The sequence below is a fragment of the Triturus cristatus genome, chromosome 6 (genome assembly GCF_964204655.1).
Source record: "Triturus cristatus chromosome 6, aTriCri1.1, whole genome shotgun sequence".
NCBI classification, from domain to species: Eukaryota; Metazoa; Chordata; class Amphibia; order Caudata; family Salamandridae; genus Triturus; species Triturus cristatus.
Window position 1 is genome coordinate 1454188123 of NC_140589.1, and position 144179 is coordinate 1454332301.

Sequence of the window (144179 nt, forward strand, 5' to 3'; positions counted from 1 at the left end):
TGATAAGGATTAGCATCTGCAACAATAACAATAGCAAAACTCTAAAAAATAGCACAAAATTCACCTCATTTTCAGAAAAGCATCTCCCAGGTAAAGTTTCTCTCCATTTAATATAGTAATCTGCTTTGAAAAGAAAATATTTCTCTTTCAATCCTTCTTAGAGTTTGCATGCTTTTGTAAATAGTTTAGTCATTTAGCACAAAATTCACCTCATTTTCAGAAAAGCATCTCCCAGGTAAAGTTTCTCTCCATTACATCATACAGCATGGGGGAATGGAACAGCCCACTTTAGCTAGTGGCTAACTTTACACAACACTCTTCTCTTGCACACGGAGCGCACACAAGCACACAAAGTAATTGCCTTCAGTGCAAGAAACTACTACAGCAATATATGCTTTTTGAGACCAAAAATAGTTTTGTTGTCAGCCATTATTATTTCTTATAGTGGTGGTTTCCAAGCATCGCCCACAACAATATTTGTTTATGAAAAAACAGTTCAAAACAATCATTGACAAAATCAAAATGTTAGCATTCAATCCTAGGTGTACTGGCTTGTTTTTAAGCTATGTTTGGTACATGGGTAATGAGGGGCATCAAAGGTGCTCTAGTGGGCATCAATTATATTTCTGTTTCTATTTTTCTTTGTTGTTTGTTGACAAAGGAGAGTTGGGTGTATTGTAGAAGAGAAAAGGGCCTGTCTAAAGATGAAAGGCAAATTTTTGTCCTGAATTTTACATTGTCTAGTGTACTTAACACTATTATTCTTTTTCTGTAAAATTGTCTGGACTGTACAAAAGGCAATCTCTGTTACTAATGATTTTTGGACAGAGACTTTTGGAAACAAGTTTTAGCCTAAGTAAGAAAACACACACAGAAGTGCTTTTTTGTCGAAGGCACTACTATTATCCTAAACATCTTTTCCAAGAACCTGTCCTGCTTTTTCTCTAAGTCCCCTATCAGATGATGGTGGCAGTGATCATGAATGTGCCACTGAGCACCAAATAAGATATGGGATAATGTTTTCTCCAAAAGGACAGTTTTTTCTGGTGAACATGCTCATTACTGCACCATATATATGTGATTCATAGGACTAAGTTTAACCCCTTCAGTGCCCGCCCCTTTCCCCGCCCAGTGCCGGCCGTTTCATTAGCGGGCGGGGTCTATGACGAGCTGGACTCGTCATGGGCACAGCGCCACCGCGGCCCATGACGAGTCCAGCTCGTCATGGGCACTGAAGGGGTTAAGACAAAAAAATGACCACAGGAAACCTAACATCTTAGTTTGCTTCAGTAAATAGGTCATAGGACTCAGGTTTAGAGGTTGACTGAATCTTGCAAAACCACTGTAAAGGGACCCAGTTCACTATTACTTTTAATAGCCACATTTCAATCTTCATTATCTGCCACAAGGAAGTGAACTGTGCTAAATAAGATACACATCATGATGCCATGGACCAACATAGTAACAGAGATCAGACTGCCACTTCTAGGGGAAGCACACATAAAGAAGACGAAAATCTGCAGATTAAACTTATCACGTCCAAACAATTACATTCATCATTTTGTGATCCATCACCTTTCTCTACTCTTATGTTACTTTTTTAAGTATAAATCACTTTGAGATTAATCACTGGTGATTGACTTGCAGTGATTAACCTTGGCGTACAATGTTTAACTGATGTTACATTAATCTCTGACTTTTATACTTGTTAATTGAAGAACCCTAAAATATCACTAAACCTTTCTTTTTCCCATACCTTTACACTCAATCATGCCACAACCCCTAATGGTAACCCTCATTTTTATACTTACTTGTTTTCTTCTCAAATTTTTTCCTCGTATGTTTTGCCCCCCTTATTTTTTTTTCAAGATTATATCCTGAGCTTTTCACTCACAGAAAATATGTGGCTCCTTATTTGAATACTCTGCAATATTGATGAATTAAATAGATTATCTAGAGGCTTTGCCGTTTGAGTATGCCACATTGGGATGTGGTAGCCATATTAATTCTCTGTTTCATGCACCCATAACCCAAATGTAGGAATGGAAAAGGATTTTAGAAATTACAATAGTCCTTCATGAGAGTTTCACTTGAGTCGGAAAACAGGGATAGCAGTAGAATTGAAGAGCAATCATGTCACTATGTTAATTTTTCAAACATAGAAATTTTGTGATTTGTTGATATGTGATATTTATGTTTATATAGCGCAACATATCCCCGAAGACATCTTGGGGTAGCGACTTTAACCAGGAAAGATCATATTCATTTAATGTATAGCATCTACATGGAGAGTGCAAAAGCCATGTTTTGAGCTGTGTCCGAAATATTATCAGGTTCAACTGGCTTCATAGGTACAGGAGAGTCGGTTCCAAAGTTTGTGAGTTGAATATATAAAACCTCTGACATCCCACGAGGCAGTGTAAATTCTTAGTATCCTGATATGTTTGGAGCTCTCTAAGTGTAGGCTTCTTCCTGAGACATACCATAAAAATCTGGTCTTGAGGTATTCTGGCCCGACACTGTGGAACGCATTGTGTGCTGTGCACAGTGCCTTAAAAACAACACTGTTTTTGTAGGGAGCCAGTGCAGCTCCTCCAGGGCCTTTGAGATTGGGTCAAATATTTTGATGTTTTGAGAAGTATATCAGCTGCATTCTTAACTCTCTGCAATTGCTTGAGAGATTCCTCCTGCATGCCCAATTACAGGGCATTGCAGTATTTTAGTCTTGAAAGGACCAGAGAAATAACCAAAGTCTTTTGTAAATACTTTTGGATAATGGGCAAAATGTTCCTGAGGATTTTGAACTTGTGAAAACAGTTGATGTACGTTTATTTGATTGTTCCATAAACGAGAGTTTGGAATAAAAAAAATTCAGAGATTTCTCACTTTATGAACTGGAATTGGGAGAGATCCCAACATCTGTGACCATCAAGTATCATTCTTAAAGGAGGAATCCCTCCCAAAGAGAAGTTATTTTTTATGAACTCAGCTTGAGACAGTGGTTGGTCATCCAGCTTGTACTTGCATACAATTGTGGAACCATTGTGCTACCTCCTCAATATTACTTGTGATGGACACCACAATTTGTGTGTCATCAACGTAGGCGATGCTTGAACTGAAAGATCAAATACGGTTGGCAAGTGGGGGCATATAGATAATAAATAAGGTGGGACTCAGTGACGACCCTTGTGGTCTGCGACACAGCAAGAAGAAGGGACTGGAGACAAAATCTCCAAGCATGACCATTTGCTCTCTATTTAAAAAGAAAGAGTGCCAGAGATCATGGGCTGACCCTGAAATTCCTATCTCCATTAGCCTTTGCATCAGGACGAAATGGATCACAGTGTCAAAGGCCACGGATCGGTCCAATAGGACCACTGCAGCTTTGCCTCCATTATCCATAATGTCCCTAATTTCTTCTGTGATCACTAGGAGCGCTGATTCAGTACTGTGCGCCTTTCTGAAGCCCAATTGAGCTCCATCCAAAATCTGTTTCGGTTGAGTTATTTGGATAAAGTGATGTTGATGTGTTTTTCCAAAATGTTTGCATAGAGCGCAAACGTCATATGGGGCAATAGTTCTTTTCCTCTTGAGGGTCCAATGTGGGTTTCTTAAGTAGAGCCAAGATTTGTCACACATCATTGAGTTTTCTGGCACATACATTTGAGGAAATTGTGTTTTAGCCATAGTTTGTGTGCAGGCTTCTGAGTAATAAAATGTGTTGGTATCTGTGAAAACATCAGTTCTCTGTATTTACATATATCTTTAGTTTTAAAACTGCCTTAGGCTAGTAGGATAAAATTGGTACCAGGAAATCACAAGTCCAAATACTATAATCATTCTCCATGGCAATTCGCTATGAATTTTTCTATCAAAAAGTCACTTGATATAGTAGAGGTTTTGAAACATTGCAGACTGAACAATATGCAGAAGCACACGTGTGGTATTGATTTGATCTTGAGAAGCATGGGAAAGCAAGAAAGGTGAACATTTGCCAATGACTACAGCATTTGTTTTTTTTCACCAGATATATATGAGGAAATGTTGATATTTAGCCACAGTTTAAAGTTAGCAGAGCATTGTGCATATGAATGCATGGTGGGATACATGTACCATGCACCTCTATGGAAAGCTTTCAATCTCTAGTTGAAAGATGAATGGGTTGGTACTGTACTCTGGGTGCTGGTGGACCCACTCAAGAAATATTACAGCCACCCCCATAGTAAATTGGCTAATACCTTTCACACTTAAGTCATTTGATATACCTTTAGTTCTGGCCTGCTGTCTACTGATGTATGTGTGCAAAGGCAAGAATAGCAGGACTGTACCCACGCCTCTGTTTTTTTCTAGCCATAGCTTTCTGTTTTAAACACATTCTGGGTAACAACAAGTAGTAAGGCACATGACAGTCCTATCTTCGTGGATTCTCCCAGATGCAAATCTTGTCACCAATGTTTGGTTTTCAAATTATCATTCAGTACTTTTTAATTAATCAACTGTTTTCTTTTCTAAATTACTGAATAGTTCTGCAATTTTAGAAAAATACATTGTATTCAGAGTTCTCAGGTGGCTCTGACATGACTTCTGAGTACTCCATGCAGAAATGCAGAAATGGCGAAAAGAATTCTGGGTTTCCTATGCTATTTCTAGAACCTAGAAACATTACCACAGCATGGCTTTTGTTCATGCTAATCTTCGGAAGTAGAACTACACGCTTTCTTGTGCAGCATTTCTAGCCCTATTTTTGGAAGAAAAGAAATGCTTGTGATATTATTGCTGTTGTCTCAGACTCACCAGGAGTAAATACTAAACTCCTTGTATCTTTACAATTTCCAGTATGTGGGAAAGGAATGATGCAATTTTGGCATGTGTTTCAGTTTTGCAAAAAATGTTATGAAGGCTTCAGCATCAACTGCCACAAATGTCAAAAGAGGGATTCAAACTTTATGAGGGAAAATGTTTAGCAAGTTTTTTAGTTGCGTAGTGGAAGGGACACCACCTGTGGCTGACGTCTAGGCAACAGAGAATCAAAATTGATAAAGAATGAAGGATCCATAAAGATCTGTTAAGCAGTCAATGAATCAATCAATCAGTGTTCTTATAGAGTGCAACTACTCACCCGTTAGGGTCTCAAGGCACTGGGAGAGGGGTTCTTCAGTTCAGTCGAAGAGCACTCCTGAATTGAGGCAATGATGGTGATTGACTGAGGTGCAGATGTAGAGAGCTCCAGGTCTTCGCAGTGTGGTAGGAGAAGGATCTTCCTCTAGCCGATGTCTTGTGGCTCCGTGGGATAATGGCCAGGGCCAGATGGGCGGAGCAGAGGAGTCTGGTAGGTGTGTAGAAGGAGAAGCGGTGGTTGAGGTATTCAGGTTATGCAGGGCTTTGTTTGTGTGCCCGAGGAGATGGAAGTTAATTCTTTTGTTGATCAGGAGCCAGTGGAGGTCACTCAGGTAAACGGAGATGGGGTTTCGGCAGGGGATGTCCAGGATAAGTCTGGTCAAGGCATTATTTGTGACAGTTCTCCTTGATTCAGTGGGGATCCATATGAAGGTCTTTCAGAGTAGGCAAATTGTGTGGAAGCCGGAGGATGAAACAGCGTTGATTTGGCAGTTGATAGAGGAGTCGAGGATAATGCTGAGGTTGTGTGCGTGATGAGTGGGTGTGGGGGTTCCGAGTGCTGCTGACCACCTGGAGTCGCCCGTAGAGGAAGGAGTGGAGCCCATGATGAGGACTTCGATTTTATAGGAGTTGACTTTTGGGCAGGTCTCCTACATCTCCTACATCCAGGCAGCTACTGCCTTCTTTCTGTTTTGGAAGAGGGGATGATTTACCCTCTTTCAATAAGGGGATGGTGAAAATATGATGCTGTTTATGCTTACTGATGCTTTGCTAGAGGGTCTGCATCAAGGATAGGAAAGGGGAGGTTTAAGTTCCTTAAAAGTGAAAATCTGACAAAGCCTTCCTAGTGAAAAGGGCCACTGAGCTGCATTTAAAAAGCAAGCAACTATAAAATCTGTGTGATCTGATGATTGTTAGAATAACCAGGCAGAAACAGCAAAACAGAGGGGAAGTGTCCGCACTATTGAGAATCATACTTCTTTTTTGTCTTGTAAGCCCAATTAGGCAGATATGGTAAAGCTGCTGGGATCAGGTGAGTATAACAGGGTGATTTGAAAAAGCTAAAATTTCATTGATTGTTATATTATTTGTACTTGCAAAGCACACTATCACTCTCGACGTTATACTCCAACTAAGCAGGTGTGTATCTATCCCTGTGTAGGTTAGGTTGGTTAATTGAAAAGCCAGATCTTGATTCAGATTCTTGTGGAATTCAAGAAGAGAGGAGGAGGCTCGGATGTGGAGTAGCAGATCATCCCACCATTTAGGAGTGATGTAAGAGAAATCCCATCCTCCTGATCTGATTCTGTGTATGCGTGATATATATGCCAGTAGGAGTCCTGATGACTGGAGGCGGCTGACTGGTTGGTGGAAGGAGGTGTGACTGTTCTGGTAGTTGGGGGCTAAGTTATATAGTGCCTTGAATGGGTGTGTGAGGAGCCCTTTTTGTATCCTGAGCCAGTGTAGATCCCTGAGGTATTGTGTGATGTGTGTTCTGTGTAAGAGGTTGAATATGAGTCTGGCTGCTTAATTCTGGATCATTTGTAGTCTTATGGTGAGTTGTTTGGTGATTCCGATGTAGAGGGCGCTCGAATAATCCAACTTGCCATGACAAGGGCGTGAGTGACATTTTTTCTGGTGTTGCTTGGGCCATTTGAAGACCTTCCTCAGCATTTTCAGAGAATGGAAACCTGATTCAGTGATGATGTTGTTTAAATAATCAATATTCTGTGCACTATCTTGAAGGCTAGATCATTTTATCATAAAACACTGCCTGAAGGTGCCATTGTAGGTCGGTAGACAGTTCCCTTAAAATCATTCCAGCAATTCCTATCCAAGTGAGACAGGCTCGTTGAGGCAATGCCTAATGAGAATAATTTGCCTACAAATGACCTGTCTGATAAATGTGGTTTTTATGTATGGTACTTGGAAGCTCTACAATAACAATATTAGATCTTTTGATAGCTGAACAAATAAAATTAGACTCTGTACTTGTCTTATAAGGGTGTGTGATTCCTATGTTCTAATGGAAATGTTGAAAAAATATGCGGAATATACTTTATATTCCCAATACTTTAAATAAATCAATTATGAGGTAATATAGAAAAACCTTGGTGCCAAATGGTAGCAGAATTCTATTTAGTCCTTTAAACAAACCATTCTCCGGCATCAATTTGTTTACAAGTGCCTTAGGACATGTGCAATGTCTCAAGCCATTGCAGCTATGGATAGTAGCATGGCACTTAGTTTATTTCTGTTCCAGATCTTATTATTAGATGTTGCCTAGGAGCCTTGCTAACTACAGCTGTTTTAAATAGATAAGTAAGAGAACAGCAATAATGAACCTTTAAAAAACGTACTCCTAACCCTAGAGTTGTAGAACATTGTACGGAATCCTCAGGGTGAGGTTCTGATTTCAGATTTTCCAAAGTTCCTCCTCTGCTTAGTTGTCTGTCCTCATGTATTAGGTAAAGTTCAGCTGAAAGAAAGTGCTTGTTCACTTGGAAATTAGACATCCCTGCAGGCCTAGCTGCCAAAATATCCAGTAAAGGCTGGAATAAGCATTTTTCAGTTTTGAAATATGCTGCTTTCTAGATGCCAGAGTCAAGGATACACACTATGACTTTCACTAAACCACAATCATCTTATGTCAGTGCATAATATCCAATATGTGGTATTGATAATGTATTGTTCTACCACATGCTTATTTAAGAGCATAAACATTTTGTTGTTCATAGTGTGACATTCACATTTTACGTACTACTACTACTAAACCACATCATGACCTTCCACCTGGGTGCAGGAAAGTCTCTTGTGCTTTCATCGGAGCCTTCTCCCTTATTGACACCACTGGGGGCTGACAAAGAAGCACTCCCACATCAGCCTTCAGACCCTCCTGTGGCTAATTGATTGCATCCTTGGACCCCCGCTTGCAGATGTCATCACACTGGAGGATGCTGCCACTAGAGACAAGTGAGTCTCGAAGCATGCATATGAGTGCAAATCCATCCCCTCCCTCAAGCAGCTCCTAGCAGGGGACAGGCACCATTGGAAAGTGAATAGTCTCCACTTTCTAATGGTGCCCGTTCCCAATAGATTCCTGCTTAGTGACTTAATCAGGTCAGTAATCACCAAGCAGGAATCCTCCTTTTGGCAACCAGATACGTTTGTAATAAGGGGCTGCTATTGTGTGCCCTGCCCTCATGCAATTTACTTCTGGATTTTCCTACTGTAAATCATGGATCGGAACTCCAGGTAACATCTGTGCCTGAGGACATAGGTAGAAAATGACTTTCACCCATCCAGTTTAAAAAACATTATCAGAAAATCCACTATACCACCTCGTTAATGTTAAGGGCGTGACGTCATTTCCTTGTATGGAGTACATGCAAAACTCATGTGTCTTCATAGTTCTCATAAGAAATGAATCCTTGCTGCCGAATTGCAGGAGGATGATTATCTTTGTGCAAGCATCCTTTTGGAAGGTCAATAGTGATCCTCTTGAAAAAGTATGTGCTTTGAAACCCATTCCTCTAAAATAAGTAATTTTTTGAGGAGTACAGATACTTTAACGTTAACTCTTCCATACTAAGGGGCATATCAACAACAACCGGCGATAATTATCTGTAAGCGCACTTAGCGCTAGGATAATTATCGCCGGCTAGCGTGAATTTTTATCGCTGAGATAGCGTGCTATTAGCAACGCTTATCTCAATAGCGATAAAAATCCTCACGCTAACAGGCTAACATGAGATTATCGCTGGAAACCCAGCGATAATCTCACGTTACCTTGTTGATAGGGACAGGCAAACTTAGCCATGATATCCTCCTTCCATAGGATATCATGGCTAAGTCAGAAAAATACCAGACGTAAAAAAGCAGCGTTAACCGCGGTTAGCGCTGCTTTTTTTGTCTCTAACAGGGTTAGCGACATTCTTGATAATAGGAGAAATGTTGCTTAGCGACATTTCTCCTATTATTTTACTCTGGAATGCCCCCTTTGCATCTCATTAGAGATGCAAGGGGAAGCGTAGAGTAAAAGGGTGCTAACATGCAAATTTGCATGTTAGCACCCTGTTGTTGATAGGGCACTAGTTTTATCTCTCCTTTTTTGGCTTTTAAAGCCAAAAAAGCAGAGATAAAGCCCTTGTTGATATGCCCCTTAGATTTGTCTGAGGTGATGCAAACTTCACCTCTTTCATTGACAACGAAGAGTGGCAGTAGGAAGTGCAGATAGCATTGTGAAGGAGAGTCCTACCTGTTTTCAGTAGTGTACCTCCAAAAGGATTTTCTGGTTTTTAGCTTGATGGCTAGACGCCAGTTACCATTGCCCTTAATTTTCCACAGCTGTGTAAGACTTTGCCTGCAAATAATCAGTTTTCTGTCATTTGAGGTTATGAAAAAAGGATGAAATTTCAAGAGAATTTCAGCGGAACATCTGCTAGACTGGGTAGGTGCTGCTTGCTCAGCACCTTGGCATTTCAAGCACACATCTTGATTTTTAACCGGACACACATGACCACACAGAATAACAACTTCAGATCCTGATTTTGTTTTTGTCTGTTCCTCTTTATTGTTGAGCGTTAGTGAAAGAAAAATAAATATACATATAATAATGACTGGGCAGAGTTCGAGGAGTATTGCATAACCAGAAAACTGCGCAAGTGGCGGAGTGCATTAGATCACACCGTTTGCACAGATTTTTAGCTCCAGGTGTTTGTCCCGTGCTGGAAAATCAGCGCGAACTGCACCATGAGCTGAGCAAAAGGGTGCTGCTACTTTCAGACAGTTGGGTAGATGTTCTTCTCAGGTAGCAGCTTCCTCAGCACGAATGGAAGGTTTCTCAACGAGAGCGGTAGCAGTCATTCGCGACCGCCTGTGTTGAGAAATCCTGCCGGGAGGTGGTAGGAGAGGAGCGTGGAATAGAGAAAACTCTGCAAACTCTGCACGCAAAGTGGAATTTCACGCCCAGACCTTATAATAATTAGTGCAAACCACTACTAGTGGAGCAAATGACAAGGGGTGCCATAAAAATCTTTCCAGATCAATCCGGTTTTGCTTAGTTGTTTCGTTTTTGATTTTTTTTGATGTAATTGCATTTCAGATTGCCCTTTTGATGTGTGTGTTTTCCTTTGTAGGTAGTTTCCAGATGGTATTTACTGTATTTCTTTCAGACAAGCTTTAGAAATATTGTCAAATTGCTTGGCTATTACCAGAGACTTTGTGTTTGCTTTGATTTTGGATTTTTCTCAGCACACACCTCTCACTCACGTCTTAACATTCACACTCCATGCACATTTCTACAGGGCCGCTGCACCCAATAGAGCACACAGTATTTGGTAACACTTATTTAAGGTACGATACAGTCATGGCTTTTTACAGGTTGACTGCTGCCTTTTCCTGATGTCGAATAATGGAGAAGGTTTCTGTTGCTGGATTAGATACTGAGACAGAGTTCAAAGAGTGGGGATCATGGATCCGATTTTGGCAGCCATTTTTCCATTGGTGGACATCTTTCAGATGATGACTCCTTCTCAAGTGAATAAGAAGAACATTGCAAAACATCACAAGGAAATTTGGACAGAAAATGCCCCAAAATCTCCATTGGAAAACGTTTTTCTCTTTGAATTAAATTATTATTTGGATGTGGTCAACTGCAGTATTTCGACCTGGTGTCAACAGTCAGCCAGAGAAACCGCCCATCCCCAGCTACTTCTGAAAACTAGGAACCTGGGAGATTCTCACAAATTTGTATTATCCTCAACACTCGCAAAACTCAACACTATTCCTAAATTCCATAATTTCCTCTCATTCCATAATTTCCTCTCATTACATTAGGATGGATGCATTATTTGAGTCCCAGGTGTGTCAGCAACCAGGGAAGCCTACCAACCATGAGTATTCCTGAAAACTAGGCTGAGGGAAATTTATCATGGCATGTCTTGTGTGGATTGCATTAAACTCTGTTCCCAGAATGTCTAGGAATTGTCAAACCTATGCTTAAAAACACATTTTTGATTTTAATGGAACATGGCTATTTGGGTGCAAGAACAACTGGTTCCCAGGGAAAACTACCAACTGAGGACATTTGTGAAAATAAGTGAGCAAGGAGAATAAAGGGTGGTGTGGCTTGCATGGATTTCAGAACATTTTCTTAATCTTATACCAATGCTCTGAAAATGTCAAGGTTACACATCTTTTTCCTACAAAAACTCGATAGAATTTGCAGGATACCATAGGAAATATTGACCACCATTTACAAATGTGCAAAAGCCACAGTGAAAAAAATATTTTTCAACTTCCTGTTTCTGAAATATGTGAAGAGGGATTTTCTTAGTACAGAAGACATTTTGTTGACACCATTTTATAAAAAATAACTCTCTTTCTTGGAAAGATTTAGAAACAATTTTTTTTAACACAAACACAATTTTGTAAAAGTGTTGCTATTCTCTCTGGCCTTTTTATGGGGAAAACTCAAACACTGTACACCTTTAGGATACCATATATGTGGGTAAAAAGAATGTAAGTCCAGTCTGTCTATCTTTTGGAGAAAAGAGGCAATGAATGCCTAAGCATAAACTATCCCAAATGTAACACAATTCCTGGAAAAGCCAATAGGTCTGGCCTTGGCAACCTGGTGTAATGGCTATTTATTCATTAATGCAAACATATGTCACACAAATAAAATAAAAAAGATACACAATGTGCTGTCATCCAAACACGGGCAACTTAAGCTTGCAATAAGAGAAAACATTTAACGAATATTCACTTTTTCTCTAGTGATCATTTTAAAACAAGAAGTGTATAGTATTATCATCATCATCATCATTATTATTATTATTATTATTATTATCATCAGCAATCATAATAATAATAATAAGATTAATAATAGTGATAATAATAATAATAATATTTTCATGATTGGAGACAAGAATAAATTAATCAAGCACTCAAATTGCAGTTGCATTGTTACTCACTTATAAAGGTTTTAAAAATAAGTGCAGACAAAATGAATAGCCAGAATAAAAGCTAATATAAAAGTAAATAAAATAAAAAATACAATGAACCAGATTTGCAGAGAAAAAAACTCATTTTAGGCAGATGTGCACGATATACAGAGGTTTTGTGCAGTCACTCAAAGTAAAGGGAGCCAATGGGTAAAGTGGGCTGCCCATTGCCCCATGCTGTATTAGGTGGGTGGTGGAAGTAACATGTGAATGACAATTTAAAAGACATGTGAAAGAAGCTTGCTACCGAAAGCTCCAGTGCAAATGTATAATATGTGTGATTGTTTTGAAAAACTATAGTCTTGTGATACAGCAAAAGCTTTTTCAAAGGCAAGATTTAAAACAACCATTGGCAAATCCAACAGGTCTCACCTATGAGAGCTATTAGCTTTGACAATGTTTTATAGCCATGCTGTACAGCTGTTTGGATGTTTTGAAGTGTGGCTAAAACTAATTTAAAAAATCTCTATGACACAGCCAGAGCCAATGATTTTTTTCTTTTAAAGTAAATTAGCGCTGGGTGCACTGTTATCCTTTTTTATCTTTATCCTTGTTAGCCATGCTACACAGCAGCCATGCTATTATACAGCATGGCTACAAATAATTGCCAAAGTCAGCACGCCCATGCAGTAAGAAGGAACAAAAGGCATGTCAGAGCCAACAGTCTCAAAGTCGAGACCATTTGGCTTTGCCAAAGCTTTTTAGGTCTTGGCCCAACACCCCTGTGATTCTCAGTAAATAAGTTACTCTTCTGATGCATGAGTAAGAAAAAAAGTATGTCATTTGGCAAAAAAATCTATCACATAAAGAAATCAATGGCATCCATGTCCATGTCTTCGTGAAAATACATTTGGAAGCAGTTAACATGTTGTCACAATAAAGCAAATTGCAACTGTTGTCCCAAAATATATCTGTTTCAAAGGAGAAAAGGGTTGCTTTGAAGTGTGTGTGGCATAGCGAAACATAGCTACAAATGACAAGAGGTTCAACAAGGATGATGGGGAAGAAGAAAAAGTAAAAGTAGGACTGCAATCACAGCACAATCAGGTAAAACAACCAATACTTGGTCCTTGCTCCTTCTGAAGCCAGCATGCGCTCGGCAATTAGAAAGCAGAAACTAAGAGTGACAATGAACCCAATGAACAGCAAGCAATGGGAGGGCTGCAAGCCCTTGTTGTAAACAAGTTCTCTAGCAATCAAGATCCCAAGCAACACATGTGCTCACACAGGCGAGACCTAAAAATGGCTTAGCACAGGAGAGGAAACACCTCAGCACTTATGGGTTTCATCTAAAACAAAAGAATTTGACCACAAAAACCAAGACTCTTTACAAAAGAGATACATGTTTGGATTAGATCAATTTGACAAAGACTTCCATTTGGCTGCAAAATAATAACTTGTGAGGTAACATATGGCAGCTTTGTTAAGACAAAGAAACACAGCTAAAGAGTTGGTTCTAACATGCTGGCAAATAATATATCTGTTTAGCCTTTTTAAGTCTCTGTAAAATTATTCCACCTTATAAAGTTACGTTTTTAGACGAAAAATGTTGTCTGCAAGTGAAAAAAATCAGGTACGCTACAGACAGAATGTTATTTCTTTTTTAGGTTGAAATTGTCCGGGATACATGTATATCCCAAGTTGGCTTGAAAACACCACTTAGCCATTGAGCCAAAATAGTTTTTGAGCTCCTCCATCTGCAATATACATGCATCACAATTGTCTTTTCCTCAACCTACCGGGCACACATATGTATGAATCTGAGAGCTTGTGAGTAAACAGGCCACCTTGTGAATTTGGTCCGTGTTAAATTTCACAGTTTTTTTCTCCATTTCTGTCAACACTATTGTTTGCCATATGCCACGCAATATTTCTTCAACGTCAAGCCCATCTGTATGTTTGAAATGCTCAAGCGTCATAGCAATGGAAGCAAATGTGTCACATAAAATTGCATTCCTCGAATAAAGAGAGTAACTGAAAAGTTCCACTTTGTTTCTCAGTATGAATCCTCCTCGTGATTTCATGCAACCATATAAATTCATGCCCACAATGGTAGGTCCATAGTTCCAAAGCATCCTAGTCGTAGGCTAAAACCAGGCCCTCACACTGTGGCTGAAAGTGCCACTTTGTAATCTGAAAGGGACATGTTCAAATCAGTTTCTAAATTCACAAACACAGGATGTCAAATCTATCACTTAGCTTCTTGAACTCACTCAGATTACAGATTTGCTAATTGTTATTAGCTATATTGAAGGCCTATGAGTAAATACAAAAATCCCATCGTCACAAAAACAGTAGTAGATACGTAGTTGGATCGTGAACATTATGGGTGAAGTTTGATTGATTTTCTGTAACGCCGTCCATCTTACTTCTACCGTTTTGAAAAATGATCCTGCGCGTGATTTTTCTGATGTCTTACTGGAGATGGTGGAAACTAATGAAATACCAGTTTAGACACGGTGTGCTAAGACTCGTAAAATGGAGGTTTACATTGCAAAATTGCTATGTTATGTGTAAAATACATATTATAGATGGGCAGGTGTTAATATCAGAGTTGTTTTCCACCAAGTGGTTCTAAATCAGATGCATGAAAGATGAAGCTCGATTTGTTTATGAAGTAAGTTGTATCCCATAGAGAAAACCACTCCATTATTGGCAGATACCCACATATAGTTGTATCTTACATATGGCCTCATCAAATCTTATTCCCTGGGTCAGCTGATCCCATGGATCACCTGTGTAGTGGAAGAGCATTATTGGCAAAGTCGTGTATAGTATGCTCTCAACTCTTTCAAACACCTTCACTGATCAGTACTCTAAAAAAATATATACCTGATATCCCGACACCCATCACCATCACTCCTACCAGTACCCTGCCCTCCTAGGGTACTGGCAAAATTATCCTTGTCCTGCCACCCGGGCTCACCTTTATTAATACCACTTTCCCCCATTCCATTAGTTCAAATACTGTGATTCTTCCACCATAGGAAACCCCTCCCCCATCTTTGGGGTCGATTACGATGCTTTTCGGAAAGGCTCTGAATGGTATTCGGGTCTGCCGAATCCAATTCAGAACCCGTCTTTCCAACTGAATCGGAAAGGTTTCCGAACGGCCGGGTCCGATGTTCGTAAAGCGTTCGGACTTTCTGAGTCACTTGTGAATCCGAACCGGACGGCATTCAGGAAGTGCGAGTTGCTCGGAGCTGAATCGTATGTGTCTATGGACCGCTTTTCCGACCGAGAGATTACGATGTCAGATTCAGACAGCCTTTCCGAATCGGTTGTTCTGACTCAAATTGCCTGTCGGAATCTGACTTTGGGGGCCCACAGCAGGCCCCCCCTTCACCCGGAGCCTTCTGAATGGGGCCCGTGGGAGTACCCAAGTGACCCCCTTTCAACCATGCAGAGTGTAGTAGGCACCATGGGGTGCCCGCCGCAGGGTGCACAATTTTCCCCAGCCACTCCTTTCTTCAATGGGAGCCTGTGTATTTGGTTAGAACACAGACTCCTATTGAAGTCAATGGGAGTACGACCTAATCGTATCCGGAAGCTTTGTGATTGGTCAGTCGGACACCCACAATCTGATTTGGTAGGAAACCATTCCGAGACCGATCCGGTCGGAATGATTTCAGGCTGGCATCGTAATCAACCCCTTTGTCTTAGCCTGAAAACATGAATATTAGATATTACAACACAGGGAACTACCCTACATGCTTTTACCCCTAGACATTACAGCACATTGACCTTTATATCATATTGTAATACCAAGGCACATTGGTTTGCTTATAACTTTGGCGCTGTATGACAAACCTTCATGAAACTTTCTGAAAAAAATGTTTTTACCTCAGTTTCTAACTGGAAAGTTTTGGGGGATCCATCAAGGCGGGCCGACAGAAAAGAGGAGAAATCCCAAAACACATTTCCCCTATAATTTGTTCCATAGGAATTTTATATACACAGCTACAGACCAAACTCCTGAACGGATTTTCACCAAATTTGACAGAAAGCTAACTCTTGGTCCAGAAAGAGTGCTTCTTGTGATTTGGTGACAATCCATTCAGATGTTTTTGAGCAATTATTGCTCATAAACTTTGCATATATGATGCCGCAGAGGATTTGAAGACCTGACAGATTTCTTGGAGAGATTTGATTTCCTGCCACCGTATCAACAATGTGGCAGTAGCCATCTTAGGAATTGGGACTCAGTACCAAGTCCTAAAAAAAGGTGAAAAAAGACATAGGGAGCAAGCTAGGGATACGCTGACCACTTGGGCCTGGGGTCAGGAGGACCACACCTGGGGCCAAAAATATTTCATTCTTTAAGTTGTTCAGTGAATTTACAGACAATCTGCAACACATTTTCTTTACAAAAAAGTGCAAGTTCCTGAACTTTTTCTGAAACCCCCCTTCACCTGGGGTAGGCCGGGACCCTGGGGGTGCATCGCAAAGTGGTTGTTTGAGGGAGTGGGGAAAGTGGCCCCACTACCTTAGCCTAGATGAGGCCCCAGGCACCCCATCCCATTGCCTGAGGGAGATAATAAAGGGATGGAGACACAGGGCCACCATTTCAGAGACTTTTTAGGGCCCTGGGTCCCCATCCTCTGAGGCTGAAATGCATAAAAAAGGTGAGGAGCACAAATGTCCCCCCAAATCCTTTAAGGGTCCCAGGGACCCCATTAGTGTAATTATAAGGGGAGGGGATGTTCTACACTCATCTCCGGCCCACTATAGTCCCCGTGGACCCCATCCACAGAGTCAAAAACAACAAAAGAGGGCCAATAAAAATGACACCCTCCCGGAGCCTTTAAAGGCCCAGGAAACCATATCCACGTAGCCAGCTCAAGTAGTTTGCTCTTGGGAGCCCACATCGGGGCAAAGTAATTTCCCTGCCTGCACTGATGTGGACAGGGAAATATATGTTTGCTCCCATCTGGTGGGAGCATTTTTCAATCTCCCACATGGCGGGAGAAAACATGCCAGCCCTCCCTGCAGGATTTTGCGCAGGGAAGGTATGTCTGCTCCCACCTGGTGCACTGATGCAGACAGCAAAATAGATATTACTCCTGCCTGGTGGGAGCAAGCATGGGGATTGCACAAGCAATGCTGGCTCCCGCAGTATGTGGGGAGCTGGCTGGGGCCACTGGGGCACAAGAGCTCCCACCACAGCTTCCAATGTGGTGCTTGGTAGGTGCCTCATGGGCAATAGGGGAACCAACCTACAATTTATATAGGGCCTGGGGATGGGGTCTCTGGGGCACCGATAGTCTTGGAGAGCGACAGTACAGCCCGTCCCCTATATAGCATGAGGCCATGGGGAATAGAGTCCCCAGGGGCTAATAAGGCTCGGGGAAGGGGAGCCATCCGGACCCACTCCCCTTATTATGGCAAGTGGCGGCAGAGGATGAATTCCATAAGTTCTAATAAGGCTCTGGGAGGAGGGCATGAGGCCCCCTCCCCTTTGTATTGGAAAACTGTAGGTCGCAGAGGCATGAGTTATAATTACCTTAGGGCACACGTTATGGTTACCAGAGCTAAATATAAGTGTTGAATTTCAGTGGTTTTGCACATATCAAGCACAACATTGTCACTGAATGTCTCACCTAAATATAATGTTACCCATACAATTTCCCAAAAAAAGGTTACAGGGACATTATTAGTTAGGTTCAGAATGTACACACACAAGCACAGTTTTCTCATCAATAATTTCACTGCATATATTGCAGTGATATCAATGATGTCATAGAAGATGTCATGAATGATTTAATATGTGGGGCACAAGTTATTGTTACTTTAGGGTACACGTTATAAGTACTTGAGATAACTATAACTGCTGACATTCTATGGTTTTGTGTATGCAATGTCCCTGTAACCTCAGTTTTTTCCCTTGAATTTCTATACTTTTAATGCCATTTCCTAAATATAATATCCCTGTCACCTTTGGTTTTGTTTTTTACATGTGTAAGTCAGCCCTGGGCGTAGTGGGCGTAGTGAGGCTACGTGAAGCAATACGGAGTGGGGGCAAATCTACACCCACCCGCACACTTCGCGTAGCCCCACTACGCACCGCCCGCCTCCCTCCCGCCCTCATTTTACAATTACTAGAAACATTAGATAAAGAAAAATTACTTACCTGAGCTGCCGTGTCTCGGGTAAGTAATATTTCTTTATCTAATGTCTCTAATAATTGTAAAATGAGGGCGGGAGGGAGGCGGGTGCCGGGCAACTCTGCTCCGCCGCGGGGTGTGCGTAGTCTGCCCCTGCTACGCCTACTTTGTGCAGCGCGAAGTGGGCAGTACTACGCACACTCCGTGGGCGGAGCGGAGCACTGCACCCACCCTTAGTGTAAGTAACTGTGTGGATGTGTGAGAGGCATAATCGGTGGGTGAGTGGGCATGTAGGTGTCTGTGTGGGTGTGGAACTGGGTGTGAGAGTGACTGTGTTGGTATATGAGTATTTGTCTAGAGCCTGTGTGGGTGAGTGGCTTTCTGGATCTGTGAGTGGATGTGAAAGTGGTTGTATGGGTGTGTGACAAGGTGTGTGAGTGGTTGTGTGGGTGTGTTTGTGGTTCTGTGAGTCTGTGAGTGGGTGTGTGACTGGCTGTGTGGGTCTGTAAGTGGCTGTATTAGTGGCTGTATGGAAGTGTGAGTGGATGTATATAGATGTGTGTTTATATATATTCAATGAAAAAAACAAAGGTTTCAGGGGTGTTATAGTTAGGAATTGGCATTTAGAAAACCTTAGAAATTCACTGAAAAAACCATAGGTTTCAGGGGTGTTGTAGTTAGCTGGACATTTCCCTCACAAGGATGATGTCATCAGTGATGTCATGAGTGATGCCACTAATCATGTCATGAGTGATGCAATATGTGACGTCATGAGCAGAGGATTGCGGGCGCGCGAGTTATAGTTATCTCAACTAACTATAACGGGGGAATTTCATTGGTTTTTTACGAGTGAAATGTCCACCTAACTATAACATGTGTGAAACCTATGGTTTTTTAAGTGAATATATATATATATGTATATATGTATATATATATATGTAGTTTTGACGCATGGCAGGTCGGTGAGCAAGAACTAGATAAGGGGGCGGAGCGGGTCTCCACCAATGGGGAAGCTGCGGGACGTTCATATTCAAGGTGTCTCAAAGCCTCCTGACATATAGGCATCTAAAGAAGGCTGGATTAAGCCGAAATGCATTATGCCGCATATTTCAAATAAAGGTGTTTCCGAACAGTCTCCCGTGAGGACTCGGCTCTTTCTTTGGAAGAGGTGTTTTGGGATAATTTTCACGTCAGCTGGCAACGTGATTCTGAGGCCCCCGCTTCACAAGTTGGCCACGGACATTGCTGGTGGCTGCGTCTGCAGATTTGTTTGGGATCCGAGGTATCGGAATGTCCGTGGCTCTCCTCTCTCTTCAGGACACCAGACGGCGGCGATACATAGGGTGGGTTGCATTTCACTCCTGCCTCCGTCGCATCTGTTGCCTGAAGTGTGGGGCTGAAGCGGTGTTTGGGGACCCGAAGAGACACCAGGAACATTACTTAAGCAGGAAATTGGCAAGTTTGTTTCACCATTGTTTGTCCTGCACCCCGCGACTCCAGTTGGACAGCATATTCCCCCAGCAGCACCATACCTCGATCACAGATGCATCTTGGGACCTGTAGTTTTCACGCATTGCAGGTCGGTGAGCAAGAACTAGATAAGGGGGCGGAGCGGGTCTCCACCAATGGGGAAGCTGTGGGACGTTCATATTCAAGGTGTCTCAAAGCCTTCTGACATATAGGCATCTGAAGAAGACTGGATTAAGCCGAAATGCATTATGCCGCATATTTCTATTAAAGGTGTTTCCGAACAGTCTCCCGTGAGGACTCGGCTCTTTCTTTGGAAGAGGTGTTTTGGGATAATTTTCACGTCAGCTGGCAACGTGATTCTGAGGCCCCCACTTCACAAGTTGGCCACGGACATTTCTGGTGGCTGTGTCTGCAGATTTGTTTGGGATCTGAGGTATCGGAATGTCTGTGGCTCGCCTCTCCCTTCAGGACACCAGACGGCGGCGATACGTAGGGCGGGTTGCATTTCACTCCTGCCTCCATCGCATCTGTTGCCTGAAGTGTGGGGCTGAAGCGGTGTTTGGGGACCCGAAGAGACACCAGGAACATTACTTAAGCAGGAAATTGGCAAGTTTGTTTCACCATTGTTTGTCCTGCACCCGCGACTCCAGTTGGACAGCATATTCCCCCAGCAGCACCATACCTCGATCACAGATGCATCTTGGGACCTGTAGTTTTCACGCATTGCAGGTCGGTGAGCAAGAACTAGATAAGGGGGCGGAGCGGGTCTCCACCAATGGGGAAGCTGTGGGACGTTCATATTCAAGGTGTCTCAAAGCCTTCTGACATATAGGCATCTGAAGAAGGCTGGATTAAGCCGAAATGCATTATGCCGCATATTTCTATTAAAGGTGTTTCCGAACAGTCTCCCGTGAGGACTCGGCTCTTTCTTTGGAAGAGGTGTTTTGGGATAATTTTCACGTCAGCTGGCAACGTGATTCTGAGGCCCCCGCTTCACAAGTTGGCCACGGATATTTCTGGTGGCTGTGTCTGCAGATTTGTTTGGGATCCGAGGTATCGGAATGTCCGTGGCTCGCCTCTCTCTTCAGGACACCAGACAGCGGCGATACGTAGGGCGGGTTGCATTTCATTCCTGCCTCCGTCGCATCTGTTGCCTGAAGTGTGGGGCGGAAGCGGTGTTTGGGGACACGAAGAGACACCAGGAACATTACTTAGGCAGGAAATTGGCAAGTTTGTTTCACCATTGTTTGTCCTGCACCCCGTGACTCCAGTTGGACAGCATATTCCCCTAGCAGCACCATACCTCGATCACAGATGCATCTTGGGACCTGTAGTTTTCACGCATTGCAGGTCGGTGAGCAAGAACTAGATAAGGGGGCGGAGCGGGTCTCCACCAATGGGGAAGCTGCAGGACGTTCATATTCAAGGTGTCTCAAAGCCTCCTGACATATAGGCATCTGAAGAAGGCTGGATTAAGCCGAAATGCATTATGCCACATATTTTTATTAAAGGTGTTTCCGAACAGTCTCCCGTGAGGACTCGGCTCTTTCTTTGGAAGAGGTGTTTTGGGATAATTTTCACGTCAGCTGGCAACGTGATTCTGAGGCCCCCGCTTCACAAGTTGGCCACGGACATTGCTGGTGGCTGCGTCTCCAGATGTGTTTGGGATCCGAGGTATCAGAATGTCCGTGGCTCGCCTCTCTATTCAGGACGCCAGACGGTGGTGATACGTAGGGCGGGTTGTATTTCACTCCTGCCTCCGTCGCATCTGTTGCCTGAAGTGTGGGGCTGAAGCGGTGTTTGGGGACCTAGAAAGACACCAGGAACATTACTTAAGCAGGAAATTGGCAAGTTTGTTTCACCATTGTTTGTCCTGCACCCCACGACTCCAGTTGGACAGCATATTCCCCCAGCAGCACCATACCTCGATCACAGATGCATCTTGGGACCTGTAGTTTTAAAGCATTGCAGGTCGGTGAGCAAGAACTAGATAAGTGGGCGGAGCGGGTCTCCACCAATGGGGAAGCTGCAGGACGTTCATAATCAAGGTGTCTCAAAGCCTCCTGACATATAGGCATCTGAAGAAGGCTGGATTAAGCCAAAATGCATTATGCCGCATATTTCTATTAAAGGTGTTTCCGAACAGTCTCCCGTGAGGACTCGGCTCTTTCTTTGGAAGAGGTGCTTTGGGATAATTTTCACGTCAGCTGGCAACGTGATTCTGAGGCCCCCGCTTCACAAGTTGGCCACGGACATTGCTGGTGGCTGCGTCTGCAGACTTGTTTGGGATCCGAGGTATCGGAAGGTCCGTGGCTCGCCTCTCTATTCAGGACACCAGACGGCGGCGATACGTAGGGCGGGTTGCATTTCACTCCTGCCTCCGTCGCATCTGTTGCCTGAAGTGTGGGGCTGAAGCGGTGTTTGGGGACCCGAAGAGACACCAGGAACATTACTTAAGCAGGAAATTGGCAAGTTTGTTTCACCATTGTTTGTCCTGCACCCCGCGACTCCAGTTGGACAGCATATTCCCCCAGAAGCACCATACCTGGATCATAGATGCATCTTGGGACCTGCAGTTTTCACGCATTGCAAGTCGGTGAGCAAGAACTAGATAAGGGGGCGGAGCGGGTCTCCACCAATGGGGAAGCTGCGGGACGTTCATATTCAAGGTGTCTCAAAGCCTCCTGACATATAGGCATTTGAAGAAGGCTGGATTAAGCCGAAATGCATTAGGCCACATATTTCTATTAAAGGTGTTTCCGAACAGTCTCCCGTGAGGACTCGGCTCTTTCTTTGGAAGAGGTGTTTTGGGATAATTTTCACGTCAGCTGGCAACGTGATTCTGAGGCCCCCGCCTCACAAGTTGGCCACGGACATTGCTGGTGGCTGTGTCTCCAGATTTGTTTGGGATCCGAGGTATCGGAATGTCCGTGGCTCGCCTCTCTATTCAGGACGCCAGACGGCGGTGATACGTAGGGCGGGTTGTATTTCACTCCTGCCTCCATCGCATCTGTTGCCTGAAGTGTGGGGCTGAAGTGGTGTTTGGGGACCCCGGAGAGACACCAGGAACATTACTTAAGCAGGAAATTGGCAAGTTTGTTTCACCATTGTTTGTCCTGCACCCCGCGACTCCAGTTGGACAGCATATTCCCCCAGCAGCACCATACCTCGATCACAGATGCATCTTGGGACCTGTAGTTTTAACGCATTGCAGGTCGGTGAGCAAGAACTAGATAAGGGGGCAGAGCGGGTCTCCACCAATGGGGAAGCTGCAGGACGTTCATATTCAAGGTGTCTCAAAGCCTCCTGACAAATAGGCATCTGAAGAAGGCTGGATTAAGCCGAAATGCATTATGCCGCATATTTCTATTAAAGGTGTTTCCGAACAGTCTCCCGTGAGGACTCAGCTCTTTCTTTGGAAGAGGTGCTTTGGGATAATTTTCACGTCAGCTGGCAACGTGATTCTGAGGCCCCGCTTCACAAGTTAGCCACGGACATTGCTGGTGGCTGCGTCTGCAGATTTGTTTGGGATCCGAGGTATCGGAAGGTCCGTGGCTCGCCTCTCTATTCAGGACACCAGATGGCGGCGATACGTAGGGCGGGTTGCATTTCACTCCTGCCTCCGTTGCATCTGTTTCCTGAAGTGTGGGGCTGAAGCGGTGTTTGGGGACCCGAAGAGACACCAGGAACATTACTTAAACAGGAAATTGGCAAGTTTGTTTCACCATTGTTTGTCCTGCACCCCGCGACTCCAGTTGGACAGCATATTCCCCCAGCAGCACCATACCTCGATCACAGATGCATCTTGGGACCTGTAGTTTTCACGCATTGCAAGTCGGTGAGCAAGAACTAGATAAGGGGGCGGAGCGGGTCTCCACCAATGGGGAAGCTGCGGGACGTTCATATTCAAGGTGTCTCAAAGCCTCCTGACATATAGGCATTTGAAGAAGGCTGGATTAAGCCGAAATGCATTAGGCCACATATTTCTATTAAAGGTGTTTCCGAACAGTCTCCCGTGAGGACTCGGCTCTTTCTTTGGAAGAGGTGTTTTGGGATATTTTTCACGTCAGCTGGCAACGTGATTCTGAGGCCCCCGCTTCACAAGTTGGCCATGGACATTGCTGGTGGCTGTGTCTCCAGATTTGTTTGGGATCCGAGGTATCGGAATGTCCGTGGCTCGCCTCTCTATTCAGGACGCCAGACGGCGGTGATACGTAGGGCGGGTTGTATTTCACTCCTGCCTCCATCGCATCTGTTGCCTGAAGTGTGGGGCTGAAGTGGTGTTTGGGGACCCCGGAGAGACACCAGGAACATTACTTAAGCAGGAAATTGGCAAGTTTGTTTCACCATTGTTTGTCCTGCACCCCGCGACTCCAGTTGGACAGCATATTCCCCCAGCAGCACCATACCTCGATCACAGATGCATCTTGGGACCTGTAGTTTTAACGCATTGCAGGTCGGTGAGCAAGAACTAGATAAGGGGGCAGAGCGGGTCTCCACCAATGGGGAAGCTGCAGGACGTTCATATTCAAGGTGTCTCAAAGCCTCCTGACAAATAGGCATCTGAAGAAGGCTGGATTAAGCCGAAATGCATTATGCCGCATATTTCTATTAAAGGTGTTTCCGAACAGTCTCCCGTGAGGACTCAGCTCTTTCTTTGGAAGAGGTGCTTTGGGATAATTTTCACGTCAGCTGGCAACGTGATTCTGAGGCCCCGCTTCACAAGTTAGCCACGGACATTGCTGGTGGCTGCGTCTGCAGACTTGTTTGGGATCCGAGGTATCGGAATGTCCGTGGCTCGCCTCTCTATTCAGGACGTCAGACGGCAGTGATACGTAGGGCGGGTTGTATTTCACTCCTGCCTCCATCGCATCTGTTGCCTGAAGTATGGGGCTGAAGAGGTGTTTGGGGACCCGGAGAGACACCAGGAACATTACTTAAGCAGGAAATTGGCAAGTTTGTTTCACCATTGTTTGTCCTGCACCCCGCGACTCCAGTTGGACAGCATATTCCCCCAGCAGCACCATACCTCGATCACAGATGCATCTTGGGACCTGTAGTTTTAACGCATTGCAGGTCGGTGAGCAAGAACTAGATAAGGGGGCAGAGCGGGTCTCCACCAATGGGGAAGCTGCAGGACGTTCATATTCAAGGTGTCTCAAAGCCTCCTGACAAATAGGCATCTGAAGAAGGCTGGATTAAGCCGAAATGCATTATGCCGCATATTTCTATTAAAGGTGTTTCCGAACAGTCTCCCGTGAGGACTCAGCTCTTTCTTTGGAAGAGGTGCTTTGGGATAATTTTCCCGTCAGCTGGCAACGTGATTCTGAGGCCCCCGCTTCACAAGTTAGCCACGGACATTGCTGGTGGCTGCGTCTGCAGACTTGTTTGGGATCCAAGGTATTGGAAGGTCCGTGGCTCGCCTCTCTATTCAGGACACCAGACGGCGGCGATACATAGGGCGGGTTGCATTTAACTCCTGCCTCTGTCGCATCTGTTGCCTGAAGTGTGGGGCTGAAGCGGTGTTTGGGGACCCGAAGAGACACCAGGAACATTACTTAAGCAGGAAATTGGCAAGTTTGTTTCACCATTGTTTGTCTTGCAACCCGCGACTCCAGTTGGACAGCATATTCCCCCAGCAGCACCATACCTCGATCACAGATGCATCTTGGGACCTGTAGTTTTCACGCATTGCAGGTCGGTGAGCAAGAACTAGATAAGGGTGCGGAGCGGGTCTCCACCGATGGGGAAGCTGCGGGACGTTCATATTCAAGTTGTCTCAAAGCCTCCTGACATATAGGCATCTGAAGAAGGCTGGATTAAGCCGAAATGCATTATGCCGCATATTTCTATTAAAGGTTTTTCCGAACAGTCTCCAGTGAGGACCCGGCTCTTTCTTTGGAAGAGGTGTTTTGGGATAATTTTCACGTCAGCTGGCAACGTGATTCTGAGGCCCCCGCTTCACAAGTTGGCCACGGACATTCCTGGCGGCTGCGTCTGCAGATTTGTTTGGGATCCGAGGTATCGGAAGGTCCGTGGCTCGCCTCTCTATTCAGGACACCAGACGGCGGCGATACGTAGGGCGGGTTGCATTTCACTCCTGCCTCCGTTGCATCTGTTTCCTGAAGTGTGGGGCTGAAGCGGTGTTTGGGGACCCGAAGAGACACCAGGAACATTACTTAAACAGGAAATTGGCAAGTTTGTTTCACCATTGTTTGTCCTGCACCCCGCGACTCCAGTTGGACAGCATATTCCCCCAGCAGCACCATACCTCGATCACAGATGCATCTTGGGACCTGTAGTTTTCACGCATTGCAAGTCGGTGAGCAAGAACTAGATAAGGGGGCGGAGCGGGTCTCCACCAATGGGGAAGCTGCGGGACGTTCATATTCAAGGTGTCTCAAAGCCTCCTGACATATAGGCATCTGAAGAAGGCTGGATTAAGTCGAAATCCATTATGCCGCATATTTCTATTAAAGGTGTTTCCGAACAGTCTCCCGTGAGGACTCGGCTCTTCCTTTGGAAGAGGTGTTTTGGTATATATATATATATATATATATATATATATATATATATATATATATATATATATATATATATATATTCACTGAAAAAACCATAGGTTTCACACATGTTATAGTTAGCGGAAATTTTACTGATAAAAAAAACAATGAAATTCCCCCGTTATAGTTAGTGCAGGCAACTATAACTCACGCGACCGCAATCCTCTGCTGATGCTAATACTGTATTTAGACACTTATTTGCCCATGTCTTCTTCCATAAATTTTTAGCTATACATATATTACAAATATTTTTTTTTCATAAAGACACATATGTCATCAGCAGAAGATTGCGGTCGCGTGAGTTATAGTTGCCTGCACTAACTATAACGGGGGAATTTCGTTGGTTTTATATCAGTAAAATTTCCGCTAACTATAACATGTGTGAAACCTATGGTTTTTTCAGTGAATTTGCAAGGTTTTTTAAATGCTAATTCCTAACTATAACGTGAGTGAAACCTATGGTTTTTTCAGTGAATTTGTACGTTTTTTTAAATGCTAAGTTACTTTACGCCATTCGTGGCGTGCGCGCCCACTTAACGCAGTTCGTTCCGTGCGCGCACCGCGCGCCCACTTTACGCAGTTAGTGCCGTGCACGCACGGTGGGCACGCGGTGCGCTACGCGCACCGCGTGCCCAAGTTACGCTAGATAGGCCATGTACGCACGATGCGCTTCGCGCACCGTGCGCACATGGAGGACATATGATGCGCTTCGTTGTGAAAGGTAATATTTTACATTTTCACAAATGTAATAAGCCATGCACAAATAGTGCCCATCGGGCACCATTTGCACATGGGGTGGGGAGAGTATGGATAATTTTTTGTTTAAAAAACTTATTAACGTACGCGTACGGTAGGCGTAATCGGCGAAATTATCGAAAAAATTAAAATTCCGTTTTTGGCCTTGGGGGATCTTTAGGGACTCCCCCAACATGGCTAGGTGCTTAGGAGCTGTCTAAACAGCCCCTTTACATGTTTATGTCATTTGTTTTTTAATCCCCACTAAGAGTGCGAGAGAGAAAATGGCGGCCGCAGCTTCCTGGTTTCGACCGATTCGAATGTTTACTAAGATCTATCAGCCAATCAGAATCGCGCTCGCGCACGTCACCGTACGCGTACGGTAAGCGCACCGTAAGCGCACCGTAAGCTGGCTCAGATATATATATTGATTTAAAGGCTATTTTCTCAGAATCTACTGAACAGATTTACACCAAACCTACAAAAGGCACTTCCTTGACCGGAGGACTACCTCTCTGCCAAATTTCAAGGAACTCTGTTCAGCCGCTCGGGCTGTAGCTGTGTCTAAAGGTCCTATGGAAAAATGCATGGGAAAAACGCGTTTTGGGACCCCCCTTTTATCTCAGCCCCCGCTTGACGAATCCCCCCGAGACTTTTAGGGTAGGAGCGGAGTGCAGCGCCCCACCTATTTTGAAAATTTGGCGAGGATTCGTCGACCGGCGCCAAAGTTATTCAAAATAGAATGTTGCGGATTTCCTATGGTAAGAGGGTCCTAACTATAACTACCTACTGGCGACCGCCAGTAGGTAATATATATATATATATATATATATATATATATATAGAAACAAAGTCCTGAACTCCCCAATGAAACAAAGGGAGTTGAAAGCAGGTATGGACCTCTTGACCATGCACAGCGCTGACGTCCAAAAGTAAAGAAAACAAAACGGTTCCAAGTTTTCAAATCCGACGTTTTAATTCATTTTGTCAGACAAGTGTCCGCCTCAGACGCGTTTCGATCGCCTCCGCGATCTTGATCACCTGACGCGCTGGTGCCGGACCTTCCAATTTAAAATCAAATTCATCCAATCATGATGCTTGATGGTCATAGACATAAATAAAATACAACAAACCAAAAGTGTGTTCTCTTGGAAAAGTACCGAGAATCAATCAGAAACATTTATGACCGGGTTAGTATAACGAATTAATACATAAAATGCAGCAAAGCAAATCATAGCAAATGAAATACACGGCAAGTGCCCCTAAATGCTGAAATGCTAATTTCCACATCATAACCACGGCTTCTATGTTTCTGAAAAAAACAACACTTCATTTCTGGAATCTAAACACAACACACTCTTGGTCATTAATTGTCAAAATAAGATCAACACAAGAGAAGAGCAGTGAAGAAAGATAAAAGAAAAATTCGAAAACACATATAGGGATGAAAAAAGATTTTTTTAAATACAAAAAGGGAAGTAAAAGAGAGGTAGAGCAAGAAGCATTGGAGTGAATACTCAAACTATACAAGGCTGCCAGTGGCAAGAAACCGCTAGTAGATGTTACAAATACTGTTAGGTCAACTACAATTAGGGAAAAGTATAAAGACCACAATGAAACAGATATTTACAGAAAGTTGTGCAAATCCTCACTCGTGTTCATCCCATTGGGCATCTTGGTATCGAGTAATAGGATGAAGGAGGATTCTAACTGGCGTAGTTGTTTTTCTCTGTTACCCCCCCGAATTGAAGGTGGTACCGCCCCAATCACAAAATATGTTAAGTCACTGATCTTATTAGCATGAATAGCTTTGAAGTGTCGGGCAACAGGATATGTGGGGTCCGAGTTAACAATCGCACGAAGGTGTTGCAAAATGCGGTTGAAAACCGGTAGTTTGGTGCTCCCCACATATCTCAAATGGCAGGTACACTCTAACACATAGACCGCAAAGTCAGTGCGGCACGTGAAATGTTGTTTGATTTGTACCGGAACATTGCTAAATGCAGTGCAGTATTCGGAAACATTAATTCCGAATTTACACGCACGGCATGAAGCACATTTGAAAAAACCAAAACGTGATAACCACGTAATCTTCTCCGTGACTTCAGGATTGGATTTGACCAACGCATCCCTCATTGAGGGTGCTCTCCTGAAAGTAATGTTAGGTAGATTGGGCAGCAAAAACTTGAGAGTCATATCAGTTAATACAATGGGCCAGTGTTTGTAAATAATCTGTCGCAAACTTCTGTGTTGTTTACAAAAGGTGGTAATGAGTCTGATGGGTTGAATGACCTCTGTGTCCACCTCCCAACTGAGATTTGTAGTTTGAGGTTGTCTGGTAATGAGGCAGATTTCCCGAGAACAAAGATTAGCTTTGTCAAGGGCTTTTTTCAGATTGTCAGGTTTATACCCACGGGCAAGGAACCGATTGGTAGCTTCCTGTTGGCACTGTTCTAAATCACATTGACGGCTGCATATACAACGTAGACGAAGATATTCCCCGTAGGGTATGCTACGTATAAGGTGTGGTGGGTGTGCACTACTGGCATGTAAGATAGAATTGCCAGCAGTGATTTTCCTATGTAGTTTAGTTTCTATGTGTTGGTCCATAATGAACACTTCCACATCAAGGAACTCCACCCTCTCAGTGCTGATAGTGGCCGTAAAATGTAAGTTCATCGTGTTGTTATTAATGGATGCTACAAATAAAGAGGCCTCCTCTATGGAACCTTCCCAGACGATAAAAATATCGTCTATGTATCTGCCATAGTACCGGATATGCGCATCCCATATATCTTTGTGGTTGGCTCTGAGGACATGTTCCTCCCACCAACCAACCAAAAGGCAGGCATAGGTTGGAGAAAAACATGCCCCCATGGCCACACCCCTCAACTGTTTGTATAGGACTTTATCAAACAAAAAAAGATTGTTATTGAGACAAAGATCAATCATTTGGAGGAGCATGGTGTTATGGTCCTTGAAATTAATGGAACGGGAATCTAAAAAATGTTTGACAGCGGTTAACCCTTGAGAATGTAAAATACTGGTGTAAAGGGAAGCTATGTCAAGTGTGATTAGAGCAAAGGTGGATTGCCAATCAATTGCCTTGATTTTATTTAAAAAATCACCAGTATCCTTAATAAAGGATGGCAAAGCGGTCATATGAGGTTGGAGAAAGTAATCCACATATTTCGACATAGCTTCCAAAAGGTTATTCCGAGCAGAGATGATGGGTCTGCCTGGTACCGGGTGAATACCCTTGTGAACCTTAGGGATGAAATACAGGGTGGCTGTCGTTGGAAAATCATTTTTGAGGAACAAATATTCATTCTTTGACAAGAGTCCCATTCTTTTCCATTGTGCCAATAGGGAGGATATAGATTTCTTAATTTCACCCAAATGGTCTCGGCCTACTCTGCTGTAACAATTAGTATCGGACAAGTGGCGTTGAGCCTCTTGCAGATAATCATTTTTGGGCCAAAGAACTATGTTACCGCCCTTATCAGCACCCATCACCACAATTTGACCATTCCCACGAATTTTCTTGAACAACGCCCAATAATTTCTCAATTTTGCACTTATTTGTCTACATTTGGAATAAGTGGACAAGTTGAGACTTTTGAGGTCATTAATTAGCATGTCACTGAACACATCAACAGAGTCCTTGGGCATGATCGGATAGAAACTCGAAGGAGGACGAAATGGACTGGCAGCCGCCAATCCTGTGTTGATTCCTTCCAGACGTTCAGGCACGGTACCAGATATAGTAAAGTCCGAACTTTCCTTGGCCAAGGATTGCATGATTTGAAGTGTATCAGAGTCCCGAACTTGTAGTGGATCCAACAACAAGTCGGAAGTGGTGGCCATACTCATAGATTTGTTCAATTGGAAGAATTTTTTGAGTTTAATTTTTCGAATGAACTTGTATATATCTATGCGAGACTGTTTGTATGAGAAGTTGGACTCGGGACAAAATGAAAGGCCCAATTTTAACAGTTGTTGCTCAGCTTTGGATAACACAGTATCCGTCAAATTGATGATTGTGTTATCCTGAGAGTCTAGCGTTTCCATCTCCGTCCTCCTCTGCCCCTGTTTGATGGCCTTGAGGCGATGCTGGCGCCTCTCTCTCCGCCGCTTGCTGCTGCATTTGCTTGGCTTTGAGGATTTCTGGGGCGGAGGGTTGCTCGCCTGTCCATAGTTAAAAAATTAAGCTCCTCTCCCAGAGTATGTTTGATGGCCACTGTACTAGATATAACCGATGTACTGGAACCTTCATCCGAGTCCCCACTGGTGAGAGAATTGACATCAGAGTCCACTTGAATGCTGGGGTTGTCAATGCTAGCATTATCACGATTCCCTTGGACTTGATCCGTAAGAGCTTTCCTTTTTACGTTGTCAAATTTGCGGGAAAACGTGAAAACCCTTCCCGCCAGATAATCATCACGATCCCTGGCAAACTTAAAGGCTTTGCGGGTTTTGATAGTCTCTTCGTATTGTTGTAATTTGTTAGCTATCGAAACTCTGCCTTTAGCAATGGTATCCTTCTGGTCATGAGCATCAAGAGTCTGATTCAATTCATTAATCTCTTTAAGAATCCTCTCTCTATCGATCACAGCATATCTGATCAGGATGTGAACCATGTTCATGGAGGCTTGGAGATTGTTGGTGGCCCATTCGGAAAGCATCTCAGGATGCGGATTTTCATACGAAGGTGCAATCATGACTCGCAACCCCCGTGGCACCCTGCCTACATCACGATACTTCTCAAGGGACTTGCTCTCCCACCATTTGGATAACTCGGTTTTTTGAAGTTTTTCCAATTTCCTCAGTAAACTTCTAACATCATTCGTATTCCCCTCATGGGTTAGCGATTCAATTGCGACACTGGCAGTCGGTAAATCAACAAATAACGCTTCTGCTGCAGCCTCCCGGTCACGCAGCGCGTCCTGGGCTGACATTGTAAGCTACCAAGCTTAATATACGTAAATAGGTGGAACCGTTTCTTTAAAGGTCGAGGACGAAGAATTTAAATTCTAAGCACCGGCAAGAATCTCCCAACCCGTTAGATAACCTCTTAGGAACAGTGTATAACTCCTTACCGGCGAATGAAGAAAGCCATCCGGGGTCCGCCGACTCCAGAGATTCAAACTTCCTCGTCTGGTATACGGAGAAATGTTGCAACACTGTTGTGAGGCACGGGGGCGTGACCAGATTACTCCTTCCGAGTCAAGTTGTATCACAAGCAGTGATATCCGGCCAAACACGAACACGCCACTAGACTGGGAGAGGGTCCAAAATTCCGGAGTTCAGCCGATTTCCGGAAGAAATTGTATAGAAACAAAGTCCTGAACTCCCCAATGAAACAAAGGGAGTTGAAAGCAGGTATGGACCTCTTGACCATGCAAAGCGCTGACGTCCAAAAGTAAAGACAACAAAACGGTTCCAAGTTTTCAAATCCGACGTTTTAATTCATTTTGTCAGACAAGTGTCCGCCTCAGACGCGTTTCGATCGCCTCCGCGATCTTGATCACCTGACGCGCTGGTGCCGGACCTTCCAATTTAAAATCAAATTCATCCAATCATGATGCTTGATGGTCATAGACATAAATAAAATACTACAAACCAAAAGTGTGTTCTCTTGGAAAAGTACCGAGAATCAATCAGAAACATTTATGACCGGGTTAGTATAACGAATTAATACATAAAATGCAGCAAAGCAAATCATAGCAAATGAAATACACGGCAAGTGCCCCTAAATGCTGAAATGCTAATTTCCACATCATAACCACGGCTTATATGTTTCTGAAAAAAACAACAATTCATTTCTGGAATCTAAACACAACACACTCTTGGTCATTAATTGTCAAAATAAGATCAACACAAGAGAAGAGCAGTGAAGAAAGATAAAAGAAAAATTCGAAAACACATATAGGGATGAAAAAAGATTTTTTTAAATACAAAAAGGGAAGTAAAAGAGAGGTAGAGCAAGAAGCATTGGAGTGAATACTCAAACTATACAAGGCTGCCAGTGGCAAGAAACCGCTAGTAGATGTTACAAATACTGTTAGGTCAACTACAATTAGGGAAAAGTATAAAGACCACAATGAAACAGATATTTACAGAAAGTTGTGCAAATCCTCACTCATGTTCATCCCATTGGGCATCTTGGTATCGAGTAATAGGATGAAGGAGGATTCTAACTGGCGTAGTATATATATATATATATTCACTTAAAAAACCATAGGTTTCACACATGTTATAGTTAGCTGTACATTTCACTCGTAAAAAACCAATGAAATTCCACGTTATAGTTAGATCAGGTAACTATAACTTGCGCGCCCACAATAAACTGCTGATGACGTCACATAGTACATCACTCATGACATGGTCAGTGACATCACTCATGACATCAATGATGACATCTGAAATTACACATTGTGGATTGCGGTCGCGCAAGTTATAGTTACCTGATCTAACCTTAACGTGGAATTTCATTGGTTTTTTACGAGTGAAATGTACAGCTAACTATAACATGTGTGAAACCTATGGTTTTTTAAGTGAATTTGCAAGGTTTTGTAAATGATAATTCCTAACTGTAACCTGTGTGAAACCTATGGTTTTTTCAGTGAATTTGTACGGTTTTTTAAATGCTAAGTTATGTATTTTTTTTTTTCTGGTTTTTCACTATGCGCACACCCTGCGCGCACGGTGCGCTTCGCGCACCGTGCGCGCGCTGTGGGCGCTCGGTGTGCTTCGCGCACCGAGCGCCCACGTTGCGCAGTCCATGCCGTGCGCGCCTCGCCTTTTTTTACGCAGTAACATTTGTTTTTTTCTCCCTTGTGGGTCCTTTAATTTATTTAATAAATGTGATTGTTACTTACGGTAAGTGCACGGAGCGCGCTTACAGATATATATATTGATTTAAATGCTATTTTCTCAGGACCTACTGAACAGATTTACACCAGACCTACAAAAGGCACATCCTTGACCTGAGGACTACCTCTCTGCCAAATTTCAAGTAACTCTGTTCAGCCGTTCGGGCTGTAGCTGTGTCTAAAGGTCCCATGGAAAAATGCATGGGGAAAACGCGTTTTGGGACCCCCCATTTTTCTCAGCCCCCGCTTGACGAATCCCCCCGAGACTTTCAGGGTAGGAGCGGAGCATAGCGCCCCATTAGTTTTGAAAATTTCGCGAGGATTCGTCGACCGGCGCCAAAGTTATTCCAAATAGAATGTTGCGGATTTCCTATGGAAACACGGTCCTAACTATAACTATCTACTGGCGACCGCCAGTAGATAATATATATATACATATATATATGTATGTGTATATATATATATATATATATACACACACACACACATATATATTATATATATATATGTGTGTGTTTAACTTGTTTTAATTGTCTATTTGTTAAAATGTATATTAAATCTATTTTGTTTTTTTAATTAATTTTATTATTTAATGTATTTAATATTTATTATTTTATAAACTATATATATATATCTCGGCAGATTTCAATCACTTCCAGACGCGTTTCGGCTAATTAGCCCTAATCATTGGGGGATGGGTTGTATTGCCAAGTGGTCAAGATTTAAAGGTGCATACCTCTGAGCATTATAGTCCAAAAGTCCTTCATTACCCATAATGCACCAAAAGGGAAAATTCACGTCAGTTCAGGGTGCAGTGCATTGCGATGTGAAATACTTTTTTGGCTTGGTGCCTGCGCTTTGCACACTGTTCCACATACGTACTCCCAAGGTGCTCCTGATTCTGCACTGCCCCAGATAGTAAAAGCCCACAAGAGCTCCGGCCTCCGATGTCATCAAGAAGTGGTGAAATACCCTTCTCAACTCCCTTACTCGCCTTTCATTATTTTTCAGGTAAATCCTTTGCTGCATCTTTGGATAAGGTGAGCGAGTCATGCCCCCGAATATAAATCACAGAAAGTTTCTCCATGCTGAGGGGCCACCGACCCTGACAAGGCAGTCTCGGCGATGCAGGAACGGAGCATCCTGCTTCTGACTCAACAGCACAATGAAATGCCAAGACTCGACATCGGAGATAACAAGGCTCTTTATTAGATATAGGGCGGCAGATTTCAATCACTTTCAGACGCGTTTCAGCTAATTAGCCTTAATCATTGGGGGATGGGCTGTATTGCCAAGTGGTCAAGATTTAAAGGTGCTCCGGCCTCCGATGTCATCAAGAAGTGGTGAAATACCCTTCTCAACTCCCTTACTCCCGATCCTGCATCGCCGAGACCACCCTGTCAGGGTCAGTGGCCCCTCAGCATGGAGAAACTTTGTGTGATTTATATTCGGGGGCATGACTCACTCGCCTTATCCGGAGATGGAACAAAGGATTTACCTGAAAAATAATGATAGGCGAGCAAGGGAGTATGTCTAATAAAGAGCCCTGTTATCTCCGATGTCGAGTCTTGGCATTTCATTGTGCTGTTGAGTCAGAAGCAGGATGCTCCGTTCCTGCATCGCCGAGACCGCCCTGTCAGCAGGGTCGGTGGCCCCTCAGCATGGAGAAACTTTGTGTGATACATATATATATATATTCACTGAAAAAACCATAGGTTTCACACACGTTATAGTTAGGATTTAGCATTTGAGATGTCATCAGTGATGTCATGAGTGATGTCACTGACCATGTCATGAGTGATGTAATATGTTACGTCATCAGCAGTGGATTGCGGGTGCGCGAGTTATAGTTAGCTTAACTAACTATAACGGGGGAAAATGTCCGCTAACTATAACGTGTGTGAAACCTATGGTTTTTTAACTGAATTTGCAAGGTTTTTAAAATGCTAAATCCTAACTATAACGTGTGTGAAACCTATGGTTTTTTCAGTGAATTTGCAAGGTTTTTTAAATGCTAATTCCTAACTATAACATGTGTGAAACCTATGGTTTTTTCAGTGAATTTGCAAGGTTTTTTAAATGCTAATTTCTAACTATAACGTGTGTGAAACCCATGGTTTTTTCAGTGAATTTGTATGGTTTTTTAAATGCTAATTCTTACCTATAACATATGTGATTCCCATGTTTTTTTTATTGATTTTGTATGAGTTTTTTTATTATAAATTCTTATATTAAATGTGTTATTTTTTTTAAAAAAGCACGTTTTTTTTTTTTTTTTTTAACTTTATATTCTCTTAAAACACTATGTTTTAATTAAAAAAAAAATCTGCAATATATAAATTTTTCTCTTTTTTTTTTTACCAAACAGGTAAGATATATTAGTATAACATAGAAAATCTTTTTTTCTCTTTTTTTTTTTTTTTTAAGTGCGCGTACGGTAAGCGTACGGTAAGCGTACGGTTAACGTAATGTTCGTAATTTATCTACTCTTTTTGCGTATAGTTACGCAATTTGCGTAGCCGCGCGTACTGCGTATGGGGCGCGTAAGCACGTTACGCGGAAGTGTTGGGGGGTGACTGTTATGCGCATGCGCGCGAGCGCGTGTCTTTTTTATGCGCATGCGTACTTTTACCGTAAGCGCTCCGTAAGCGCTCCGCAAGCGTAACGTAAGCGTAACGTACGCGCACGGTGGGTCATGTGATCATGAAACACAACTTTTGGTTGGTTGAAACTACTTTCAGTTCTAGAACTCTCCTACACCACACCCATTCCCCTCATTTCTGCTTGTGATCCCTTAGGAGAAGGAGCTGACTTGTCTTTGTGATACGATGGCAGACCAGCACTCTTCTACTGAGAGTGAGGCTAGCAGCACCACCATCAGGCAGAGAAGGAGGAAACAGAAGAGCTCTTTTATATGGGAGTATTTTACTTTTCCTGAGGGTGAGAAAAAAGTCAATGCTGCCTTGGTGACTTGCAAGCTGTGCCAGCGTGTACTTTCGCGAGGTAATCCCAACAAGAAGTATTCCTTCGGGAATCACACTATGTTGAGACACCTTCACGATGTACACCCTAGGACACATGCTCGACATACTGGAGGAAACCCTTCAGTAAGTCAACCAAGCACATCCACAGCAGCTCAGCCGAGTCCTTCTTCGGAAGCTCAGCAGAGCCCTTCATCTGTGGGGGCAGATTCACCTTTTTCTGATCCTGTGGAAACGAACCATCGGTTTGCGAGGGTTACTATGCGGTGTTCATTTTGCCATGGTCTAATTGTTCATAGGGAGACCAGTGTTCCCCTCATTAACAACAAAATAGACCAGCACATTTGTCCTACCAGCTAATGTTCCCATTCTTCCTTTCCTCTGTCCCTGCATGAACACAACGGCTCTTTTAAGAGCCAACCTTACCTCTCAACTTTTTTTTATTTTTTCTTTAAATTTTTTTTTTTTTTATAACGTACGCGTACGGTAAGCGTAATTTTTTTTTTTTTTTTTTTTTAAAACACTAAAAATCAATTACCACATCTCAAGATCCTTGAGGAATTAATAACTAAATACTAAAAATCTGTTTGAGAAAAAGTGGAAGAAAGGGACCATCTAATTTCTGACTTACCTGACCCACCCAACAATTTAATTTTTAATTAAAATGTAATTGAAATTACTTGAAAAAATGGTTGGGTTTTTTCGAAAATTTTCTTTCACAATCTGAAAAAAAAGAAAAAAGTATTAATATTTAATAAATCATTATATAACACAGTACACGTATTTACATATTTTCCCCAAAAAATGTTTTGCCTTTTTTTGCTGTTTTCAGAATATATTGCATTTCACTATAAATTGTGAAAGCAATTGCATTCATCACTTAACAGCGGGCAAAAAAAAAATAACAATCTCAAAGGTTGTTTTAAAAAAGCCCAGAATCTCTTTTTACTTAAACATAACATTATAGAAATGCATAATATTCTATAAAAATATCATCTAATAACAATAATTATTTCTTTAAAATACCGTCTGACAATTTTGTTTCAGAAGCATAATCACAAAAATATTATATCTCAAATAACTCCACAATACATCTGGTTCCATTTCCTTTAGGCCAAATAGTAATTTTAAAATTATTTTTTGATTAAATTTCCAATGGTAATCTAATAAAATTCCAAAATTTAAATTGTACAGATCTTACCGATTCTCTCTAACATTTTGGTTTCCGAAAGATTAATTAATAATTAAATAAGTCCACAATACAATTGGTTACCTTTATTTATGGCCAAATAGTAATTTTAAAAATCTTTTTGGAATAAATTTCCAATGGTAATCCAATAAAATTCCAAAATTTAAATTGTGCAGATGTTACCGATTTTCTCTAAATTTTTGGTTTCCAAAAGATTCATTAAAAATTAAAAAAGTCCACATTACAATTGGTTACCTTTCCATTAGGCCAAATGGTAATTTGAAAAATCTTTTTTTTTGAAAATTCCAAAGGTAATCCAATAAAATGGTAAAATTGTTTTATACAGATCTTGCCAAGTCTCTCTAAAATTTTGGTTTCAGGAAGATTAGATAGGAATTTGCTAAATCAAAAGGCAAACGTTGCTTTAAAATCAATTGGGAATCATTACACAGTGTCCAGCCTTTTTCACATTTAAGATAAACTGTGTAATGTCCAGAAGTAACAGTAGGTCCTTCATGGAAAATTATTGCAACTGTTACAAAAGTTTTTCCTGAAATTGATAATTGCTGTCCTATAAACTTCTTTATTAAAGTATCCAATTTTGAACCATCAGCTTTACATCGTTGCATCATTAAAATTACATACTGTCCGTATTCCTTTAAAATTAACGTTGAAAACATGTCAGATTTACACTCACCGCATTCCATGCTATGATTAGCATCTTTAATTAATTTAGCAAAAGTGACTGTTTTACTGTCTGGCAATGTTAAATAAATAAACCTTTCAGAATCAACATTAGAGCCACATGTATTGTAACAGTTTTCACAACTATGTTCCCATTTATAAGAGACACCAAACATATTTTCAATGGGAACCCCTTCTTCTTCCAGTACCTGAAGAAAATACATCAAGAATTCCTGTGCGTCTTGCTGTACATTTTGAGAAAACTGTGTTCGTCCTGAACATACATCTAAAAGTTTTCTAATTTCAGTAGCACTTTCTATTTGAGTTTTATCATTACTCAGCGTTTGAAAAAGGAGACTCAACTCAGAACAGAATCTTTTTCTCTGATTTACTATTATCTGCTCTTGCAAACTTTCCAGATAAAATGCAACATTCAGAACTACATTAGCGTAGCAGTTGACACCAGAGCTATTTTCAAAATGACATCCTACAACCTCTTCTTCATTTTCCTTTTTCTTTTTGCTTGCAATTACATCACTCCTCTTTTTTTTCCTCCTCTCTACATCCTCATTACAGATATTCTCAATTCTCCTTTTACGAGAAACTACACATTTCTCTAACACAGGATACTGACCTAAATGAGGAGCATAGGTTCGTCTTAATCTATTATACTCCTTTACACAATTTGCATCAGCACTAACTTTTGAATCATCAAAGTCTATCATGAATAAACCAGATAATGTTTTCACTCGTGACAAAGCTACATAAGCCATACCTTCTTTGAACACAGTTGAACCAATGTTTACAAATGCACAATCTACAGTCAATCCTTGAGACTTGTGAATAGTTACAGCATATGCTAGAGAAAACGGAAACTGTTTCCTTTGTACATATAAGTCTTTCACAAGCATGAAACGAACTGTACAACGACAAATGTCTATAACTTCTTCTATCTGATCAACTTTTATTTTTAAACATTCTATTCCATCTTTTTTCTGATAATTAATAAAACCCACAACTCTTCCCATAGCTCCATTAACTAAACCTTTTTCAACATCCAAATTTCTCCTTAAAAATACTCTACAGTTCATGCAAACATATAGATTTTTTTCTAATCCAGCAGTTTTGGAAATGTTCTTCTCTAGTGAATCCAATTTATTTTTCAGTTTGCCTGTTAATGTGATAGTAATTCTTCCATCCTGAATTTTGTCCACTGCTTCCAATATCCTGATATCTTCCTTTTCCAATTTCAAAAGCTCCTCATTGAATATTGAGAATTCACGTAGAGTTGGCATTAAGCAGATGACACTTTTCTTTTCTGCAATGTTCTTGTATATCTTCTCTGCAACTATTTCTTCCTTTGGAAATAAATTATGTAGCAACCTACTCTGTAATGCTTTTGTGCCAGCTTCAGTCAGTAGTCCAATCCTGATATCTTTCAGAATACTTCCATATTCTTCATCGTTTGCTTGCCTCATATTAGTAGTAAGTTCCTTGTACTCAAAGAAGGACCAAATATTTGCATTACCAATGCTTCCCAATGACTTCTTTGTGTCTTCATGTGTCACAGTATTAAACACTGGTTGTCCTTTAACTGGAGTAAGCTGTAGAAGATCCCCAAAAACTATGACATGTTTTCCACCAAATAACACGTCATAGTCTGTCCTTAGAATTTGCTGCATTCTTAAATGCACAAAGGCAAGCATTAAGTTTGATACAATGCTCACCTCATCAATAATGAGAACTCGCATCTTCTTCAATACTCTTGAAACTTCCAAGCATGCTTCTCCAGTTAGCTTGTGGTATTGTATTTTGTTCTCATGCTCCACTGGTAACATTAGCAAAGGATGTAAGGTGATTCCTTTTATGTTATATACTGCTAACCCAGTTGGAGCAGTAACCACACAAGACAAAGTAGAATCCGTTTTTTGCTGTAGGTAGCTTCTGATGACTTTTATTAAGAAACTTTTTCCAGTTCCAGCTTGTCCGCTTACATACATCCTGATTGGATGAAATGATGTGCATGAGCAGTCTTTTTTTTCATGTAGTAATCCGTGATCAATTTTGTTTCTAATCTCTTCATAAATTTGTTGCTGCTCTTCATTCAGTTGTCTTTCCAAATTTGGTAAGTCTATAAATTCTTCTTGAGCTTGATTCATAGCCGTTTCCACTTCATTCATGGCTATTGCAGCTTCATTTTCAACGATTGGTTGTCCTAGGGGATCTTGACTGAGTGTTCCTGAACTTTGGCTGTCTTGAGAACTGTCTCTAGCTACTTCAGCTCAGCTGCAATTGTAGTTTCCTGTTCAATTTCTTCATTTAACATTTGCACATAAGTTGTGAATGTACTGCATTGTATGCTGTCTTTGCAAGCATTAAATGAATCTTCATAGCTTTGAAATTCTCCCAGTAGTTCATCCTCTGTACGCCATGGTTTAAACAGCTGTAAAAGAGCCAAGTAGTAAAATTCCTTTTTGTCAGTAGTGTCGCAACTCAGCTTCCTGTGATTTATCAAACTTCCTTTTGTTTGCTTCACCAAACATCCTTCCTCACCAATGACTTAATATTTTCCATTGTTGATGTCTTCTGCGGCTTTCTGTGAATAAATGTAGTTCTGCAGCACTTCATAGAGACACATGTTCTCCAGATGATGACTTCTCTTGGGATAATATGTGTCCAACATGTTTGATTTCAAAATATCTGTACTTTCTGGGTCATTCTCGGCCAAATATTCAATTTCTCCAACAGATTTCAGTACCCGATTTCTCATTGCTGCAAGGCCTAAACTTGCCCAAATTATTCTTCTTGATTTCGAGTAGAGACTTGCAGAAGATAACCTATCTGAACATTCGTAGGATCCAATTTCTCGATGCGATAACATCTTTAAACTGAAACTGTACAGCTTCTTACTGACAGTCTTCTCATGAGAAATCTCTTCCCACATTTCTTTCAATTCAGTTTTTTCAGATTTAGTAATGTAAGACGTTACATATCGAGCAACAGCAATGGATTTGTCAGCTACATACTGTACATCCATGTTAGCATTCCACATGGATAAAATGACTGGGTTGTAGTCATTTATATTTTTTGATTCTTCTTTTCTTTTAAGGTTGTAGGTATTCTTAGGTGATTTTCTTGAAATAGTATGTCTCACAGATGACATAAAACTGTTTACTCTTCCATTTGAAAGAACAGGTCTAGGAAATCCAAATCGACATTTAGTGTAGTATTTATCTTTGCTCTTGTATTTCCGTCGACAGTATTTTCCACACCGATGACTTTGGAAACGTAAAACTTGCTCCTTTAACTTTTTCTCTTCTGTGCTTTTTGGTATAGCACATGTTGCATATTCTTCAATGAAAGATAACACTGCTTCATCAGTATCTGTTCCAAACTTTGGGGCATCCTTGATCCACAACAGCATATGAATATGAGGAGCACCTCTTGCCTGGTACTCTTTTCTCCAAAAGAAATCCTCTACTTCTCCAAGAGGTGGATTTTTTTTATTGCAGATGAAGGACATCATAGCCTCAAATCTATGATTGAAATATCTGCAAACATTAACCGGATCCAATGAGCACAGTTCTCCTGCTGTCTTGTATTCGATGTTTTTAATGTTTGAATTTGCCTCTCGTAGAAAATCCAGTAAATCATCCCAAGCGTACTCAGCACAGCTTAGAGTAAGGAACCATGTTGGTGTTCCTAAATTTCGTAACATACATTTTAATTCACCATGGCGTCGGTACCAATATTCATTTGTCCCACGCTGACAAGCCATCAGATTGATCAGTTGTGTTTCCAAATGATCATCTCGGTGCTGCACTTTCTCCATAAAATCCTTAGCAGACACATTTTGTAAATGTACTCCACTTTTTAAAATGTGATTTACTGCATATGATAATGCAGACAAGTCGCTTTCAAATAAAAGATGGAACAAATAAGGAATACTTTGTCGAAATCTGGGATCTTCTGCATATAGTCTTGTAGTTCGATACTCAGAAGCTGGAATCTGTTCTGGACGTTCATCGTATCGTCCTCCTTTTCCTTTAGGAAACAGCTGGGGAAAACACCGAGCTTTCAAGCTCTCCTCCCATACACTCACGGGAGTTCCTTTTGCTTTCTTCATCTGAAACAGATCAATATTGTCTCCCATAACTTCTTTTGAATGAAGAGGATGTATGCTAAAATGTTCATAATTTTCTTCTTCCTTTGACTTGTCCACTTTTTCAATTTGTCCAGTTGGTGTTTCTGTGTCTTCTTGTAAATCTTCTTCTTCTTCTTCTATATAAATTGATTCATACCATTTGTTATTCCTTTTCAAATACAAATTTGCTCTTTGTACTTTCTGTACATCTACCAGCTCCTGCCAAATCTTCTTATTCTTTGTAGGTACACCATTAACCAGAATAACTAATGGTTCAGTTTCCAAAGTATCTGCATCAATAGTTTCCATATTTTTTTTCAAATCCAAGGGCAAATACACCACTCTTCCTTTTAAACCTCTCAGTAAATCTGAAGGAGGTAATTTACCAGTTTTGGGCTCCATACGTACTATGGTCTGGAACGGATGAACACATTGAATAAGTATAGACTCATAAGTATTTAATTCAGAAAGTTCGGCAGGAATAACATCCAATTCTAAATTATTATGTACAGCTCTGGTCGGCATTCTATTTTCCTCTAACTTGTTGTAACAGTATTTACAAATACGCTGATCTTCACCCAATTCAAAACAATTTTCAAGAAATATATATGTGGCAAAATCCTTCCACTTATAATTATCTTCATTTTCACTTTTTCTGTAGAGATCAACATTCCTGGTTTGTTTTCTATAATGAGTTCTGCGGCAACAAATACAAGTAATATTTGGTCTTTCATTAGAGATTATTGCAAATTTTGTTATGTGATCATTAAATGTCTTACTTACAGAGGGTTCTACATTCTCTTCCACTTCTTCCTCATTTACTGTGTCCTTTTCTGCACTGTCTTGTTCAGGACCAAAGTAGCAAAACTGAATTTCATCAGTAACTTTCTCTACATCTGATACCGATCCACGGAACAGAGCCCTATTCAATTCATCTTTATTGCTGGACTTTTAGCAAAATACAACCGTCTCACAAACTTTCTCATTTCAGTATGATGAACAGCCAGCATCCTAAAATGATGAAAAACACTTTTACACACTTTTCTAGATAGACAAGCCAGAGAATGACCCTGCAAACCAGTATTCTCTCTCGCTCTGCATGGATCTAGACTTTGAAGCACCTTAATCTTCTGTTTTACACTTTTTTTTACTATATTCTCTTAGAAACTCACGAAATTTATCAATAGATTCCTGACGCACAGTGCAAATACTACTACAATTCCAAGTGTACACTGGGGCTTTAGGACGTCTCCCCATAGCCTCATCCGCCATCACTTGTACCTCATCTCTTGGAACCATTTTCTCCTTCTCCATTATACAACCATTTTTCACCTCATAAGCACGACCTCTGGTGTCAACTGCATGCAGCAAACTATTACTTTGAAAATAACTCTCTTCATTAAAAAAAGGTTCACTACTTGAACTATGCATCCATTCTCCTAAAAACACTTTACAAAAGTTTGTTCTTTTCACTACTCTTTTCCTTTTGCTTTGTGATATCAGTACATTATCCATTTTATCTAATGTACGCATCCTATTCAAAATTAAAATGAATAGTTTCCTTTTTAATTCTAATGCCTTAGCTGCAATGGCTTCAATTTCTTTTTTTCTCTTATAAAATTTAGCCTTTTGCTTATATTTCTTCACATCCTTTATCAAATTGGACATAACTCTTCTCTGAAACATTTTTCTACGTATCTCTTTAAACGCTGTTTTTCTGTTTAAGTTCATCTTTATTTTTTCTGAAGGTATATTTGCATTAACTGATTGCTCAATTTTTTCCTGTTCTTTTCTATTTAAAACATTCTTTCCAGTACAGACATTTTGTACATTTTTCCTTTTTTTGAAGATGTTCTTTGAAAAATCTTTTGTCTGCTTACCAGAAGACTTTCTCTTTTTCCCAACATGAGCATCTCCAACTAACTTAGGTCCACCAGTTGTCTTCAAATATAGTTTTTTTTGTGGTTTTTCCTAAGTCTGGATTTTGTAGGTATCTTAAATTTTGTTCACTGCTCTTCAGCAATACCTGAAAAAAACTAAAAAAAAATTCCTTTATTTTATTTAAATATTTTACTAAATTTTTTATGATCTTTTCAAATCTTAAAATACTAAGTACCCCTTTCCTACAAGTGAAAATCACAATAACACCTTCACAAATTAAATATCTAAAAACAATTCCTGTGTGCACACAGAGTCATGGTTTGAAATTAGGCAGAAAACGACATTTCTTTGCCAATTGGAAAGCAAACTTCCTACTGCTTTTTTTGCAAGTGATAAGTACTTTTACAGTCTGACACATTTTGAATCCACTTTTCAGATTCTGAAAAAAGCACATGTCCAAACTGCTTTTTGAGACCAGCAACATCTGTAACCTGGGTGACTGACTACACTCCAGCAAGGGCAACCAGCCTTAGTGATGCTGAATGTATTTGCATTACTGACTGCAACCTCAAACCCCACTCGGTTGTGAATACTGTGCATGATTCCACACGATAAGCAGCTGGCTGTGTGCTAAGAGTCTGCTTCTGCAGAAAAAAATAGCTCCCCCTTTCCATCTTATGCAAATGTAAAATTACCAGAGCAATACGCAATAAATCTCTGCCTGTAATTCCTCTTTGCACACAGTCATGTTTTCATATTAGTCAGAAAATGAAATTTCTTTGCCAATTTGAAAGCACACTTACTACTCTTTTTTTGGGCAAGTGATAAGTACTTTTACAGTCTGACACATTTTGAATCCACTTTTCAGATTCTTAAAAAAGCACATGTCCCAACATCTTTTTGAGACCAGCAACATGTGTAACCTGGGTGACTGACTACACTCCAGCAAGGGCAACCAGCCTTAGTGATGCTGAATGTATTTGCATTACTGACTGCAACCTCAAACCCCACTCGGTTGTGAATACTGTGCATGATTCCACAGGATAAGCAGCTGGCTGTGTGCTAAGAGTCTGCTTCTGCAGAAAAAAATAGCTCCCCCTTTCCATCTAATGCAAATGTAAAATTACCAGAGCAATACGCAATAAATCTCTGTCTGTAATTCCTCTTTGCACACAGAGTCATGTTTTCATATTAGTCAGAAAACGAAATTTCTTTGCCAATTTGAAAGCACACTTACTACTCTTTTTTTTTGCAAGTGATAAGTACTTTTACAGTCTGACACATTTTGAATCCACTTTTCAGAATCTTAAAAAAGCACATGTACAAACAGCTTTTTCAGACCAGAAACATGTGTAACCTGGGTGACTGACTACACTCCAGCAAGGGCAACCAGCCTTAGTGATGCTGAATGTATTTGCATTACTGACTGCAACCTCAAACCCCACTCGGTTGTGAATACTGTGCATGATTCCACAGGATAAGCAGCTGGGTGTGTGCTAAGAGTCTGCTTCTGCAGAAAAATAGCTCCCCCTTTCCTACTAATGCAACTGTAAAATTACCAGAGTAATACGCAATAAATCTCTGTCTATAATTCCTCTTTGCACACAGAGTCATGTTTTCATATTAGTCAGAAAACGAAATTTCTTTGCCAATTTGAAAGCACACTTACTACTCTTTTTTTTGGCAAGTGATAAGTACTTTTACAGTCTGACACATTTTGAATCCACTTTTCAGATTCTTAAAAAAGCACATCTCCAAACAGCTTTTTGAGACCAGCAACATGTGTAACCTGGGTGACTGACTACACTCCAGCAAGGGCAACCAGCCTTAGTGATGCTGAATGTATTTGCATTACTGACTGCAACCTCAAACCCCACTCGGTTGTGAATACTGTGCATGATTCCACAGGATAAGCAGCTGGCTGTGTGCTAAGAGTCTGCTTCTGCAGAAAAAAATAGCTCCCCCTTTCCATCTAATGCAAATGTAAAATCACCAGAGCAATACGCAATAAATCTCTGTCTGTAATTCCTCTTTGCACACAGAGTCATGGTTTCATATTAGTCAGAAAACGAAATTTCTTTGCCAATTTGAAAGCACACTTACTACTCTTTTTTTTTGCAAGTGATAAGTACTTTTACAGTCTGACACATTTTGAATCCACTTTTCAGATTCTTAAAAAAGCACATGTCCAAACAGCTTTTTCAGACCAGAAACATGTGCAACCTGGGTGACTGACTACACTCCAGCAAGGGCAACCAGCCTTAGTGATGCTGAATGTATTTGCATTACTGACTGCAACCTCAAACCCCACTCGGTTGTGAATACTGTGCATGATTCCACAGGATAAGCAGCTGGGTGTGTGCTAAGAGTCTGCTTCTGCAGAAAAAAATAGCTCCCCCTTTCCATCTAATGCAAATGTAAAATCACCAGAGCAATACGCAATAAATCTCTGTCTATAATTCCTCTTTGCACACAGAGTCATGGTTTCATATTAGTCAGAAAACGAAATTTCTTTGCCAATTTGAAAGCACACTTACTACTCTTTTTTTTGCAAGTGATAAGTACTTTTACAGTCTGACACATTTTGAATCCACTTTTCAGATTCTTAAAAAAGCACATGTCCAAACAGCTTTTTCAGACCAGAAACATGTGCAACCTGGGTGACTGACTACACTCCAGCAAGGGCAACCAGCCTTAGTGATGCTGAATGTATTTGCATTACTGACTGCAACCTCAAACCCCACTCGGTTGTGAATACTGTGCATGATTCCACAGGATAAGCAGCTGGGTGTGTGCTAAGAGTCTGCTTCTGCAGAAAAATAGCTCCCCCTTTCCTACTAATGCAACTGTAAAATTACCAGAGTAATACGCAATAAATCTCTGTCTATAATTCCTCTTTGCACACAGAGTCATGTTTTTATATTAGTCAGAAAACGAAATTTCTTTGCCAATTTGAAAGCACACTTACTACTCTTTTTTTTGCAAGTGATAAGTACTTTTACAGTCTGACACATTTTGAATCCACTTTTCAGATTCTTAAAAAAGCAAATCTCCAAACTGCTTTTTGAGACCAGCAACATGTGTAACCTGGGTGACTGACTACACTCCAGCAAGGGCAACCAGCCTTAGTGATGCTGAATGTATTTGCATTACTGAATGCAACCTCAAACCCCACTCGGTTGTGAATACTGTGCATGATTCCACAGGATAAGCAGCTGGGTGTGTGCTAAGAGTCTGCTTCTGCATAAAAAAATAGCTCCCCCTTTCCATCTAATGCAAATGTAAAATCACCAGAGCAATACGCAATAAATCTCTGTCCATAATTCCTCTTTGCACACAGAGTCATGGTTTCATATTAGTCAGAAAACGAAATTTCTTTGCCAATTTGAAAGCACACTTACTACTCTTTTTTTTGCAAGTGATAAGTACTTTTACAGTCTGACACATTTCGAATCCACTTTTCAGATTCTTAAAAAAGCACATGCCCAAACAGCTTTTTCAGACCAGAAACATGTGTAACCTGGGTGACTGACTACACTCCAGCAACGGCAACCAGCCTTAGTGATGCTGAATGTATTTGCATTACTGACTGCAACCTCAAACCCCACTCGGTTGTGAATACTGTGCATGATTCCACAGGATAAGCAGCTGGGTGTGTGCTAAGAGTCTGCTTCTGCAGAAAAAAATAGCTCCCCCTTTCCATCTAATGCAAATGTAAAATCACCAGAGCAATACGCAATAAATCTCTGTCTATAATTCCTCTTTGCACACAGAGTCATGGTTTCATATTAGTCAGAAAACGAAATTTCTTTGCCAATTTGAAAGCACACTTACTACTCTTTTTTTTGCAAGTGATAAGTACTTTTACAGTCTGACACATTTTGAATCCACTTTTCAGATTCTCAAAAAAGTAAATGTCCAAACAGCTTTTTGAGACCAGCAACATGTGTAACCTGGGTGACTGACTACACTCCAGCAAGGGCAACCAGCCTTAGTGATGCTGAATGTATTTGCATTACTGACTGGAACCTCAAACCCTAAAAGTTTTCCTCATTTATACCAGTACACCTTAATTTATGGTGAAAACATAGTCCATATTATTTTACATGTTCCTCACATTTAAATTTCTCCCAAAACACAAAATGATAAACACAACTTCAACAAAAGGAATTCCAATTCTATTATTCATTTCTTAATTTACCATATACATCCCCTCTCAAACTCTTAACTCACCTTTAAAATTAGTTAGTTGTGAAAGAAATGTGGCACTCAAACAGCAGATTATCAGAGCCAGGATCTCTGTTCTGTACACCTCTCTCCTCTCAGCAGAACCAGATAATGGCAATGTTTCCCTCTCTTTTTCCACACATATACATGTTAGTTTCAAATCTCAGTGCTTCCCCCTTTTTTTCAAATGTAATCACACATTTCTATTGGTTGAAAACCAACCCTTTTCCAAAAGTACCCTTCCCCCAACTTGACTTCAGCCTAGTACCCTTCCCCCAACTTGACTTCTGCCTGCTACCATAGCAACTGCTCTTGAAACACTGCTGTGTAGAGTTAGGTCAGAAGTTCACCACACAATGTTTCATTTCCAAAGAGCAGGAGTGCTTGACTTTTCTAACCTAACAGCAAATCCATAGTACTGTTCTTTGGTAACACATTTTTCTGTACCAATACAAAACATGCTTCTATAAATTTACACATACAGCCTAGTTTTTAGTGTAGAATGGTATGAAACAGCCAATCAGTTATTTTAAAAAAAAAAAAATATGTATGCCTCCATTTCCAAACTGTCTTTCATTTCTTTTTACCATTCTACTGAATTACACCTCCTGAGTGCATCCAGATCTCCTTGGAAGATGTTCACAGTGTGGATTGTAGGGCACAGCTATGTCTTCTGGAGTGAAAAGTATGCAGAGAAAACAGGTATGGTGAGAGACCTTGCTTTGCCAAATGTAGACATTAAATGGATTGGTCAGAGAGGGTTAAAGTGGCACCAATTGATGCCATTGGTGAAATCCTTCATGCAAATCCAACACCCTGACCTCATAATAGTGCACTGTGGTGGCAATGACCTAGGCACTTTGACTGGGGTAGGTCTGGAAATGCTTATGAAGGACACCTTTGCACAACTGTTTTCACTTTTCCCTAAAACTGCCTTTGTGTATTCTAACATATGCCAAAGGCAAAAATGGAACTGGTCCAATCAATTTTGTCCGCAGATTGACAAAGCAAGAAAGCACATCAACAAATCTGTTTCTGCTTTCCTCCGAGACTATGGTATGGGTTCCATTTACCACAACAACTTGCGTTACGACATGCAAGACATTTATAGAGGAGATGGTGTACACTTCACTGATGAAGGGAACAGAGTCTTCCTCTTGAACCTTAGACTCTGCGTCGGTACTTACTTGTAGGTACCACTAAAAAATCAAATCACTTCATAAACACAACGGCTCTTTTTAGAGCCCCCTAATATCTAAACACTTAAATCTGATTTTTTTTTCTTATTTTATTTTTTTTTTCTACCGTACGCGTACGGTAAGCTTACCGTAAGCTTACCGTACGCGTACCCCGCGATTTTTTTTTTAAATTAATAAATGTTTTTTTTGTACTTTTCTGTCCTTCTTTGACCCCCTTTCAAATGTTAGGGGGCCTGTAACTCTCTTCCTTGCCCCCTTTTCAAGTTACCACCCTTTTTTTTCTGAGTGAAACACACAAAATGGCGGCCGCCGCTTCCTGGTTTCGACCGATTCGAATGTTTACTAAGATCTAACAGCCAATCAGAATCGCGCTCGCGCACGTCACCGTACGCGTACGGTAAGCTTACCGTAAGCGCACGGTAAGCGCACCGTAAGCTGGCTCAGATATATATATTGATTTAAATGCTATTTTCTCAGGAACTACTGAACAGATTTACACCAGACCTACAAAAGGCACTTCCTTGACCTGAGGACTACCTCTCTGCCAAATTTCAAGTAACTCTGTTCAGCCGTTCGGGCTGTAGCTGTGTCTAAAGGTCCTATGGAAAAATGCATGGGGAAAACGTGTTTTGGGACCCCCCTTTTTTCTCAGCCCCCGCTTGACGAATCCCCCCGAGACTTTCAGGGTAGGAGCGGAGCGTAGCGCCCCACCTATTTTGAAAATTTCGCGACGATTCGTCGTCTGGCGCCAAAGTTATTCCAAATAGAATGTTGCGGATTTCCTATGGAAACAGGGTCCTAACTATAACTACCTACTGGCGACCGCCAGTAGGTAATATATATATATATATATATATATATATATATATATATATATATATGCCACAGGACACGCATGCTACTCCGCAAAGCGAGACAGGCCACAACATTTCATTCATTTATTAAAGGCAGGGCAAGCATGACGCGTTTCAACTCTAATGAGTCTTAATCATATGCAGATGATTAGACGGTGGGTTCGCTAGCTTTTAAGTTCGTAACTTTAAACATCAAAAGAGGACTAATGCCCACGATGGTTTTAAAGCGGCAGTTTGTTTTAAAATTAAACACATTTCCTCATATACAGAGATGAAAAGTACACAGTTTCCATTGTATAAGTTCAGGTTAAATGCCTCGAAAATAAAGTATTTTTCACAATCATCGTCTCTCATCTCTGCAGAATTAATGTTCCATTATTCGTTTTTTTAAGGTGTAGTCACTCCTCCTACACTCTCCATAATGCACCTTTCTTGCCGCTTTTCACCCACTCGATAATTTAATGCTGGTTTTGGCAGAACTTCAACTCGTTTCCTATGTGTACCAAATGTATATATTTCGCCTTTCAAGGAATAGTTCCATTTTGTGGTAATATCAAAAGGTCACGAAGTCAAACGAATCAGTTCCGCTACCACCGATTTTCATCCAGTTTGTTACTTGCCTTTAAAGCGAATATTCATTCAGCACGAAGTGCGCAGGGAAATCCCAGTCGCAGACCCTGGCTTGTTATAGTGTTCCTCTCCCGGGTTGGGGAGGGCCTCTCATGCGGCCCTTCCATCCATCCTTCGTCGACGTTCAATATTACAGCCGGCGGGCTCTCCAAACTGGATACGATCCAAACTCAAAAAATCCTGACAACAGGAGAGCCTCGTCCTCTCGGGTCTGGGCCTGTTTGGTGTGTCAGACACCTTATTTATGCCACAGGACACGCATGCTACTCCGCAAAGCGAGACAGGCCACAACAACCGTGCTTATTTCATTCATTTATTAAAGGCAGGGCAAGCATGACGCGTTTCAACTCTAATGAGTCTTAATCATATGCAGATGATTAGACGGTGGGTTCGCTAGCTTTTAAGTTCGTAACTTTAAACATCAAAAGAGGACTAATGCCCACGATGGTTTTAAAGCGGCAGTTTGTTTTAAAATTAAACACATTTCCTCATATACAGAGATGAAAAGTACACAGTTTCCATTGTATAAGTTCAGGTTAAATGCCTCGAAAATAAAGTATTTTTCACAATCATCGTCTCTCATCTCTGCAGAATTAATGTTCCATTATTCGTTTTTTTAAAGGTGTAGTCACTCCTCCTACACTCTCCATAATGCACCTTTCTTGCCGCTTTTCACCCACTCGATAATTTAATGCTGGTTTTGGCAGAACTTCAACTCGTTTCCTATGTGTACCAAATGTATATATTTCGCCTTTCAAGGAATAGTTCCATTTTGTGGTAATATCAAAAGGTCACGAAGTCAAACGAATCAGTTCCGCTACCACCGATTTTCATCCAGTTTGTTACTTGCCTTTAAAGCGAATATTCATTCAGCACGAAGTGCGCAGGGAAATCCCAGTCGCAGACCCTGGCTTGTTATAGTGTTCCACTCCCGGGTTGGGGAGGGCCTCTCATGCGGCCCTTCCATCCATCCTTCGTCGACGTTCAATATTACAGCCGGCGGGCTCTCCAAACTGGATACGATCCAAACTCAAAAAATCCTGACAACAGGAGAGCCTCGTCCTCTCGGGTCTGGGCCTGTTTGGTGTGTCAGACACCTTATTTATGCCACAGGACACGCATGCTACTCCGCAAAGCGAGACAGGCCACAACAACCGTGCTTATTTCATTCATTTATTAAAGGCAGGGCAAGCATGACGCGTTTCAACTCTAATGAGTCTTAATCATATGCAGATGATTAGACGGTGGGTTCGCTAGCTTTTAAGTTCGTAACTTTAAACATCAAAAGAGGACTAATGCCCACGATGGTTTTAAAGCGGCAGTTTGTTTTAAAATTAAACACATTTCCTCATATACAGAGATGAAAAGTACACAGTTTCCATTGTATAAGTTCAGGTTAAATGCCTCGAAAATAAAGTATTTTTCACAATCATCGTCTCTCATCTCTGCAGAATTAATGTTCCATTATTCGTTTTTTTAAGGTGTAGTCACTCCTCCTACACTCTCCATAATGCACCTTTCTTGCCGCTTTTCACCCACTCGATAATTTAATGCTGGTTTTGGCAGAACTTCAACTCGTTTCCTATGTGTACCAAATGTATATATTTCGCCTTTCAAGGAATAGTTCCATTTTGTGGTAATATCAAAAGGTCACGAAGTCAAACGAATCAGTTCCGCTACCACCGATTTTCATCCAGTTTGTTACTTGCCTTTAAAGCGAATATTCATTCAGCACGAAGTGCGCAGGGAAATCCCAGTCGCAGACCCTGGCTTGTTATAGTGTTCCTCTCCCGGGTTGGGGAGGGCCTCTCATGCGGCCCTTCCATCCATCCTTCGTCGACGTTCAATATTACAGCCGGCGGGCTCTCCAAACTGGATACGATCCAAACTCAAAAAATCCTGACAACAGGAGAGCCTCGTCCTCTCGGGTCTGGGCCTGTTTGGTGTGTCAGACACCTTATTTATGCCACAGGACACGCATGCTACCCCGCAAAGCGAGACAGGCCACAACAACCGTGCTTATTTCATTCATTTATTAAAGGCAGGGCAAGCATGACGCGTTTCAACTCTAATGAGTCTTAATCATATGCAGATGATTAGACGGTGATATTACCTAGAGAATGGCTCACTCTGTCTATAGAGACAGCACTTAAACGGAGTAAACAGGAATTCAAAATTAACTGAAGATTTGCAAAAGTTCATAATGAGGGATGACTCAATACCAGAAGATAAGAAATTGATCAAAAAAGTCAATAAGCAAATATCAAAGTTGAAGACCTTTACTATTAATCAAAAAAACATCAAAGGTAACAAGAGATATAAAACATTTGAATATAGAAACAACATACCCGTACTTGAAAGAAGATTTCTAAAAACCTAACCCCTCAAACATTTAAAATCACCCTGCCTATGCAAAGTCCAGAAGAAGATTCATAACTTTCTCAAATACCTCATCGGACTCTAACTCCAATACAAGTCCAGGGGCACAAGACAATAACACAAAGCACTCTGGACAACACCCTTTTTTATGAAGAGGTGGAAGGAGAGGCAGAGAAAACAGAGGAAGAGGCAGAGGAAGAGGCAGTGTGACATTTTCAGGAGAAATACAAACTCACAGGAAGGCATATTGGTGACAAGACCAGAAAATATACTAGTATACAATCGATCTCAACAAACACTAAGGGGTCTATTACGATGCCACCGTAACGGAATGTGCGACCGCCCACCAGGGGTGCGGCGGTCCCGCACCTGCAATTAGGATGCCACTGCCACCGTGGCGGGGGCATCCCCATTCCCATCGTGGCCGGCGGAGCTCACAGCACCGCCCGCCACAATGCTGGTAATGCACGTTGTGCATTGACATGCACAAGGTGACAGGCACCGTGCTGTGCCTGCCACTTTGTCCATGCCAATGCAGGGGGGGTACCAAAGGTACCCCCCATGTGCACCCCCCAACCCCCCAACACCCTGGGGGCCCGCTACAGGCCCCCAACAGCGAAGACCGCATGCCTTTCTATGGTGGCAATGCTGCCATGGAAGGGCTGATTTCCGCTATCATCATAATATGGATAGCGGTGTCTTGCAGTCACCGCCACCATATTATGCATGTTTTCCGCCCGGTCGACTCGTCGACCGGCGGAAATGTGGTGGATGGTCTTTCCGTCTGTCTTGGACCCCCCAGCCATCCTAATATGGAGGGGGGTCTTTGAAGTGTGGATGGCGGGAGGATCGCCCATGCCGGGCCAGTGGTGACTTAGTGGCACTTTTCCTACTTAAAGGCTGATTAGGATGACGGGTGGACTTTTGTCCACCCGCCACCCTAGCGGTGCTGGGACCGGCTGCACTACTGATTAGATGCGACCACCACCCTGGCTGCCGCATTCCGCATTTCCAACATTGTGGTGGGTGCTGCTTACAGCAGCACCGGCCGCAATGGTGAAAAGGCATGTTGTGCATTCCCATGCACAACGTGGCAGGCACCACGCGGTGCATGCCACCTTGTGCATGGGAATGCAGGGTGGTACCCCCCAAGTGCACCCCCCACATCCCCTGGGGGCCCGCAATGGGCACCCAATGCACATCCCCGCCAGCCTTTCCATGGCAGCATCACTGCCACGGAAAGGCCTTAACAAACAGGCATCATAATACGGATGGCGCATCATATTATGCCCCAGCTCTGCCTGGCCAGCAATCATGATTGCCGACCGGCAGAAAAACGGCAGACGGACTTTTCGTCCACCACGATACCCCCTGCCATAATAATATAGCGGGGGTAAATCAGGTGGAGATGGTGGGCGGATTGCCACCGCCGGCCCGGTGGTGGTGGTCCGCCCGCCATCATAATCACCCCCTAAGTAAGGGGCTGTCATTTGTACCTGCTAAAAGTCAAAACCCAGCAGAATCCAAAGTTGAAATCTTACACTTCCTGAGAATACAAATATAGAGAGCATTAGGGGACTCAAAAATAGATCAAAATACTGTCCTCCAACAGCAGCAATGCCTCCACGGTTTTTGAAGAGATCATCTTACGAGAGGTAGACTCAATACATCAGAGACACCATTTCTTTCAGAAAAGTATCTATAAAGAGGAAGAATTATCATTACATTCTTTATCCACTATCCCTCAACTGGTGATTAAGCCAGCAGATAAAGGTGAAGGGATAGTTATAAAGGATTGCGTAAAATATGATAATGAGATGTTCATACAACTTAGCAACAATCATAACTACCATAGACACAATAGCGACCCTACTTCAGAATTGAAACACCAAATTGTGGATATCACGAAAGTAGCAATGGAAAATGGCTGGATTAGTGATAAAGAATGGGACTTCCTAAATAAACAAAACCCTAGAACTCCAGTGTTCTTTGTACTTCCCAAAATCAACAAAAACACAGAAGAACCTCCAGGACATCCCATTATATGAGGGCGTGGGTCCATTTTGGAGCCACTAGCAAAATACATAGATGTTTTTCTAAAGCCATTAGTGGAGGAGGCCTTTATCAGGAATTCTATGGACTTTATCGGAAAGTATGAGAACAAAACATTTGATCCCCTGAAATAAATCCTTGTATCATTGGATGTTGAGTATCTGTATGCAAATATTCCTCAGGACAAAGCACTGGAAGTGATGAGAGATATTTTGAACAAGAAGGCTCAACCACAATTGGTACCAACTGACTTTTTGCTTGACTGGCTAAACTGTGTCTGAAAAGAAGTTATTTTTGTTTAAAGATAGACTTTTATACAAACAAAGGGAGCAGCCATGAGTTAGCTAACATCTTAGGGCCCTATTCCGATCTGGTTCAGAAAGCATGCCGACCAAATCGGTTCCGGAATGCTTTCCGTATGACTCGGATGAGGGGAGTCCGACCGAACGGGTACGATGCATCCATATGCATCCGGATAGGATTCAGTCAGACTCACATTGACTTCAATGGGAGCCTGTGTTCTGAACGAGAGCACAGTCTCCCGTTAAAGAAAGGGGTGGCTGGGGAAAACCTTGCACCCTGTGGTGGGCACCCCATGGTGCCTGCCAAATTGTGCATGGCTGGAAAGGGGGTACCTTGGGTACCCCCACGGGCCCGATTTGGATGCACTGGGTGAAGGAGGGCCTGCTACGGGCCCCAAAAGAACGATTCTGGCAGCCTTTTAGTTCCAGGCAAACCAAATCTGAAAAGCTGTATGAATCGGTCATCGTACTCTCTCGTTCGGAAACCAAGTCTATAGAGCTGTACTAATTGGCTCCAAACTGGGAACAAGTCATTCGGAAACAAGGGCTCCGGATCGGTCTCGGCAAACCCAAATCCAATTCAGAGCCCTTCCGAATGAGATCAGAATCGACCCCAATATGTCTAATTATAAAGACTTATGGATTATAGAGATGCAAATAGATATAAACAGCACATCATATCATGACTAGGCCTGGGCGGTAAACTCCACTCCGTTTGCGGAGTTTGCAGAGTTTTCCACACTCCGCGGTGCACATGGAGTTTCGTTCGCAGAGCCGAGGTTTTCCTTGCTCACCAATGTTGAGTTGGCGAGTGTAAGCAAGGAAAATCCAACACCAGACCACCTCCAGTAAGATTTCTCAACGTGGGGGTTTGCGTCACGGAAGCTAACACTCGAGTAGATCTACTCGAGTGGAAGAACGAAGCAGTGCCCTCTTGAGCTGCGCATGGTGCCATTCACGCTGATTTTCCAGTGCTGGACAAACACCTGGCACTAAAAATCAGCATGAATGGTGTGATCTGTGTAGTGTGGCGGAGTTTTAGGTCACTTTCCAGAACTCCACGAACTCTGCCCAGGCCTAATCATGTCCTTGGTATATTGATGGTGTATTTTTTATTTGATGAAGTCCTCAAAATATTTTGACAGAATTTTATGACTGGTTTAAATGAAAGGTCCATCAATCTATACTTTACCATAACTTACAACAGAGAAAGACTTAACTTCCTGGACCTATGGATCTTGACAGAACATAGTAAACTTTTGGTCAATATATACACTAAACCCACAGATAGAAACACCTTATTACATTTCCAAAGCAGCCATCCTAGAACACTAAAGTAGAAATTACCATATAGGCAATTGTTAAGAATTCGACAAATGGGGGATTATTTCAAACTTATACACAGAGGATACCCTAGGAAACTTGCGAAGAATACTTTGAGACAAGCATGGTTCACCCCCAGAGAGAGTTTGTTGTCTTGACATTCTCCCCAATGGCCAATAATATTAAGAGGATCATTAATTCTAATCTTAAAATACTCAAAAATTTTAACATCCAAAAGACTTTATTTGCATTCAAAGAGGGCAAAAACTTATGCCAACAACTGGCCAAAGCAGCCAGGAAAACAAAAGTTAAATCCTTACCACAAATGTTGTGATTAGTGCAACAATTGTGCAGCTTGCAACTTCACCAAAAACAGCAAAAGTGTAATGATTGATGGACGAACATGGCATCAAAATGCCTTGTCCAATTGTAACACTAAAACTTTACAGTACTACATCAGGTGCCCATACAATAAAGTGTACATTGGCCAAACAATCCAACCAGTAAAAAACAGGATACTGCAACAAATTGTTGAGAGTGAACTATAGGACACAGGGAGCTCTTTTGGTTTATCACTATAATACAGCAGGACATCCTACAAACAACATGGAATGGTCAGTGTTGTATGCAATTCCAAGGGGAGTGAAGGGAGAAGCGATAGAAAGTTTGCTATTGAGAATAGAAGCTCCTATGATTCAAACATTTGATACAGTTAAACAAGGGCTAAACTAACATACTGAGATGTGGGCATTGATTGGCGCTCAATAGGTTGTCAAGAGATGTACTTCAAGAAGATTGTTATCATGCAAATGAAATATTAACCCACAAGAATTGTGGCACAGGTGAAGAATTGTGGCACATGTGATAATCTGTTTGTTTGAGTTTCCTTTGAGTGATTTTCAAGTTAAGTGATATTATTTATGGGGTCAACCAGGGAGTTTGATCATCTGTGTTTTAGCACATATACATTTGATTTGTAACACAAATGTGCACACTGTGCAGAAATTGAGTAATTTGATTAGTGTAGCCAAACATTCTGTGCAGCCTTGATGCCATTCTGCTTCAATGAGGACAGCCACAGCCTAGTCATTGGTAGGGTTATCTCTTAGATGTCCTACCTACACAGGTGCCCAGTGACCTATACATGATTGTCATATCAGTTGAGAGGTGCAATTGGATTGAGTGACAATCTGCTAGATCTCACTACACTCAGACTTGAGTCCGCATAGATGCGATATACTGATACCGTTAACCTGGTATGTTGACATGCATCCCACACGTGAGCCCTGCTCATAGAAGGTCCTCAATATATTATAATCCACATAAAGCGTGTTTCTGCACTAATACTTTGCAAATGCAGTCCATAATCTACATGATATTAATGCATCAAATGTGGTCTAGTTGTCTCCGAACTACGTCGGAGAAAAGCAAGCATTACTTCCTAGACACCGCACTTTAAAAAACTGCTAAGTGTCAGATTAATGCTAACACACCAAACAGATATGCCGCCAGGTTAGTAGTGAACAGAACTGCACAACACAAGCCAGCAGACAGAATGACATTGAAAAATTGCAAGTATCTCTTCATGGGCTTAAGATCGAGATATTTTGACCCAACGACACCCAGTTGAATCAACACTTGGCATCTGTGGGATGGTAAACCTGAGGTTTAGGTCTTCCTTGTTTAGAGTATAGGATAGCCAAGGCGTGCGTTTGAGAGTAGAGATTTCTTCACCTCCTTTTATGTCCCTGCTAATGTGCATGTGTGACACATCGCCTCTTCGCCCGAAGAACTGGGAGGTACATTACATACCGGTGCACCTTCTTTTTGATGAACCCACAAGTGGTGTATCAGTCAATGATGCCAGCATAAATAGATGCACATGGCAAGGACGATACCACACCGAATAAATTAAGTACATAAGGTGCCTTATTCCACCAATGTGTACATAAGGGGCTATGAGGCGAGAACTCTCGTGCACAATGTCACAAGAGCCTGTTTGCCCATAGGCGGCTTGACACCAATCGCTAAGTATATTCGTGTATAGATTTGAAATGTTAATGCTATGTGTACCCCGTATATACATTTTTGTCACCTCTGGTTGTGGTAATATGGTTCTGGAAACCACACTGGCGCTGTATGTTTGCACATACAATAAGTTCTCACTGGGTAAATATACATATGTGTTTTTTTATAAGACTACGCATATTTTTAGAGGTTTTTTCTATTGTCTTATATTAAAGGATTCACACTCCTTATGCCGTCCTGAGGAGGACGGAAGACACTTGGCTGAAACACATTGACTATCTTCATTAAGGAGTTCAAAAGAAATTAAGAGAATCATTGGTGCAAGGAGCACCAACCTAAATATATTACATCTGTGATATATGGACATTAGGCAATTGGTTCACTGGTTACATAAGTGGATTATCTTTAAGACGGACCCAATACAAAGGGAAATATTGGGCCGTCACAGTTTTTTGTAAAAATCACATATGAGGAAAGTGTGTTTTGTATTGAAAGATGGATTGTTATTTCCATAGAATTGGTTTACAGCTATCCATGGTAGTGGTCGACACAACCACCATAACTAAATATATATGTTTAGAAAAATATTTACTGAAGTCCAATAATAGTAATTAATAGACTATTGATGATAAGTATGTAGCCCTCAAAGGTCAATTTTGTTTACATTAAGTTTGGCACAAGCCTAAGACCTGAGAGGGTACGTGAGACACCCTCTGTTTTATACACTCATGCTCAGACTAGACTGCTGCTTCAACTCCAGCAAAGAACTATCAACATCAGAAGAGAATTCCCCAGTTCAACAGCAGACACCAACACCATCACTCCTTCACAGTACCGTTGCAACGGTTCACTGATAAAATATCGATGTAAAAAAGATCGATGACAAATATATTGCAGTACAAATATAGAATACAAAAATATCGTCTCCCTATACTTAACCAGGTAAGTACAAAAATATAAAAACAAAAATATCGATGTAAAAAATATTGATGTAAAAAATATCGATTTGTAAATATATAGAAAATAAAATACAATGTATTAAATATATTAAATATTAATATTATTTTGAACAAAACAAATTAAATTTAATATTCATTTTAACTAAATATTACAAATAAACTTAATTAAAAAAATATAAACACACAAACATAATAATTTATACATATACATATATTTTCTTTAAAATAATGTAACAATTATCTTTATTGAATGTGTAAACATTTAAAATACATACAAATAAAATCAATGCTTATATAAATAGTTTAAAATTTAAAAATACCATTTTATAAGTAAGTCAACCATTTAACTATTATTAAAAAATTACAACATACATTTCACAGTAAAATAAATACAACAGTATTGAAAATGTTGGATAGCGGAGGGGTAAAAATTACTATTCCAACTCCAAAGAGTGCAACATTAGGGAAAATGTTGGATAGCGGAGGGGTAAAAATTACCATTCCCACTCCAGTAAGTGCAACAGTAGGGAGAGTATTGGATAGCGGAGGGGTAAAAATTACTATTTTAACTCCAAAGAGTGCAAAAGAAGGGAAAATGTTGGATAGCGGAGGGGTAAAAGTTACTATTCCCACTCCAGTGAGTGCAACAGTAGGGAAAGTGGTGGTGTTATAGGGTAGGAAATAAAATAAATACATTTAGTTTTTAAATGTTTTTTGTTTGTCAATATTAACACAATTAATAATGATTTTACATATTAGTATCAATAAAAAAGATTAATAAACATTCATTGAATATGTATTCTTTAACTCTATAATATGCATAACACACACCTAAAATAAATTAAACAATTACCATAATTAATTACTAATTAATTAATTTTAATTCATTAACAACTAATTATTAATTCATAAATTAAAAATAAATTACTTCCCATCCTTCCCATCATTTACACCTCTAAACACCACACCACAACACACACCTAAAATTATTTGCACAATTACTATCATTAATTACTAATTAATCAATTCAAAATATTTAACAACTAATGATGAATTTATCAATTAAAAATAAATTACTTCTCACCATTTTCACCAATAAACACAACATACATCTAAAAATAATTACACAATTAACATAATAAATTGCCAAATAATTAATTAAAATTAATTCACAACTAATGATTGAATAAATAATAAAACTTAAATGTACATATTTAAGACATTTCAATTCAACAAATATTAATTAAAAATTAATAAATACATTTACTATAATTAAATTACTTCCCACCCTACTCTCCTATAAACCCAGAACCCGCTACAGTACTAAAAATGCAAAATTCAAATTAAAAAAAATTATGACTACTAAAAATATTCAATAAATCTTATATAATTAAATTACTTCCCAACCTATTCCCCTATAAACCCACAACCCGCTACAGAACTAAAAATGCAAAATTCAAACAAAAAAAATTAAATACGTACAAACATTTTAACACAAATAATAAAAATACAAACAATTCTTATACAAAAAATACATGCATCACAAACATGAAATATATATTAAAATACATAGCATTAATAAAAAAATCAATATTTTTAACATCTATATTTTTGCAAACGATATTAAACACTTCGATATTTTTTACATCGATATTAAATACGCAAAATCGATATTCGGCACCACGATATTTTTTGTTTCGATATTCTTGACCAACAATATTTTTACGACGATATTTGTGCACATCAATATTTTTACATCGATATTCTAGCTCTGCACCGTTGCAACAACCTTTCTGACTTTTTCCACAGCAAAATACTCAAGATCTACACCACAACCAACTAACTTCGCACCCCAATTCACCATGGAAGACATCATCAAGCAACCTCCCACCACCACAAGGAGTATCAACCTGTTAACAAACTGGAGCCCTCTCACTACAGGCGACAATGCCAAAATTATGTAGACCATCCAATTAGAGTCCCCACAGACCCTTGCCCTCATCACATGTACATCCTGGGAAGAACACTGATCAGTGCCAATCTCACCACCATCGTCAACTCCTCCATCCTTTGTGGCCTTCCCAGATAGCTTGAAACATGCAGAAGAAACAGCCCTTCTGAAGAAACCGTTGGCTTACCAGAAAGAACTCAGCAACTACAGACCTTCGCTCCTTCCTTTCCCGGTCAAAGTCCTTGAGAAAGATATCAATAGGCACTCTCTGCCCATCTAAAACAGCACCACCACATGGACTCTACTGAGTCAGGGTTCTGCAGCAAGCACAGCATGGAAACTGCCCTCTTTGCCACTACAGACAACATATGGTCTGTTATGGACAGAGGGGAAACTGCCACTGAAATCCTGCTCGACCTCTTGGTGGCTTTTGACATCATCTTCCATGGCACCACTATCGCCAGACTCCAGGACTCAGTAATTCAAGGACCAGCCCTGAGGTGGATCGCCTCCTTCCTCTCACACAGGACTCAACGAGTCAGACTCTCCACTTACACCTCTGAACAAAAAATCTCATGTGCAGAGTCCCCCAGGGCTCCTCCCTCAGTCCTCCCGTCTTCAACGTCTCCCTGGCACCCCTTGCCCGCATCTTTAAGACCACAGCATCAACATTGTGTCCTGCACCAGCAGCACTCAGCTAATCCTCTCCCTCACTGACACAAACAGCACCACCAGGACCAATTTTACCTCAAGCATGTCCAACCTGACCAACTGAATGCAAGGGAACTGCCTTTAACACAGCTCAGACAAAATGGAGATCCTGATTTTTAGAAACATGAGCTCCCCTTGGGACTCCTCCTGATTGCCACCTAAATCAAGTCCCACACCCACCCCTACAGACCATGCCAGAAATCTTGTCCGTGATCGCATCCTGCTGCCTAAACCTCAGAATGCTTTGCAAGACTTTCAAATGGCTACCCATGCACACAAGACACAGTCACCCAGGCCCTAATAAACAATAGACTCGACTACCACAACTCACTTTACATCAGCATCTCTAATCCAGCTCACACAAAGTCTCTAGATCATCCAAAATACAACTGCCAGGTTCATCCTAGCCATCCCCAAAATGCTTTCATCACTCTACCTCACTGAACTACACTGGCCATTCATCCAGAAATGTTGCCAATTCAAGCTGCTCAAACACACCTATAAAGCTCTCCACAACAATGAACCAGCATACCTCAACAACCTACTTCAGCTCTACCACCTCTGTCTCCCTTTCACGGGTCCCCGGCATCCACAGAAGTAAGCCTGGAGGAAGCACCTTCTCCTACGTCACTACAAAAGAACGGGAATGAACTTCCTCAACATATCAGAACTGCTAGTTCACTCCCCAACTTCCACAAGAAACTGAAGACCTGGCTGTTCAACTAGTCCAATCACTTCATCGCTCCAGGAACTCAGGAAAGGATTCAGACCTGGCTGTTTGACTAAAAAAATCATCACAAAGTAGCAAGCTACCCCAGCTCCTTGAGACCCTCATGGGTGATTTACGAAGCTTTATAAATTCCAGATTGATTGAACAAGGAGCACCGCCCGGCCTATGTTTCGGCTCCAGCTCCTGGATACATTCATGGGTGACTAGCTGCACCATACAAATTGACATAAAATAAGATAATATGACATGACATGAAATGACATCATAACATAACATCACTTTAGGTCACTACGTGTACACCATTACCATTACTTCACTGTATGCTACTACACTGTATGCCACAACAATCTACCCCACTACACTGTACTCAGTTCCACTCTACAACTCTCCACTCTATGGTGTTGAACTCTAAAACACTCGACTCTATGGCACTACACTGTACACTACGGCACTCTACGCGATTCTACTCTACATTACGCCACTGCATCGATGCCACTCCACTATATATTAATTCACTATATACCATTCCACTACACTCTATGCCACTCCACTTTACTCCACTCCAGTATGCACTATCCCACTATGTGTACCTACTGTGTATGCTAATCCACTCTATGCCACTCCACTTCACACTATTTCACTGTGCGGCACTACACTGGACCTCACTCTACTCTATACTTTTCCACTCCACTGTACGCTAATACACTATATGCTCATGCACTCTACACTATTGCACTGTACTCAACTCCACTGTACGACTCTCTACTCTATACTTTTCCACTCTAGGCCACTCCACTATACGCCACTTTAATATACACTATTCAACGGTATTACCACTCTACTGTATGCCTTTCCAAGCTATACCACTCTTCTCTACCCCTCCCCACTCTACGTCACTCCACTCTATGCCACTCCAGTCTTCACCACTGCACTGTATGCCACTGCACTATACACCACTACAGTTTATCACAATCCACTGTATGCTATTGCACTGTACATCACTCCATTCTTTTCCACTCTACCGTAAGCTGCTCCACTTTATACCAGTCCACTCTACCCTTCTACACTTTACCATATTCCACTGTATGACACTACATTGTATACCACCATACTGTACGCTATTCCACAATATGCCACTTCACTCTACGTCAATACACTGTACACCAGTAACACTCAACATTATTCCACTCTACTAACCCTGGGCGTAGTTTGCGCAGTAGCGTGACGCATAGCTACGCGAAGTGCACTTCGCACTACGTGAGATACGCGATGATTTCACAGTGCCGAATGCTTGTCCGCACTGTGCAATCATTCAAAACGGAATCTTGCACAGTGTGAGCTGTCGTTTTCTGCCGCTCTAGTACATTTTTACTTGAGCAGCAGCTTTCTCAACGCGGACTGGTAGTTTCTCATCGCAAGCGATCGCGAGCATACGCGACCACTCGTAATGAGAAACCTGACCTCCCCGCATTGAGAATCTCGCCGGGAGGTATATTTTCCACGCTCGCGATCGGCAACTTGATGTTGCTGATAGCGAACGAGGAAAAAGTCTCGCCAGGATATCATTTTGCTCACTCGCGGTCGACAAGTTGACGTTAAGGACCATGAGCGAGCAAAAAATGCCAACTACACTACGCTACGCAATTATGCACTGTGCTACGTGCAATTCGCGTAGCGTGAAGTAGCACAAACTACGCAAACTTCGCAAGTGTAGTGTAGTTGTCCGCCCAGGGTTACACTCTACACCACTCCACAATATGCCACTCCACTGTACGCCAGTAACACTCAACGTTATTCCACTCTATACCTCTCCACTCTATGCCACTCCACTCTATGCTACACCACTCTAGGCCACTCCACTGTACACTATTCCACTGTATGCCTTTCCACTCTAGAAATATCCATTCTATTCCACTCCACAGAAACTATTACACTGTGCGCCACTGCAGTCTACCTCACTCCACTCTTGCCCACTCCACTCTACAACACTCCACTGTACAGTATTCCACTCTATGCTACTCCAGTCTACACTATTTCACTGTACACCACTACACTTGACACCACTTCACTCAACTTCACTCCAGTGTTCACTATTCCAGTGTTTCTCCACTCTACACCACTTCATTCTACACAACTCCACTCTAATCTATTCTACTTTATTACATTACACTGCAGCTCACGCAATTTTACAACAGTCATCTCTAAAACACTCACTGTATGTCAGTCCACTCTATGATACTCCCCTGTACGTCAATCCACTCTACGCAATTCCACTGTATTTCAATCCACTGTAGCACATGCCAAGGTAAACCACTGTACTGTACACCACTACACTGTACGCCAATCCATTCTACACTACTCCACATTATGCAACTCCACTGTACGGCACTCCACTCGATGCTATCCACTCTATGTCACTCCACTGTATACCACCCTACTGTACATTACTCTAATATACGGTATTTCACTTAATGCCACTCCACTGATCACCACTAAACTCTACGCCACTCTAACTACCCCACTCCACCCTACATCACTCCACTCTATGCTACTCCACTCTACTCCACTCAGTGGCACTCCAGTCTATGCCACTGCACTCTAAGCTAGGCCTCTCTATGCTACTACACTCTATGCTACTCCACTGTATGCAACACCACTCTTGCCACTGCACTCTATGCTATTTCACTCTATGCCACTCCACTCTACGTGACTCCATTGTATGCTATTATACTCTATACCACTGCATTCTATGATTCCTCACCATTTGACGCTCCACCACACACTATGCTACTCCACTCTACCCTATTGTTCTGTATGCCACTGCACTGTACCTCACTCCACTGTATACCACTCCACTCTACAAAGCTGCACTCTACGCTAGTCACTCTATGCTATTACACTCTACTATACTATACTCTACACCACTCCACTGCATGCTAGTTTAACGTATGCACTCCACTCTACAATACTTTACTCTATGCTCTTCCACTCCACACTACTCCACTCTACACCACTCCTTCCTACACCACTCCACTCTACGCCACTCCATTGTATCACATTCAACTCTCCTCCACTCTACAGCACTATAATCTATGACAGTGCACTTTACAGCAGTTTTGTTCACTGTCCTGTACCACACTCCACTTAGGGCCCGATTATGAGTTTAGCGGTGTGGTGGCAGAACCGCCCTTCCGCCGCACCGCCAAACTCACATGAGAATCGTCTGCCGTGTTATTACTTTTTTAGTCACTGGCAAGCAGTTCCTTTGGCAGCAAAGGAAGTTCCAGAACTGCATGGACTGTGAAGTCCATGACGTGCTGGAACTGGGGGTGCATATTCACAGGGGGGGCACAACTTGAGCACCCCTTTCTTTCCTCACTGCCAATGTTTTCATGGAGGAAAGACCTCATTGAATTAGTGACTGTGACGAAAATCGTAAAATGCTTGGTGGGACTGTGACAGTCCTGCTAATCACATTACTGCCTCACGAGCACCACCAGGGAACGGCGGTTCTCTGGTGGCTTTGGTGGTCCCAGGGCGGCATGACTGCCAAGGTGGAGTGGCACAAGTTATAATAATTTGAAGTTGTTGCATACATTAGAAATTAAAGGTATAAGTGTATGTTTAAAATTTGCATTTTCGTGTACTTTCATTTCTGCTTGTAACTACAGAATACATAAAGTTATACAAATGTAAAGGTGGAGTGTAAATTATAAAATTATAAATGTAAGATTATAACAATAACTGAAGAATTTCTCATTTCTACCCTCCTGTGTACCCTAGCAGCCACTCATGCCTCTCTACATCTACTTGTCCCTGGACTGTATAGAACCCTTACCCTCTTTACCTCTACCCACCCCTGAACCTTTTAAACAACGTTACCTCCCTTTACCTCTATCCACTTCAAACCCTAAATTTACCCTTACATCCTGTTAGCTCTACCCACCCCTTAAACCTAAAATCACACTTACCTCCATTTACTTCTACCCATCCCTGAACCATAAAAAGCCCCTAACACACTTTTCCTCTGTCTGTCCCCGAGTGCTAAACAACCCTACCCCCTTTACCTCTGCCCACCCCTGAACCCTAATAACCCTTACCCCTTTACTTTTACCCACCAATGTACCCTAAAACCCTTACCCCCTTAACATCTACCGGTCCCTCAACCTTAGCAAACCATTACCTCCTCTACCCATCCCTGAACCCTTCAAACACCCTTAGCTCTCTTTACTTTTACCTTACCCTGAACCCTACAAAAACGTACCCCACTTTACCTCCACCTCCACCTGCCCCCGAACCCCCTCCATTACCCTTACTCATCCCATAATATTTACTCATCCCTTGACCCTTTTTATAAATGTCACAATATGTACTATGAGGTAAAGTAGCAAATGAGGGGCTGTGTAATACTTACTTACAGGGTACTTACTTGCGGGGTAACGTCTTGAGGGGTAAAGACTGTGGGGTAAAGACTTCATACAGAAAACAAATCAATAGGTGACATCCTGACACCTTCCAATCACCCTGTTGGCATTCATTCCATCCCTCCAACTGAAATGGAGCTCTTTGCCCTATCACTGAGGGAGAGAGACAGAACCTCACTGACAGCAACTCAGTGAGCGGTGCCTTTTAGCGTAGCCTGTATTTCCCTGTCAGCGACTATCCTCAGAGACCTATAGCTGAGTGGTTGGTGGTGCAGGAGTCCAACCTTCATTTCCACAAATCTCTTTCGTCTCTATAAACCCAGGAGAGATTATTGATGTTACCGCACAGATTTCAGGGCAAAGTGTTTAACTGATAAGACATCTTAGCAGTGACTAATTCACTCCTATATATATATATATATATGGCGATGTGATTTACATTTCGACGCCGGCGGTCGGCGTTTTCCACGTACCTCCAGGCATTGTGGCTCCGCTCTGACCGCAACGTTGTTGAAAGAGGAGTACGGTAGTACTATGCAGCGGAGCACCCAAAGTACGCGCCAGACGAATGGAATAAGGATGACAGCTGCGGAAATGGAGGCAGCAGAGTGGGCGGTTCCGCGGGACGGCCAGCATGCAAGCCTGTGTTCCAAAGCACGAAGAGCCTTACCTGGTATACTGACGCCCTTTGGAGACTGGACACCGTAGATGCTGATGCGGAAACGGTGAGGTCTGTCATGGCTTGCTTATTTTGATGTACACTAGTCTCCCTCGACCTCTATGATATGTGTATCAAGGAATCATATTTCGAGCTGCTGCTGAATTCAGGTGTGTGATACTATTATTTCCCATACTGAACCTCGGATCAAATTTAAAACACCCGTTTCAGTTAGGGCATCTCCAAAGAACACTTGCAATTTCGAATCTCTTCTGCTGGCACACACCAACGGACTTTGACATTCTAAGGCCAACAAAGGGAATTATGGGTCCTGTAGTTCCAAGGAACAGCAAAACTAAAGCACCACGGACATTGGACTACACTCCCATGTGATGCCAGTAACGGATCCGTTCCACAAACATATTTGCATATTGACAATTTAATTATGCTCCACTTTTACGGGACTAATTGATGACAATTGGATAGCTGGGGTCTTTTTGCTTCGCATTTCCAGTGCAGCGAGTATTACATAACATTGTGCAGCCCGATTTTACATACTGCATTTTACGCAGTTTTTATTTTATTCTGCTATCCATCTAAACAGGGTAGCATGTGATGAGAGAAATGGCACCACATCTAAACAGTATATACCCCCACCACTAATGAACAGATGTTTATTCAATCTCAGTACTATTACACTGTAGAACTGTTATCCATTTATAGTATGCAGCTAAGTATGCTAATGAGACATTATGTCGAGATCTTTACACATTAGCTGACACTCGGATTATTGGCACTGAGCAAAGTTTAATTGTAAATTTCCAGTGACCTCGTTACATCTAGTCTTTTCACCATGTTTATTCATGTTTGAAGGAGTGGGAGGGTACTATATATATCCTCGATGTGCTGGTGTCATTTGGATTGATAAAGCCTGCTGCGCAGGCGAAACGCGTCTCTCTCTCTTGTGGGATCGAGGGTGACCTGAAACATCATTAAATCAGCCCCATACTCACAGACCGGTGTGCGTGCCTCTTCTTTGGGGAAGTAGGATTGGCGATGTGATTTACATTTCGACGCCGGCGGTCGGCGTTTTCCACGTACCTCCAGGCATTGTGGCTCCGCTCTGACCGCAACGTTGTTGAAAGAGGAGTACGGTAGTACTATGCAGCGGAGCACCCAAAGTACGCGCCAGACGAATGGAATAAGGATGACAGCTGCGGAAATGGAGGCAGCAGAGTGGGCGGTTCCGCGGGACGGCCAGCATGCAAGCCTGTGTTCCAAAGCACGAAGAGCCTTACCTGGTATACTGACGCCCTTTGGAGACTGGACACCGTAGATGCTGATGCGGAAACGGTGAGGTCTGTCATGGCTTGCTTATTTTGATGTACACTAGTCTCCCTCGACCTCTATGATATGTGTATCAAGGAATCATATTTCGAGCTGCTGCTGAATTCAGGTGTGTGATACTATTATTTCCCATACTGAACCTCGGATCAAATTTAAAACACCCGTTTCAGTTAGGGCATCTCCAAAGAACACTTGCAATTTCGAATCTCTTCTGCTGGCACACACCAACGGACTTTGACATTCTAAGGCCAACAAAGGGAATTATGGGTCCTGTAGTTCCAAGGAACAGCAAAACTAAAGCACCACGGACATTGGACTACACTCCCATGTGATGCCAGTAACGGATCCGTTCCACAAACATATTTGCATATTGACAATTTAATTATGCTCCACTTTTACGGGACTAATTGATGACAATTGGATAGCTGGGGTCTTTTTGCTTCGCATTTCCAGTGCAGCGAGTATTACATAACATTGTGCAGCCCGATTTTACATACTGCATTTTACGCAGTTTTTATTTTATTCTGCTATCCATCTAAACAGGGTAGCATGTGATGAGAGAAATGGCACCACATCTAAACAGTATATACCCCCACCACTAATGAACAGATGTTTATTCAATCTCAGTACTATTACACTGTAGAACTGTTATCCATTTATAGTATGCAGCTAAGTATGCTAATGAGACATTATGTCGAGATCTTTACACATTAGCTGACACTCGGATTATTGGCACTGAGCAAAGTTTAATTGTAAATTTCCAGTGACCTCGTTACATCTAGTCTTTTCACCATGTTTATTCATGTTTGAAGGAGTGGGAGGGTACTATATATATCCTCGATGTGCTGGTGTCATTTGGATTGATAAAGCCTGCTGCGCAGGCGAAACGCGTCTCTCTCTCTTGTGGGATCGAGGGTGACCTGAAACATCATTAAATCAGCCCCATACTCACAGACCGGTGTGCGTGCCTCTTCTTTGGGGAAGTAGGATTGGCGATGTGATTTACATTTCGACGCCGGCGGTCGGCGTTTTCCACGTACCTCCAGGCATTGTGGCTCCGCTCTGACCGCAACGTTGTTGAAAGAGGAGTACGGTAGTACTATGCAGCGGAGCACCCAAAGTACGCGCCAGACGAATGGAATAAGGATGACAGCTGCGGAAATGGAGGCAGCAGAGTGGGCGGTTCCGCGGGACGGCCAGCATGCAAGCCTGTGTTCCAAAGCACGAAGAGCCTTACCTGGTATACTGACGCCCTTTGGAGACTGGACACCGTAGATGCTGATGCGGAAACGGTGAGGTCTGTCATGGCTTGCTTATTTTGATGTACACTAGTCTCCCTCGACCTCTATGATATGTGTATCAAGGAATCATATTTCGAGCTGCTGCTGAATTCAGGTGTGTGATACTATTATTTCCCATACTGAACCTCGGATCAAATTTAAAACACCCGTTTCAGTTAGGGCATCTCCAAAGAACACTTGCAATTTCGAATCTCTTCTGCTGGCACACACCAACGGACTTTGACATTCTAAGGCCAACAAAGGGAATTATGGGTCCTGTAGTTCCAAGGAACAGCAAAACTAAAGCACCACGGACATTGGACTACACTCCCATGTGATGCCAGTAACGGATCCGTTCCACAAACATATTTGCATATTGACAATTTAATTATGCTCCACTTCTACGGGACTAATTGATGACAATTGGATAGCTGGGGTCTTTTTGCTTCGCATTTCCAGTGCAGCGAGTATTACATAACATTGTGCAGCCCGATTTTACATACTGCATTTTACGCAGTTTTTATTTTATTCTGCTATCCATCTAAACAGGGTAGCATGTGATGAGAGAAATGGCACCACATCTAAACAGTATATACCCCCACCACTAATGAACAGATGTTTATTCAATCTCAGTACTATTACACTGTAGAACTGTTATCCATTTATAGTATGCAGCTAAGTATGCTAATGAGACATTATGTCGAGATCTTTACACATTAGCTGACACTCGGATTATTGGCACTGAGCAAAGTTTAATTGTAAATTTCCAGTGACCTCGTTACATCTAGTCTTTTCACCATGTTTATTCATGTTTGAAGGAGTGGGAGGGTACTATATATATCCTCGATGTGCTGGTGTCATTTGGATTGATAAAGCCTGCTGCGCAGGCGAAACGCGTCTCTCTCTCTTGTGGGATCGAGGGTGACCTGAAACATCATTAAATCAGCCCCATACTCACAGACCGGTGTGCGTGCCTCTTCTTTGGGGAAGTAGGATTGGCGATGTGATATATATATATATATATATATTATCTAATGATGGTCGCCAGTAGATAGTTATAGTTAGGACCGTGTTTCCACAGGAAATCTGCAACATTCTATTTTGAATAACTTTGGCGCCGATTGATGAATCCTCGCGAATTTTGCAAAATAGGTGGGGCGCTACGCTCCGCTCCTACCCTGAAAGTTTCGGGGGGATTCGTCAAGCGGGGGCTGAGAAAAAGGGGGGGTCCCAAAACGCGTTTTCCCCATGCATTTTTCCATAGGACCTTTAGTCCAAGCTACAGCCCGAACGGCTGAACAGAAATACTTGAAATTTGGCAGAGAGGTAGTCCTCAGGTCAGGGATGTGCCTTTTGCAGGTCTGGTGTAAATCTGTTCAGTAGTTCCTGAGAAAATAGCATTTAAATCAATATATATATCTATAAGCGCGCTCCGAGCGCGTACGGTAAGCTTACCGTAAGCGCACGATGCCGTGCGCGAGCTTAATTCTGATTGGTGGTTACATGACTGTAAACATTAGAATCGGTCGAAATCAGGAAGTGTCGGCCGCCATTTTGTGTGTCTCACACTGATGAACAAAGGAGGAGAACGTGAAAAGGGGGCAACGAAGAGAGTTGCAGACCCCCTAGCGTTTGTCAGGGGGTCCAAGAAGGACCCAAAAGTATGAAAAATACAATTTAATTTTTTTTTTTAAATCACGGGGTACGCGTACGATAAGCTTACCGTACGCGCACGGCAGAAAAAAATCATTAAAAAAATAGAATTAAAAATCAAACTTAAGTGTTTAGATATTAGGGGGCTCTAAAAAGAGCCGTTGTGTTGATGAAGTGTTTTTTTTGTGGTACCTACAAGTAAGTACCGATGCAGAGTCTAAAGTTCAAGAGGAAGGCTCTGTTGCCTTCATCTGTGAAATGTACACCGTCTCCTCTATAAATGCCTTGCATGTTGTAACGCAAGTTGTTGTGGTATATAGAACCCATACCATAGTCTCTGAGGAAAGCAGAAATAGATTTGTTGACGTGCTTTCTTGCTTTGTCAATCTGTGGACAAAATTGGTTGGACCAGTTCCACTTTTGCCATTGGCATATATTAGAATATACAAAGGCAGATTGTGGAAAAAGCGACATCAATTGCACAAAGGTCTCCTTAACAAGCATTTCCAGACCTACCCCAGTTAAAGTGCCTAGGTCATTTCCACCACAGTGCACAATAATAAGGTTAGGCTGTTGGAGGTGTAGAAAAGATTTCACCAAAGGCATTAATTGGAGCCACTTTAACCCTCTCTGACCAATCCATTTATTGTCTACATTTGGCAAAGCAAGGTCTCTCACCATACCTCTTTTTTTCTGCATATTTTTCACTCCAGAAGACATAGCTGTGACCTACAATCCACACTGTGAACATCTTCCAAGGAGATCTGGATGCACTCAGGAGGTGTCTTTCAGTAGAATGGCAATATGAAATGAAAGACAGCTGTAAAATGGAGGCATAGATATTTTTTTAATAAAAATAACTCATTGGCTGTTTCAGACCATTCAACACTAAAAACTAGGCTGTATGTTTAGATTTTTACAAGCATGTTTTGTATTGGTTCAGAAAATTGTGTTCCCACAGAAGATTAATTTGGATTTGCTGTTAGGTTTGACAGGTCAAGCACTCTTGCTCTTTGGAATAGAAACATTGTGTGCTGAACTTCTGACCTCTCTGCTCACACCAGTGTTCCATGAGCTGTTGCTATGGTAGCAGGCAGAAGTCAAGTTGGGGGAAGGGTTCATTTGGAAAAGGGTTGAAGTTTTCAACCAATAGAAATGTGTGATTTCATTTGAAAAAATGTGGGAAGCACTGAGATTTGTACTTAACATGTATATGTGTGAAAAAAGAGAGGGAAACATTGCCATTTACTGGTTCTGGTGAGAGGAGAGAGGTGTACAGCTCTGAGATTCTGACTCTGATAATCTGCTGTTTGAGTGCCACATTTCTTTCTCAACTAACTAATTTTAAAGGTGAGATATGAGTTTGAGAGGGGATGTATGTGGTGAATTTTGATATAAAAAATAGAATTGTGATTCTTCTTTAAAAGTTGTGTTTTACATTTTGTGGTTTGGGAGATATTTAACTGTCTTGAACTTGTAAAATATTATGGAGTATGTTTTCACCATAAGTTAAGGTGTACTGGTATCACTGAGGAATACTGTTTTGTGCCTAGAATCAAACCATGAGTCTGTGTGCCCAAAGGAATTGTTGTCAGAGATTTTAATAGTGTTGGTCCGGTTCTGTAAGAATGGCATTTCTAGGAAAGGGTCAGCTTTTTTTTTGTAAATGTGATGGTTTCCATTCAGCATAAATCAGTAACACACAAATGGGAGGCAAATGCTAACATAATTGATATAGTAGATTTTGCTTCTTTTTTTTTCCTTTTTTTATTGAGCAGAGCAAGAAGATACCAAAATACACATTTTCAATCAAAACAATTAAATCACAACAACTCAAGAAACCATTGCAGAGAATACAAAATCAGATATGTCTCAGATGTAATATAAGATTCATCTTAAATCGTTTAAGAGACAAATTAAGTTCTTAATTTAAAGTGCAAATGCAATTAGCAGCCAGTAATTTACTTTAGAAAAGTACAGTACTATTAACATCAAATCTACTTTTTCGTAATTTACCCCCAAAAGCAAGCTGATGAATAAAGTGCAAATGCAAAATAAGGCTACGGAGTGGCATGTATCTCAAATGTGCTATAAAATTCATCTTAAGTCGCTTAAGACACCAATTGAGTTCTTAAAAGTGCAAATGCAATCGCAGCCGGTAATTGACTTTAACAAAATACAGTACTATTAACAATGAATACAGTGTTATCACCATATAAAGTGCAAGTATGATAGCAGCAAAACTTGACTTAAAAGATAACCAAAGGATTTCAATCATAAAATACGACATACAAGGTTAGCGAGATAAAGTGCAAAATACAAATACCAGCAAATAAATAACATACTAAAAAGAACCTTAAACATGAATCACCATTTTTTCGTGATTAAACCCCGGAAATTCTACGTTGCTAAACATATAAAACTTATATCAGTAAAAAAATCGTTGCCTCAGTCCCATTCAGTAATGCTTTATGGTCTAAACTGCCACATTAGAAAGCCCGTGACAAGTCCACTACCTATCCTTGAGTAAGAGTAACTCTTCAAATCTTTTCCAATTTTTCTCATATTTCCTTATACCGCCAACACGCTTGGCGTATGCCTCTTCAAATTTCCAGATCCTTTTCATTTTGTTGAACCAATTTAAATGATTTGGAATAACCTTAGATTTCCAATTTTGAAGTATCAGGGAACGGGCCACCATACAAGATATAGCTAAAAAAACCTTGTCAGAGCCGGATAAGTTGGCCTCATCCCTTGAATACCCAAATAATGCAGTTTCCGCCTGGGGAGAAACACTCATGCCTAGAACTATTCCCATATCGTTGAAAATCTCCCCCCAGAACTGCTCCAATTGCGGACAGGAAAAGAAAATATGTAGCCATCCTCCTTCCTCCTCCTGATGGCAGCGAAAACACTTATTAAGATGGTCGGGATATCGTTTCTGAATCATAGCCGGGGTCCAATAAGCGAGCCATCTTGAAAGAAAGGACATTCTTTTAAAATTAGCAGCGCGTAGGGATCTGTGCCCTAAAAGACATATTTTTTCCCATTCTTTAGGAGTAAATCTACATCCAGCATCCCTAGCTATTTTTTCAATGTGGCCGACTATCCCCTTGGCCTGTTCGTGCTTCCGCAATACAGAATACCATTTCCCAAGTCCCGAGAGCTTGAAATCGTAAAGGTCTACCATGGTATTATTTGGAATGTTCAAAATGCCCTCAATACTGGAAATAAAATGAATTATCCGCATATGTTCGAGGAATGTGGGCTTTGTACAACCTTCTGCCCTAACCATAATTTCTTGCCAAGATACTATTTTATTATGGATAATAAAACATTTAAGTTGGGAGAACCCACACTCTCCCCATATCTCCATGTGTCTTTGTTGCAGATGAAGGCCAAGGCTGTTGCACTCACCGAGACCCAAATATTGAAAGCCTGAGGAACTATTTTTTTTAAAAACTGTTTGAAGCCTAAACTGAACTTCTCGTAGAGATTTGTAACGGGTTTTCTTTGGCAGTTTGGCTGTTTTTAAGAAGGCAGGCATTTGTGTTCCCCCTTCTAGTGCCATTTTCTCAACAAAAAAAACTATCGTAGATGCACTTATAATATAATAGATCCACCACTAAATTCATTAAAGCCGCCTGATAATACGTCCGTACTTGCGGGAATGCAAGACCCCCTTGATTTATGGGCAACTGAACTGTTGCTAATTTTACTCTAGGAGCCTTTTTGCCCAAATAAATTCCCTAAACAGTATATCTAGCTCATTAAAATAAGATTGATTAAGACGAATAGGGACATTCAAGAATAGAAAAATCAGTAGGGGAAGAATAGACATCTTAATCAAAGAAACTCTCCCTATTATAGTAAGTGGGAGTGCAGACCATTGTTCAAGGAAGCTTTTTATCTTCTGCTTTGTTCTAAGATAATTTAGTTCAAATAATTTCTGATACTGGTTCATAACATAAATACCCAAATATCTTATTGGGTCTGTTTTCATGGCCTGGACCCTCAAATTATTAGGAAAGACATTGGGATCAGTATTAAGAGCCAGTATCTCGGTCTTTTTTTCATTTATTTTATATCCACCAATTTGTTGAAACAGAAAAAACTCTCTAAAGACTTGCTCTAAATTCTCTTTCGTCGGGGTTAAAATTAGAATAATATCGTCAGCGAACAACTTAACTTTTGACATCCCTGGTATAGGAGAAGAGATAGTAGCATTATTACGGATTTGTAAAACCAAGGGTTCAATAAAAAAGGTAAAAAGTAGCGGGGAAAGCGGGCAACCCTGCCTGGTTCCCCTTTTAATTGTAATTTCCCCTATTTGTTCCTGATTTATAACCACTTTTGCGCTAGCACTATAATAAATATTCTTTAACATCTTAATAATCTGTTGTGAAAGACCAATACAACTTAAAGTTAAAAACAATGTTTGCCAATTAACAAGATCAAAGGCTTTTTCAGCGTCAACCATAATTATTGCGGCAGGAATTTGATTAGTATTAAGAAAATCTATGGCATGAATTAAAAATTGGGTATTAGTAGCCATTGAACGACCTGCTATAAAACCTGTCTGATCCTTGTGAATTATTTCTTGAGCGGCAGGAAGGAAGCGCTGAGCCCAAACTTTCATTAAAATCTTGTAATCGGAGTTAAGTAAACTAATTGGCCTAAAAGAGTTAACATCTAGTGGATTCTTATCTTTTTTCACAAAGGATATTATTATGGACTCTTTAAATTCAGTTGAAACAGTTCCACCCATTCTAATATCATTAAAAAGTTTCTTTAGGGGAGATACCAGTTCTTTAATAAAAACCTTATAAAATTCAATAGGAAATCCATCCTGTCCACATGCCTTGCCCCCTGCCATGGAATTAATTGCATTTTTAATTTCTTCTTCCATAATTTCATCATCTAATTCTTTAATTCTGGCCTCTGACAGTCTGGGAAGATCAACATCCATCAAATACTTCCAAATTAGTTTGTCGTTAACCGGATATTCTGTTGAGTAAAGCTGTCCATAGTGGTGGAGGAAAACCCGTGAGACATTGTCCCTATCTAATACAACCTGTTCTGTGACCGGGTCCCTGATGGAGGTGATTAGGGAGGATTCCATTTTTTTCCTGGTGGAATTGGCTAACAACTTCCCCATTAGCTGGCTCTCTTCATACATTTTTTGCTGGTAGATTTTTGAATTGCATACTTCCTCAAGGATGAAAAAGTCTCTTAGTTCCCTGCTAGCTTTATTAAAGGAGTTGGGGGAGTGTTGTAGCATTAAGGCGTACTCCTCCTCGACCTTGTTCTGAAGGCTCTCAATTTGCAACCTCCGAGTTTTGGACTGCCCGGCCATGATAGCTATTATTTGGGCTCGGGCCGTGGCCTTAAAACCTCCCCAGACAGCAAAGGGGGTGGCGGTATTGTTGTTTACCTCAAAATATTGTACAATCCACTCCCTAAATCCAGTAATCCAATCTGCATTTTGGAGGAGGAGGCGATCCATCTGCCACCTTGATCGTTTCTTATATCTCCCCCCCAATAGCAAGGAAGCCCCAACAAGCGCATGGTCAGAAAAGGAATTACTACTAATCCATGCATTTGTCACCTGTATAGACCTAGATGTTAATAGGTAATCTATTCGGGAGGCCGAAGAAAAACGATGGGAGTAAAACGTGTAGGATTCCATTTCTTGATGGAGATCCCGCCAAGAATCTACAAGCCCAAACTTTTCCATAATTGCCACGATCATTTTTTTGGTATTAGGCTTCGACTGTCTTTTGTTTTTATTAGTGGAGTCTTTTCTAATATCCATAATATAGTTAAAATCCCCCCCTAGCACAATTTGCCCAGGAGAACTAATCAGCTTTTCGCAGATCTGGGTCAAAGGTAGGACATCATCCGATATTGGGCCATAATAGTTGATAACATTTATTATCCGACCCCTAATTTTTGTTGTTACCCAGATCCATCTCCCTAGAATGTCTCTATGCACTTGAAGAAACTCCCAATCTGTTTTATTAGAAAAATAAATTGCTACCCCCCTCATTGCTGCCCCTGAAGAGGCGAAAAAAGCCTTAGAGAATTTTTTGGGAATAAACAAATTGGGGGAGTTAGATTTAAGACGGGTCTCCTGAAGAAAGAGAACGTGGGGGTCTAAAAAAGCGGCCCATCTTATAAGTGCACCATATTTCTTTTTATTTAATATCCCATTGGTGTTTAACGACAAAATCTTACAACTACCAGTTGCCATACTTCTGTACTCTATAAATCAATCCTGGCCTTCTTACTACTGCTCTTTTACCTGCTAACACCCACCCACCCACCACCCTAAAGAACCCACCCCCGGAAATGTGAAAAAAAAACCCTGCACCACGCATGCCACATCTCCCACCTCCCACAATTGTTCCTGGGTGTCATGTTGATACACCCGATAGGGGGATCGTGACCCCCCCCCCTCTACCCCCTTGCCCCTCCTGCCCCCTGATTAGATCAAACCAAACATTATGGAGAAAGAGAAAAAAAAAAAAAAAAGAAAAAAAAAATGAAAAAAATTAGATTACATTTCTTTTCAGGGGAAACAAAAAACAGCTTAAATAAATCTAGGATCATGTTTCATCCGAGGGACCAGATATTCCTTTTAAACAAATCTGGGCCTCCTCTATATCCGAAAACATAAAAAATCTCCCCTTCACCAACACCTTTAATTTAGATTGCTGGACAATAGAGGCCTGGGCCCCATGAGCTTTAAAGAGGTGTAGCATCTTTACAAACTCTTTTCTTCTTCGAGCTGCAACAGCTGACATATCGGAAAAGATTCTACATTTCTGTGTCTCATTAATGGAGAATTGACGCTGTTGGATAGCTTTTGCCAACACCTTCTCTTTAATTCTATAGTCAGCAAAGTTGAGAAGAATTGTTCTAGGATAAGGAGAATTTGGAAAAGGTTGGGCTGGAATACGATGTGCCCTTGTGATAGACAGATCTCCTTCATAGTCTGGCAGCACTTGCTGCTTGATAAACGTGTTAACCCAGAGGAGAGTCTGAGAACCCTCAATCCCTTCAGGTACCCCCACTAGGCGGAGATTAGATCTCCTCGAATGACTTTCCAGTTCCTCAACTTTATTCTCGAGATATTTTTTCTTCTTGTCTGCTTCTTTTGAGTCAGCCATCACCGTCGCCAGTTGGTCTTCAATGGTGGAGATTCTGGCTTCTGCTTCAGAAACTCTAGAGGGGAGACCCATAATAGCCTCTTCAATTTTATCTAGCCTCTGATTCAGGGTGTTGATCTCGATTTGCGGAAGCTTTTTCATCTCCCTTATCTCCTCTAAAATTAAATTCAGCATATCCCAAATATCAATTTGGTAATTTTCGGGTTTCTCCGTGCCAATTTTAACAAACGGTAAAGCATCAACACCAGATGCTGGTAGAGTTAATAATGATTCCTGTGATTTCGATGAACAATCCAATATTAGCGGCGCAGAAGCCTGTGGATTATCCGGAGTACGTCTCAATTCTGGGGGATCTGGCGGATCCGATAAGTCATCAATCGATATTGGAGTACCTATCTGACCAGCTGGCCCAGTCCCCCCTATAGGACAAGGCTCCAAGCTTTTTAATTTTAAGGAATTTGGGAGCTCAAGGCCAGATGTAACGATAGATTGTTGAAGTGTAGGGGAGTGAGATGATAGTAAAGTCTGTTTTTTGGCAAATAAAGGAAATTTTTTCACCTCCTTTAACATCTTCCCCCCAATACAGAGGTCTTGATTACTCTGATCCGGCAAGGTACCCCCTTCCGGGCTAATATTCAATTGTACTGCTTGTGTCTCCTGTTGGAAGCTTAGACTATCAACAGCCGCGGTACAGGATGTATCCTACTCTGAGGTGACAGGTGAACTGCAGCTATCCGGTGAAGAAGGCACAGCTCCCCTATCGCTTTTTCTGACTGCTTGGCGCGTAATCTTTGTGAGAGCGCGGCGGGCTTTCTTCACTTTCTGTGCTTCAGATCTGGCTGTTTTAAAACTTGCAGCACCCTCCCTCTGAGGTCTCACCATTTTCCCTTGAGTGCCAAGGGGACCACCTCTCTTTTTTCCCCCGGCAAGATCTCTACTCGAGGGAACCGAAATACGCCCCTGTGTAGATGTCAATGTTAATGTTAACTACCAATACAGTGCAGCTCTCTGGCCAGCAACTCCGTCTTATTCCACTCCTTACGTCTCAAACGACGAGGCTTGGCCGCACACAGGGTATGTTCAGAGTAAATTCAGCTGCTCACCTTTGCCGAGTCCATCCAGGCCCCTGACAGCTGAGAGTTCCCAGTCGGTCAAGAGGAGGTCCAGAAAGCAGCGGGTTCATATTCCAGCGAAGGTTCAGTTTACTAATTCATCCGTCTCCCCTTAGTCCTTCGTAGAGAACAACAGGAGCAAGAAAAGACCGCAAATCTCCCGCTCATACCATCTCATCAACTCGACTAGTTCTCGGCAGGCTGCAGGCTGCAGGTTGCGAGCGTCCGCCATCGGCAGTGAGGGGGAGAGGGAGGGAGGGATCACGAGCGCGGCACAGCAGCGTGGAGGTGTGGCTCCCCGACGCTGCATCCCGAGTCCAAAAAAAAATAGATTTTGCTTCTAATCATGCAATGGGTGAGCTTGGTCCTACATATAGAAAACTCCAATTAACCCTTGCCACACATGTAGTTTTACATACATTACTACAATGTTTATGCTGTTATGAATGCATTCATGCATATGTCTCTTGTTACTGAAAATACACAGTCTGGAGAAGCAGACTCTTAGCACACACCAAGCTGTTTATCCTGTAGAATCATGCTTAGTATTCACAAGTGAGTGGTGTTTCAGGTATCAGTGAGTAACGCTAATACATTCAACATCACTAAGGTTGATTTCCTTTGCTGGAGTGTAGTCAGTCACCCAGGTTACACATGAGCTGTTTGGACATGTGCTCTTTTCTGTTTCTGAAAACTGTAATGAAAATGTGTCAGACTGTTAGAGTACTTTTCACTTGCAAAAAAAACAGTAGTAAGTGTGCTTTCAAATTGCCAATCAAATTTTGTTTTCTGCCTAGAATCACACCATGAGTCTGTGTGCACACAGGAATTGTTGTGAGAGATTTAATTCGTGTCACTCTCGTTCTTTTAGAATTGCATTCGTACAAAAGGGGAAGCTTGTTTTCTTCAACTGTGATGGTTAGCATTCAGCCCAAATCAGTATCTCAAATGAGAGGCAAATGCTAACATATTTGAAATCAACATGGTAGATTTTCCTTCCACTCGTGCAATGGGTCATGTAGTTGCTACATGCTAAAAACTCATATTAACCCTTACCACACATGTAGTGTTACATACATGTTTACAGTGTTTATGCAGTTATGTAAGGGTCCATGCAGATCTCTCTTGCACCTGACAGTAGACAGTCTCCAGAACCACACTCTTAGCAGAGAGCTAGCTGTTTCTCCTGTACAGTCATGCTTACTAATCAGCACTGTGTGGTGTTTTAGGTAGGAGTGAGTAACGCTAATACATTGAACATCACCAAGGCTCATTACCTTTGCTGAAGTGTAGTCACCCAGGTTACACATGTTCATGGTCTCAAAAAGCTGTTTGGACATGTGCTCTTTTCTGCCTCTCTAAACTATAAGGAAAATGTGTCAGACTGTTAGAGTAATTAACACTTGCTCTACCACAGTAGTAAGTGTGCTTTCAAATTGCCAGGACATGTGCTCTTTTCTGTTTCTGAAAACTGTAATGAAAATGTGTCAGACTGTTAGAGTACTTATCACTTGCAAAGAAAACAGTAGTAAGTGTGCTTTCAAATTGGCAATCAAATTTTGTTGCTACATGCTAAAAACTCATATTAACCCTTACCACACATGTAGTCTTACATACATCTCTGCAGTCTTCATGCAGTTCTGCAAGCGTCCATGCTGATCTCTCTTGCACCTGAAAATACACAGTCTCCAGAAGTACACTCTTAGCACACAGGCAGCTGATTTTCCTGCACTCCCATGCTTACTATTCAGCACTGTGTGGTATTTCAGGTAGCAGTGTGTAACGCTAACACATTCAACATCACCAAGGCTCATTTCCTTTGCTCTAGTCTAATCACTCACCCAGGTTCCACATGCTCATGCTCTCAAGTAGCTGTTAGGACATGTGCTCTTTTCTGCCTCTCTAAACTATAAGGAAAATGTGCCAGGCTGTTACAGTAATTATCACTTGCAAAACCACAGCGGTAAATGTGCTTTGAAATTGCCAATGAAAAATCATTTTCTGACTAGAATCACACCAACAGTCTGTGTGCACACAGGAATTGTTCTTAGAGATTTAATTCGTGTTGGTTTTATTGTGTTTTTCAATTGTAGGAAAGGGGTAGATAGTATTATAAGATTTGAAAAGCTCATAAAAAATATAGTAATATATTTAAATTACATAAAGGTATTTTTTTTTTAGTTTCTTTCAGGTATTGCTGCAGAGCAGTGAAGCAAATTTAAGATGCCTATAAAATCAAGAAAGAGAAAAGAACAGAAAAAACATGTATATTTGAGGACCCAAGTTAGTTGAAGATGCTCATGTTGGAAAAAAGAAAAAGTCTTCTGGTAAGCAGACAAAGGAATTCTTTAAAAATATCTTCAAAAAAATGAAAAATTAAAAAAAATGTCTCCACTGGAAATACTGTTTCAAGTAGAAAACAACAGGACAAAAGTGAGAATTTACTAAATGCTAATGTACAATCAGAAGCAATAAAGATTGACTTTAAAAGAAAAACAACATTTAAAGAGATCCGTAGAAAAATGTTTCAGAGGAGAGTGATGTCCAATTCGCTAAAGGATGTTAAAAAATATAAGAAAAAAGCGACATTTTACAAGAGAAAAAAAGATATTGAAGCCATTGTAGCTAAGGCTTTAGAATTAAAAAGAAAACTATTCATTTTAATTTTGAACAGGATGCGTACATTAGATAAAATGGTCAATGTAATGAAGTCACAAAGCAAAACGAAAAGAGTAGTGAAAAGAAGTAACTTTTGTAAAGTGTTTTTAGGAGAATGGATGCATAGTTCAAGTACTGAACCATTTTTTAATGAAGAGAGTTATTTTCAAAGTAATAGTTTGCTGCATGCAGTTGACACCAGTGGCCGAGCTTATGAAGTGAAAGATGGTTGTATAATGGAAAAGGAGAAAATGGTTCCAAGAAATGAGGAAGAAGTGATGGCGGATGAGGTTATGGGGAGACGTCCTAAAGCCCCAGTGTATACTTGGAATTGTAGTAGTATTTGTACTTTGCGACAGGAATCTATTGATAAATTACGTGAGTTTTTAAGAGAATATAGTAAAAAAAGTGTTAAACAGAAGATTAAGGTGCTTAAAAGACTAGATCCATGCAGAGTGAGAGAGAATACTGGTTTGCAAGGACACTCTCTAGCTTGTCTATATAGGAAAGTTTGTCAAAGTGTTTTTCACCATTTTAGGATGCTGGCAGTACATCATACTGAAAGAAGAAAATTTGTGAGAAGATTGTATTCTGCTAAAAGTCCAGCACTAAAATTAAATGAGTTGAATAGGGCTCTGTTCCGTGGAACTGTATCAGATGTTGAGAAGGTTACTGATGAAATTCAGTTTAGTTACTTTGGTCCGGAACAAGAAAGTGCAGGTAATGACACAGTTATTGAGGAAAATGTGGAAGAGAATGTACAACCCTCCGTAAGTAAGAAATTTGAAGATCAAATGACAAAATTTGCTATCATCTCTAATGAAAGACCAAATATTGCTTGTATTTGTTGCCCGAGAAGCCATTATAAAACTCAAACAAGGAATGTACAAAAAAAGTGAAGAAGAAGAAAATTATAAGTGGAAGGATTTTGCAACATATATATTTCTTGAAAATTGTTTTGATTTGGGTGAAGATCAGCGTATTTGTAAATACTGTTATAACAAGTTAGAAGAAAATAAAATGCCAGCTAGAGCTGTACATAATAATTTAGAATTGGTTGATATTCCTGCTGAACTTTCTGATTTAAATACGTATGAGTCTATACTCATTCAATGTGTTCATCCGTTCCAGACTATAGTACGTATGGAGCCCAAAACCGGTAAATTACCTCCTTCAGATTTACAGAGAGGTTTAAAAGAAAGAGTTGTCTATTTGCCGTTGGATTTGAAAAAAAATATGGAAACTATTGTTGCAGATACTTTGGAAACTGAACCATTAGTTATTCTGGTTAATGGTGTACCTACAAAGAATAAGAACATTTGGCAGGAGCTGGTAGATGTATGGAAAGTACAAAGAGCAAATTTATATTTGAAAAGGAATAATAAATGGTATGAATCAATTTATATAGATGAAGATGAAGAAGATTTACTAGGAGACACAGAAACACCAACTGGGCAAATTGAAAAAGTGGACAAGTCAAAAGAAGAAGAAATTTATGAACATTTCAGCATACATCCTCTTCATTCAAAAGATGTTATGGTAAACACTATTGATCTGTTTCAGATTAAAAAAGCACAAGGAACTCCCGTGAGTGTATGGGAGGAGAGCTTGGAAGCTCATTGTTTTCCCCAGCTGTTTCCTACAGGAAAAGGTGGACGATATGATGAACGTCCAGTACAGATTCCTGCTTCTGAGTATCGGACTACAAGATTATATGCAGAAGATCCCAGATTTCGTCAAAGTATTCCATATTTGTTCCATCTGTTATTTGAAAGTGACTTGTTTGCACTATCTTATGCAGTAAATCACGTTTTAAAAAGTGGAGTACATCTACATAATGTGTCTGCTAAGGATTTTATGAACAAAGTGCAGCAGCGAGATGATCATTTGGAATCACAATTGATCAATCTGATGGCTTGTCAGCGTGGGACAAATGAATATTGGTACCGACGCCATGGAGAATTGAAATGTATGTTACCGAATTTAGGAACACCTACATGGTTCCTTACCCTAAGCTGTGCTGAGTACGCTTGGGATGATTTACTGGATTTTCTTCGAGAGGCAAATTCAAACATTAAAAACATCGAATACAAGACAGCAGGAGAACTGTGCTCATTGGATCCGGTTAATGTTTGCAGATATTTCAATCATAGATTTGAGGCTATGATGTCCTTCATCTGCAATAAAAAAAATCCACCTCTTGGAGAAGTTGTGGATTTCTTTTGGAGAAAAGAGTACCAAGCAAGAGGTGCTCCTCATATTCATATGCTGTTGTGGATCAAGGATGCCTCAAAATTTGGAACAGATACTGATGAAGCAGTTTTATCTTTCATTGAAGAATATGCAACATGTGCTATACCTAAAAGCACAGAAGAGAAAAAGTTAAAAGAGCAAGTTTTACATTTCCAAAGTCATCGGTGTGGAAAATACTGTCGACGGAAGTACAAGAGCAAAGATAAATTCTACACAAAATGTCGATTTGGATTTCCCAGACCTGTTCTTTCAAAAGGAAGAGTAAACAGTTTTATGTCAGCTGTGCGACATACCATTACAAGAAAATCTCCCCAAAATACGTACAACCTAAGAAGAAAAGAATAGTCAAAATATATAAATGACTACAACCCAGTCATTTTATCGATGTGGAATGCTAACATGGATATTCAGTATGTGGCAGACAATTCTATTGCTGTTGCTCGGTATGTCACATCATACATCACTAAATCTGAGAAAACAGAATTGACGGAAATGTGGAAAGAGATTTCTCACGAGAAAAGTGTCAGTAAGAAGCTATACAGTTTCAGTTGAAAGATGTTATCGCATCGAGAAATTGGATCCTACGAATGCTCAGATAGGTTATCATCTGCAAGTCTGTACTCGAAATCAAGAAGAATAATTTGGGTAAGTTTAGGCCTTGCAGCAATGCGAAATCGGGTACTGAAATCTGTTGGAGAAATTGAATATTTGGCCGAGAACGACCCGGAAAGTACAGATATTTTGAAATCAAACATGTTGGACACGTATTACCCAAAAAGAAGTTCTCATCCTGAGAACATGTGTCTCTATGAAGTGCTGCAGAACTACATTTTTTCACGGAAAGCCACAGAAGACATCAACAATGGAAAATATAAAGTCATTGGTGAGGAAGGATGTTTGGTGAAGAAAACAAAAGGAAGTTTGATTAATCATAGGAAGCTGAGTTGCGACACTACTGACAAAAAGGAATTTTACTACTTGGCACTTTTACAGCTGTTTAAATCATGGCGTACAGAGGACGAACTACTTGGAGAATTTCAAAGCTATGAGGATTCATTTAATGCATGTAAAGATACGATGCAGTACTTTCATAAATTATGTCCAAATGTTAAATGAAGAAATTGAACAGGAAGCTACAATTGCAGCTGAAGTAGCTAGAGACAGTTCTCAAGACAGCCAAAGTTCTGGAACGCTCAGTCAAGATCCCCTAGGACAACCAATCGTAGAAAATGAAGCTGCAATAGCCATGACTGAACTGGAAACAGCTATGAATCAAGCTGAAGAAGATTTAATAGACTTACCAAATTTGGAACAACAACTGAATGAAGAACAACAACAAATTTATGAAGAAGTCAGAAAATAAATTGATCACGGATTACTACATGAAAATAAAGAGTGCACATGCACATCATTTGAACCAATCAGGATGTATGTGAGTGGACAAGCTGGAACTGGAAAAAGTTTCTTAATTAAAGTCATCAGAAGCTACCTACAGCAAAAACAGATTCAACTTTGTCCTGTGTTGTTACTGCTCCAACTGGGTTAGCAGCATATAACATAAAAGGAATTACCTTACATCGATTGCTAATGTTACCAGTGGAGCATGAGAACAAAATAGAATATCACAAGCTTACAGGAGAAGCATGCTTCGAAGTTTCAAGAGTGTTGAAGAAGATGCAAGTTCTCATTATTGATGAGGTAAGCATGGTATCAAACTTAATGCTTGCCTTTGTGCATTTAAGAATGCAGCAAATTCTAAAGAGAGACTATGACGTGTTATTTGGTGGAAAACATGTTATAGTTTTTGGGGATCTTCTACAGCTTACTCCAGTTAAAGAACAACCAGTGTTTAATACTGTGACACATGAAGACACGAAGAAGTCATTAGGAAACATTGGTAATGCGAATATTTGGTCGTTCTTTGAGTACAAAGAACTTACTACCAATATGAGGCAAGCAAACGATGAAGATTATGCAAGTATTCTGAAAGATATCAGAATTGGACTACTCACAGAAGTTGGCAGAAAAGCATTACAGAGTCGGTTGCTACATAATTTATTTCCAAAGGAAGAAATAGTTGCAGAGAAAATATATAAGAACATTGCAGAAAATAATACTGTAATCTGCTTAATGCCAACACTACGTGAATGCTCGATATTCAATGAGGAACTTTTGAAATTGGAAAAGGAAGAGATTAAGAAAATGGAAGCAGTGGACAAAATTCAGCATGAAGGAATTACTATTACATTAACAGGCAAACTGAAAAATAAATTGGATTCTCTAGAGAAGAACATTTCAAAAACAGCTGGATTAGAAAAAAATCTATATCTTTGCATGAACCGTCGAGTATTTTTAAGGAGAAATTTGGATGTTGAAAAAGGTTTAGTGAATGGAGCTATGGGTAAAGTTGTGGGTTTTGTGAAGTACCAGAAAAAAGATGGGATTGAATTTTTAAAAATAAAATTTGATCAGATTGAAGAGGTTAAAGAGATTTGTCGTTGTTCAGTTCGTTTCCTGCTTGTGAAAGACTTATATGTACGTAGGAAGCAGTTTCCGTTTTCTCTAGCATATGCTGTAACTATTCACAAGTCTCAAGGATTAACTGTAGATAGTGCTTTTGTAAACATTGGTTCTACTGTGTTCAAAGAAGGTATGGCATATGTTGCTTTGTCACGAGTGAAAACATTATCTGGTTTATTCATGATAGACTTTGATGACTCAAAAGTTAGTGCTGATGCAAATTGTGTAAAGGAGTATAATAGATTAAGAAGAACCTATGCTCCTCATTTAGGTCAGTATGCTGTGTTGGAAAAACGTGTTGTTTCTCGGAAAAGGAGATTTGAGAATATCTGTAATGAGGATGTAGAGAAGAGAAAACAAAAAGAGAGTCATGTGATTGCAAGCAAAAAGAAAAAGGACAATGTTGAAGAGGTTGTTGGTTGTCATTTTGAAAATAGCTCTGGTGTCAACTGCTACGCAAATGTAGTGCTGAATGTTGTATTTTATCTTGAAAGTTTGCAAGAGCAGATAATAGTAAATCATGAAAAAAGATTCTGTTCTGTGCTAAGTCTCCTTTATGAGAAGCTGAGTATTGATAAAACTAAAATAGAAAGTGCTACTGAAATTCGAAAACTTTTAGATGTATGTTCAGGACGTACACAGTTTACTCAAAATGTCCAGCAAGATGCCCAGGAATTTTTGATGTATGTCCTTATGGTACTGGAAGATGAAGGGGTAGATGTTGAGAATATGTTTGGTCTCTCTTATAAATGGGAACATAGTTGTGAAAACTGTTTCTACACATGCAGCTCTAATGTTGATTCAGAAAGGTTTATCTATTTAACATTGCCAGAGAGTAAATCAGTGAGTTTTTGTAAATTAGTTAAAGATGCCAATCATAGCATGGAATGCTGTGAATGTAAATCTGACATGTTTTCAACGTTACTTTTAAAGAAATACGGACAGTATGTAATTTTAATGATGCAACATTGTAGAGCTGATGGTTCCAAATTGGACACTTTAATAAAGAAGTTTATAGGACAGCAATTATCAATTTCAGGAAAAACTTTTGCTACAGTTGCAATAATTTTCCATGATGGACCTACTATAACTTCTGGTCATTACACAGTTTATCTTACATGTGAAAAAGGCTGGACACTGTGTAATGATTCTCAATTGGTTTTTAAGCAACGTTTGCCTTTTGATTTAGCAAATTCCTATTTAATTTTTCTGCAACCAAAATTTTAGATAGAAATTGCAACATCTGTACAAATTATTTTTGCAATTTTATTGGATTACCATTGGAAATTTCATCAAAAAATAATTTAAAAATTACCATTTGGCCTAAAGGAAAGGTAACAATTTGTATTGTGGACTTCTTTGACACATATTATTTTGGTGATTATGCTTATGCAACAAAATTTTCAGACGATATTTATTGGAATTAGTTATTGTTCTTAGATGATATTTTTATTGAATATGTTACATTTCTATAAAGGTATGTTTTAGTGAGAAGAGATTCTGGGCTTTTTTTAAACAATCTTTCAGATTGTTATTTTTTTTTGCCCGCTGTTAAGTGATGAATGCAATTGCTTTCACGATTTATAGTGAAATGCAATATATTCTGAAAACAGCAAAAAAAGGGCAATTTTTTTTTTTTAAATATGAGAATATGTGTATTGTATTCTAAAATGTATTATTAAATATTAATACTTTTTTCTTTTTTTTCAGATTGAGAAAGAAAATTTAGGAAAAAATAAACCTTTTTTCTAGCAATTTAAATAAACCATTTATTGATAAATAAGTTATTTTGTTGGTCAGGTAAGTGTGAAATTTCTGTACTTATCACACATTTACTTTCATGCTCCCTTTTTTTGACTTCTCCTCTCTCTGCTTTTCTCATTTCTGTTGTAGTTAAGGGTGGGCGTAGTGGGCGTAGTGGGGCTACGTGAAGCAGCACGTAGTGTGCCCAAATCTACGCACACTACGCGCTTCGCGTAGCCCCGCTACGTGCCACCCACCTCCCACCCGCCATTCTTTTAAATATTATAAGCAATGAAAAATAAAGTAAAAGTAAGTCGACTTACCCGTAAGCGCGGCGTCTCCGGGGCTCCCTCTTTCAGTTTCTAATTTCTTCTGGCAAATGCGCATGCGCGGACGCCCGCGCATGCGCATTTCTCGCGAGAAATGCGCATGCGCGGGTGTCCGCGCATGCGCATTTGCCAGAAGAAATTAGAAACTGAAAGAGGGAGCCCCGGAGACGCCGCGCTTACGGGTAAGTCGACTTACTTTACTTTATTTTTCATTGCTCATATATTTAAAAGAAGGGCGGGCGGGAGGTGGGTGGCGGGTGGCAAGCAGCTACGCTTCGCCCTCGGCGTGTGCGTAGCGCTGCCCTGCTTCGCCTACTTCGGAAAGTGCGAAGCAGGCAGCGCTACGTACACTACGTGGGCGAAGCATAGTGCTACGCCCGGGGTTAGTTGTAGTCCCTCAAGGAACTTGTAGGGTGAAATTTTTTTTTTTTTAAATGCGCTTATGGTAAAAAAAAAAAATTAATAAAAAAAAAAAAGTTGGGAGCTAAGGTTGGCTCTTAATAGAGCCGTTGTGTTAATACAGGGACAGAGGAAAGAAAGAATGGGAATATTAACAAGGACCACAGATGTGCTGGTCTATCTTATTGTTTATTAGGGAAATACTGGTCTCCCCATGAACAATTAGACCATAACATCTGGTACACCTCATTTGTACCCTCTGAAATCGAGGGTTCCTTTCCACAGGAGCAGAAGAGGGTGATGCTCCCACCGCAGAGGAAGGGCTCAGCTGAGCTGCCGAAGATGTACTCGGCTGAGCTTCTGCGGATGTACTCGGGTGACTTACTGGAGATGTTTCTTCAGTATGTCGAGCAAAAGTCCTGGGATGTACATCCCTAATGTGTCTAACCATAGTGTGATTACCAAAGGAATACTTCTTCCTTGGATCACCTCTAGATAAGACACGCTCACAAAGTGAGCAGGTGACTAATGGAGCATTTACCTTTTTCTGCCCCTCTGGAAATGTAAAATATTCCCAAACAAAAGAATTCTTTTGTTTCCTCCTTCTCTGTCTAATTATGGTGCTGCCCTGTTCACTCTCAGAAGAGGACTGCTGCTCTGCCATTGTATCCCAAATACAATTTAGCTCCTTCTCCTAGGAAATCACAAGCAGTAATGAGGGGAATGGGTGTGGTGTAGGAAGATTCTGGAACTTAAAGTAGTTTAAACCAATCAAAAGTGTTGTTTCTTGATCACATGACCAACCGTACGCGCACGTTAAGCTTACCGAGCGCTTACGGTTAAAGTACGCATGCGCGAACGAAAGACACACGCAGCCGCGCATGCGCATTACAGGCACGCTCTTACGCTTCCGCGTAACGTGCGTGCGCGCGTGCGCATATGAAGTATGCGCTTGCGCGTCGCGTAGGAAGTTCGGATGCGTCCGTAAATTGCGTAAGCATGCGCACACGGAGTATAAATATTACGTACGCTCACCGTACATAAAGCGAAGCGAGCGCTTACGGTAAGCTTACCGTACGCGCAAGGTAAAAAAATGTAAAAATAAAAAAAAATGATAAAGGTTTGTTGAAGATATTAACTATGTTATACAACTATATCTAACCATTTATTTAAATAAGGTGAATCTTTCTATATTGCAGAATGGTATAAAACCATGAATATATACATAGGTAGCATAGTGTTTAAAGGGAAAAAAAAAAGAAAAAAAAGATGTAAAAAACCAAGCAAATTCAATGAAAAAACCATAGGTTTCACACACATTATAGGTAGGAATTTGCATTTAAAAAACCATGGAAATTTACAGAAAAAACCATAGGTTTCACACACGTTATATTTAGGAATTTGTATTTAAAAAACCTTGCAAATTCACTGAAAAAACCATAGGTTTCACACACGTTATAGTTAGGAATTAGCATTTAAAAAACCTTGCAAATTCACTGAAAAAACCATAGGTTTCACACACGTTATAGTTAGCTGGACATTTCTCTCGTAAAAAAACAGTGAAATTCCCCCGTTATAGTTAGTTCAGCTAACTATAACTCGCGCACCCGCAATCCACTGCTGATGACGTCACATATTACATCACTCATGACATGGTCAGTGACATCACTCATGACATCACTGATGACATCTCAAATGACATCACTGATGACATCACTGATGATGACGTCATCTATGTGATAAATTACCACATCTTCTCACACCCTATTATAACCTTTAATACACCGACACAAAATTTCAGAGTTACATTCTCAAAACCATACATAATGCAATACCAATAACTGCATACCCACTTATTGACTTTTAGGTCTTCATACACCTCCACACACTCACCTGTACAGTCAGTCATACTTACAGTCACTCCATACAAAACTATCATATGAATTTATACACACACCTATATAGACACTCACACACTACCAATCATCCATAGAGGTACTCTCACACCTAGTCATTCATACAAATAATCACATTGCCATTTACTCACCTATGCAGTTATACACACTCAAGTTCCCTTGCTCACAAAATAGTATCACATTCTTATGCTCTATTAGAATCATTGACAGAAGCACACACTCATCCATACAGTCACTGTCACAATCACACACTCTCACATCTAGCCACTTATATACTCTTACACACATATATTCTGCCTTTCACATATGTAGTTAGTCACAAATGTACCACTGAGATATACAGTAGTATAGTAGTTCCTGAGAAAATTGCAGTTAAAAGCTCATACATATCTATACCCGCGCACCATGCGCGCATCGTGCGCGCACCGTGCGCGTACGGTGCCGTGCACGAGCGTAATTCTGATTGGTGGATTCATGACAGTCAACATTCGACTCGGTCAAAATCAGGAATTGTCGACCGCCATTTTGTATATTGTGTGTGTGACAGGGAAAAAGAAAGGTGGAGAACATGAAAAGGGGGCAGGGTAGAGAGTTCCTGACCCTCTAGCCTTTGTCAGGGGGTCCCTGAAAGACCCCGAAGGGTGAAAAATTTCAAAAAATCGCGGGGTGCGCGCATGGTGCGCGCACCCCCAGCCGCCATTTTGAGTTTTAGAGGCAGAAGAGAGCTAAAAACACAAGTGAAGAACGTGAAAATGGGGCAGGGTAGAGAGTCCCTGACCCCCTAGGCCTTCTCAGGGGGACCATGAAAGACCCCTTATGTCACAAAAAAAAAAAAACATTTAAATATCGTGGGGTGCGCGCACGGTGCGAGTACGGTGCGCGCACGACGGCAAAAAAAACATAGAAGAATAGAATTAAAAATCAAGTTTAAGTGTTTGGATGTTGGTTGGCTCTAAAAAGAGCCGTTGTGTTCATTGAGTGTTTTTTTGTACCTACAAGTAAGTACCGATGCAGTGTCTGAAGTTCAAGAGGAAGACTCTGTTGCCTTCATCTGTGAAATGAACACCGTCTCCTCTATAAATGCCTTGCATGTTGTAACGCAAGTTGTTGTGGTATATAGAACCCATACCATAGTCTCTGAGGAAAGCAGAAACAGACTTATTGACGTGCTGTCTTGATTTGTCAATCTGCGGACAATATTGGTTGGACCAGTACCACTTTTGCCTTTGGCATATATTTGAATATACAAAGGTAGTTTGTGGAAAAAGTGACATCAATTGCACAACGGTGTCCTTAACAAGCATTTCCAGACCTACCCCAGTAAAAAGTGCCTAAGTCATTTCCACCACAGTGCACAATTATAAGGTCAGGCTGTGGGAGATGTAGAAAGGATTTCACCAAAGGCATTAATTGGTGCCACTTTAACCCTCTCTGACCAATCCATTTAATGTCTACATTTGGCAAAGCAAGGTCTTTCAAAATACCTCTTTTTTCTGCATACTTTTCACTCCAGAAGACATAGCTATGACCTACAATCCACACTGTGAACATCTTTCAAGGAGATCTGGATGCACCCAGAAGGTGTCTTTCGGTAGAATGACAATATGAAAAGAAAGGTAGTTGTAAAATGGAGGCTTACATACTTTTTTTTAAAATAAAAAGAACTCATTGGCTGTTTCAGACCATTCAACACTAAAAACTAGGCTGTATGTTAAAATTTTTAAAAGCATGTTTTGTATTGGTTCAGAAAAATGTGTTCACACAGAACATTACTTTGGATTTGCTGTTAGGCTTGAAAAGTCAAGCACTCTTGCTCTTTGGATTAGAAACATTGTGTGCTGAACTTCTGACCTCTCTGCTCACACCAGTGTTCCATGACCTGTTGCTATGGTAGCAGGCAGAAGTCATGTTGGGTGTAGGGATCATTTGGAAAAGGGTTGAAATTTGCAACCAATAGAAATGTGTGTTTCCATTTGAAAAAATGTGGAAAAAACTGTGATTTTAAGTTGACATGTATATGTGTGAAAAACAGAGAGGGAAAGAATGCCATTTACTGGTTCTGCTGAGAGGTGTACAGTTCAGAGTTTCTGGCTCTGATAATCTGCTGTGTGAGTGCCACATTTCTTTCTCAACTAACTACTTTTAAAGGTGAGTTATGAATTTGAGAGGGGATGTATATGGTGCATTTTGATATGAAAAATATAAATGTGATTCTTGTTTTAGTGTTTTACATTTTATGTTTTGGAAGATATTTAACTGCCTTGAACTTGTAAGATATTAGGGAGTATGTCTTCACCATAAGTTAAGGTGTACTGGTATCACCCAGGAATACTGTTTTCTGCCTAGAATCACACCATGAGTCTGTGTGCACAAAGGAATTGTTGTCAGAGATTTAATTTGTGGTGGTCTGGTTCTGTAAGACTTGCATTCGTAGGAAAGGGGCAGCTTGTTTTCTTGAAGTGTGATGGCTAGCATTCAGAACAAATCAATATCTCACAAATGAGAGGCAAATGCTAACACATTTGAAGACAACAGGGTAGATTTTCCTTCCACTCCTGCAATGGGTGAGGTAGTTCCTACATGTTACAAACTCCAATTAAAACTTACCACACATGTACTCTTACATGCATCTGTGCAGTCTTCATGCAGTTGTGCAAGCGTCCATGCAGATCTCTCTTGCACCTGACAATACACAGTCTCTAGAAGCACGCTCTTAGCACACAGGCAGGTGCTTCTCCTGCACTCCCATGCTAAGTATTCAGCACTGTGTGGTATTTCAGATCGCAGTGAGTAACGCTAACACAATCAATATCACTAAGGCTCATTTCCTTTGCTGTAGTCTAATCATTCACCCAGGTTACAAATGCTCATGCTCTCAATTAGCTGTTAGGACATGTGCTCTTTTCTGCCTCTCTAAACTATAAGGAAAATGTGTCAGGCTGTTACAGTAATTATCACTTGCAAAACCACAGTAGTAAATGTGCTTTGAAATTGCCAATCACAAATCATGTTCTGCCTAGAATCACACCATGAGTCTGTGTGCACAAAGGAATTGTTGTCAGAGATTTAATTCGTGGTGGTCTAGTTCTGTAAGACTTGCATTCGTAGAAAAGGGGCAGCTTGTTTTCTTGAAGTATGATGGCTAGCATTCAGCACAAATCAATAACTCACAAATGAGAGGCAAATGCTAACACATTTGAAAAAAACAGGGTAGATTTTCCTTCCACTCCTGCAATGGGTGACGTAGATCCTACATGTTCAAAACTCCAATTAACCCTTACCCCACATGTACTCTTACATACATCTGTGCAGTCTTCATGCAGTTGTGCAAGCGTCCATGCAGATCTCTCTTGCACCTGACAATACACAGTCTCCAGAAGCACGCTCTTAGCACACAGGCAGGTGCTTCTCCTGCACTCCCATGCTAAGTATTCAGCACTGTGTTGTGTTTCAGATAGCAGTGAGTAACGCTAAGACAATCAATATCACTAAGGCTCATTTCCTTTGCTGTAGTCTAATCACTCACCCAGGTTCCACATGCTCATGCTCTCAAGTAGCTGTTAGGACATGTGCTCTTTTCTGCCTCTCAAAACTATAAGGAAAATGTGTCAGGCTGTTACAGTAATTATCACTTGCAAAACCACAGTAGTAAATGTGCTTTGAAATTGCAAATCACATATCGTTTTCTGCCTAGAATCACACCATGAGTCTGTGTGCACAAAGGAATTGTTGTCAGAGATTTAATTTGTATTGGTCTGGTTCTGTAAGACTTGCATTCGTAGGAAAGGGGCAGCTTGTTTTCTTGAAGTGTGAAGGCTAGCATTCAGCAAAAATCAATGTCTCACAAATGAGAGGCAAATGCTAACACATTTGAAAACAACAGGGTAGATTTCTCTTACACTCCTGCAATGGGTGAGGTAGATCCTACATATTCAAAACTCCAATTAATCCTTACCCCACATGTACTCTTACATACATCTGTACAGTTTTCATGCAGTTGTGCAAGCGTCCATGCAGATCTCTCTTGCACCTGACAATACACAGTCTCCAGAAGCACGCTCTTAGCACACAGGCAGGTGCTTCTCCTGCACTCCCATGCTAAGTATTCAGCACTGTGTGGTATTTCAGATAGCAGTGAGTAACGCTAACAGAATCAATATCACTAAGGCTCATTTCCTTTGCTGTAGTCTAAGCACTCACCCAGGTTACACATGCTCATGCTCTCAAGTAGCTGTTAGGACATGTGCTCTTTTCTGCCTCTCTAAACTATAAGGAAAATGTGTCAGGCTGTTGCAGTAATTATCACTTGCAAAACCACAGTAGTAAATGTGCTTTGAAATTGCCAATCACACATCGTTTTCTGCCTAGAACCACACCATCATTCTGTGTGCACAAAGGAATTGTTGTCAGAGATTTAATTCGTGGTGGTCTGGTTCTGTAAGACTTGCATTCGTAGGAAAGGGGCAGCTTGTTTTCTTGAAGTGTGATGGCTAGCATTCAGCACAAATCAATATCTCACAAATGAGAGGCAAATGCTAACACATTTGAAAACAACAGGGTAGATTTTCCTTACACTCCTGCAATGGGTGAGGTAGTTCCTACATGTTCAAAACTCCCCAATTAACCCTTACCACAGGTGATCTTACATCAGCTCTGCAGTCTTCATGCAGTTGTGCAAGCGTCCATGCAGATCTCTCTTGCACCTGACAATACACAGTCTCCAGAAGCAAGCTCTTAGCACACAGGCAGGTGCTTCTCCTGCACTCCCATGCTAAGTATTCAGCACTGTGTGGTATTTCAGATAGCAGTGAGTAACGCTAACACAATCAATATCACTAAGGCACATTTCCTTTGCTGTAGTCTAATCACTCACCCAGGTTACACATGCTCATGCTCTCAAGTAGCTGTTAGGACATGTGCTCTTTTCTGCCTCTCTGAACTATAAGGAAAATGTGTCAGGCTGTTACAGTAATTATCACTTGCAAAACCACAGTAGTAAATGTGCTTTGAAATTGCCAATCAAATATCGTTTTCTGCCTAGAATCACACCATAAGTCTGTGTGCACAAAGGAATTGTTGTCCGAGATTTAATTCGTGGTGGTCTGGTTCTGTAAGACTTGCATTCGTAGGAAAGGAGCAGCTTGTTTTCTTGAACTGTGATGGCTAGCATTCAGCACAAATCACTATCTCACAGATGAGAGGCAAATACAAACACATTTGAAAACAACAGGGTAGATTTTCCTTCCACTCCTGCCATGGGTGAGGTAGTTCCTACATGTTCCAAACTCCAATTAACCCTTACCATACATGTACTCTTACATACATCTCTGCAGTCTTCATGCAGTTGTGCAAGCGTCCATGCAGATCTCTCTTGCACCTGACAATACACAGTCTCCAGAAGCACGCTCTTAGCACACAGGCAGCTGCTTCTCCTGCACTCCCATGCTTACTATTCAGCATTGTGTGGTATTTTAGATAGTAGTGTGTAACGCTACCACATTCAACATCACCAAGGCTCATTTCCTTTGCTCTAGTCTAATCACTCACCCAGGTTCCACATGCTCATGCTCTCAAGTAGCTGTTAGGACATGTGCTCTTTTCTGCCTCTCTAAACTATAAGGAAAATGTGTGAGGCTGTTATAGTAATTATCACTTGCAAAACCACAGTAGTAAATGTGCTTTGAATTTGCCAATCAAATATCGTTTTCTACCTAGAATCACACCATGAGTCTGTGTGCACACAGGAATTGTTGTCAGAGATTTAATTTGTGTAGCTTTTATTGTGTAAGACTTGCAGTCGTAGGAAAGGGACAGCTCATATGATAGGTTTTGAAAAACTCAGAAAAAATATAGTAATATATTTAAATTACATAAAGGTATTTTTTTTAGTTTCTTTCAGATATTGCTGAGCAACACTGAAATAAATTAAAGATGCCTATAAAATCAAGAAAGAGAAAAGAACAGCAACAACATCTATATTTGAAGACAACTGGACAACAAAAAATAGTTGAAGAACCTCATGTTGGAAAAAAGAAAAAGCCTTCTGGTAAGCAGACTGAGGATTTTATAAAAAATATCCTCAAGCAAAGAAAAAATGTAAAAAATATATCCACTGGAAATAGTGTTTCAAGTAGAAAATAACAAGACAATCAACAGAATATACTAAATGCTAATGTACAATCAGAACTAAGAAAGAATGACTTAAAAAGAAAAATAGATTTTAAAAACATTCGTAGAAAAATGTTTCAGAGAAGAGTGATGTTCAATTTGCTAAAGGATGTGAAAAAATATAGGAAGAAAGCCAAATTTTATAAGAAAAAGAAACATATTGAATCAATTGTTGCAAAGGCATTGGAATTAAAAAGAAAACTATTCATTTTAATTTTGAAAAGGATCCGTACATTAGATAAATTAGTGAATGTAATGAAGTCAAAAAGCAAAAAAAAAAGAGAAGTGAAAAAAACAAACTTTTGTAAAGTCTTCTTAGGAGAATGGAAGCATAGCTCAAGTACTGAACCATTTTTTAATGAAGAGAGTTATCTTCAAAGTAATAGTTTGCTGCATGCAGTTGACATCAGTGGTCGAGCATATGAAGTTAAGGATGGTTGTGTAATGGAAAAGGGGAAAATGGTTCCAAGAAATGAGGAAGAAGTGTTAGCTGATGAGGTTATGGGGAGACGTCCTAAAGCCCCAGTGTATACTTGGAATTGTAGTAGTATTTGTACTGTACGACAGGAATCTATTGATAAATTTCGTGACTTTCTAAGAGAATATAGTAAAAAAAAGTGTTAAACAGAAGATTAAGGTGCTTCAAAGACTAGATCCATGCAGAGTGAAAGAGAATACTGGTTTGCAAGGACATTCTCTGGCTTGTCTTTCTAGGAAAGTTTGTCAAAGTGTTTTTCACCATTTTAGGATGCTGGCAGTTCATCATACTGAAATGAGAAAGTTTGTGAGAAGATTGTATTTTGCTAAAAGTCCAGCACTAAAGTTACATGAGTTGAATAGTGCTCTGTTCCGTGGATCTGTATCAGATGTGAAGAAGGTTTGTGAGGATATTGAGTTTTGTTACTTTGGTCCAGAGCAAGAAAGTGCAAGAAATGACACAGTTATTGAAGAAAATGTGGAAGAGAATGTAGAACCCACTGTTAGTAAAACATTAGAAGATCAAATGACAAAATTTACTATCATCTCTAATGAAAGACCAAATAATACTTGTATTTGTTGCCGGAGAAGCCATTATAAAACTCAAACAAGAAATGTTGATCTCTATAAAAAAAGTGAAAAAGAAAATAATTCTAAGTGGAAGGATTTTGCTACATATTTGTTTCTGGAAAATTGTTTTGATTTGGATGAAGATCAGCGTATTTGTAAATACTGTTATAACAAGTTAGAAGAAAATAAAATGCCAGCTAGAGCTGTGCATAATAATTTAGAATTGGTTGATATTCCTGCAGAACTTAGTGATTTAAATACGTATGAGTCTATACTCATTCAATGTGACCATCCGTTTCAGACTATAGTTCGTATGGAGCCCAAAATCACCTCCTTCAGATATACAAAGAGGTTTAAAAGGAAGAGTTGTCTCTTTGCCATTAGATTTGAAAAAAAATATTGAAACAATTGATGCAGATAGTGTGGAAACTGAACCATTAGTTATTCTGGTTAATGGTGTACCTACAAAGAATAAGAAAATTTGGTAGGAGCTGGTAGATGTACGAAAAGTACAAAGAGCAAATTTATATTTGAAAAGAAATAATAAATGGTATGAATCAATTTATATGGATGAAGATGAAGAAGTTTTACTAGCAGACACAGGAAAACCAAATGGGCAAATTGAAAAAGTGGACAAGTCAAAAGAAGAAGAAATTTATTAACATTTCAGCATACATCCTCTTCATTCTAAAGAAGTTATGGGAAACACTATTGATCTGTCTCAGATGAAAAAAGCAAAAGGAACTCCCGTGAGTGTATGGGAGGAGAGCTTGGAAGCTCGTTGTTTTCCCCAGCTGTTTCCTACAGGAAAAGGTGGACGATATGATGAACGTCCAGTACAGATTCCTGCTTCTGAGTATCGGACTACAAGATTATATGCAGAAGATCCAAGATTTCGTCAAAGTATTCCTTATTTGTTCCATTTTTTATTTGAAAGTGACTTGTATGCACTATCGTATGCAGTAAATCACATTTTAAAAACTGGAGTACATCTACATAATGTGTCTGCAAAGGATTTTCTGAACAAAGTGCAACAGCGAGATGATCATTTGGAATCTCAATTGATTAATCTGATGGCTTGTCAGCGTGGAACTAATGAATATTGGTATCGACGCCATGGAGAATTGTAATGTATGTTACGGAATTAAGCAACTCTTACATGGTTCCTTACCCTAAGTTGTGTTGAGTACGCTTGGGATGATTTACTGGATTTTCTTCGAGAGGCAAATTCAAATATTGAAAAAATCCAATACAAGACAGCAGGAGAATTGTGCTCATTGGATCCGGTTAATGTTTGCAGATATTTCAATCATAGATTTGAGGCTATGATGTCCTTCATCTGCAATAAAAAAATCCACCTCTTGGAGAAGTTGTGGATTTCTTTTGGAGAAAAGAGTACCAAGCAAGAGGTGCTCCTCATATTCATATGCTGTTGTGGATCAAAGATGCCCCAAAATTTGGAACAGATTCTGATGATGCAGTTTTATCTTTCATTGAAGGATATGCAACATGTGCTATACCTTAAAGCACAGAAGAAAAAAACTTAAAAGGGCAAGTTTTACTTTTCCAGAGTCATCGGTGTGGAAAATACTGTCGACGAAAGTACAAGAGTAAAGATAAATTCTACACAAAATGTCGATTTGGATTTCCACGACCTGTTCTTTCAAAAGGAAGAGTAAACAGTTTTATGTCAGCTGTGCGACATACTATTACAAGAAAATCGCCTAAAAATACCTACAACCTAAGAAGAAAAGAAGAGTCAAAATATATAAATGACTACAACCCTGTCATTTTATTCAGTATGTAGCTGACAATTCTATTGCTGTTGCTCGGTATGTCACATCTTACATCACTAAATCTGAGAAAACAGAATTGAAAGAAATGTGGGAAGAGATTTCTCACGAGAAGACTGTCAGTAAAAAGCTATACAGTTTCAGTTTAAAGATGTTATCGCATCGAGAAATTGGCTTTTACGAATGCTCAGATAGGTTATCATCTGCAAGTCTGTACTCCAAATCCAGAAGAATAATTTGGGTAAGTTTAGGCCTTGCAGGAAAGCGAAATCGGGTATTGAAATCTGTTCGCGAAATTGAATATTTAGCAGAGTACGAACCAGAAAGTACAGACATTTTAAGAACAAACATGTTGGACACATATTACCCAAAGAGAAGTCATCATCTTGAGAACATGTGTCTCTATGACGTGCTGCAGAACTACATTTTTAAACGGAATACCACAGAAGACATCAACAATGGAAAATATAAAGTCATTGGTGAGGAAGGATGTTTGGTAAAACAAACAAAAGGAAGTTTGATTAATCACAGAAAGCTTAGGTGCGACACTACTGACAAGAAGAAATTTTACCACTTAGCACTTTTACAGTTGTTTAAACCATGGCGTTCAGAGGATGAATTACTTGGACATTTTCAGAGCTATGAAGATTCCTTTAATGCATACAAAGATACCATAGAATGCAGTACTTTCACAACTTATGTACAAATGTTAAATGAAGAAATTGAACAAGAAGCAGCAATTGCAGCTGCAGTAGCTAGGGACAGTTCTCAAGACAGTCAAAGTTCTGCGACGCTCAGTCAAGATCCCCTAGGACAACCAATCGTAGAAAATGAAGCTGCAATAGCCATGACTGAAGTGGAAACAGCTATGAATCAAGCTCAGGAAGATTTATTAAACTTACCAAATTTGGAACAGCAACTGAATGATGAACAACAACAAATTTATGAGGAAGTCACAAAACAAATTGATCATGGATTACTACATGAAAATAAAGAGTGCTCATGCACATCATTTGAACCAATCAGAATGTATGTGAGTGGACAAGCTGGAACTGGAAAAAGTTTCTTAATTAAAGTAATTAGAAGCTACCTACAGAAAAAAACGGATTCAACTTTGTCTTGTGTTGTTACTGCTCCACCTGGGTTAGCAGCATTTAACATAAAAGGAATTATCCTCCATCGTTTGCTAATGTTACCAGTAGAGCATGAGAACAAAATACAATACTAACAGGAGAAGCATGTTTTGAAGTTTCAAGAGTATTGGAAAAAATGAAAGTTCTCATTATTGATGAGGTAAGCATGGTATCAAACTTAATGCTTGCCTTTGTGCATTTCAGAATGCAGCAAATTCTAAAGACAAACTATGACGTGCTATTTGGAGGAAAACATGTTATAGTTTTTGGGGATCTACTGCACCTCACTCCAGTTAAAGGACAACCAGTATTTCATACTCTTACACATGAAGACACGAAAAAGTCGTTAGGAATTATAGGTAATGTGAATATTTGGACATACTTTCAGTACAAAGAACTCATTACCAATATGCGGCAAGCAAATGATGATGATTATGCAAGTATTCTCAAAGATATCAGAATTGGACTACTCACAGAACATGGCAGAAAAGCTTTACAGAGTCGATTGCTATGTAATTTGTTTCCAACAGAACAAATTGTTCCAGAGAAAATATACAAGAAAATTGCTGGAAAAAATACTGTAATCTGCTTCATGCACTACATGAATGCTCGATATTCAATCAAGAACTTTTGAAATTGGAAAATGAAGAGATTATAAAACTGGAAGCTGTGGATAAAATACAGCATGAAGGAATAACTATTATATTGTTTAGAAAAGAATCTTTATGTATGTATGAACTGTCTAATAATTTTAAGACGTAATTTGGATGTAGAAAAAGGTTTAGTGAATGGAGCTATGGGTAAAGTTGTGGGTTTTGTTAATTACCAGAAAAAAGATGGAATTGAATTTTTAAAAATAAAATTTGATCAGATTGAAGAGGTTAAAGGCATTAGTCGTTGTTCAGTTCGTTTCTTGCTTGTGAAAGACTTATATGTACGTGGGAAGCAGTTTCCGTTTTCTCTAGCATATGCTGTAACTATTCACAAATCTCAAGGATTAACTGTAGATAGTGCTTTTGTAAACATTGGATCTACTGTGTTTAAAGAAGGTATGGCATATGTTGCTTTGTCACGCGTGAAAAAAATATCTGGTTTATTCATGATAGACTTTGATGAGTCAAAAGTTAGTGCTGATGCAAACTGTGTAAAGGAATATAATAGATTAAGAAAAAGCTATGCTCCTCATTTAGGTCAGTATCCTGTGTTTGAAAAACGTGTTGTTTGTCGGAAAAGGAGAATTGAGAATATCTGTAATGAGGATGTACAGAAGAGTAAACAAATAGAGACTGATGTGATTGCAAGCAAAAAGAAAAAGGACAACGCTGAAGAGGTTGTTGGTTGTCATTTTGAAAATAGCTCTGGTATCAACTGCTATGCTAATGTAGTGCTGAATGTTGTATTTTATCTTGAAAGTTTGAAAGAGCAGATAATACTAAATCATGAAAAAAGATTCTGTTCTCTGCTGAGTTTCCTTTATGAGAAGCTGAGTAATGATAAAACTAAAATAGAAAGTGCTTCTGATGTTAGAAATCTTTTAGATGTATGTTCAGGATGTACACATTTTACTCAAAATGTCCAGCAAGATGCACAGGAATTCTTAATGTATATGCTTATGGTACTGGAAGATGAAGGGGTAGAAATAGAAATTATGTTTGGTCTCTCTTAAAAATGGGAACATAGTTGTGAAAACTGTTTGAACACATGCAGCTCTAATGTTGATTCTGAAAGGTTCATATATTTAACACTACCAGAGAGTAAATCAGTGACTTTTAGTAAATTAGTTAAAGATGCAAATCACAACATGGAATGCTCTCAATGTAAATCAGAATTGTTATCAACGTTATTTTTAAAGAAATATGGACAGTATGTAATTTTAATGATGCAACGTTGTAGAGCTGATGGAACAAAATTGGACACTTTAATAAAGAAGTTTACAGGAAATCAATTATCAATATCAGGAAAAACTTTTGTTGCAGTTTCAATAATTTTCCATGATGGACCTTCTATAACTTCTGGTCATTACACAGTTTATCTAAAATGTGAAAAAGGCTGGACACTGTGTAATGATTCTCAATTGATTGTCAAGCAACGTTTGCCTGCAGAATTACCAAATTCCTACTTAATTTTTCTAAAACCAAAATTTTAGATACAAATTGCAGCATCTGAAGAAACCATTATTTTGATTTTATAGGATTACCATTGGATATTTCACCAAAAAAGAATTTAAAAATTACCATTTGGCCTCATGGAAAGGTAACTGTTTCTATTGTGGACTTCTTTGACAGATATTATTTTGGTGTATGAGCTTAAGCAACAAAATTTACAGACGTTATTTATTGCAAATAGTTATTGTTCTTAGATGATATTTTTAATATATATGTTACATTTCTATCAAGGTATGTTTTACTGAGTAGAGATTCAGGGCTTGTTTTAAACAATCTTTCAGATTGTTAATTTTTTTGCCCGCTGTTAAGTGATGAATGCAATTGATTTCACAATTTGCAGTGAAATTCAATATATTCTGAAAACAGAAAAAAAGGGCAAAAAATTACTTTGTTAAATATGAAAATATGTGTACTGTATTCTAAAATGTAATGTTAAATATTACTACTTTTTTTCTTTTTTTTCAGATCGAGAAAGAAAATTTAGGAAATGTAATCCTTTTTTTTAGCAATTAAAAAAAACATTTATTTATAATTAAGTTATTTTGTTGGTCAGGTAAGTTTGAAATATCTGTATTTCTCACCCCTTCACTTTCATGCTCCCTTGTCTTCACTTCTCCTCACTCTGCTTTTCTCATTCCCCTTCTCTCTCTCTTATTCCTTCACTGCTCTTTCGTAACTCCCTCACTCCTTCTATACTACTCCCCTAGGTTTACTGCCTCCATCACTACTTTTTCAACCATGTATATCTCCCTGTCTCCATGTGTCTCAGTCATTCTAACTGCCTTACTCCTTCTCAGTTCCTTGCTCTCTGTCTCTGTTTCTGTCTCTCTCCCTTTGTCTGTCTTACCCTTAATTTGCTTAACATCTCTGGGGAAGATTAACAAGGCCCCTGCGCCACCACTATGTCTTTTTTCATAACGTACTGGTGGCGCAGGGAGCTCCTCCATATTTACAAGGAGAGGAAAAACCACCCTGCGTGACTTTTCCTCTCCACATAAATACAGCCACTTCACACGCAGCACTGAACGTTGAAGGGGCGTTCCATGGGTGTTGTTGTGGGTGATCCCACGCATCACTCAAAGAACTAGACACATCTCCAGGTTTACGAGAAATCGTAACTCTGGAGATGCGTGTGAATGCTACGCTACCCTAGAGGTGGCGTAGCGAGGCACAACGAGGAGAAATGTTTTTATTTCTCCTCGTGTTTTCCTCTTTTAGTGCGTCCTCCATTCTACAGCACGCATTGAAAGAGGAAAAAGCCTCTTTTGATAGTTTTTGTGCAGGAAGGTGTCCCTTCCTGCACAAGAACAATCTCCCCACCACGCAGGCATCCTTGAACCATGGTGCAAGGGAGCCTGCGCCGGTGCATGGCTGAAGTTTGTATGCCTGCGTAGGGGAAGCATAGAGATGCGACAAAAAAATCGTATAAAAAATAGAATTAAAAATAAAGTTTAAGTGTTTGGATGTTGGTTGGCTCTAAAAAGAGCCATTGTGTTAATTGAGTGTTTTTTGGTACCTATAAGTAAGTATCGATGCAGAGTCTAAAGATCAAGAGGAAGACTCTGTTCCCTTCATTTGTGAAATGTACACCGTCTACTCTATAAATGCCTTGCCAATCCCCGCACTATTTCTTCTTATTTCGTGGGACAAGGAGCAGAACAGGTATCAATTTTACTTGAAAATGGTAGAACAGCAGTGTATTTCAGGGAGTGAGGAGGTGACCTGGATGCACTCTGAAGGTGTCTTTCAGTAGAATGACAAAATGAAAAGAAAGGTAGTTGTAAAATGGAGGCTTATATACTTTTTTTTAATAAAAAGAACTCATTGGCTGTTTCAGACCATTTTAAAATAAAAACTAGGCTGTATGTTTAAATTTTTAAAAGCATGTTTTGTATTGGTCCAGAAAAATGTGTTCCCACAGAACATTACTTTGGATTTGCTGTTAGTATTGAAAAGTCAAGCACTCTTGCTCTTTGGATTAGAAACATTATTTGCTGAACTTCTGACGTCTCTGCACACACCAGTGTTCCATGATCAAATGCTATGCTAGCAGGCAGAAGTCATGTTGGGGGTAGAAATCATTTGAAAAGGGTTAAAATATGCAAAAAAACGAAATGTGTGTTTCCATTTAAAAGAAAGGTGGAGAACGTGAAAAGGGGGTAAGGTACAGAGTTTCTGACCCCCTAGCTTTTGTCAGGAGGTCCCTGAAGGACCATGAAGGGTGATTTTTTTTTTTATTTTTTATAAAAAAATCGCGGGGTGCGCACTCGGCGGGGAAAAAAACATTAAAAAAATAGAATAATTTTTAAGTGTTTAGATGTTAGGTGGCTCTAAAAAGAGCCGTTGTGTTAATTGAGGGACGGAGAAAAAGAAAAACATGGCAAAAATTATAGGGTGTCACACGTGTGCTGCTGTATCTTCCTCTCTATTAGCGGAATGCTGGTGTCCGCATAAGAGATAAGAGCATTACACAAGTTGCACCGTATATGCACCCTCTCAAACAGAGGGTGTATATCCAGTGGAACCGAAGAAGGTGAAGCTGCCGACGTGGATGAAGTGCTTTGCTGAGCTGCCGATGATGTGCTCGGCTGAGCTGCTGCGGATGTGCTCGGCTGAGCTGCTGGAGGGTTTTCTCTAGCAGCTCGAGCATAAGCCACAGGATGTACATCTCTAATGTGCCTGATCATAGTGAAGATACTAAAAGAGTATTTCTTTTTAGGATCTCCTCTTGATAAGACACGATCACAAAGAGTGCAGAAGACTTTGAGAGCATTCACTTTCTTCTGCCCCAGTGGAAATGTAAAAAATTGCCATACAAAAGAGTCTTTCTGTTTCCTCTGTCTCAGTCTCACAAGGGTCTCCTGCTCACTCCCAGAAGATGACTGCTGCTCTGCCATTCTGAAGTACTGAAGTACTAGAAAAGCTGCTCAGCTCCTTCTCCCAGGGAATCAGAAGTAATAATGAGGGGAGTGGGTGTGGTGTTGGAAGTTTCTGGAACTGAAACTACTATAAACCAATGAAAAGTGTTGTTTCATAATCACATGACTTGCCGTGCGCGCATGGTACGCGTACGGTGCGCGCACTGTACAAGCACGCATGCGCGTATGGAGCACGCGCGTACGGAGCACGCGCGCATGCGTGTACGGAGCATGCGCACATGCGCGAAAGGAGCACGCGCGCATGAGCGTACGGAGCACGCACGTACGCATCACACACGAAGTATGCATGCGCACGTGGATCACGTACGCATGCGCTCACGGAGCACGTACGCATGCAAGCCACGTGCGCGCACCGTACGCGTACCGTACGTGTACGGTACGCGTACGGTGCGCGCACGGTCAAAAACCCTTTAAAAAACAAAAAAACAATGTTTAGAGGTTTATAGAAGATATTAACTATTCTGTTCAACTATATCTAAAAAATTTAAAAAAAGCTGAGCCATACCATATTGCAGGATACAGTAAATCTATAATTATATATATAGGTAGCATATTGTAAAATAAATAAATAAAAAATATAATAAAACATTCATAAATTAGCATTTAAAAAACCTTGCAAATTCACTGAAAAAACCATAGGTTTCACACATGTTATAGTTAGGAATGAGCATTTAAAAAACCTTGCAAATTCACTGAAAAAACCATAGGTTTCACACACATTATAGTTAGGAATTAGCATTTAAAATCCTTGCAAATTCACTGAAAAAACCATAGGTTTCACACATGTTATAGTTAGCTGGACATTTCACTCGTAAACAACCAATGAAATTCCCCCGTTATAATTAGTTCAGCTAACTATAACTCGCGCGCCCGCAATCCACTGCTGATGACGTCACATATTACATCACTCATGACATGGTCAGTGACATCACTCATGACATCACTGATGACATCTCAAATGACATCACTGATGACATCCCTGATGACGTCATCCATGTGATAAATTACCACATCTTCTCACACCCTAATATAACCTTTGATACACCGACTCATAATTTAAGAGTTCAATTCTCAAAACCATACATACTGCAATACCAATAACTACATACCCACATATTAACTCTTAGGTCTACATACACGTCCACTCATTCACCTGTACAGTCACTCGTACTTACAGTCACTCCATACAAAACTAACATATGCATTTATACACCTATATAGAAACTCACACACTACCAATCATCCATAGAGGTACTCTCATACCTACTCAGTCATGCAAATAATCACACTCCCATTTACTCACCTATGCGGTTATACACACTCAGGTTCACTTACTCATAAAAATAGCATCACATTCTTACACTCTTATAGAATCATTGATACAAGCACACACTCATCCATACCGTCACTGTCACAATCACACACTCTCACATCTACCCACTTACATACTCTTACACGCATATATACTGCCTTTCACATATGTAGTTAGTCACAAATGTACCACTGAGATATACATTCAATCCCTAACACACCCATACATACACTCACTCAACCATACAGTCCATCACAGATGCACTCTTAAAACCATGCACCCATAGAATCACCCATTCACACATCTATGCATAGACTCACACACACCCTACCCACACAAACACTGAGGAACCCATACAGATACTGAGACAAGCAATCAATAACTCATACAGACACTTATATAGGTATTCACAAAACCATGCCGCCACTTATACACCAACATACAGACACATACAAACATTTACACAGTTTAGTCACTAGTCTGCAGTAAGATACATTTAATGACTCACTTATAGAGTCAGTTACGCACCACAGAAAATCATCCATTTACACACTTGTACACCCACTCATTCTTCAACAGGCCTTTCCCTATATATATTAAACATATTAAAATTGTTCAGAAACACATACTCAATGGATGATGTCATCAGTGATGTCATCAGTGATGTCATTTGAGATGTCATCAGTGATGTCATGAGTGATGTCACTGACCATGTCATGAGTGATGTAATATGTGACGTCATCAGCAGTGGATTGCGGGCCCGCGAGTTATAGTTAGCTGAACTAACTATAACAGGGGAATTTCATTGGTTTTTTACGAGTGAAATGTCCAGCTAACTATAACATGTGTGAAACCTATGGTTTTTTTCAGTGAATTTGCAAGGTTTTTTAAATGCTAATTCCTAACTATAACGTGTGTGAAATCTATGGCTTTTTCAGTGAATATATATATATATATATATATATATATATATATATATATATATATATATATATTCATTCACTGAGAAAAACATAGGTTTCAGGCCTGATATAGATAGGAATTAGCATTTAAAAAACCTTAGAAATTCACTGAAAAAACAATAGGTTTTAGGGGTGTTATAGTTAGCTGGACATTTCACTCGAACAAAACCATTGAAGTTCCTCCGATATAGTTAGTTGTACTAACTATATCTCGCGTGCCCGTAATCTACTGCTGATGATGTCACATATTACATCATTCATGACATGGTCAGTGACATCACTGATGACATCTCAAATGACATCACTGATGACATCACTGATGACATCATCCAGAGAATGTGGTTTGGTTCGTTATTTAAATATGTATTATATATATATAGCAACTTACATTGAAGAATGAGTGGATATATAAATATAAATATCTGGATGGAGGATTTAGTAGCAGTGTGATTGACTGTTTACTTGACTAATTTATAGTGTCTCACTAAATATATTGGATAGTGACTAAACTGTGTGAATATCTGTACCACTTTGTCAGTTGTTGTGTAAACTGCTGCAGAAGTTGGTTACTAGCTACGTAAATGTCTATATTATTTATTGTTTAGTTAACTGAGTATTTGTATGGGAGAGTGAATGTGTGTGTGGTTCGGTGGGGAGTGTATGACTGCCCAAAGATGTGTGAATAGTTGATTCAGCAGGTATATGAAGTTAAAACTACATGTTATAACAATTGTTTGGGTGAGTGAATATCTTTATGGGTGTGGCGATGAACAAATATATGTCTCAATGGTTCATGTCCAACAAACTAGAAAATTAAAAGCTAGTGTATGTGTCAGTTGTTGTATATAAATAGGTATACATAACACTCAGTGATTGTATGAGTGACTGTATGGATAACTGTATAGTTGTAATAGTGATTTTAAAACACACTTAGTATGATCTATTATCTATATGAATAGATGAAGTGGTGTTTTTATAAGTGTATAGCTAAGTAAAACTAAGCATGATCCATTGTTTGCATAAGTGAGTAGGATGACTTCATAAGTGATTAGGATGTGCACTGGTGTGTAATGTCGATATAGGTGTATAAGTATATTTGATAGTGTTCTATTGATCATTGACAGCATGTATGAGTGAATCTATAGGTAAGTGATTAGATGTGTGTATAGATCTAGGAATCACTAAGTGGGTGTTTAGAAACTTGTATTGGTGTGTCAATGGTTTTAAATCTGGCACTCTCTATTTTACAGTGAGTGATGAAAAGTTATACTAGTGTATGATGAGGTGTATTTGATTGTCACATGGAGGATGTCATCAGTGATGTCATTTGAGATGTCATCAGTGATGTCACTGACCATGTCATGAATGATGTAATATGTGACATCATCAGCAGTGGATTGCGGGCGCGCGAGATGTAGTTAGTACAACTAACTATATCGGAGGAATGTCAATGGTTTTGTTTGAGTGAAATGTCCAGCTAACTATAGCACCCTTAAAACCTATTGTTTTTTCAGTGAATTTCTAAGGTTTTTTAAATGCTAATTCCTAACTATATCAGGCCTGAAACCTATGGTTTTTTCAGTGAATTTCAAAGGTTTTTTAAATGCTAATTCCTAACTATATCAGGCCTGAAACCTATGGTTTTTACAGTGAATTGCAAAGGTTTTTTAAATGCTAATTCCTAACTATATCAGGCCTGAAACCTATGGTTTTTTCAGTGAATTTCAAAGGTTTTGTAAATGACAATTTTTAATGTATTAATTGTTATACTGATTTTTTTTATACTGATTTACTACATTGTTTAAACTGTTTATTTTTAGATATTTTGTTTTTTTAATTACATTATACATTACAATACAAAAAATACTTTCTCAGAATGAATTACTTTAGTTTAAATACTTTGCAAATAGGCAATAGAAGACTTTTAAGTACAGTGGTTACAGTTGTTGCAATGGGCAACACAATTTCAAACACAAAGCAACATTGAGCTCAACGTGAATTTCTAGTCAAATGCAATTAGTTACTTTATGGATTACTTTTCTAACCACAGGACTGGATGCTAGATTCAGTCCTTGGACATCTCCTGTAAACAGTTGATTAAAAGCGTTTTGGTTACAGTAGTGATTTTTAATGATTATTATTGTATTTTAAAAGTTGACACTTTCCCATAGAATCACCAAAGTAATCCTATGGCAGAAAATTCACTCAGCAGGTAAGTAGTGTTATCGTTACTTTTTCTTACTTAGTGGTGGATCCTGGATCCAGCACAGGTGAATCTCCTGTAAACAGTTGAACGAATGTGTTTAAGTCATGCAGACGATTTTTTAGGAATATTTTTAGTTTGTGAAAATAGACAGAAACTTTTCTACTTAAAAGCAGGCAATGGATTCCTATGGAAGGAAGTACAAGTTACTGTTAAGTATGCTTACAATTACTTTTCAGGGTCAGTGCTGGTCTAAAAGATGCAGCCCTGGGTTCTCTCCTGATAACAGGTGAGTAAATCGTAATTCGTAGTTCGGCTGATTTTAGAGGAATAGTTGTCCGTTTCAAAAATGGACACTTAGAAACTTTTCTGCTGCATAACACACAATGGATTCCTATGGAAAGAAATACAAGTTACTGGTAAGTACGCTTAGAATAACTTTTTAGGGTCAGTGCTGGTCTAACAGATGCAGCACTGGGTTCTCTCCTGATAACAGGTGAGTAAATTGGAATTCGCAGTTCGGCTGATTTTAGAGGAATATTTGTACGTTTCAAAAATTGACACTTTGAAACTTTTCTGCTGAAAACCACACAATGGATTCCTATGGAAAGAAATACAAGTTACTGGTGAGTACGCTTAGAATTACTTTTCAGGGTCAGTGCTGGTCTAAAAGATGCAGCCCTGGGTTTTCTGATGGTAACAGGTGAGTAAATAGAAATTCGTAGTTCGGCTGATTTTAGAGGAACATTTGTACAATGGTAAAGGAATGGGGCGGGGCCTGAGGTGACGTTTGCAAACACGCCCTGTGGCTCGTTTTAAGTTGGGGAATTAATTCCTCTTCAATCCTGAGGTCTCCTGGGGGCGAACAAGCCCACCAGGTACCTCCAGTATGCGCCAGGGAGCTGCATTGCAGAGAGGTGTTCAGAGGCCACACTCCTTTTTACAACACTCTGCAACGCAGCTCCGTGGCGCTTACTGGAGGTACCTGGTGGGCTAGTTGGTCCCCAGGGACCCTTAGGATTGAAGAGGAATTAATTCCCCAACTTAAAACGCGCCACAGGGCGTGTTTGCACACATATCACTTGAGGCCCCGCCCCTACCTTCACCACTGTGCAAACGTGCCCGTGGGGTGTTTTAAGTTGGGGGATTAAGTCCCCTTGAATCCTGAGGTCCCCTGGCAGCCAACTAGCCCACCAGGTACCTCCAGTATGCGCCAGGGAGCTGCGTGGCAGAGAGGTGTTCAGAGGCCATGCCCCTTTTTACAACACTCTGCAACGCAGCTCCGTGGCGCTTAGTGGAGGTACCTGGTGGGCTAGTTGGCCACTAGGGGACCTCTGGATTGAAGCAGAATAAATTTCCCAACTTAAAACGCACCACAGAGCGTGTTTGCACAGTATCACCTCATGCCCCGCCCCCTACCTTCACCACTGTACAAACTCGCCCCGTGGCGCGTTTTAAGTTGGGAGAATAAGTCCCCTTGAATCGTGAGATCCCCTGGCAGCCAACTAGCCCACCAGGTACCTCCAGTATGCGCCAGGGAGCTGCATTACAGACAGGTGTTCAAAGGCCATGCCCCTTTTTACAACACTCTGCAATGCAGCTCCGTGGCGCTTACTGGAGGTACCTGGTGGGCTAGTTGGTCCCCAGGGACCCTTAGGATTGAAGAGGAATTAATTCCCCAACTTAAAACGCGCCACAGGGCGTGTTTGCACACATATCGCATGAGGCCCCGCCCCCTACCTTCACCACTGTGCAAATGCACCCCATGGGGTGATTTAAGTTGGGGGATTAAGTCCCCTTGAATCCTGATGTCCCCTGGAAGCCAACTAGATCACCAGGTACCTTCAGTATGCGCCAGGGAGCTGCGTTGCAGAGAGGTGTTCAGAGGCCACGCCCCTTTTTACAACACTCTGCAATGCAGCTCCGTGGCGCTTAGTGGAGGTACCTGGTGGGCTAGTTGGCCCCTAGGGGACCTCTGGATTGAAGAGGAATGAATTCCCCTACCTAATGTGCGCCACAGAGCTTGTTTGCACAGTATCACCTCATGCCCCGCCCCCTACCTTCACCACTGAGCAAACGCGCCCTGTGGCGCATTTTAAGTTGGGAGATTAAGTCCCCTTGAATCCTGGGATCCCCTGGCAGCCAACTAGCCCACCAGGTACCTCCAGTAAGCACCACGGAGCTGCGTTGCAGAGAGGTGTAAAAAGGGGCATGGCCTCATTACACCTCTCTGCAACGCAGCCCCCTGGTGCATACTGGAGGTTCCTGGTGGGCTAGTTGGCCCCCAGGGACCCCCAGTATTTAAGGGGAATTAGATCCCCCTCTGCAAACGCGCCAGGGGGCGCGTCTGCAGAGTGGTGCAAGAAGGGGGCTTGGCCTCCGGGCGGATCCCTTTTTTTTTGTCTTTTTTTAGAAGGGGGACTGGGTAGCCCCCTTCTTTTTCTAATTTATTGGCCCCGGGGACCCCATCCCCCAGGGCCTGCCCCCAATTTGTTCTTTTAAATAAAAAAAACCAAAAATCGGGAAGGGGGCCGCGTGGCCCCCCTCCCGAGGCCATAACTTGCCCCGGGGGCCCCATCCCCCGGGGCATGGCCCTTCTTTTTGTTTTTTGGAGGGGGGCTGCCTTGCCCCCCTCCTGTGGCCCATTTTGGCCCCGGGGACCCAATCCCCCAGGACGGGTTTTTTTGTTGTTGTTTTTTTTATTTTTAGGAGGGGGGCCGCGTGGCCCCCCTCCCGGGCCACTACTGGTCCCGGGGACCCCATCCCCCGGGGCCTGGTAACCTCGTTGGGGACCGTGGGGGGTCCCACTCCCCCCACGGTCCGAGCCGGCTCCCGCTTCCTGCGGGACCCGGCATTGCTTTTCCACATGGGGAGCAGCTAACATGCTGCTCCCCATGTGGAAAAGCAATCTGCTTTGTTTCATTGAAGCGAGAGCAGGTTTCCCTGCTCTCGCTTCAATGAAGCAAAGCAGTTTGCAATGGCAGTGTGGGAGCCGTGAGGCTCCCGCCCTGCCATTGCAAAAAGCAGTGTCCCGGGGGTGGGCACCCCGGGACACTGCAGGAGCTGACCCTGGGGGGTGGTGGTCCCCAGGGTCATCATTGGCTCCAGGGAGGGGGGCCACACGGCCCCCCTCCCACTTACTTTAAAGCCCGGGGGGTGGTGGTCCCCGGGGCTTGGGGGTCCGTAACGGACCCCCAATTTAAAATATTTAGTGCCCCGGGGAGGTGGCGTTCCCCGGAGCGTGTGGGGGGGCTCAATCTATGCAGGGGGGCTGCATAGATTGAAATCAAGCCCCGGGGGGTGGCGGTCCCTGGGGCAGTGTGGGGGGGATTGGGACCCCCCCACACTTTTTTTAAATTATGCACCCGGGATTTGGCCCCCGGGGGCAAATTAGAATATTCAGCGCGGGAGCCCGCGCTGAATTTTATTTTTATTTTCGGCCGAAATTCGCACTGGGTGCGTGAATCGTGCCGATTTTTTTTTTTTTTAATTCTTTTTTGCGCCCTGGGGGTCCTTGTAGGACCCCCTGAGCAAGCCTAGGGGGTCAGGGTGTTTCTACCCTGCCCCCTTGTCGCATTTTTCGCGTTTGTTTTTCAGGTTTCTTGTGCCTCGGTTCTACCGAGGCATAAGATGGCTGCCAACACTTCCTGATCTGGAGTGTTGACAGCCAATTAGAATACAGCTCGTGCACGGCAGGGTACGCGCTGGTGCGGGGAGGGTGCGCGGATCCTCCAAGGCCATAGATATATCTATCCTTTTAACCCTAATTTTCTCAGGAACTTCTGAACGGATTTACACCATTTAAGCAAAAGGCATGAGTCTGAACTGAGGACTACCTCTTTGCCAAATGTGGTGTAATTCCGTTCAGCAGTTCGGGCTGTAGCTGCGTCAACAGGTCCTATGGGAAAATGCATGGGGAAAACGCGTTTTGGTTCCCCCTTTTTTCTCGGCCCCCCCTTGACGAATCACCATGAAATTTTCAGGATAGGAGCGGAACGGAGCTGGCCAAAAGTTTGGAAAATTTCGCGAAGATTCGTCAAGAAACATTTTAAAAGACGTCACACACAAGTATATGCAGCAACTACAAAAGTGCAGAGTGTACAAATATAGAGAACACAAAATCCATTATATCTATTTGTCCCAGCTAGATTCCTCAATTCATCACACTCCTACCAGCCATAATCCCTAAAATCCTCCATGAAAATTCGGGCTACACAGATTCTTCTAAAAACGAAATAACCGGCGGTACAAAGCATACCTAGCAGCCTAATAATGTGCAAAACTCACTCATGAAATCTATGTTTAAGCTAATTGCTTCAAGTGAAAGACATTTAGAACACTACTGTTAAGTTTAAATAGCATAACACTTCATTCTGTTCATTAATGGAATATTTCGAATCACCAGGTATGAGCATATGTATGTCCCCCTAGTAGTACCCGACCAACGTATTTGTTGGGGAAGTATTAGATACATTTTCTATTGAAACTGTGTGCATCGATGCTACTGCCCATAGTGCAGCAGTACGTAAAAAATATGCTCGGTTACTGTAACTCATTTCTAAAATGTAATTTTCATTTCAAATCTCATTTTAATATTGCACTCTACCTTCCATTACTGTGTTGAGGATGACTCTCATTTCTAAAAGAGTTACTGTGTAACAGCATTCTAATGTTATGTATTTTTGTTTACAATTGTCTATAACACAATGGAAGAGCTCAACGTGTAAAGGCACTTTACAGATATGGACGTAGAATTCTCATCCTAAACTTGATATCCATTGTACATAAACGTATATCAAACTGTGAAATAAACTGCGAGTCGTGAGATCTGCCATTGACTATTAGGCAGGAATAGGATGCAACGTGATAAAGACATAAAGAGAGGATGCTGGAGAGTGAGAAGAAAAGGAGGGGTGGGTGGAGAGGAAAGAAGACGTAGAAGAGAATAATCGAAGCAACACTTTTGAGATTAGAGGAAAAAAGAGTTTGTTTACAAGCAGGGTGATAATCAGCAGAGAAGTTGTATAGGTGAGAAAGGCGATAAAGTGGGGAAAACTAGGAATGGAAGGAAACGAGTCAGAAGAGGGAACTATAGGATTCTGGGAGGAGTGTTTAAATAGGTGATCTTGGTTTTCACTTCTTCTGGGTGTGACCTGCAGAGTTAAAGGGCTTTTCAGAGAAGGAATGAGATATGGTCATGTTGGTCTGGATTTGTTTTAACTTTTGACTCAGTATATCTTTGTTACTTGAGTGCCTTGGGCCTCTACACGTTTTTAAGGCAAAACATTGGCCAGGCTAAATTTGATCCTGGCTTTAAAGGGGAACTTCTGCAGTTATTTCCGAACTGGGAGATGTGGCACATTTTCTTGGAAAATGTATGCAAAACATTGATGTAAAAATATAATTTTCTCTAGCTATGCAACTAACTATTTTTGAGTCTGCTTGGTTGACATTACAGAATATTGTGAAAGACAGTCAACTATGCAAATGCAATGAATTCCGGGAGGTTAGCAGCGCTCTTCTAGCAATGCATGAGTATCTCGAATACCCAACAAGATTCTGTATTGTGCATCATGTTGCCCATGTTTAAAATAAAGAAAAAACAAAAATATTTTATGTTTGGTAAGTACTGTTTTCAAACGCACCTCTCAACATGATAGAATGCTGTCGGAATTCAAAATATCTAAATAGGTTGCTCTGGTTTTTCTGTGTGAGAAATACCAAGGGTATTACTTTATTGCATCAAACTGAAAAACATTCATTATTCTACAAGCACAACAAAATCCCATGAAAAGAGCTAAATGAATTACATTAACTACCAGTGATTTGGAATGCAGCCAACAATTAAAGGAAAAGGCGTTTTTATGGGCTCTTTCGTCTTTTTAACATAACTTCAGAGCAGACAGCAAATGACAAACTCTTTTCCTGGAAATCTATTTCAGTATTTTAGCAGATACGCGATTCCAAAATCCACTGGTTCTACCACCGAGACATTCTGCAATATAACAAATCTTTTGTCCTTACAATAAAAAAATATTCACTATATGCTGAAATAATGCAATTTAATATAGAAAATTAGAGTGATTTTTCAAGGAGAAATGTATCCACGGTGACCTTCTACAATGGGAATGGACTTGGCAATGGATGTTATTTGATTTCCTGCTATAGGGCTAGAGGAAGAACTTGCTGCATAAAAAGCATGGCTCGTCCATGTGGAAACAGTAAAACAATTTTAACTAAAACAAGATGCTTCATGGTATCATAGTATTCTACCTGATTGAAATTCATGGGCAGTCGTTATTATTCACATACTTCATGGATATTAATGCCTAAAAACATATTAGGTTTGATTACAATGGCTCATTAAATTGCTGTCCTGTGGCCAACGCTTGTTCACGCAGGTATTGGAATTAAATGTGGTGCAATGTTTGGGGCACCTTTTCTTAAATTTGAGTCTTTCAGATCTGGTAGAATCCAACAGGAGGCAAGGGGTCGACATTTGTTAAAACATGCAGTGCTGTAAGTTATTCCCTAAAACCTCCAAATGTCAGAATATTATCTCATCTGATAAATTCGAAACACCTTGGTGTCTGATTTTTATCAGATAATGCATATCACATATCACATTTGACAGAGTTTACTCACTACACATAAATGAACAGTTACTGCATGCAAGAATGCAAGAATGCTATTCAGTCATTCTTGCTGTCACCTTTATTCAACATTTATAAGGTTTAACATACAGCGAGATGGTCGAATCCAAAATTCTGTGCTAAAAAAAGATAGTGTCAAGAATATCAGAATGTCTAAAATATCATCGACAGGAATATCGAAGGCAAGAATATAATTTTAAATATTGTTTTTAATATCATTGAAAAAATATTGTGACAGAAAATATTGTTGTTTAAAATATACTTTTTATGTGTTATTTTATAAGCATTTTCTGAAATGTGTTTTATTTAAGTGGCTTCTTAATTTTGTGGAAGTGTGTTTTGTAAATTATTGTATTGATTTATTTAAAATTACAATTTAAAAACAATGTTATTAATGTGTATAATTAATGTTTATATAATTATGTTATAGGAGCAGGATGTTGGGGTTTTAGCGAATAAGGGTGGAGAGAGTTTTAAAATGTAAAACTTTAATTTGGTTTGAGGTTAATTTATTATAAATATGCAAATTTTCATTTAAATTTGATAAAATCTGTTTTTTTATTTACGAATATAATTAATTGTTTTTTTAACAAAATTATACATGTCATGTAAACTTGCCAAATTAACGAAATAATAAATGCACACTTGTGTGTTTATAATATACATTTATAGAAATCTATATAAGTATTTTATACATTTCCAAAATTCCCCAATTATTATTTTGGAAAATTAAATATTCACATTTTGTATTGTTTAATGTAATTATGTATTTACATTTGTTAAATTTACTTTATCCAAAAAATACTTTGATAAATGTTTTTCAAAATAATATTTAAATACTTTATAAATGTTGTGGTTTTCCTTTGGTAATCTGTATTCATTTAATGTTATTATTAATAAGTTGTGTATAAAACATTGTTATATTTCAAATGTTAATATTATATTCTCATTAAAATTTTGTATATGTTAAAACGATGTTATGACAATATAATAAATAGGTATGAAAGTAAATGCATGTTTAAAAATTGATATTCAGATTAATATTTTATATGTTCAATCACTTACAAATACAAAATAATTTTATTAGTATGCCCAGACGTGGGTCCCTTGCTCACTTTGCCACTGGATTCAAGCTAGTCTGGCTGATGATGGCTGATTAGCCAGAAACCGGTCCCAGGATGCTTGTTTCCAGTCCAGGGAAGACATGGCTTGGCAGTTCAGGCTGGACTGTTCCCATGAGGCACAGGGTCAGAATGATTTGCATATGGCCATGTCTGAACTGGGATGGTGGAGTGAGCTAAAGAATGATGATGTATTAAACCCAAATCAGTTGACTGGGGGTGAGTGCTTGCAATGTTCAACACTCCGTCCATCATCCCCTTTGGTTTTGCTTTGTTCGCCCTAAGTTGGCAGGGTATGCCCAGATGTGGGTCCCTTGCTCACTTTGCCACTGGATTCAAGCTAGCCTGGCTGTTGATGGCTGATTAGCCAGAAACCCGTCCCAGGATGCTTGTTTCCGGTCCAGGGAAGACATGGCTTGGCAGTTCGGGCTGGACTGTTCCCATGAGGCACAGGGTCAGACTGATTTGCATATGGCCATATCTGAACTGGGATGGCGGAGTGAGCTAAAGAATGATGATGGATTCAACCCAGATCAGTTGACTGGGGGTGAGTGCTTGCAATGTTCAACACTCCGTCCATCATCCCCTTTTGTTTTGCTTTGTTCGCCCTAAGTTGGCAGGGTATGCCCAGACGTGGGTCCCTTGCTCACTTTGCCACTGGATTCAAGCTAGCCTGGCTGATAATGGCTGATTAGCCAGAAACCCGTCCCAGGATGCTTGTTTCCGGTCCAGGGAAGACATGGCTTGGCAGTTCGGGCTGGACTGTTCCCATGAGGCACAGGGTCAGACTGATTTGCATATGGCCATGTCTGAACTGGGATGGCAGAGTGAGCTAAGGAATGATGATGGATTAAACCCAGAACAGTTGACTGGGGGTGAGTGCTTGCAATGTTCATCTCTCCGTCCTTTGGTTTTGCTATATTTGCTGACCACCAACTAGGGGACCAGAAAGAGTGGTCATTACCAAAAAGCACAACCTCAGTTGTGTTACTATTTACCTTTAAACAGTTAGAACTCATCCAAGAGTTTAATTCTGAAATGCAATCATTAAATTGTTTGCTAATGGTGGGGTATTGATTCGTGACTGCTACGACAATTTGTGTATCATCACCGTAAGAAGTTAAAGCAAAGCCAATAGATCTTACGAGTAAAGCTGGAGCTGTGATGTATACGTTAAAAAGGGCAGGGCTCGTAGAGGAGCCCTGTGGTACTCCACATGGGAGCTGAAAAGAGTTAGACTTATACGAATCCATGGTTACAAATTGTGTCCTGTCTTTCAGAAAAGATTCAAGCAAATGGAGGGCTGATCCCTGCACTCCTATAGCTACTAACCTCTCCACCAAAATGTTATGGTGGACAGTGTTGAAGGCCACCGACAAATCGAATAGAATGATGGCGGCCTTCCCACCACTGTCCAGTGCTTCCCTGATATCCTCAACTGATTTGATCAGGGCCAACTCGGTGCTGTGTACGGTTCTGAAGCCATGTTGTGATTAATCTAGCCAGGTATGTGCATGAATATATTCCACAAGCTGCGTATTCATGGCTCTCTCTATGAGTTTAGAGGGGAAAGGTAGTCGTGATATGGGACGGTAATTATCAATGTCCTCTGAGTCCACGTTTTTTATTCTTATAATAGGCCGAATTGAGACTGTTTTTCACATATTTGGGCATACTCCTGTCTTAAAGATAGAATTAAAAACTTTTATCAGGTTATCCGCTTCTACCTCTTGGGCCGATTTCACCACAGCCAATGAGCAGGGGTCAGTCGGTGATCATGATTTCGTTTTTACCATTCGATCCATTACTTGTACCTTGTCCAGATTGACATACGTTTCAAAACTCAGCTCCCCAACAAGTCGGACTGATACAAGCTCAATGTTGGGAGGGGATAATTTCTCCTTAGATCTGAGACTGCCTAATTCGTTGAAGATACTCTCTACTTTGTGCGCAAAGTGCATGGTGATCTTATTGCACAGAGATTGAGTTGGTACAATCTCTGGAGTGTGTGGTGAGGTGAGGGACACCTAAAATGTTCCTTAGAGGAGTTCCTGACGCTTTCAATTTTTTGGGAAAAGAATAAGGTTTTTTCGCTCCTAATTATTTCTTTATATTAGATGGAGACAGAATGCTAAATCTAACCACTTTGGTGTCCAGCACCTTCCCTAAAATATTTTAAATTGGAGTCAGAATGCTAAATGTAACCCCTTTTATGTCCAATACTTTCCTCAAAATGGTTTAGATTGGAGTGGGAATAGTAAATAAAAACTTTTTAGTGTCAGGAACCGTTTCCCAAAATGATTTAAATTGCAGTGGGAATAGTGACTGTAACCCTTATAGTGTCCAACACATTTTTTTTTAAATGGTTTGTATTAAGCAGGAATAGTTAATGCAGTTAAATTAGTATCCAAATTGGTTGTGCATATGTATTAATGTTTAGATATTTTATTATAATAAAGGTACATATTTTTTATGGTACTATTTATTTTATACATTTGTTAACATATTTCATAGCATTTTTTTCAAATGTTTTACATTATTGAAAAAAATATATTTTTTAATTTTCTTTTCCATTTGTACATTAAATTACCACTGTTTTCTATCTATGTCTTTATTCAAGCTTAATTTAGCAGCCGTTTTATTTTACCACTAACTACAATTTTGTAATCTATTTGTCTCATTTGCAGTGCATTTTCCAGGAAGTAAGTCGCATGAAGGTGCTGCTGTTTGTGCGAGCAAGTAAGACCTTTGTAAGGTATTTTATAGGATTTTTAGGGTGGGGGAATATATGGGGTAAATGCAAATTGTAGTTATAGTGTTCTTTTGGATTTTTGGTAGGTATATTTGCAGTTTTTGTAATTTTGTTCACAAGTGTGTTAGGCTGGGTTTAGGTAAAGTTTGTTAGTAATCTATTGTTACATTATGTTACATTATGTTACGTTATGAGCTTTGTGTTGATTAAGTGTGATGTATATGCTAAGTTTGAAGGTACTGTGTTTTGTGGGCGGATATTGCCTTTTATTTTACAGCTTTTCAATTTCCAAGGTTTCCTGTGAATGTTTTTGGTTTGTATCTTTTTTTATGGAAATCAGTTTTGGTTTCTAGTAAACCAATGTTTTTAAATTTGATTTCCTTTTTTCGAGTTTCAAATAGAGTTTCTTTTTTAAAGACTTTTTTTGTGGTTCATTAGAACTTTAGCTACTTTGACTGACTTCTCTTGGACTTGCTTTACTTTTGCATTATTTTGGGGCGTTTTGGAATTTATTTTTCCAGTTTTGGTGGATTATACTTTTTGATTACCTGGATACAGAGAAGGACATGCAGCTACATAACAGTAAGTTCTATTTTAGTTATCTGTTGTTGGTAGGAAATGTTATATTTTATGAATGTTGTCAATTTTATGTGATTGTTATTATCAATATTTATGTGTTGTAATTTAATCAATTGTATTTCTTATTTGAGGTTTATATTTATGTTTGGTGAGGTTAATTATTTTATATAATTAATACAACTTATTATTTCTATGCATCAGTCTTATTTTAAATTTCAGTTTTATATAATTTGTTCCTGATGTATAAAAATAATTTGTTTATTATTTAGTTAAAAATATTTTAGTTATCCACTTTTGGATTATGCTTTTGAATTATTGGGTGTTTTGTGGGATATTACTTTTTTTAACTAGAGTTTTAGCTATTGATTCTAAGTAGTGCCTCTGTTGTTAATAAAGAGTTTAACTTTACATTGTTGTTCATAAAGAGTTTTACTTTACATTGTAGCATGTCATACTTTCTATTGGTTTGGTTGATAACTTTAGATTTAATTTGGATTACTTTATTGTTCCATACATAGTAGTTGGTAGCTGTATTCTTTTTCTGGGGCTTCTATAAATGTATAGAGTGTAGGTTGGGTTCTGCCTATTGTGGATTGGAAGGCATTGTGCAATTTTTCTACTGCGATGTTACTATTTGCTTCTTGAGCCATGGTGCTGTTGTAGACATTCCACCATGGTACTGAGAATTTGGATTGGCATCTGTGTCCAGAGTGATGCAGTCTGCCAACCCAAGTGTCTTCAAAATAATCTCTTAGGGTTCTTAGTTTGTGTTCATTTTGTTGGTAGAAATGACTTTCTATAAGTAAGTTGTAGTTGTGAGCTACTTCTGTGATGGAGACATAGGCAAGTGCAATAATTGTTTTTCATTTCAAAGGCAAATTGGCAGTTTGTTGCATTTTCTACAATTAGTGCAGATTGTTGGAACAGTATCCATATGCTTTATTTAAAATGGTAGTAACCTCCGTGTATGACTGTGTGTGGGTAAAGTTTTAAAATAGTTTGAATCATGGCTTGTGATTATTATTTTATGTGGGAAGTAGTTGTTTGTTTTAATTGTAATGTGGATTAGTAGTTTGTAAGAAGTGCTACTTTGTTTATTAAGTATTAGGGCATTTATGAATGTTATATTAGTGTTTTGAGTGAATAGTTTGGGACACATTTTAAATGTCTCATCCATCATCCAAGTTTGACATTAACTGAGTTTTAAAAAGGTATAAACTGTAGAAATGTTAGAATTAATTTTTCATTGTTAAGGTTATCGTGAAAGAGGAAGGGTTCCTCATAATGTGTGGTTGTTAAGTGTTCAGGTGTTTGAATATCTTGGTATCTTCTAGTGGCAGGAAGGTCATAAATTGTCACTTTTTTAGTTTATGTAATTATGCGTCTTAAGTAGGGGGTGGGCGTAACTCATGGACTTAAATAGAAACTCAGAGAGTTTCCACCCTCCGCTCCCTGTCGTAAACCCCTCCCCCTTCTGTCCCCAGACTGGAGAGCTCTAATATTATTCGGCTATTCTCCCTGCTATTAATTTGCAGGCAGGGTTATACGCGGCAAAATATGTGATTAGTGTTTCCATGGTGATAAAGCCTGCCCGGGAAACTAGAGTCCCTTAGTCTGTTTCTTAATCGCAGCTAGTGGCATTCATAACAATAAGTTATTACTTATCTACTTCACCAATGCTAATTCCGCAAGCTGAGCAACAGAGTTTATTAGTAATTCCGAGTTGCAGGAGTAACACAGAATTACCGAATTCCTCCAACTCTGCGAGCAGAATAAAAAAATTCTGCATACCCCTAGTTTCAAGGTGGGTATAGCTGGTAGCTGGCCTGTGATGTGTGAAGGAAATTTAGGGAGTATATCTTTTAATATATTAGTTGTAGGCTCTTGGGAGCTAGTGCTTGCCTCTCCTAAATCTTGCAATACATACTTTACTTTTATTTTGGTGACATTTGGGGTGTGGTTGTGTTCCCTTACACTAGTAACAGTGTCATCTTTTGTAGTGGCCCTCCCATGGCAAGCATTAGGGTAATATTTAGTACATTTCCAATTGATAGTTTCTGTGCCTGTACTTTCTTGGGGGTAAGTGTAGTCCATGTGACATAATAATTGCTTTCCTTTCTGTGATGTGTTGTATCTTGCTCTTCCTGTCATAATATCTGAACATAGTGTAATCATATAGAAATTACATGTTTAAAATATATAATACATTCATTATTTACAGACAAATTATGCAACTCATTTTCTATTTTATACTTACACGTGTGTTTTTGCTGGATGCTGCAGATTTTAATTTCAGGTTTTTGGATGTGGGTGTTACAATATGGATTAAGTGGTTTCTTGTTTGCAGAGTAGAAAAAAGTACCTTAGTTACATTTGAAATATTTGCTTGTTGATAGCATGTGGGAACTGAGGGACTTAGGTTGCATTTTTCTGCTGTTTTAGGGCGAGGCTCTTGTTTAGTAATATTTTCATTTTTTTTCTTTTTGTGTGTCTTTTTCCAGGTATGTAACTGGTATCGTTTTTCATTAGATCAGCAATTTCTTGATTTTGCAGTAATTTCTTTATAGTATCTAAACATAAAGAGCTAGACATAGTAGAGTGTTTTGTTAGTTACTTGGTATTTTAATTAATAATTATTAATTTAATTAATTGTATACTTTAGTTTAACTATATGTTTTCCTTACTTTGGAAGGTACATATATTTTCCACTTCTGGGAGGAAAATCTGGCTTAGTCTTCTCTTCCTGCAGCTTTTGTAGTTTTTGGTGTAGTAAGTTGATAAACATTTGGGGCTATTAAATTGTTAGCTTATTTGCTTTGGTGATTTTGTTTAGTAAGTTTGCTCATAGTTTGTTTTTACAGGTAACTTTTCATTTCAATGTGATTTTTTTTGTTATATAGTCTTTAATAGTGACTGCTAATTACCGTTTGTGTTATAATGTCGAAAATGTATTTTGAAAATTTTGATTTTATTTATTGATTTATAAATATTTTAAATAATGTTCCAATTTTTGTAGTTGTTAGTTGTTTATAATTTTTTTAATGTATTGAAGTTTATAATTTTGTGGTAGGTTTATATTTATTTTAATTATGTAAAATATGTATAAAGCTGTTATAATATTTATATGTTTGTTTTCATGTTTTGTTTTACTTAAAATGTTTTTATACATTTATGTTTTGTATTAAAACATATTTTCTTTATATATTTATTTTGACAATATTAATGTGGTCAATTTCAATTTTCTAATATTTTCATTAGTGTGTCTACTTAAGGTAAAAGATGATAAAAGCATTATTTTGCAATATTATCATACAAAAAATAAGAAAATATCATCAGCTAAAAAGTGCAGAAGAATTTAAGGCGGAAGCAAGGACTATAGTGCCCCACTAATATAACAAAACACAGAAGAATTAAGCAGTCAAAATTACATGCAGAATATTAAAAAACTCATTACCATAAATAGTAGAAAAACAGAACGAGAAACTATACTGTGGGATTTATTTGCAAAAGGTAGTCATGTCAAGACAGACCTTAAGGTTCAGAAGTGACTGTAGGTACAGAAGGGCCAGAATGTGTCGAGAAATTGAGGTACCTCTCAACAAGGTGAACCGGACCTTCTTAGCACAGCTGTTGTCAAACCTGCAAAAAATTGTGAAATGGTAAAGTGTTTGTAGTGAGCGCTCACCACAGGGACTGATCAGTATTTCCTTAGGGTTAAACTGACCCAGAGGAAAAGAAAGTTGACACCCGATCAGTCCGAGCCTAAACCTAGTAAGGAGGGCCCTATCCCTTCCACTTGGTACCAGATAAGGTTCCATGCTGAGAGTAGTTTTTACCTGCACATACTCTCTGTTTGCAGGTTTCTGTAATTCTCGGGCCTCACTTTCCTTGGTGAGGTGTTCCAGAAAGGTAAATTTGAACCATTTTTTATCCTTCGCCAAAAGTTGGTCAGGCGAGGAGAATATATCTGGTCTGCCCAGCTTCCTGCAAAGATCTTTGACATAACTGAGCCACGCAATATGAAGGTACATGTCACAGCCAAGGCAAACCAGAATGATGTCCCTTTTCAGAGAGGCCTTCTGATTGCAGTAGATGGAGCACCAATGAATTAGGGGAGCCAATTTCATGGCATCCTCAACGAACGACAGACCCATTTCCTCAAAAAGGGCAAAGGTAGGTGACCCAGGTTGCACACCAAGTAATCTTCTGCCAATCCTATTCTCCTCGGCTTGGAGACCCTTAGAAACGTTATACCCTCACAGACCAGCAGCATAGGTGAGGGTCGAGACACATTACTTGCTATAAATTTCAGCAAGGGTCGTTACTGACTTACTGCCAATTTTCAACACCAAGCCGAAGATCCCACAGAGTTGCACAATTTCAGACACCTCTGATTTAAACAGGGTCGACAGGACCCAAGTGTGTTGAAAGTAAACCCCAGATAGGGGAATTTATGAATTTCATCCAAGGAAGTGCCCTGAAGTGCATTAAAGCGATATGTAACTTGCATTCTCTCACAGGGCATCTCAAACGTCTTGGTCAGGTTTGTGTGCAGCCCTAAGCTACCCATGAATTCAACAAAGGAGTTCAAAAAGGCTTGGAGGGTATTCGGTGTGTGAGATATTAAAATGGCATCATGTGCATAATGAAGGACGGGAATTCGTCTTCCCTTAATGGTCAGCGGGTCTCCACCCTTAGCCATCAGTACAACTTTCAGACCATTAATGTGTAATACAAACTGAATAGGGGCGACTATGCACCCCTGCCTAACTTCTCGTCTCAGCCCAAAACTCTCCGTACATTCGCCCTCATTCCCAAATCTAATAGAGACACTCAAGTCTTTATGGAGGGCACGTAAAAAATCCACTAGGCCTGTATAAAGCCTAGGGAAAGGAGAACTTTCCACCATTTGGCACTGACAATGCTATCAAAAGCACATTCCAGGTCAATAAAAGCAAGGTACAGTGGGCCATCTTTAGCCACAGTGTATTTATTGGTAAGGAGATGAAGGTTTGGTTTAAGCACTGCTCCTGGGGCCCCGGCCCATGTCTGAATCTGCACTGAATGTTGGCAATACAATTATTATTCATGGCCCGGGACAGAATTCTGTCCAAAATGACTATGCTGATGACCCTGAAGGAAGACTCAAGAAGAAAGATGGGTCTATAACAACGAGGAGAGGCCCTGTCACCCTTCTTGAAGTCAATATCTATAATGGCATAGCACCACGTCCTGGGTAGGCCTACCTGCCAGGCTAAGTTTCCATAATTAGTTGAAATCAGGGCCCAGACATCCACCTCCAGTTTATATCTGTCCAATATTAATGTAGTCAATACTGTGTTTGGTGATATTCAAGGTTACAGTTTTTTGTTTCTGATATTTTGTTATCGATATTAGTAAAAATCGATATTTTAATCAGCAATATTTTGGTTCTCGATATTTGTGCTTTTATCAGTTAAGTATAGGAAGGTGACAATTTTGGGAACGATATTTCTTTTCTGATACTGATGTGAATCGATAGTGTGTGCATCAATATTATATCATTGATCCAGCAGCACCCGGCATGACTTAGGTAGGGGGTGGGCAAGGGCGTTCTGGGGGAAAAGTGGGTCACAAGGGGGTGGTTGTGATTGCGGGAGGGAGGTAAAAAATAAAATAAATACATCACTTACCTTGCTGCTTCCCGGCCCTGCGTTGTTGCTTCTGCTCTCCTGCTACCAATTTCAGAAACAAAATGTAGGCGGCCAGGCTCCCTTCCCTAAGGGGTGATCTTGTTCTCCATGCAGGCTGTAATGCAGCCTGCATGGAGAAGTGGGAAAGTGCACATGACTGGTTTGGGTGGCTTGAGAGGGACGACCAAACAGTAACTGCACTCTTTTAAGAGTGAACAAACCACTCATCCACTGCCCCGCTCGCAGAGCAGAGCAGCACCGCCCACCCACCTGCCCGCAAAGCAGCCAAACATAAAATGATAATACCTGAAACTGTTTTTGCTTCTGCACTGCTTTAAAGCAGTGGGTCGACGCTCATCCACCATAACGGATGAGCCACCCCTGCATTGACCCCTGTTATAGAACACTAAGGGTCTGATTAATGAGTTTGGCGGTGCTGCACTGGGTCTGCCCCGCTGCCGCACCGCCAAACCCGTGGCTGGGCCACGCGACAGATTACCCATTTTTCTCATGTCTGGTGAGCTTTTTTTTTACGTTCCCACCGCAATAGGAATGCCAAAAACAGTTCCTGCACAGCATGGACTGCAAAGTCCACACCAAGCAGGAACTGGTGTGCATTTTCGTGCCCCCTTATGTGCGTCCACATGGTGTGAGGCACCCTTATTTCCTCTCCACCACAGTTTTCATGGCATGCAATCACAGCAAGAGGAAACTCGTAATATACTTGGCGGGAAAGCAGCCATCCTACCAAGTATATTGCGGCCTCATGACCACCACAACACCACCAGGGAACAGCGTTTACCTTGTGGCTGTGGCGGGGCAATGGTGCTTCGACCACCCTAACTGAAATAGGTTGGTTGGAAGACTGCCACCGCCGTGGCCCCATGAGTCTGGCAGTCTTGTAATCAGGCCCTAAGTACTGTGAGCACTGCAGAAGGTAGCCCTTCTATTATGTCAATGTCACAGCAGATATAATAGAAAATATACCCTCTGCACTGCAGAACATTGGTCCTTTTGTTATGTTTATAGTACTGCACATTAAATAGAAAGACAATGATCAGATCTATAGTTCCCATTTGAAAACCAGAGATGTGTAATTTGCATACCTGGCTTGCAAATGGGGATGCAATTTGCGATGCAACATATTTACTGGTTGCAAAATTACCTGCTTAATTAATATTAATAGGGCAGGTTGCAATTCACAATCCTCCATCATTTCCTACCGATACAGGGTTGGAGGCTTGCAAGTAGGCAAAATGGAAACCTTTTTTTAAGCAGCCCTTGTCCAGTAAATTCACAGATGCTGCTTTTTAAAACAGTGTTTCCTGTTTGAGATCACATTTGATTGGGCCTCTGGACCACTGCCCATCTCTCCCAACCCTGCTGACATGATTCATAAAGGGGAAGGCATCCCAAGGGGACGTTCTCCTTTTTGTGAATCAATTTCCATTCCCACTCAGAGGTAAGTAAAAATCCCAATAATTTGCAAATACAATTGCAGTCAGAAACCATTAATACATTCCTCTCCAAATCAGGAATAAGAGGGGTGCCCCTTTTATACTCACACCTATTTGTAATTTGGAAAGCCCTTTCATGAGTATAAAATACATTTCAGACTAATATAAAAAGGCTTTTGTACAGGGCTCTTTGTAGAAGACCAACTGGAAAGCACTCTTAAAGTTGCAAAACCCATCATTTACTAAATCGCAGGGCTTGGGACTGTCATCTTTGGTGTAGTTTCCCCTGAACCTTTGCCTCTACCTCCTGTATTTTTGATGCTGTGCTGGATTTAATTTTTGCTGGCTTAGATGCTTTGGGTACTTTGCCACTGCTGATCAATGTCAAAGTGCAAGTGCTCCCTGTGTAATTTAAATTGTTATTACAATTGGTTCCCCCTTGGTTGGCATATTTGATTTACTGGTAAGTACCTAGTAAAGTGCACTGAGGGTGCCAGGGTCTGTAAATCAAATGATACTAGTGGGCCTACAGCACTGATTGTGCCACTCACAGGAGTAGTCCTGGAAAGGTATCTCAGACCTGCCACTGCAGTGTCTGTGAACACTTTTAAACTGCCATGTCGACCAGGCAAGTGCACCCACTTGAAGGCCCTAACCTTCCCTTTTCTTACATGGAAGGCACCCCTATGGTAGGCCCAAGGTACACCCATGGGCAGGGTGCAGTGTATGTGAAAGGTAGGACACCTACTGGTGTGTCTAACATGGTCTGATAGAGAAGTAGTGCGAATTTCGTGTTTACCTATTGAAAGGCTGTCTGTCCCATAGGATAGCATGGGAGATAATTTGTAACTTCTTACAAGTATAACTTCACATTGGGAAAAGATAGAGGAATAATGTTTAGGCTCTCTGAACTCAGAACTTAATAACACATCTTTTAGGAAAGATGTTTTTTAAATTATTTATTTGAAAATGCCACTTTTAGAAAGTAGGCATTTTCATGTTTAACCACTCTGTGTGCCTCTGCCTGTTTGTGGATTGACTGTCTGGTTTTGAAGTGACAGGGGCTGGAGATGTGCATTCACTGTAGATATCTGCTGAGCGGGGGTTGAGGTATGCCAGGCTCTTCCTCAATGACTCAGATCTGAGCTGAATAAACTTTGGCTGCATGTAGAGTAGTGGAAGGAGTTTGCCTTGCACCTGAATAGGGCCTGTCTCCCTTGCACAATGCTGTCTCCGCCCCCTGTGGTTATACTGCACCAGTGAGTGCAGAACTTGTTTGGACTGGGCTCAGAGACCCTTGCACAAAATAGAAGAAAGATAAAATTGGGTTTAAGTAGTGGACCTCAAACCACAGAACTTGAGATCACTTTCTGATTCAAGAGGAACCTTAGCCATGGAGAAGAGCTGGAGGGCTGTGGGGAGTAGTACTGCCAATTTTGTTGTGTGCTGTGTGGGGTTGGCCTGCAGTTGCTGCTTCTGCCAAGGAAAGGACATCTGCATCGAGGCCAGGGGCACCACTTGTGAAGTGCACAGCCTTCCGCCTGGCCTGCACCGCAGCACTGACGCCCTTCAACGCCTGCAGATATCAGCTTTCCGGAAGCCCGCGCTTGCAACATCTCTGTCATCGCCAGCGCCTGCATCTTGTTATCGTGGCACCTATAACCGCAGAGGGTGACTACACGAACTTGATGACTTTGCATCATCCTCACCGGAACCGATGCCTCACCACCTACGCAACTGACTTCCCCTGTCCTGGATTCAACACGTTGCCTCCTTGTGGACACAATGCCTCGTCTCCACCGTAGCAGCCAGGGAGCCAGCCTCAACCTTGGCACTGATGAGATTTTTGTCATTTTGCTCTTGTTGAGTTTAGATGAAGATATTTTATTTTTCTAAACTGGTGTGGTGTCCATTTGTGGTGTTATCACTCTAAAACTGTATGTTTTGAGTAAAAATACTTTACACTTTGCCTTTGGGATAAGTCTGTCTGCTCGTGCCAAGCTACCAAGGGGGTGAGCAGTGGTTATCTGAAGTGTGTATCCCCCATACCCTGACTAGAAGCAAGGGACTCTACTTGGACAAAGGTGTATAACTCTGCCAATTAGAGACCCCCAGTTCTAACAGGCTTTGTACATGCAGCCTCATCTCATGTAGTTACAAAGATAGACCAACTATTATGTTTATTTCAGGCACAATGTGGGTCATTGGGCAGCAGTTGAAGTGGGATTCTAGAACATTTCATTCCACAGGAAGGGTGAAATGAAGGAGAAGGAAGCCAGCACATATCTCTGAAGGAGGCATTTCTCCCCACTGTTAGCAAAACATGCATAGTAGGTAGGATGCAGTTTTCAATGGGAAAGTCATTTTTGCCATCAGCCTTTCAGGTAGACTTTTGGTTGAGAGCTACAGCATAGTCCTCTTCCATTATGGGACCATCTAATATTAGTCTAGCATTATCCGTCATATGCAGCATGTAAAATGGATGCAGAAAACCTATTGCTCAAAGTGACATGTCATGTTGATGGGCAAAGAAAAGGCAAATTAATGTATTATGTCTGTAGGGTATGGTAAGAGATGGCTCTGCGGGATTGAATCACCAATATTGCTGGCGTACTCTCTCTCTCTGATAGAGCTGCATTGCTTTCAACCGTCCAGCTTTTTTGATGCTGTTAAACATCACAGAAACACATCCTAAGGTGAGCTCGGATATATGCTAAAGTCAGCTTCTTGATTTCACATTCCAGTTCTGTTTGTTTAGCTTTTACTTTTCTAATCTCAATGGTCGAGTTCCTCATCAATAACCATATAGGACATGATTTTCCAGCAGCTTATAGTGTTTGGCTTGAAGAGAATGAATCGTAATTGTCTTGTAGCTATGTGTTAAAGTATGATTTGAGACATTTTCTGTCTTCGGTAAGTTTGTATTTCAGTAAGTTTATGAATATTGCACTAACAAACACAAATCAGTTTGGTTCCTGAGTGGTCAGATATTCTGCCATCTAGAAGTAGGGAGTAAAATATTTACATTAGTATAGAGCATGAGATCACAAAATAATCAATCTGTGTGCTCCTGCTACATGTATAAAAAGAGGTATAGTCTTGTTTTCTTGGGTGATACAGGCACTATAGTTCGAGGCATGGTCTAGGTTCAAATATTTGTATGCACCTTTCCCTACACTTTGCTAATCCGATTTGTTTGAACTGTCCAGCATGTAGAGAAGGGCCATATTCCAACCTACATATGCTTTTATTCTCAGGAAGGCACATTTTGAAACTTATAGACTTGTAAACTGTTATGTTGTCAGAACCTTATGTGAAGATTTACAGGTATGGACCACTCGGCCCACCCAGTTCCCCTTCAGTTTATCTATTACCCCTTGAGATCTGGTGCATTTGTTGGAAAGGCACTACATCAGGAGATCTGGAGCTCACTTAAGTATCATATTGTGTCTGCTAGAATTCGTTAGGCCATTACTATTTGGTGGAGTACTTTAAGGTCTTTACTTAATTCATATTGGGACATTGCAGCAGGATACATAATTGGGGTATAGGAGGTCTTAAGAAAATTAGAAGTGCTGCAACGTGACTGGCAATAGAGAAAGATCTAGGGAGCTGGGGAGGACAAAAGACAATGAAGGTACATGGTATATGGAAAATTGGCAAGTTGTAAAAAAATGTTTTGTCAATGTTTTCAGGATTGAAAAATCTAGAAAACGTCCCAAGGGATGTAAGGGATCATATATTTTTAAGCAACAAATTATTTTAGAAATCTTGCAAGCCATCAGTCGTGAAGTCAAGATTGACATAAGTCAAAGATAGAACTGGTATATGAATTGTTTGTTGATTATCACAGATGACATGTTCTGAAACCTCCCACTTCTTTTTTCTCTTTTTGTAGTCTAAGCAGATTTATCTAAACTGTAGCTTAAAAGCATTACCTTAGCATTACCAGTTCCATTGCTAGAAATATTGGAGGTCATTTAAATTGGCTGTAAATGGATCTGTGTCAAATTTGGTGTATCTGTGACAGCCTAACTGTGGCATGCACCAACTCTTTTGGAGGTCAGATGAGGGTGGGTTTCCTGAAGGTTCTGCTTAGGTGAAAACCCTTTTGCAGGGGCACCCATTGGTTTACAGCATGCCAGAGAAGACTTCCTAAATAGGACTGACTTTCAGTACAATTCCTTCATGATTTTTGTATTTGTATTTTCTAAGTTCACCATATGAATTATGGACAGAGAAACATACAAAAATCTGCATCCTGTGCTAGTAAACAACACCCTGTGCTTAACTGAGATGCTCTATTTTCAAAGACAATAAAAAAGGCTTGCTGTTCAAAAAGTCTGTCATGGCATATTGGACCACCCGTCAATATTTGCCTAGGTGAATTGCATCATTGAGGTGGAAATGCACTTACCAAATTAAAATGTTCTCAAAAAATTTAATAAAAATTGCGTGGTAAAAGTGGTATAAAGTTTATAAAAAAAGATGAAATACAAGACAAAGGGTCTTATTTAGATCTCAGCAGATTTAATACTCTGTCTGCTGTATTACGATCTCCCTAGGATATAATGGGATTGTAATACGGCAGACTGGATACCCAACAGGTTTGTGACTGAGTATCCCCCTCCACCAAGATCTAAATCGGCCCAGAGACTGGTCCGAGACTCCATCACAGGGACAAACATAGACACTGTTACTACAATAATGACCTAGGGGGAGCAAAGAAGATATCTAACAATGCCTACTCTAAATCTAGAAGTAAAACTCTCTCCCAATGTCCTTTTACAATGACGAGGTAGGGATGCATGGAATTGCAAGTCTTTAAGGTAGCATACAACATCACCGTTAATTTATCATTTTGTTCCACCTCCCTTCTCTCTAGGAAGAAATATTTGGTCTGGAGTGTGCCCTTGGGGTGTATGGGTAACTGGTGATCAAAAAGTGATGGCCCCCCCAGGACCATAAAACTCTGTTTCACATAGACTAACCAGGGTATATTTAGCCCTTTGTCAAAGGACAAAGTTCTCTAATAATCTGTTGATTTAAGATCGAAACTGGGATAAGGCAGATGGTTAGCCACAGGGACAATGGAGTCAGTTTAAAAAGAAATTCGAAATAGGAGAGACTCAATTCCTTCTGTGCAGATATAATGGGATGTAGAGTGAGGAAAAGAAAGTAGTCATCTACAAAAATTGTTTTCCTTCACTTGCAAAGTTATATAGTTTTGCAGCCTACAGAGTGCAGCAGATGGAAAATTGCTGCCAGGGCTTCAGTGAACCTCAAACAGTGGTAAATGATACTGTAGGCCCAAGACTCAGAAGGATCAAAGTGTACCCCAAAATAAATAAAGTTGGTGATGTATTCCAACCTGTTGTTGTTGATAGAAAAGGTGTGCACCCTTAGACGTTTAGAGCCAACCCCAGAGTATGATACTTAGTGAATTTAGGTACTAAGTCTACATCAGCCATGAACTGTGAAATGGTGCTAGCAAACAGATCAAAGCCTTGGGAGTAAAGCCAAAAGGACCACATCATCTGCATACAAAAGTGCAGGATTTGGGGGGCGTTATTGATTAGTGGTACATCTAAACAGAAATGAGATAAATATGTATGAAGATTATTAATATATAGAATAAAGAGGAGTGGAGCAAGGACGCATATTTGCCGCGGAAGGCAAATCTTTTGTCTGCTTATTCCCCTGCATTGTCTGCATCTGACTCGCCATCATAGAGATCAGCTAAAAGTGCAATGTGACTGCATTTAGACCCTTTACCACCAATAACAGCCACAATTTAGACTGGTTGACATTGTTGAATGTAGTGAACAGGTCTATGAAGGCAGGGATCCAGAGAAAACCGGAGTAGGTTTGAAAGGCGGGTGGTCATCCTTGATGAATGTTTGACTACAGGAGACCCCCTCCTCCAGGATCCGTTTGATGTTTTTATTTGCGCAGCTGGTATTTCCGTCAGTGGGTCCATAAGTACGGCTACAACACCGCATGCACAGCACACCTTAGAGTGTGTGCTGAAAAATATTCACAAACTCACGTGGCTATCTCCACTTTTGTAGCCACATCACAATTCACGTTCTTTGGTCCTGAAGAAAGCCTCATTACTATTGGGGAGGCTGAAACATGTCGACCAGTATTTAGGGGATATTGAAGACCCATTTTTCATCTTCATTATATCCCCACCTTGTTTTTAAATGTGTCCTAGGTCCCTATGAATACATCTTTTTCTGGCAGGATATCGTAGAGACATTTTTAGCCTCAACAATTTTTAGCACACACTACACTGACAAATCAAAACCCGCTCCACTGTAACTCAGGCGTTGAAGTACAGCTGGGTTGCACTCGGCAGCCCAGCTGGGAACCCAATGAAGAAGCATGCCACTAACTAGGTTGGTGGGTGAAGGTTCTTCTTACAAATCCACAGTTTTTTTTGTGCTCCAGTGCTTGCCACTGAGTCAGTTCAACTAAAGGATTCATTAGTGGGTCTGTCCATGTTGTTGCAATTATTATCAATCAGGGGAAGAGGATGCATCCCTCTGTCCTTCCTCGCTCTCTCTTTGATTCTTCCCTATGAAGGCAAGGTACAATGAGCAGTGCTTCACTACAATAGATTTTCCTATAATACAATGGCAATTGAAACACTAATGCACTGGACCTAGCCTTTCCTTAAAGCCATACTGACAAAAACGGACAATATTATTATTATTGGCCCAAATTCGAATTCTCTCATAAATTACTCTTCCCAGAATTTTAACGGAAGTGTTGATGAGCAAGATAGGCCAGTAACATCTGGAATCTTTTCTATTCCCCTTCTGAAATAGAGGAACTATGATCAAGGTGGACCATGATTTGGACAGCTGGTTACTATCAAGGTTATTAAACATTGGTCGGAAGGGGTGCTCACAATTCAACATTGCATTTTATTAAGTCAATGGGCATCCCATTTGGCCCAGGGGGCTTGACGGCAGAACTCTGATTTATGGCCTTGGACTCTTTGTCTAATGTAAGGATGAGCTTAGCACCCATTCTAATATGTTTTAAACACAGATAGAGAGCTCAGAAGTTAGGGAGGCTGCAGATGCCCTTCAAATGGAAAAAAACACTGAGCACCAGCAATGTGTCAGCTCAATTCAGAATTTGTACTGAAGCAGTTAATTGTGAGGCAGAACAATTTAGGGTTTCTCTGATTAGTGGCTGATACAAAGCATCCCCTATTGTCATTATTTAAGGCTACATACCTGTTTTTTCTGGCAAATTTCTATTGTAAGTGGGCAGTTTAAACCCCTAGATCTCTTGGTCTGGTAGACAACACATTGCATAAATGTCTCTTTGCAGATGTGCATGATGCATTAAACCAACGAAGGAGAGCATTGCTGCTCCTACACAGCAGTTCAATCTTAGTGCATAAGTCAATAAAGACATATATGCTTTCTATCGCTCTCATTTCCTTAATTAAACAATTCAAAACCACATTTAAATTAGTCTTAATCATAGTTGCTAAAAATTGGCTTGGGCTTGACAGGTTCCATGCCAGCCTTTAAACCACCATGTTGAAGTTATGGGCAGACTGTGGTCTCAATCTGAATGAGAGTGAATCAATGATTGCATTATAATCCCTATAATCAACATTTAAAATGTCGCCCTTTTGAGAGGCACTGTGTAAGTCCCCTTCATACAAATACTTTGTCAATTAATGATTTGTAGCTCTTCCCAAGGAAAGATGGTACATCTCAGTTTCTAGTATGTTAATTAAGTCATGGGCAATGATGTAACTACTAAGTTACTCACCCCTATGGTCCGTGGAAGTACCTTGCAAGAAATTGTTTCAGTGAACTATCTCAAAAGCATTCATGTTGGGGGCGTGGTCTGGCCACGCAGGAAGATGGCCGCCTGACGAGTGAGCTCCGCCGCGGGATGGGCTCTTAACGGAAATATTTTACTCCTTTCCGGCTTTGGAGTCCTCTTCACGTGCCCTGTGCTTGCCGGAAGGTGGGGGGGCACGATTTGAGCGTGTTCCAGGGATGTGACAGCGCAGTCTTCCTGGTGTTAATCGTCTCGACAAGATTGTGTGGCGCTGCTTGCCTGACGCAGCCCGCCTGACGTGCTTCCTTCGGCTGCCTCATCCTCCCCCTGAAGCCGCGCCTCTGCTACCCATGGAGTGCGCCTGCCCCCTCATGAGGCCGCGCCTTTGTTGCTGTTGAGGAGCACTCGCTTCCTTACGAGGTCGGGCTCCTGTGGATGTCGAGCGCCCGCCTCCTCATGAGGCCGCGCCTTCGCTGCTGCTGTCAGGCGCCTTCCTCATGAAGTCCCGCCCTTGCTATTACTGCTGAATACCTGCCTCCTCATGTAGCCGCGCCTCCTTCAATTTTGTCTGCTTTATTTTCCTCAGCAATATTACCTCACAGGAGCCATGGTTCTTGTTGTGCTGCTGGTCTGCTGCTGGTAGGATTAACTCCTTTTATAACCTTATTGTGGCGCTTTTTGTCATTCACCTCAGCCAGTCATTTTGCGCCACACCCTCTGCAAAGTTAATGTTTTTCCTGCAAGAACAAGTCGCGACTGTCACTCAAAACTGAACTTTTCAAATTTAATTTTTTCACCCTCTTATGAGTGGCCTCATAGTTGTAGTTTCGCCCCTTCGACTGGTGCTGCCTGGAAATGACTCTTTTAATGCAACTTGGGTGACGCATATAATAGCATGTTTTAATTTAATGTCATTATAGTGCTTTAGTCAACCTTTTCAGTCAGGTTGTGTACTCTTTGCTTTGATATGGCTCATGATTTCCCTGTTCATTCTGCAAATACAACTGTGGTTCATATGTTGTTTCATCTTATCTCAATTCTATTTATGCGCCTTTGAACATGGCGACAGTTACACTATCTTCATCAATGCTTTAACCCTTTGCTTGTGGTTTTGGGGATAACTAAGCAGGGTTTTCCCCTTCATGTGATGTACTTTTACATTTTAGTGTCTGGAATTGTTGTATTTTTGTGTTTATATACAAGAATTGTCTACCAGCAAGACGCCTTCACGCATTTTCAAAGTTTCTGTCAAATATTCTCCTCAAATGCCTGCCCCTAGGCAAGGAAATAAGTCTTCTAAGCCACTTCTCTTTGCAGAAGCTCTTAAGCAGACCATTAACATGCCAACGAAAGGTACTGCCTCCTCTCCTCCCGCTTTACCCTCGGCTTCGACCTCTAATGGGGGGCAGACATCGGCGGCAACTCTGCAACGTATTTTACACGAAATATCTGAGGTTAGTCGCCGATTAGATGACATGAACCTCACAATTACATCATTAGCTGAGGAGACTAAATCAATTAAAGCAGAATTCATCAGCTTTCATGCGAAGATTGAATCTCTTGACTCCAGAGTTCAGACGGTGGAGAACCGCTTGGACTCCCTTCCCAACAAAGACCGAGACCTCCTATTCTTCCGTAGCAAACTTATTGATTTGGAGGACAGAAGCAGGAGGGATAATGTTCGTTTCTTTGGTTTTCCAGAGCGTATTGAAGGGCAGAGTTCCAGTGCATTTCTATGTCGTATACTTCCTCAGATGACTGGTATTTCCTTTACCCCACCTCTGGAGATACAGCGGGCTCATAGAATTGGTCCTCCACGTGGTGATCCTGCCGCACGCCCACGGCCGATCATTGCTTGTTTTCTCCGACATGACCAAACTAGACAACTACTATCTGCTGCTCGACTTCAAGGTTCCTTCTCTTTTGAAGGCCATCGCATTCATATGGCGGCCGATTTCTCCAAGGAAACCAATGAACGGCGGAAGGCCTTTCTCTCCATGCGACCTCAATTACGTCAGTTAGATATCAAATATGGTCTATTTGAACCTGCACGTTTTCGTGTTACCAAAGATGGAGTCTCTAAGGACTTTTTTGATCCAGAACATCTTCAGCAATTTTTGGACTGCCTTCAACCTCAAGATATGGAGGTTCTCGCTGCATCCTCACAGACAATCCCGTCCCAACCACTCCTTAAATCTTCTACTTCAATGTCAGAACGTAACAGGCGCCCTCCCAGTAGCCCTAGACCTCGGGGCAGGGACCTCGAACGACTTCATCGCTCACAAAAAGATAGGAAGTCTGCAATACAATCGGTTTCGGCAGCCACATTCCCACAAGACTTACAAAGAGACAAGTCCCGCTCTCCTCTTAAAACCCCTTCGGATGCGGACTGAATAATACTTCCTCCTGTGGAAATAGTTACTTCCTGACCTATTGGCAGTTAATGGTGGACTTCTGGTCCTTGCGAGCCTTGTTTCTATTGTTAATTCATTATTATATTTTTGACATATTTCGCTGTTCTTATAATATTTGATTGCCTTTTTTCACCTCTTTCTCACTAGCTTCTTATCTTATCTCTTTTCCTTTTCACTTTGCCTTCTGCTATTTCTCTGCCTTATAATGCTATTCTTTTTTCTCCCTGCATTTATTACTCTCCATGTTACAATTTTATTGCATATTCCTAAATGGTTTTGCAGTTACTCGGGTGCATTGGCGCCTAATTGTTTGATTATAGTTGTATTATTTTATTTGCTCGTATGCATATTGGTATAGGCTTTTTGATATGTGTATGATATGTCTTATGCACTTAAGGTTACCTCACATTTAATTATTGTAAGATTTCTCCTCTTATGTAGTGTCGCTTCTCAATCTCTATTTGGCTTTCTCTACCTTCTTCTGTTCTCTTTTATATTGCTCTTTCGGGTTTCCCTTCTATATTATTAATGCATTCTTAACTGTTTCTCTCTTTCTGTGGGGTCTTTTCCCGCGGCGGCGCTCTAGTGTGCCCAGACCCGCGGGTAACAGTTTACGGTTTCTTGTTCTTTACTCGCTACTATTTAATTCTATAGTTTCTTTATTACTGTACTATTTTCTAAATTTTATCTCCTTTCGTCTTTATCTCTTTTATTGTTTTCTTTATGCATTTCATCTAGATTAGAAGTACTGCTTCCACTTATTTTCTTTCTGTTTCCCCTTCCTTTTGTCATTTCTTTTCCTTTTTTCTTTGTCTGGTTCAACACGTTGTTTTGTGCTTTATTTTCCTCTTTCTGATTTTTGCTCTATTCTACTATGGCACAGGCACATTCTCTTAATGCGATCACTTGGAATGTACATGGCCTCACCCATTACATAAAGCAGAAGAAAGTACTCTCCTATCTCCAGACCAAACATGTAGATGTGGCCTTGCTTCAAGAGACCCATTTGGATGCTCTAGAATCAGATAAACTTTGCAGAGACTGGGTGGGAAAGGTTATCCATAGTAGCGTTCAACAAGACGATTCCTCAGATACAGGCCCCCTCCGCAAATGTGGAGTAGCAATCCTCCTTCGCAAATCCCTCCCGGTCACTGTCTCTAAAACATGGTCAGATGTAAATAGCCGTTATGTATTTGTCAAACTTAAAATTGGAGAGTCTCACATTTGTGTAGGGTCTGTTTATGCTCCTACGGGTACCAAAAAAACATTCTTTCTTCAATTATCCCGTTTGCTGCTTGAAATTAATGCATCACAATATTTGATTGGCGGAGACTGGAATGTAACGCAAGATTCCATTCTAGACAAAACTGGTCCATTAGATAGGGGCAATGCGTCAGACAGAGCCTTGTTGGGGGACATCATATCAGATATTGGACTGGTTGACCATTGGCGTTTCAGCCATCCAACGGATAAGGAATATACTTTCTTTTCATCGGCCCATGGTACATTTTCTCGTCTTGATTACTTCCTCATTTCTCATAGCACAGTTCAATTCGTTACAGACTCCTGCATCCTGGAAGCGGCCTTGTCTGATCACTTTCCGGTTCTCCTCTCCCTTGATCTGGGTCTTTCTCGGCCTGGACGTAAACCATGGCGAATGAACATCCAACGCCACAGGACTCCTACTGGTAAGTCCCAACTGCAATCTCACCTTCAAAATTATCTTTCTATTAATCAGGGGTCTGTCACTTCCAGTAGGACTCTCTGGGCTGCGGCGAAGGCTACTTTGAGGGGGCAATTAATGCGTGATGCAGCAATTGCTAATAAACAATATGCAAGGAGACAAAGTGAGCTCGAATCTGACATACAAACTTATTCTCGCTTATACACCATATCTCCGTCTCTACTAAATCGTAAATTACTTGAGCAAGCTCGAATGGCCTTAAATAGCCTTTTTACATCTAAAGCAGAATACGCTTTACAGAAAATGAAAGGTCGGCATTACGAGCAAGGGGAAAAGGCGGGAAGGTTATTAGCTGCGCAGCTGCGTCAGAGGGAGGCGTCCATGGCCATTCCGGCCATTAGATCTGCGCAAGGTCACCTGTGCACAAAACCTCAAGACATTGTTAATGAGTTCGCCTCCTTTTACGAATCTCTTTACACTTCCGATAAGAGAATGGATTCGGATAAAATGACAGCATTTCTTGCAAAAGTGCATCTTCCTTCTCTTTCGGCGGAGGGCAGAGCCATCCTAGAGGGTGAAATAACCAGAGATGAGGTTTCTAGTGCGATTACTGCCCTGCCTTACCACAAGGCCCCTGGAGAAGATGGATTTCCCCCTGAATTTTATCGCTGGGCAGGTCACAATATTATTGATACCCTGCATGCCGCATTCCAGGAGGCGGACAGTTCATCTTCACTAGGACCCCTTTCT